The sequence below is a fragment of the Corvus moneduloides genome, chromosome 13 (genome assembly GCF_009650955.1).
Source record: "Corvus moneduloides isolate bCorMon1 chromosome 13, bCorMon1.pri, whole genome shotgun sequence".
NCBI classification, from domain to species: domain Eukaryota; kingdom Metazoa; phylum Chordata; class Aves; order Passeriformes; family Corvidae; genus Corvus; species Corvus moneduloides.
Genome location: NC_045488.1, coordinates 6,631,723 through 6,775,901, shown reverse-complemented (window position 1 = coordinate 6,775,901; position 144,179 = coordinate 6,631,723). Strand labels below are relative to the sequence as shown.

The window sequence follows — 144,179 nt, the reverse complement described above, 5'->3', positions numbered from 1 at the left end:
ACACTAACCCACTCCCTGCTTCAATGCCGCTGCCACAGCTCACTCTGCAGAAACTGTACAAGATTTTAGGTGTCCAGGAGGAGAGAAATCCTTTCAGCAATGAGGTTTTTGCCCGTGGAAATGGGTGGGTGCCGGGCACCCCACACCCACTGCCGGGGGGAAAGGGAGTGAGCAGCAAGAAAAGTTCCTTGCACGCTTCTCATTTTCCAGCTCTATTTTCGGCTGCTACAAGCTGGAGTGCCGCAGGAAAAAAAAAAATAAGCCTCATTAAAACTCAAGCAATGAGATTCTTCTGATTTTCTTAGCAGTTTGATGACAGTTTCTAGCTGCTGAAGTTTCAATATTGCAGAGCAATAAAAAGGATATTTTGAGGGTGGGGGAAGCAGTCAACAGCTTGAAGAGCTTTTTCCTCCAGTCCTGCACAGATAAAACATTTGTAACTTTCCACACACAGGAACCAAACAGATTTCAATTACTGAAAACATTGGCTTTGAAATCAATGAAACCAAACCAGGAGGCAGACTGTCCTAGGGATGAGGGGGTTTCTCTACTCTTAGCAGGGGTTTGGAACCAACCTGAATCCAATCATGACATCTCCAGGACTTCTTGAAGTCTTGGGCAAGGTCCTTCATGTCAGTGTGCCACACTGCTGCTTGTAGCACAGGGACAGTGACTACTCTGCACCTGCCCTCTACAGTGGGACCTCAGTGTCACACACACACCCCCTCCATAAGACAGTCAATCCTCCCTTAGTTACACGCTGATAAATAAGCAAACCTCTTTTTTTTTTCCCTCTGACTTGCTTTGTGCAGAAAAGTTCTGGGATGAAAATACGCATTTTCACAAGAAGAGGTGATCAAATACCTCTAAGATGTTTAACCTTGGAAGATGAAAGAGTTCCCTAGCTGTTGTCACCTTCCCTAAGTCGTTATCAGAGCAATTATATGTGATTTAGTAGTTTGCTCTGTTGCAACACAATTTTCTATATTGTCTGAAATGATAAATGGAACTGCAGACTTGGCCCCTGTATGACTTCTTTGAATCTGCTGCATGGAACAGGTGAGAAATATTGCAGCAGGGTAAAAAAAGGTGCAGGATGATACATGGGAATGAGCTGATTCCTCCAGGTTTCTCTACATGTCCTTAGCAGTCAGGAAATTATCAAGAGGGCAAGAAGTTATCCACAGGTGAAACAGGAAAGCTGTCTCTGCCACTGTTGAACAGATAGGATCAGGGTGCTGCTTGGGCACAGCATTTCTCCTTATCTGCCCTGTATTTCTGAGGCAGTTTCAGGGATTTGTTTGTTTTTCCAGTCCTTAGCAGTTTGGAAATTAAAAATAACTCCCAAGTTCTGTTTGTTCCTTTAAAGTCCTCAGGACACCACTAAGAGCTTTGCCCCTCAGCCAAAAGGGCTCAAAACATAATTTTCTTTTCTACTTTTTTTAATGACATGACATTCTTTATGTATCATAACTCCAGGAGCTGGATCCCACTACAAATTTCAATGCTCAGGATAAAACTGTTGTGGATTTCCAGTTCTGGTAACCTCAACCAAAGAGAAATCCCTCACTGAATGACCTGGAGACACCCAGCAATGCAGAGCAGACAGGGTTTGGTTTTGGAAATAACAAGGAGACACTTGGCAGGAAAGAACAGCCACCTTGATATTTACAGCTTCAAATTTCCTTCCTTTCAAACACAGACCTCATGCATCCCACTGCAGGTTTCCCATACTAGTAACACTCCTACAGATTTTGGATTACTGCTGCAAAACAGTCTCACCACCACAGGAATGACTCTACAGTATTTTGAGGTCCTTTACATCCATGCAGAGAATCTGCTACATTTAGACAATGACATTTTGTCCCTGCATGACTACACAAGAGTGGGGATACAGAAGCCAGGGACTGCAGGGAATTGCCCTGTTCACTGATGCAGTACAGAGCCAGCTTATAACTCGTATGTGAAAAGTCCCTGTTCAGTTCCTGGGGAGAACAACAGCAAGAGGATATGGGGTTCAACACACCCCCCAGGAAAGCCAAAGCATACTGCAGTTTGCTTTGGAGTGCTGGAGGCAAATTGAAGAAATGAAAGACAGTAATAAGGGCTCCCACTGAAATGAATGGCAAAGCTCCTGGTGACATAAGGGATGCTCGACTGAAAAAAAAAAACAAAACAACCTAAACCTTGCTCTTTTTGTTTTCTCCTTTCTATACAATTCCAAAATAGCCCTAGGAAGTAGAAGAAACACGACTCAAAGACAGACTTTTCCTCTTAAGGCCCAACTTCCTTCCTTGAACAGTTTGGAGAAATTTCAGCTACACGTCTCCCTGAGCAAGGGCTTTATTTGAAGCTCTCCTATTGTTAGGAAAACCCCGCCAAAAAGCCTGTGGCCTCTACAGCAGACATCCTGAGTCAGGCAGGTCAGGCACAGAGTTCAGGAGCTTGTTCTTTTGGATTGCTATTTTATCCAAGAAAGCAGGATGTGAGATTTACTCTGTCCTTTTTCTCTCAAGCAAGACACTCTGCAAGATGATATTCTGAGAGAGGCAGTAAGTTTAGATGCAAAAACCCAGCAGAGGCAGTGTCTTCTGGCACAACCTGTGTCATTTGGGCTGCCAGACAGGGCAGCCTGAGCCTTGCTGAGTGAGGCTGCCCAGCAGCAGGCACAGCCAGGCTCCACCTGAAATGAGAGAGGGCAGGAACACCACAGTGCAGACATCCCCAGCTGGGGGTGAGCATCCTCCAGGGGTGTTTGAACAGCTTCAGACAGATCCACTGAATGAAAAAAACAAAAGCAGGATTTTGAAAGAGAATTTGGGATTTCAAGGTTGAACAAGTTCAAGAGCTTCTAAGAGACCTGGTTAGGGGTGAGGACTTTTTTGGTGGGAAGGCTTAAGCCATTTCTGAATTATTACTAAAATATCTTCCATTTTTGCACTGGAAACCTAGATTTAAGTGATGTAGAAACGTTGGAAGCCCTTGAACAGTGTCTTGGAGCTCAGATGAAGACAAGAATAGCATTTCAGCAGGCATGCAGGGTTTTAGAGATTACAGGGGTTTCCCATTCCTCTTCCAGACAACTCATTCTTTTCTGTATTTATTACTTCTGGTGTCAATTCATTCTCCTAGTCAGGCCAGAAGGCACATCACAGGGGAGCTGGAGCTGCTCTGAAGGAGCAGCAGCTGGAAACCATGGACTGATTCATCTCTGCACAGGGAATCCCCAGCATTTACATCTCTGAGACTAAGCAAATGTTAATTTCCACAGGCAGGTTAAATTCCCCATAAGTTAAAAAGACAAGTAATATACTGTCTCAAGGGCTCTAATTCACCTGGAAGTGTGAGACCAAGCAGAATTACACCAGTCAAACACAAAGTGCTGTTTCCATTTTCGCCCAGCAGCTCTGGTCCTTTTCTCATTTTATCTCTGTTCTCCTGGGCTTCACAACTCTACCACAGCTCCACAACCCCACTAAAAGGCAACATTTTATCCTTTAAAGAGTAAAATCCAGTTGGCAGAATCCAGTATTCATAGGAATAGCAAAATTAAAGTCAGATGACCAAAACTTCCTGAAAATGTACAAAAATCAAGAAAACTTCATGTTTTTCAAGTCATAGCTTACTCCAGCTTGCTAGGTTATGTCCCCCTCTACTCGAGATCATAGGCAAGCATAAGGATTCTGTAAACAAAATATCACACTGTTCAAGCTAAAAATGCTATTCCCAGCCAACAATGGTCATTACAAGCTCTGAGAAAAGCTGGATCATCATAAAATGTGCCCAAAGGATGCAATAACAGGCTTAGCAAAGGACACCAGAGAGAACCTTAAGTCTTAACTTTCCTGAAGTTGAGAAATCCCTAGGAGAATCTGCAGTGATGCTATTATCCAAAACAATCCCAAATCACTTGCCTAATGCTGGTAATTACTGTTCCTTTTGATTTATAAGGTATCTCACAGGCTGTGACAGGTCAAGGTCACTTTGGAGTGATAACATGCTTCTAATTGCAGCAGTTTGTCACTTGAGGAGGAGCAGAGGTTAGCTCAGGATAGCAAAACATCACCAAATTCTGGTGTTTGTGCCTCTTGAAGGTGCCATCTGTCTGTCAGCAGAGCTGTGTGTAGCCACTGCTCTTCCCCTGCAGGCATCCCTTTCTACCAGCATCGAGGTGTGGGCATTTGACAGATGCCCACAGGTCCCCCTGCTGCTGTGCAGCTCCTGGGATGCTCCAGGGACACCTGCACGGGGTGTGACTTTGATGGGAACAGACATTGTACAGTGCTAAACCTCCAGAGGCCACCTCTGCCACTCTCACTTTTCTTTAACATAACATCCTCTGCCTCTTTTTGTGTCCCTTGGCACAAAGCGAGTTGGAAATTAAGAGTCAGATGCAGTTCTGTACCAGATGCCTTTCCTTCACATCCCAGACTGGATACCTGTTTAAGATAACAACTTAGGAAGGGTCTTCAGCCCTTTTTCCTACCGCCCTGGGGAGTTTGGATGCTGTGAACAATCAGTTAACAGACAGATTAAAGGAATAAAAACCTTTAAGACCAGAGCTGCAATCAGCTGAAATTAATTTTTAGCATCAAGGGTATAGCTTACTGTGAAATATGGACATAACACAGCAATGCATCTCTCAGTCCTTCCCTAGACCTGTATCAGGAGAAGAGCATTCCTTCTTCCTCAAAACTGGGGCTTTTGGCTTTGCTCCCTGCAGTAGATCCCTTCTCCTTGCTGTGGACCTGAAGTGTAGAGCCAGAACATCTCAGGGGCTCCAAGAACAACTCCAGAGGGTTAAAAAAGCTTTAGTACAAAGATAAGTCATCATAATATTGCTGAGGTACTGAACAAGCAAACAGCGGGATTTTTCCTTTTCACATCACTTTTCTAATGCCTTTTTTTTTCCCCCTTCCTAGAAACACATTGCAAAAGAGAACAAACATACCATTCTCACAGCTGAGGTGCCAGTCCTCAGCTCTGTTATTTAGAACTAATTTTGTTTCATTTACATAAAATTTTACGAAAGGTAGTTGGAGCTTTGGACAAATTGGAAAAAAAGCATTTATTTTCCTGTTTACAGCAATTTCTTTTCCAAACACTCACCTGTGTTTTTCAGTTGTACTGGTGCCACGCTGAAGAAACATGAACATTGATTGCAAAGAAGAATTATCTGAGCTTTCCACAGCAAGGCATATCTAATGCTGAGTGTAGGATTTGTATCTATACAACAGCTCACTTAGACCATATCTCCTTGTAATGCGGTACAGAGGGCTCAAAAACTTCCTTCTGGGTGGGTAGAGAAACTGAGTCATGTAACATAATTGCTATTTGACTCTGTATGCAGCAAGGCATTTAATGAGATGCTTAAGCTATTCTGTTTCATAAAGCATTTAAGATGTCCTGTATGGGATAAGCCATCAAATTGTCAGCTGAAGAATGTATTTTCCAAAGCACTGAGCACTTGGGAAGCTCCAATTGAAGTCAAGTGTGGCCTTTAAGATAAATGTCATCTTTTTATTTCCAGCCTTGTATTTCCACTGTAGTGAAGTGAATAAGTGAAGGCATGCTAAGCCTGGCAGGGTGTACCCAAAGTTTGAGGGCAGGGAAGAACACCACCAAGAGAGTCTCAAATGAAGGTGTAGAAAGTCTGCTATCCACATAAGCACAAAGGGCTTTTTCTGATCTGAACAGTGACGTGAACCGAGAATCGTAGAATATCCTGAGTTGGAAGAGACCCACAAGGATCAAAGTACAACTCCTGCCCCTGCACAGGACAGCCTCAAAACAGGAAAGAAAAAATGAAAAGCAAAACTCCTTTTTACCAGGCTTTAAACCTGGAAAGTTCACTCCAGCTTTTCCTTATCCTGTCAAGGCTAGCAGAGTCTAATTCGGAAGTTACATCTTTCAGCAATCTCGTATTTCCTTAATAAGCACCACAGGGTGATGGACCTGTATAGAGTAATAATATTTTCTCTGAGGTGGTAACTCCACAGCTGAGCACAGCCTATATATCCTCTTCAAAATGTCAGGTGGGTAAAATACCCCCAAATTATATTTGTCACTACCAAACAAGACAGTGTTTGCACACTTGGGAATAAAGTGAAGGCAATTAACTTTTCATACACTTGGAAAGATGTTCCACTGCCACCTGATTACTTTATCATCATTATTTTTAGCGGTAGAATTATGTAAATAGCAATATAGAGAGCCCAGAGGATTCTGAAGATGCAGTTTAATGACTTGTAATTGTTTAATTGGACTGTAAACTGGCCTCTGTGGGGAGTTGAGCACAGGTACACGTATTCACATCCCCACCAAAATTTGCTAATTGCCATCTTTTGTGCAAGCAACAGCTTCTAAGTTCTCCCAGCAGCTCAGCACTGCTGAGGATTGAGCCTGCGTGAAGTTTAGCCAAAGAATGGATTGCAGAGCCTGTAGCTTCAGATGGGATGTGCAGGAATTCACTGGTACAGAATCCAACCACAGCCTGCATGCTGTGAGCAGAGGGCAGCATGTGAGGGGAAAAGGCTGTTATTAGTGAGAAAGGAAGAGGTTTAGCTCAATTATGTCTCAAACTCCATTGTATAGAAACATCATACAGTTATTTAAATAAGGAGGAGCATGCTTAATCCAGTTTCTGGGATATGTACCCAGTACTTTGGAGATGTGCTGTGACAAATCCAATTCCAAACAGAACTGGAGAGGTATTTCCTAGATGCTGGCCAAGAGCCCCCTAAAAGAGAAATCTTTAGCTTCACCACAGAAGCAGCAAGGATCTCAAACCACAATCTCAAACAGGGGCAGGGTTTGCCTCTGAGCTCAGGCAAGTCCAGAGGCAGCACTGAGCTTGCCTCCAAACACAGGAAGACAGCCCAAACCATCTTTTCTGCCCTCCCAGAAAGGAGGAATGGGGCAAGGAATAGGGCAGCAGATGTCCAGAGAAAAAGAGGCAGAGAACCTGAGATTATTCCTGCAGCAAGACTAACTGGCTTGACAAATGAAACATAATGGAAAGTGCCAACTCTGCTCCACTCTCTGTCCACCTCTCCCCTGCTCATTTCATTTGCCCTTCTCCCTCTCAACAAAATAAAATGAAATGCATATTTTACTGTAAGCTTCTTTACAGTGAAGGCTGCAAGAGGCTTGTGGACTTCCCTAGGGGGAATGAGCTAACCAGTGATTGCTTCATCCTTTAATTCCAAAGGCCAGAGACTTGCATTTTCAGTTTCCCTTTATCCAGGGCTTCTTATTATGTTTAGATTGCTCCTCCACACCCTTTACTGAGTGACAAGCATGTGCTGGAAGGTGACAGACAGACACCACATCTGTGGCCAGTGGCAGAATGAAACATCTCAAAACCTGCTTTGCAAACAGAAAGATATCGATGAGTTTCTGGTTTGTCTGATAAGGTTTGTGTTTTTTGAGCCATACAGCTGGGCATCTCACTGTCAAATGTGATTAAAAATATCACTCAAAAGCACCAAGAAGTCAGGTGGGGAGTTATCAACATCCTGTAACCAGTTTTTATTAAACAGAAAACAGAGCTGATAGTTACATTGCTGATGGTGATGCCATGATGATTTTTTGCCTTTTCTTTTATACCCGTTATACCTTTTTACAACTTCTGTATTCTTAGTGCTTTTTGCCTCCATTCTTGGACTTGTTTGTCAAACAGAGATTAAACATTTTAGAAGCTTCCTAGCTAGGGATCAGTGTGCCCCAGATCCCAAGGTCCTCTCCAGAACACGTTCTGTAAACCAAGATAGAACCATCCAGGGGAAGGTTCCTTGGGGATGGGGGCTCACTCAAGCCTCTCATTGGGGAATTTTTGATAGATCTGCTAATTAGTAACACCTATAATGTTATACCAGATCTTTTGTGGGATAGGCATTACAGTGGGCATTGAGGTGCATTCAACCTGGACATGGTGCACCTAAGGATCCTTAAAATAAATACCAAGGTAAAATCCCCTTTTCCCTTCTATCCGTGTTTGACTCTTGATTTTAAGACCAGGAAAAGGCATTTGTGATCTTCCTGGGACTTTATGGACCACCCCCCCCCCCCCACTTCCATCACCTGGTTAGATAGGACAGGGCAAAGGAATTATGTCATAGGGATATAGGATTTTGATCCTTGCATATCTGCTTCTCCAGAGAATTTTCCTTTTCAAACTACCCATCTTTGCAAAGTATACATTAGCTCCTGGTGCAGCCTGACTGAGGCACTTCAGAGCCTCACAACAGGAGGCTGCAGAATCCCTTCCCAGCAGGGACCAGCTTCCTTCCTTTCTGTAGGAAGCAGCATCACAATTTTAATAAAAGGAAACCAACCATAACTTAATACCATTCAGTGTCCCTTTTCCTTAAATCCATTATTGGCCAGGCAGGCCAAGCCTGAGGATAGTGTGGCTCCAAGACAATCAAGAAGTTTCCCTCTGAAAATTCCTGCGACAGACTTCTGGCTCTGAGCTGAAGTGTTGACAGAAGACCATTGCCCACTGCAATGCCATAGGATGTCACACATAGAAGCCATCACCTTCCTCTCTCAGTTCTGATTGGCAACACCTCCTCTTAGCAGGTGGGTTAGTTATCAGTTAACCTCTAGTGAGAGACTGGTCTTTTTTCCTCCCTTTAATATATCAGAGACCTCCATAATTTATTTCATTCAAGAGTAATAGTCTCAGGAGTATTTTGAAGGGGGAAAAACAGAGTATTAGAAACTCTTGACTGTCAGACAATACTGTGCTGAGATGCAAGTTCTGAGATAGAAGCACTTGAGAACCAGCATTGGAGACAGTGTTAATTTAAAAGGACACTGTAGTCCAATCCTGCACAACAATTATGGACTACATATAAATGTATGTACATTTATATATATACACACACAATGAAAGTGTAATTTTACAAGGGTTATTGTATTTCTCTGTTGACTTGAGTCAAGCCGAGGTCAGCATCATGTGCTGTCTCCAGAAGCTCACAGGCATGGCATAAGTATGCAGAGGGGAGTTCTTATTGAATGTTCTTTCCATAATTAATTCTCAAAAAAATTTTTGTTGCCTGATAATCATGCAATTATTTGTAAAACAAAAAAGGAAGCTACAATCAAATTATATTTCCATGAATTGAAGATGCAATGTATCTATTAGTTTATGTTTAAACAATAATTGAATATGTAAAGAACTAATCATTGTGATACTGAAAACATCTGCAGCCCAAAAACTGAAATCTTTTGTTTGTGTACAGAGAAACTTGGACTTCCCCTATATGTGGGAAGTGTTTTTTAAATTCCTTTTGGTTCCCCCTTTAAACATGTTGTAATTATAAACATATTGGCTTGCTGTGAGTTTTAAGGAAATAACAATTTAGCAAAGTCCAGAAGATTTTGCTTCAAATTTTCAGGCCTTTAAATATTTCAGTCAGAATATTGGAAAGCCCATGAAAGCCCTGAGCTTTTTTCAGCCTTCACTAACACACTCCAGCCTGACACTCAGTGTAACCGAAGAGACAAGGGCAAAGGAAGGACACCATCCAGTAAATATGTAGAAATGTGTTCTGCCTTCCAGCTCTGCTCTCTCCCATGGCTCTGGACCTGTTAGACACAGCTGAAGAGCCAAACTTAGCTGGAGCCCACCTGGCTCAGCCTGGATTAATGCCACAATCAAGCCAGGAACATTTCCCCTCCAGATTCCTTTCAAGACAGTGAAAACATTGTGCAAACGAAGAGACCAGAAGTGAAGCTGTTTGGTGGCCAAGCTAACTCCATTTGCTTTCAGCTCTCAATTACGAGCAGCCCATCCAAGAGCCAAGTAGCAGGAAAAACAAAAGCAGCCAGCCAAACCCTGCCACCAGTTTTCAGAGTATAAATCCTGAACGAGTCAACAGATTTATACCAGTATAGTCCCTTTGTGAATGATCAAAATAGGAATAAAAGGCTGAAATCTTCCATCCATTTCATCACTAAATCAGAAACAACTTGGGTGCTCATCACAATGATGCTCCATATTAACACAGCAGAGGATCTGCTCCACTTTGTGTCCCAAGCTCTGTGACACCCCCAAAGTCCCCACCAGCTGAGCCTGCCAGGATCACTGGCAAGACTCACAGAGAAACCATTTAAATGAAATTATTCTGGTCTCACTAAGTGAAGGAGGAGGAAATGGACAGACTGTGCAGCCATACCCTGCCTCACCTGTGCAAGCCTTTGAGTTTTAGCACCATTTCCTGATTTGTTATTGAGCTCCTGACCCAGCAGAAGCTGCACTAGAGCAGGAAAGCACTGCCCTAAGAGCATTAGCATTAAGTACTACAGGCACTACAATCACCCAGATCCTCACTCATCAGCAATGGAGTGTAACTGCGAATTCCTCAAGGTTTTGTGGCTGCACATGTGCTCTGATTTCTTATACCAGGCCAGCACAGCTGCATTTCAGAGAGCAATAAGCAGAGAAGTAATGAGGGTTATTCCATTTTTCCATCTCAGATCAAACCTTTGATCATTCTAGCTTAGGACAAAACTGGCTCACTGATGCAGACTCTCGATATTTTTGGTCAAACACCCATGATGCACCATCTTGCAGTGTTTACACAGAAGCAGGCCTGCATGGCAAGGCAGTTCCCTGAAGCATAAGATCTGATTAACCTCGTTAGCATGCCTTGCAGAGCTGCAAATGTTGTTAGACATCATGAAGTTATCCAGCCCTATTTAAAACCCAACTGGAGTATTTGGCCTGCTGACCTCCCCCAGCAACAAATTCCACAAGTAAAATTAAGCACAGCTTTCACAGCCCAGAGTGGCTCAGTCCCTGATGCCAGCCAGGAGCATCTCTTTGAGCTTCACCTGTGGGAGCACAGGGTTTCTCCTGCCACTTTACCTTTCCCCACTGAGTCCCCAAACAGTCTCCATTTCAGTCCTTAAAAGCTAAGTCAGTCCAGACTGTCATTAAAGTTATTAAAGACAATAGGCAGCACCATTACAATGATCACAAACTGCACATTCTTGGAAGGTAAACACAGAAGAATTAAAAGCATTATTCTCTGAACCCTCTCTCAAGGGTTATCCAGCATTACTGGGGCTGATGTAAAAGACTTCGTCTGCACTGACATCCAAGGAAATACAAGTAAGACCAGGCACCCTGGTAATGTGAGCAGTCACATGTGTGTTGACTTAACTGGTATATAATAATGAATTCACTACTGACAAACTTCAGCTCTGCTCTAGGTGGAGACCCAAGCAGGTGCTTCACAAGGCAGAACAGTAGACTTCACCTGAGAGCTGGAGAGTTTCTAACCTAAAGAACAATCCTAGAAGTCATAGGAAGTTCACAGCTGGGCTTGATCTTAAGGTTCTTTTCCAACTTAAATTATTGCATACAAACAGTGATAGAGGACTGCAAGCACTAAAAACACTCACAGCTGGACACTTCCACATAACTAGGAGCCAGTCACTCCCCAGCTCACTGATTTTCACTCCACAACTTCCCCACCGATTTGCCCTGGATTCAGAGCTGCCTGTTGCTTTCCCTGGCTCACAGCAACAATAAGCATTCAAAGCCCCTCTGCTGGAGGAACACACAGTGTCAATTACAGCAACATCATCCTTCTTAATCAAGGTTAATTTCAGTGGGTAATATTTTTCTCTGTTGGAATATTGTCAGGTGTTTTTAGATCTCCAATTTTATATAAATTTAGCCTCTGAATTCTCAAGGAGAGAGTTGCTAAGGTAACCAGAGCCAGCCATATTGCTGTATGTTCTCCCCATGGAGCTTCATTAGGGCCAATCAGTCATTTCCAGGGTAATAGAATATGTTGCTTTCAGAGATAAGGATACAGCTTTTTATAGTGACAGAGTATTTTTATTAAGTATGTTAACCCCTTGCCCTCTTAAGAATCAGGCACTGGCCCTTTCCTCAGAACTGTAATACCCAAGAAATGAGATTCAGGCAGACTAATTGCTGACAGTGGAGCACCTACGGCCAGATCAGAGGAAGTCAGCACGCCTGGAGTATGTTGCCTTGTGATAAGGAAGCCAGGGGTGGTTGGGGATTGTTTTCTGCTGGCAGGGAGCCAGATCAGCTTTATATCCCAGTAGCCAGGCACAAAGCCTGCTTCTGAAATAGATCTGACCTGCATGAACTTGGGGGTTTGGTATATATATTTCTTGTTCCAGTCTAGACATACGGACTACCTGCTATGTTTGGTTTCTCATGTGGGCATCCTCATCTTTCACATCTAAGAGCTACTTTACACCTGTTCACAAAATTTATTAGCAGCTACTTTGGAAGACTTCTTAGAAAAAACCACTGGTATCAGATCAATTCCTAGAGATGAGACTTAGATCTACTTTCCCCAGAACCTAGAAACATCCCAAACTTCAGCTAGCTGAAAGCAGCACAGCCAAGGTCTGCACATTCTTTAGTCAAAAAGACTGTCTGTTGTTCTAATTGTCCCTGCACCACTCATTAACTATTAAGACCAACTTCAGAACACACATTCTCATTTCATATGCATGCTAGCTTCCAAAATTCATTTTCTCCCAACTTTCCAGTCAGTACTAAGGAAACACCACTGTACCAAACAGCTGATGTTTGTGTGAGTCACACTTGCTGATCCATCTCCTCAGTCTGTACCTCCAGCATGGAGCTGCTCTAAGGCTATTTCTTCAACTCTAAGTACCAACACATTAATCCATGTGCCTCTTGCTCAGGAATAGTATCAAGAACACCTGAGCTGGACATGTCTTGACCTCACTTTGACAGAAAAATTTTGAAAAAAATAGTACTAAGAAAGAGAACACATTTGTTCCTGAAGTGGTGAAAAAACCCCCAACTTACTAGCAGCTTTGTGCATCTCAGTGTTCATCCAGTAGGACTCCTCCAGAGTCCTGCCTGCAGACCAAAAGCTGCAGTCATAAGACACCAGAAACCCAAAGGAAAAATCTTCCCCTCCTTCCTCCTCCATTAATCTCTCTGGAGGTTCCTCCTGGTGCAGAAAGATACAGTTACACCTCATCACTCCTGCTCTCCTGAACATCACGTCCGTATTATTGAATAATGGATATAACACTGCAGTCAGGGAGGACAGCACCTGTCAGCTGATACCATGTTTATTGTTTTCTTTTGAAAGAGGCCATTATTGTAGTCCTGTAGCAGGTTCATTCACAGACAAAGAGAAGCTTTACTTAAAAGAGGCAGGATCTTTTGTGCTGGAGAAGTAGAGACAGCTGGGCACTGGCATATTTTTGTCATCTCATGATTTTTTCCTTGCTGTTATATATTCACTAATAGGATAGGAAAAGTAATTATGTGGAATTTGAATAAAATTAATGAGATAATAGCAATACTTTTTAAAAGATTCCTGAAAAAAACCCCAGCTTTTGCAGCACAGAGGTATTTAATAATCATTTGAGTAAAAACTCAGCTTGTATCAACTGTGAATTCATGTTGGGACAAGCACATGGAAACAAATGAAATTCAGAGCAATCACCACACTTACATCTGGTTTGAATGTTTCTTTGAAATAGAAGGGTAGGGCATGAACACACATTTGAATACAAGAACAGCAGCAGTGATGGATGACACCCAGACAAAGAAGCAAAATGGGCAAGGTGTTTTATTTTGATAATGCTTTCCTTTTCTTTTGTTCTTCCTTATGACATTGTCTCACTTTCCTCCTAAAAATGGAACCTGCCCCTGTAACAGAGGCTACAAAGAGCCTACAATAGTGAACCTAAAGCATCATTCCAAGGGTCTTAGCAGTCCATTTACCTGTACATAGTTGTCCCTGCAATGGAGGACAGGAGTGGTGTGTCCGTTTGCAAGAGAGGGATCAGCTCCTCACCCCTCCTCTGACTTCCCTTGAGGTCAGTCCTGCAGCCTGCATGGGGTGGGCAGTAAGGAGGGTGAAGATGAGCACCTTTCCCATGGCTTCTGCATCCCAGCACAAGGTGGGAGACAGGGCTGGCAAGATGTGGATGCAAGTTCAGTACCATCCCACCCCTCTTTCAGTTTTCCAGAGGCAAAACCCACCAGCAAAGAAAAGCTGAGGCATCTTCCTCATCAGCATTACCCGTACTAATGAGAGTGTTTAGCTTGCAAAGCTTGGCTGCAGCTGATGTAACACAGAGCTCGACTCAAACAAAAAACCCAGCAAGCTGCAGGGAAGGTGCTCCCAGCCCAGGCTCCAAGGGAATACCTCTCCATTAGTAATCATTTAGCACTGAAGGGGGAAATTAGAGAAAGAACTCACCCTGCTTTAGTCATCGATGCTCAGCTCCCTGATACAATAGCTACCCAGGTTCTCTTTAGCTTCTTTTCATCAGTATTCCACTGATCTCCAGACAGGCATGGAAATCCCAGGCAGGCTGCAGCTGCTTGTGGGGAGCAGTTTTGTGAAGTCTCCACTCCCTAGGACTGTCCCCTTCAATAGCAGGTGATGGCTTTTCTGCTTTGCAAACCAAAACACCTTTCTAGCAAAGGAAAAAATAAAGCAATAAGAAGGTAAATTAACCCCCTGCAGGAAAAATCTGTGTTCCTGGGCCTGAACATCTGCCTTTTAAATGCTCTGTGAAGCAGCCAAGTACTATTATGAGCATAATCAGCCTCAGAAGCTTTGTAGGGTGAAGCTGCTTGACTTGAACTTGAATCCTCCCATGAAGCCCTCAAAACTCACATTTGAACCTGTTACTGTCTCTTCACATCTTCCTTCCCAACCACCAGCACTTCCCATTTATCTTTTACCAAGGGCTCAGTTCAGTGCCCACCTAACCCCATTTTCCCCCCAGGACTGTTGCCTCCCACCTGAGGCACTCTTAGACATCCCACACCACACCTTGGCTGCCTGTTGTAACCCCTTTGAAGCAAGGATTCCAGGCCCCTAAAGCTCCCTTCCCTGCAAAGCCACCTCCCCTCCAGGCTGCCTGCAGACTTTCCCATCAGCTATAATATCTGTTCATCATAAGAAAGGAACCCAGCATAAATATAAGCTAAAAAGTAGCACTTCAATACAAAATGCAGCACCTCCTACCCCTCATTTCTCCTCAACCAATCCATCACAAAAACCCTTGGGACAATAGGATGTTCTTTGCAGCTTGATGCTGTGGATCAGGTAGCAAAGCTCACTGTAATGATGTGATTGACGCCAGTTATCTTGGAGAGAATACCCATTAAAAGGGTTTTTTTCAGCCCTGGCACAAAAACAAGTCATCTCTAATTGCAGTTATGCCTTACCAGCTGGGAGAAGTGTACAAAATCTCACTGCTTTACCATGTGAAGATGATTTATCTCATGAGGCCTGAAAAGTAAGGTGACAAAGATAATAGCCAAATGCAAGCAGAGGAGAAGACAGAAGTGTTTTGAAGAAGTTTAATTCATTGGAGACAAAGAAGAGAAAGTAAACTACTCTGTTATGCTTCCTCTTTTCCAGACGTGGAAGTAAAAAACCATCCCACTTTCTGGAGCTCTGCATATCACAAATGCAGCTGCTTAGGCACTGTTACTCAGCTAGCAGTTAAGAACAACTCAACAACTGTTTAGGATTTTGAACATCCTTCAGTCCTGCTGGAGTTAACATCATGCTGATAAGCACCAAGAAAGTTTGAAGGTTTATTCAAAACTTGCCCAAGTAAATTATCTAAAACTCCTTTGATCTGCAAGCCACAGCAGGAAAATCATAGCGAAATCAGTTTTTCTTATATTCCAGCATTTGTGCTTCTGGCTGGAATTAGAAAAATGCGTATCAGCAGAGCCTCCTCTAACCTCGAAATATGATACCTGTCAGAATAAGTGCCACCTTAGGCCACCCTCTTGTGGCCAGGCATAATTTTGCAGCAACCTTGTCCTGCTTTTCCCTCTCCGTCACTCTAATGGCTCCCACTCCTCCAGCAAGGGGAGTTACTGAACTCATGCTTTGGGTTCCTTCATGGATCCCACCCCGCTGCAAAATGAGGCTCCCGAGGAGATGCATCAATTCCAGCAAGGGATTGTATATTAATAATGCCCGTGCTTGGGACATCAGATTCCCTGGGGGAAGGTGAGTGGTAAATGCTGGGAGCAAGGGGAATCTGTGCTTCCCTCCAAGCACATCACTGCACCCTGAGCCAAGCCTCACCACACCGCCCCTGCCAGCTCCAGAGAAGCCAAGCTGCTCCTGCCTTGGCTGGTGCTTGTGAGCAACCTGCTCCAGGTCAGGATATTCCATGACTGCCAGCACACATTCCACCCTGCAGCAGGGCATTAGGCTGTGTGAGGCAGATCTGCTCCTCTAAAGGCTCTTCAGTATTGCAGGATGTGCAGCCCCTGAGTCAGAGTCAGTTCAGTGAGCTGATCTGACAGGAGGAGGAAGAAAAAAATGAAAGTTGTCATCCAGGAGATCAGTTTCTTGATCTAATTTGCCCTGAGTGGATGAAAGAGAAGCAGTGGGAGGGTGATGCTGAGAGCAGGTAGGAAAAGGTGGTGGCTGCACTTTTCTGTAGCAGGGTCCTGGTTAGAGGCAGCATCAATTCACATGCTAAACCTCTGCCAATGTGTGTTTTCATGTCTGGATAGCACAACCAATGCATACCCACACATCATAAATATGTGCCTTTAGCCAAAGCAAATTAGAATTTAGGATAAACAGCCCTTATTTTTATTTAAATCTGTTTATGTACTTTTGTAGAGCAATACCAACACTTCAATCCTCTGCACAAGATACTTATTAATAGCAACAAAACCAAGTAAGCAAGGCAGGAGAAAAAAAAAACAGGGTGTTTTATTGCATCTAATCCTCCTTTTGCATCATTCATATTTATACAGGCCAGAGACTGATTTTCTTGGTCTGCCAAGCATGGCTGATAGATACACTGCAAACACAGAACAGACCCTTGCTCACAGCCAGGTTTTTCTGTGTCTCACTAGAGTGCTTTTGTTTTATCTCTCTCCACACCTTTGCAGCAAGACAAAAGATTATAGCTCAGATGGGTGGGCAATTGTTAAAGGAAGGAGAACAAAATAAGCAGTCAGGCCAATCTGAGAAAAAGATGTAGGCAGAGCTAAGGCATAGAGACATCTATGTTGGATTTAGGCACTAAGGACCAGGTAAAGCATTTAGGCACTAGCAGCCACTGGAATAGGGAATTAATGCCCAACTCCCTTTGAAAAATATTAAGCCTTTCCCAAAATAAAGGGGTAGAGAAAGGAAAAACTTTGTGATGATGATAAAAAGGTGATGTTGCATGACTCAAGACAGCTTTTTGCTCCCTAGTACTCTTTGCACCTAAGGGGACATCTGGACCAGGTCCCTGCAAGTAGCCAGAGCTCCATAAATGCCACTCCAGTCAGAAATGGTACCTCAGTGCAGTGGTGCATGCAACTGGGACCTTCTCGAGTCCATCCGGCAGCAAGGTCTGAACTTGTATCTAAATTCATGTTGCCTTTTTCTTGGTTTGCAGTTACTCACCCAGCTGAGATGCTCTCCAAGAAAGCCTTAAAATAACGTTTTATTTTCCCCCAGAAGCAGTAATTCTACCTTCTTTTCACCTTTTACTGCGTATCCTTATGTGCTCAAGGCACACACAGTTTTTAAATACTGAGTCTTTAGGAATCTGAGCAGCAAAAAGCAAAATCCTCTTCAGAGATGCGTAACTCAAGATGGTCTCAGTCTGATTTTGCTCTGTGTTTGATTTAAGCCCCTCCCCAGACAACACAAAGTGAGCTGCCTGGTGCTGCAGAGATGCATAAGTCTGTTTGTACAGGACTTGGGCAATTGCTCAGATAAAATCTTTGTCAATACTCTCTGTTGTCACAGCCACCTTGCATGCAGAAATAAGTCCTCTCTCACTGGCCCACCTTTCCCTTTGCTATTATACCTGCTGTAAGGATAGAGCACCACATGCTTTAAAAGAGTCTACTGCAACAAACTTACACTCCCAAAACCTAAATTCTCTGAGAGAGGGAGAGAAAAAAGCTAAGCAAAAAAAATCTGATGCTTTACACCTCCTCAGTGCCCTCTCAAGAGCCCCTGACGCCAGTGGAAATTGCACACGTGGAGCAGAAACCTTGGCTCTCATGTCAGGAGGCCAACCACACCAAGTGATAACTCTGAGGGCAGCGTGTCCTCAGAGGAACAGATCCAGGATTTTCCTGGTCCAGGGGCAGCAGGGCCATTGTAGAGCAGGCTAACAGGATGCTCTGCAGAACAGAAGTAAACCTGTGTTACACCATTCTTCCTCTAGACTTCATTACTCAGGATGGAACATGGGGTCACTTTTCCTGATGTGAAACACAGCCAATTCTGTTGGCACTGTTAGTGTCAACTCCACATGTAGGGCAAGCAAGCACAGGATCTGCTCTCTGCTCTGTCAGGATCACCTCTTTAAGGGCTGAAGACTCAGTCTTCAGGAGCAAGCAGATCTCCCTGGGAATAATAGGAAGGAACCACCTAGTAGAGAAGTTGTTCAGGCCTAGATTTAACATAGAAATATATTCCCTATCTCCTCCACCTCAAGTGCCCAGAAAGCAGACACCATATCCATTACCAACCAGCCCCAGGAAGATCCTGCCTTCCTGTCTCTGTCCTCAGGGAAGAGGAAATAGATACTCAAGAGCTATAGCATAAAAATAACTTGGGCAAAGGTCTCTGCTTTTCCCTCAAATTAGGTACTTCCCATTACACTCATTTATCCCTTTTGCCAAGTCTCACATTCTCATTTTTCTTAATTATTCCTGACAAGTCAAAAGAGCTATGAGGGCTTCCATAAAGAAATCTAAAAGAACTTTCTCATACTGAAGAAAACAGGTTAAGTTCAGCAGGCCTGCAGGCTTTGCTGCTAGGAAGGCAGGGAGGGGATGGAGGAATTCCTGCATTGCCTTGTAGCACCAGGCACACACTGTGAACATGAGACCTGATCCCAGTTCTTTAGAGCATTATGACATGTGGGGAGATAGTAAAAACAAGGCCCTGGCACCAGGTCATGGCTCACTCCTACTCACAAGAAGGACAAGAAGGTAGTGACAGTCAAACTGGCTTCACCAAACATCTGCCCTGATAGCATGACAGCCCAGAGTGGCACAGAAATCCCAATCCCTGGCTCTCCAGTCTAAAAATATCCATTCTCTGGAGCTACTTTGGTCTAATTTGCCAGGGGCAAACTGCACCCAGCAGCATTGGGGCAGGGGGGGACTGAGCACATCACTCTCTCTGTCCTGAGCTTGTTAACACAGGCAGGCAGCACACACAAATCAATAGGCAGTGTCTGAAGTTTCACAGCAGGTCATCATTTGATCTGGTAATACATCTTCTATGGTTTATTACTGGGGACAACAGAAGTAGAGGGAAAACACAGTTTTCATCCCAGCCATGACCAAGGGATTACAGGGAAAGAATGTCCAGAGTGAGGGACTGAGTTATTTCATTAGGGCACACATTAAACACTGATTTTGTTCTCTGCAGGAGGGATGCTGTCCAATGAAAATGTCAAATCACAGCAATATGAGTTCAAGAAATAAAGTAACCTGGAAATAGGGAAAAGGATCCTAAACCAGGACTGTTAAAACACTTTGGAACTGTTACCAAAGAGTACCAATCCATGTCCCTCTTTCCTGCCCCTTTTGAGCTGTGGGGAGAAGTAGTAAGCTGTCCAACCCTCTAACTTTGCAGCTTCAGTGGAAAGCAAGGGTTGTTAGCCACCTCATTTTCCATGCTGTTGCTGCAGCCCCTGTACTTGCATTAAATTGGAGCCACAGCTGGGCAGTCTTTTCCCCCTTTGCTACCCCAGAGGGTTTCAGTTCAAGGTTGAAGTCACCCACGTGTCACCCTCCCTCACAGCAGCAGCCTACCTGGCAGAGTGTGCCCAGCCCCTAGAGCAGCCCAGGGCTGAGCACAGGATTCTAACCCCACTGAAGCCTTTAGCATCATGAGGTTCTCACTGCTGTTGCAGTTGAGGGCTGATAGGAGTCAGATACAATTTCCACATCAGCACACTGACCAAAAGCCCCTTGCTACTCAGTTCAGCCCCTGTTAATACTCTTCCTACAGACTCTCACTCAGGAGCACACACAAATCCCAGGGAGGCAAGGCCCTCCAGCAGCAGCAGTGCTCACATAACAGCACATAAATGCTCAGCTGCATGGTGACTGCTGCTGTTCCCAAATTAACCCAGCATGGGCATTACCCTGAGCTGAGAATAATCCTTCATTTACTCTTTTAGCCTTCCCTCAGTGCAGAGGAAGGTACAGAGCCAGATAGGGAACAGGTAGTTCCCCCCTCGATACCAAGAGGAAGAAAAAGCACCAAGAAAGCACCACTTTTTTGGAAAAGCTTCCCAAACTAAACAGGAGCTACTCACCAAAGGTATAATACAGCAGTCCTCTGCTCTCCCTAGCACCCTCCCGTCTACTGATGCTCCAGAGATCACAGCTCTTAAGTGGTTACAGGTTCTTTTAAAAGCACTGTGGTATGAGCCGGTTTCCTCCCTCCTTAATTGAAGAAAGCTGGGGCAGCACCTGAGACGAGTCTGTAGCTGCTTCACAGAGCAGATAGCATCACTGGTCCTAACAAAGCCAATCAGGAGTGTGAGTTTTCCAGAGGGGTTGTGGGTGATATCCCTGAGAATGGCAGAGACAAGAAGTTATTTTCTTTTATACAATTGCCCACCCCCACCATTGAATTTTTAGATATGATTTTTTTTGTTGTTGTTTTTTAAATACAAAATGCTTTATGATCAGTGAGCTGGAGATAAAGAGTTGAAATCTCTGTTTGTCCAATACCTGTCCAGAGAACATGGAAATCCCAGACATGTTGCTGACACAGCAAATCACATGGACCCATTAAAGTGCACAAGCTAGATCTTAAAGGTTTTGGGAGATCATGGCAGAGGAGAAATTTTGACCCAGTGACACCTGAATCAAATGATTTCAATGTTTTGTCTTACACTTCTCTTAGAAATTGCCACAGCAAATAAAAATATTATAAAGAAATTATCTTCCTGAAGTGTTTGCTCTGAGTTTAATGGAACTGCTCTCATTTGGAAGGTTTCCTGGCTATAAAAATGTTTGCTAAGTCCTAACTCATGGTCTATGGCTATTGCAAGCTGCTCACTGTCAGAAAAACATCTCTCCCATTAGTGAATAACCCAGAACCCTCACTGAATCAGTTTTCATCTCCTCGTGTGGATGCAGTGAGAGTTGTTGGGAACTGGCACCACACATATGAGAACACAGATGTCCCAATATTCCTCCCAACAGGTGCGGAGACATTTCACAGACTGATGAAGACCTAGACGTTGTAACAGTATGAAATTAATGAAATATTTTTATTAACTAGGGTAGAGGCTTTCACTCAAAGGAATTCTGAAATGCCACACCCAGCTTGTATGCTAGGGATAGTGTGAGGAAACACAAATTTTTACAAGTTTTATTGTCTCTGGAAAAGGGTTTGTTGTACAAATCTGTGTGTGTGCATAAAGGTCTATTCCTTATTTAGTTCTTTAGGCTGCTTTTAGCGGGAGACACTTTACAACCTTGTAATATTGTGACCAGACAGCTGGGCAAATACCTTACCTTGGGAAAACCCCAGCTGGCATTTCCTGCCTCCTCGCTGCCAATAAGCAGGAAGTTTTCCCAGGCTGGTTCTCCATCTCCAAAGCTGCCTCCAGCCTTGCACTGCTCACACAGAGCTGTAGAGGAGCTGCAGACCCATGTGCACTAGGGGGTTAACCAGAAGCCCGGCTGTAAAAGCAATTCCAGCCCTAACTAATCCCATCCACTGAGCTGTGAGTCTGTTCCCAAGCTTTCCCAGCACAGCTCATTGCTGGATGTGCCTTTATGTTATAGCAGAGCGCTTCATCTTTTGGCTGAATTTTTGTAGGGCTGTTGAATATAGTGATGTTTCAAGCTGCTCTGTCCAGATAAAGGACTGGGGCTGGACTTCTTGAAAATGAAGGATTTGTGTCCCCAGTCAGAGTGGTTTTCCTTCTGGCATGTGCTCGAATTGCCTGTAACCTGTGAGAGCAAAAAAAGTTTCCAGAATAGGATGCCCTAGATTTTATCATCACAGCTTGATCTATGCAGTGGCCTTTCTGCTGCTGACATCAACATAGTCTCAGATATTTAGGGATGGTCCTTTCTCTTCCAGGTTCACTCCCCTGGGACTTCTCTGGCTCACTGTTGTCTTGGAATCTCCCTGACTCCTGTGCCTTCTGGACATCTCCTCTGTTTGTCACGCATGGGAGCTGCCTCAGGGTAGATGTCCTCTGGCCACCTTGTACTGGTGCAACTGGAATAACCGTGCTGAGGATGCTGATGGTCAGACTCTGATCTGTAACTGGGAAATACTGAGGGACCCAGGAAAGTGCTGTGAGAGGGGAACAGGCTGGTGACTCTTTCGCACCCAGTTGATCTGGATGCTGAGGACCTAGATTGGCTCAGAAAGCTCCCAAAACACTTTTTCCACCTTCTTATTCCCATACCCCTGATTGCATCTTAGTCATGGCTGAAAATGCTGCCTTCCTTTCTTCCCCAAATATTCCATTAACTTTAACAAGACATGGATTGCACTTAATTGTTTATCTGAAGCTGTAAACTGTTTAAATGATTCATCCATTAATATTCAAGGTGGGTGCTGCTTTCACACGTTGCACTGTGCAGAAAAACAAGAGATGCACGTGTTATTTTAATGAACCAATAATTACTGCTCATAAAATGTTATGAAAGTAGGGCACACCACTATTTATTAGATAGTTATTTTAGGTTGTTTTGCTTGATTTGGTGACAAACACTTGATTTTATCTGTGAGAGGAAGGTGCTTCTCCCCAGCCCATTGTGAGTTTGTTTCTGGTACCCTACACAGAGAGCGATGCACTGTAGCATCGTTAGGAGAGGCAGGATGCCAGCCCAAAGTACTGATATGCAGATCAGCATTTTGCCAACCCAGCCTGCAAATAACTTTGTCCAGACCCAGTAGTTTCTGAAAAATAAAAAAGGGAAAACCAACCCTGATTGCTTTCTCAGGCACAGTGCACGGCAGCTGGACAGAAACTGTCTCTCTTGGCAGAGCATCGTTTCAGCTCCACTCACCCTTTCCTGTGCTCACTCCACACACTTGCAATGGGACCCCTCTGTGTCCTGAACAAGAATCAATTCATCATGTGAAATAGGAAGGCATGAAGCCCACTCCCAGGAGTAATTGCTGGGAACATGGGGATTGAATGACTAAAGCCCCATTTAAGTGACAGGAATTCTGCCTTTCATTTCAGTGTGGCCAGGATTTACTTGCAAGAAAAGAAGGGAAAGTTCCTAAGATTTCATTCAATTTGGATAAGTACCAGCAGTTTGTTTGGTTATCCCAGAGCCTTTTATCTGCAGTAAATACAAAAAGAAAAGGCCTTTGAGAAGACAGATGGAGAGGGTGTTAAATAAGTTGTTACCCTTTCCTTGTTCCGAGTGCAAGCAGACAGTTTTCATGGATAGAGGCTCTAAAAGGCTGCCTACATGTGATCAAGAAGTAAATTGTGTTTAAGACTTTAATGATGGAAATTTAACTTGCTGCTTCTGGCTTACCCTGGCCAAGCCAGCGGATCGATGCACGAGGGTCATGCATTATTTCAGCTGAAGTGCTGTTGACAAATGATGATGAGTTTGCAGAAAATTGTTCAAGAGACATTAAGCAGCTACACATAAGGAGTGTTTTTTCTTTATAAGAACTTGCCAAAATGTGATTCTGAGAAGCATGTGCTTCAGTGAAACTTTGTCTCCTGACTTCTCACCTCCAAAAGTCTCCAGTTTTTGCCCAGAACAGAACTCTTGTGATACAAACAGTAGTCTGTTTCAGTGTAATTCTTCCCTGCTCTGGTGCCAGAGAGGTTTGGTAACAGCCAGGAGACTGAATCAATATTTGCAACAATTACAAAGGAACTTTACCTTCAGGCTTTCTGAGTTCAGCTGGCTTTTAAATTTGTCAGAAATAATTCTCCACCATCCCCTTGCAGGTTTTAGCAGTAGACCTGAACATAACAGTCATGTGGAATAGGCAGGTGGTCCAAGCCCAGCTACCTGTGCAAAGGTGACTCTGGGTTTGCATGATGCCACTTTGAAAAAGAAGTACAGGACTTGTGAGAACCTGAAACGCATCTACGTAATATCACTTCAGTCAGGTGCTCTGAGCGATGAATATTTTCGTGCAGCTAATTTATTCTCCTTAAAAAATGTCCTATGGGAAAAAATATCATATGGTTGATTGTTCATGAACATTTAAAGAGTTTCCTATCTGGCAATTCTTTCTCCTCCTGACAGAATATCAATCCAGCCACTCTGTCAGCTCCCGTGCTTTAGTTTAGTTACTACCACAGTTACTGCTACAGCAGTAAAATTTATTGATCAGACATTCTTTCTTTACAAGGTAGAAATGGAGGGCTGTGACTGCTCATTCCCTCACAGCATGCAGTAATTCTCTTTGAAGGTGAAGAGCTTTGAATGTTTATGGAGCTGCAGACTGTGTTTTCCAAACTGGATGCTAGGAATGACAACCAAAAAAAGATTAATTGAGCAAGCAGGAAAGGAAAAAAAAATAGTGTTGGGGTCTCACTAACCACTGTTCAGATATTGTCTGCTCCTGACTAGTGTAGAACTGGCAGTGAGCTCCATGGGATTCTCCCTTTCCCTCCCTGCTTTAGCTGACTCTATCCCTGCTGCACAAGCCCTGTGAGGTGGCTGGAAAAACCCATTTGTGTGAAGTAACACAGCTGCAGAGTGGAGCCATTGGGGTGAAGGCCTGTTCTGCTCCCAAGGCCAGGGGGCTGCTTTGCATCCTGACCCTCAGCACCACCACCATCCCCAGCTCTGCTGCCGTGCTCCTGCTGCCGGCACGGAGAGCGGGAGGGAGCGAGGGGCACTGCTGGCGTTTGGCAGCTGTTGTCTCATTAGTTCTCCATTAACTATCAGGAACAACATGTGACGCATTCCTCTACCCCTCTGGCTGTCAAAGGTATTAAAATGCCCAGTGCCATCTGACTGGGAATGCAAAAGGCAGTGGTGGAAAGACAGGACACATTAAGCAACTCAGAAACCGAGGGGCCAGCTGGTATCTTAAGAGGGTGTCATTTGTAAGGCACAAATGGGTCTAAGTGAGCACAAGGGAGGCTCTGACCCTGAGCACTGAAGCACGTACTTCTCTTTAAGCAGTTAGTAATTCCACTAAATTCATTGGCAACAATATTTTTGACCAACTCTTTTCTGTGTCTAATGTTCCCTAGATAAAAAATAGAAGTGATAATATCATCTTGCCAGTTGTTGAGGCTTACAGGCTAAATATGTGCAGAGTGCTTTGAGATAGGAACCTAGGAAACAGGCCCAAAGGGGACTCCAAGGGTACCAAATCTCTTAGGCACATCCACCACTTAATATCTTTGATAAATTTAGCAAGCTCCATCCTGAAACCTGTTAAATTTCTCATCCAAAGTATTTTGGCTAGCAAACTATTCACAAATGTTACCTTTCTGAGGATTAGAAGCAGGGCTGTTAGTGTGGGCAAATGATGAAAAGAGAAGAAAATGCATTTAGGAAAAGATTATCAGCTGCATTATGAGCCAAAAAGAACAAGTGTGCTCTGAACAGTCCATTTGCTTCCTGCCTGCTCTGGGCATTGTTTCCCTGTCCTCTTCCATGGTTTATGTCACTGTTCTCCCTCCAGCCGTTACTGCTCCATTACTCCTTTCTGTTGTCTGCAGACACTGCTCCCTCCCCACCTTCTTCCTACCGATTTTTGGATCCTCTCCTCCTCCACCACCTGATTTTGACTATCAGAAATCCAGTACCCCCTTATAATCCAGGAACATGGGCTTTTACCCTTTTGCACAGAGCTCCTGGAACCCTGTCAGCATTCAGCCACACCCCCAGGCTGGGGTCAGGAAAGCCTCTGGCTGCAGAGAAGACCCTCTGCATTCCAGGAGATAGCATTTCTTCCATTCATGCTGACTGATGGAATGATCTGTATGGGGGAAATGGAGAGCCCAGTGGAGGAGTGTGGGAAGAGTGGCTGTACCAGCACCCCCAGGCTGTCAAAAACCATCAGGATGATGGTGACTGAGCCAGTGTTGGGAACCACGAAAGCAGGAAGGAGCCAAACATGCAGCAGTAGAATATTATTTTTCTTCTCTTTTCAGTAATTATTTCCTAGGATGAGAATTTGCTTGTGCTCAACATTTTAAAATTGAGGCCATTCTCTGTGCAGCGGTCACAAACTGCCCAACATTCACATCTGACAGTGGGGACAGGACCTGGTTTTGGATATCATCCATCAATGACAGATCCACACCACCGTGTGATGGAGGGCAAGGCAGGGAGGAAGGAGGGGGGGAATGGGAGGTGCAGAGGGCTGGTAAACAGCACACAGAAATCTCATTTTCAGTTGCCAGCTCAAAAACAACCCCAGCTTGCTGTGGCCCAAAGCCATTTCCTGTTGAGTGTAATGACTTTAGTACTTGCTCTGCACTTATTAGACAGGCAACCAAGAGAAAACAACAGCAAAAAGCTGTCTTTGAAAATGAAGCAGGCATTGCTAACAGCTGCTATGCATCTTAGTCTCCATTTCCCCCTGGAAACAGATCCAGCAATTAGCAGGACACCCGCATCTTTCATGGAAATTAAAAAAAAAAGTTAAATAAACTCCAAACCTGCTTCTGTCTCTCTGTGAACATCAACAGAGGGAATGAAGGGACCCTTCAAGCCTATGTAGTCCAGCCCCTCTGCAGTGAGCAGGGACATTTTCAACTTGATCAAGTTGCTCAGAGCCCCATCCAACCTTGCCTTGAATGTCCCCAGGGATGGGGCACTGGGCAGCTCATGCCAGCGTTTCACTACCCTCACTGAAAAAAACTTCTTCCTTGCATTTAATCTAAATTGACCCCTTCTCAGTGTAAAACCATTTCCCCTTGTCCTCTCACAACAGGTTCTGTTAGAAGCTTTTTCCCATAAATACAGGTTTGTGCCCAGATTCTGAGTTCACAACAAACCCACTGGCACCCCAAAGAGACAATTTGCTCCTTGGCAAAAACACCATGACCACCCTGGTGTGGAGCCCTCCCGCAGCAGCAGGAGCCGCCCTGTGGCAGCTGAAGCAGCTGAATTCTCCTGCAGTCGGGAGAATTGCAGTCCCACAGCTGTCTCCTTCCTGCGTGGGGTTGGATCAGGACAGTGAAGCAAAATACCCTTAATCCCGACCTGGCAGTGTTTGAGGGAGGCACTGTGTGTCTGTGCAGTTTTGCACACAACACCTTTACTTTTTCTCCACCTGATGAGCTCCAAACTGGCAGCCAAGAGTGACGGTGGATTCTTTCTCATCAAACAGCTGTGCTGGCAGTGCTGATGAATGTTTCAGGATAACTAACATCCTCCTCATCTCGGATTCCTCTGCACCTCTTAGCCTGTTCATGTGGAAATGGCTTAGCCCTGGATTTAAGCAGCACTTCTTCTGCAGACTCACTTTCCCCGGTATTTGTCCATGTTATGGCATGTATCCATGTGAAAGAAAAAGTATGTTGAGGGTAATGGAGCAGAAGGACAGAGGGTCATCATTATTTTTTTAAGCTGCTTCGAGGATTCCAAAGAAACTACTTCCAACTGACAATTGTGTAGGCATTTTGTTGTGGCTGCCCTGTGGGAGGAAGTTTGGCTCCACGACACCTTCCCCTCACTCAGATTGCTTTCGCCTGAATTTTAATGATCCAAAAGACCCTTCAAACTTGAGAAAGATAAAATCAACAAAATGTTTAATGTGGAGAGATGGCACAGGATGACCCTGAGTGCTGCTCTTTGTGGATGAAAATTGCCTCATTTAAAGTTTTTCAGTTTGTGGACCTCCCCCAGCAATAAATTTGGTTTCCTGTCTTTTGCATTCACTTTAAATTTCAGGAGAAATTGGCTCCCACAATCAGGGCAGGGAGATGGATCTGGACTGATTTTTTCCACAGACACTTCACAATCACCAAAGAGAGGTGTAGCTGTAGATCTTTTTCCAGCAGCACAGATCAGCTTCTCCATGAAGAGGAGAGCTGTCATGATGAATACTGAAGCTTTCATCATTACCAAAACATCCACAATAGTCCTTAATTCCTTCCTAGCTGAAGAGGTGGTGTGTAAAGGACTGGAGCTCTTCAAGTGATGAAATGATATTTTGTCCCCACCAGAAAGCAGCTGATAATGAAATAGAAAAGCACAGACCACAACATGCTGAACATCTGCATTTGGATTTTATTTCTCCATCCCTTTAGAATCCTGTTTCAGTGTTGTCCAAAGGGAGATAAAAAATTATGCCTTCTTTTATTATGTCTGTGAGTTTTTGGCAGTGAGGAGAGCCTGTATCTTGCAAACTGATGTTCTCTCTGATGTGAGGAGTTTGGCTGCTTTGGGCTCTTGTAACTGCATTTGCTTTTGCCCCAGAAGTGGCAAGAGCAAGGGAAAAGGACTCATCTTTCTGTTTCAGGTGATTGGGAGCTAATCAAACAGGCTGGGACCCTGCCCAGAGCTTTTCATGGGGACCCTGCCCACCCAGGGCTTGGTGCTCTCCTGTTCAGTCAGTGGGATGATCTCTACCACGATTCCAAACCACTTGAAATAACCTGTCTGGATCCCTTACGACAGAAGTCTCCCATATTTTTATACATTGAAATACCATAGAATAGTATTGCAAAACCTGCATCCTGAGCGATAATGATGGAAATAGAGACTTTTCTTCACTGCCAGGATGAAACTCACTGACTCTTATGATATGTCCTGTTTTTCTCAGGACTGAATCTCCTGCAGATGCATGATTAGACAGAAATCTCAGCTACAGAATTCCAGAGAAAAGCTTGAATTCAATGCTACAGTTTAGGAAGCAGAAGGTGCACTAAAAAAAAGTTAAAATATCACACTTCCTTGGAATCTGACTCATGCGTTAGGGATGGTAGATTCTGGAAATGGTTAATTAGTAAAAACACTTGGGATATTTTCAGCTAGAAAATCTTCTGTGCCAGGATCACAAAGGGCTAGGGTTTAATCTAATACACAGCAGCAGTGGGAATCATGCTCCCTGCTGTATTTCAATATCCAGTGAGCCATTGCTTGGGTGTGTTTGGATACCTCCATAGCCTTGCACCTATGAAGCACAAGGTGATTTACTTGCCTCTAAACTTGATTAATCAGTACCTGTGGAAGGCACAATGGATTTCAATACATTTTGTTGATATATTAAGTGTCTTTTTTTGTTTTTTACTTATTTTTGAGCAAGTGAGTACCCTCAATACTCACTGCTATTGCATTTGGTTAACTGTGGTTCCTGCCTATAGAGAAATCACACAAGTGCTGAGCACTGGACCATTGGTTCTTGGGTGTCCTGCACCAGAATGTCCCTCCTCACCAAAGGGTTGTCCAGCTGTTGTTGAGAGTGGTAGTTAAAGATCAAAAGAGATTCACTAAATCTTATTTCTGTTTTCTCAGAAGAAGTTCTGTGTGAATAATCAAAAATCTGCAAATGCAAGAGACTCATATAAGAGGCTGAGTGACTCCCAAAGCTTTGGATCAATTAAAAAAGTAACCAAACCCGTAAAGAATGGGTAAAATAATTCTACTCTTTTCTATATAATATCGGTTTAAAAGCTAACTGGAGCAATTGAAATAGGAAACAAAATCTTTGACAGTTCATTCCAGAGTTACCCTTATGAAACATGAATCCTGTCATTTATTTGCCTTGTCCTTGATAAATACACACAAAAGAAGGGAAGATTTTACAGCAGAAAATATCAATAATGTCTTAAGGGAGTCAGGCAAAATGGGTTTGTCTATTTACAAATCAATACATAAAACCCTCCATGAAGCTGGTACTTATTAGACTTTGATGCCTGAGCATTACTGAGGGTGTCAAGGGTTGTTCTCTCTGCTGTGTAATGGCACAGAGAGGCAAAGCTGCCCTGCTGTGCTGGATTTCTGGTTTCCCACGTGTGTCCTTGTGCCAGCACAAGCCAAGAGGCCCCATGGGGTCATGGGCTATGGAGGTGTGCTGAGCACTGCTCCTGATGGGAATCCCACAGGGATATTCTTTGTCTACCCTCCCTGCCCCTCCATGCTGCCCTGGTCATTGCACTCAGAAGTGAAACAGAAGAGCTCCAGCCCTCCTGACATCAGCATTTCCTGGAATATCAGCAGGATTTTGTAGAATGCTGTTTTCTCCTCTGCTGTATTCCCTAGGGCCTGGAAATAAGTGGGAAAGGCTATGCAGGCTCAACTGGGACAAGTGAGGTGGGTCAAGACATTTACATGAAAACACAGGGAAGATATTAGCTGTAAACTCTGCTTCCACTTCCCTCAGCAAAGGCCAAGATCTGTCCCTGGAAAAGGGGTGCTTTTATATCCATGCATGACTTTAACTGGGAAAAGATGCCCAGAAAGCCCAAGGGCATCCCTCCTGCACTTACCAGTACTTGGAAATGTTTCCCAGAAAAGGAGTGAGTGAAGATGCAGAGGGAGAGATGATGCCTTCCATTAATCAATGGATCAGAGCAGTTGTGGAGCAGCAGAGGAACAGCAAAAGACAGGCAGCCCTTGTGCAGGGCTGAGACAGCAATGGCAAACCACATATACACAGTCACTAAACACAGCCAAGACCCCCAGCATCAATCTAAATGCTACAGTTACGAAAATATTGCCCTTAGCAATTTGAAAACGTCACTTGCAGGATGTACAATTAACCCTAAGAAATCAGCCAGAGAAAAACTGATTGGGTAGAAAGTCCATAAAATGGGGGTCAACACCTTTTCTGTTTTCTCCATCAGGATTTAAAAAGACATAAAATCAGGAATATAGAGGCCAGCAGCAAGAAATAAGACTTTTTTTTTTTTCCAGCCAGCAGTAAACAACACACATCTTTCAGAAAATGAGACATGTCCCAAGGAATTTTAAATGGATCATTGCCTTTTATGAAACATTAGATGTGTCTGGAAGTTAACACTGAAAATTAGAATGCAGAGAATAGACAGACCACAGAAAAACATCATTAAGTGCAACGTATTGACTTTCCTTTCACAGTGGGGATAAGAGCATTATTGTTTAGGTAAGTGAATGGGAATTCAAATGGGAGACCAAAGCTACCTAGTTTTGGTTTGGTTTTTTTTATTTTACAAGATAAAATTTGCTGCAATGTCCTGTATTACTGTATTATGCATTAGTGCCTGGAGGAAAGTTTCTCTCTAAACAAATAGATGAAAATATTTTGAGAGAGATCACAAAGAAGCTTAGAGCAATGAGAAAAAACCAAATAGGCAGTGTAAGCATGATTAATTTGTTTCTGCCCGCTCCTCCATTCAGAGAGGGATGAGCTGGGGAAAACATGGTTTATTTGCAAAAGAAACAGATTTCTATCATGAAGAGAATGGGGGAAAAACTGCTTTGAATTCTTTTTGTTGTCTTTTGTGCAACAAATTCTCTGACACAAAGATGTAAAACTTAAATCTCCCGCATGCTGGAATGCTCTCACACTGCTATTTCCAGCAGTGGGCTGTGCTCAGATGTCTTTGTTCTCCATATCTCTCTTCCCATCTTTGTGGCCTCTTTATTTATGGTCTTCTACCTATTAGTTAACAAATTCCTGCGCTACATGAATGGGAAAGACTGGATCTCTGGTAAAGGACTTCTACGAGCAGAGGTAGTGCTGGTGGCTAGTTCTACAAGGTGCTTCCAAAGCAATTTACGCCACAGCAGGAGCAGCCTCAGGTTAACATCCTTCTTTTGAGTCTCAGATATTGCTGTGCAAGGTGCCCAGGTTAGGAAGATGAGGTTGGAAGGTGAAGGCTGTCTTGACTCTGCCCTGCTGGCACAGCTGAGAGGGCGGTGGGTGGTGGTGAGAGGTCAGGGATTGACTGCAGTGGTACAATTCCTCAGCCTGGTTTTGCTGCTGAACTGGAGGTGTAAGAACCATGCCCTGAATGCAGGAGCAGGATCTCAGTGGTTTCAGGTGACCTACTTTCCATCCACCCCTGTTCTCATGAAGAAGAAGCTGTGGTGTCTGACTTGGACACACTTTGTGTGCAGTCTGGCTGTTGAAGGAGTTTACCTGAATCCGACCCTCAGTTTTGCTGTGCTGCTGTTCCTGGGTGAGCAGTGGAGATGCTGCTGCTCCTTCTGCTGCCCAATGGGGCCATGGGCTTCCAGGACAGCAGCAGCCCCATCTCCCTGTTCCTCAGGAGGGACCTGACCTCAGTGTCATTTTGGTCTCTTTTAGAGCTTTGTAACTCTTTTTTGTCCCTGAGAATAAGTCCTGATTGTGTTGATGGTAAGTCCAGCAAGGGCAGCTCCTAGATGAATGGGAAAACATGTAAACACCAAAGATTTGAAGACAGTAAGATTTTTCTCAAGGTTTGTGTGCTTTTATGAAGTGCTGAACACTAGTAAAATTTTTATTTTAAACTGTATTTAACCTGTATAGGGTGAGACAAAAAGAGGTTGAATGCACCAACCACAGGACTCTAGGTTATGGCATTTTTGTTCTTCAAATCCCAATGTAACCAGCTCTAAAGAAAACAGAAACACTGAAAACAGTTTTCTGGGGACAAAGTGCATTGCTTATTGCTCGGCTGTGGTTTAGGAGTTTGCTCCCTTTTCCTTCCCCCATTCATTGCTAAGTTATGTCTTCCCTCCTGGTAATTCACAATAAACACCTCAGGGATGGAGGGAATGATTGAAAAAACAGGAAAACATTTGAAAGCCTTGACTCACTGCCAGCAAACCACCTTCCACTGCAGTTAAATATCTGTTTGCATTTGAATATTTGATGGAATCTGCTTGAACTCAAATGAAACTATTGCTGGGAGAGAAATAATGCTACGGCAATCTATAGTAATGATCTGAAGTGGTGCCATTTGCAGCAATGGCCCTGCTATGGCTGCTGCATTGTAAATGAGACCACAGAAGCACACAGAGCCCATTAATGACAGGGAAAAGCCTGCAGGGAGCTGGGCACCCGCAGCTCCAGGAGGCCCTCAGCTCCCATCCTCTGTGCCAGCTGTGGAAATTTCCAGTCAGCCCCTGACATGCAGGTTTTGCCAGCCCCTCATGCCTCCCAGCTGAGGAGACCCTGAGAGCCTCCCTAACCCATTCCAGTGTGCAAAGACTGGGATTACTGAAAGCCTGGTCCTTCTGCAAGGGGCACACTGAGGAAGAAGTGGAAAGGCAGGATTTCCTCCCTCCTCTGATGGCTTCTGAAATGAGTTTGCCTGCAAACCACAAATCCCTTTGCTACTGAACAGTTTCACTCTCCCATACTGCGATGGTTTTCCCTCCCGCTTTTCTCATACAGCTACCACAGCCAAGGATGGATCAGTTATAGACTCCCTCGCAAAACATAAAACCCCAAACAAAATGAAAAATTCACTTGACTTAGTTGAAGATTCTAAGATTAAACCTGGAGCTAAAGCCAAACCAGAAGTCATCTCTGAACTCTGCAATGGCTGAAGATGTGCATCATTCACTTCTAAGCTGGGTGAGATGCTACAGAGGTCACTGAACCAGGGGAAAGCACAATTACCCAAAGGAGAAGGGTAATCACATCTTTCGAGCAGCTGGCTTCACACCAAGGGAAAAAGAGATGTTAGGCTGTCACCACTTCCTGCAGCACTGCTGAAGGGGTATTGGCAGGGAGAAGAAAGCAGGCCTTGCCTCACAAGCTCACCTTGATCTCCTGAGTAATTGCCTTTCCATGAAGTGTCACTTCCTGCTGGCTCACAGGTGCTCCCATCTGTGTTTGCTGCCTGAGCACTCGATACCACCTCAGAGGGGGTGGTTGTGGAGGTCCTTTCATTGAGCTGTTGCCAGGCTGAATGCAAAAATTCTCATTTTTCCCGTCTTTTCTCCCTGCCTCCATTCCATGCATGGCACCACCAGTTAAATAGCTGGGAAGAAAGGGGGCTCTTCCCGTTTGGTTTTTTTATTGGCACTGCAGATGGATGTGGGGAGTTTTCCACTCCAGCTTTCCCTGGATGCAGGAGAGGATTTAACCAGCACAGTGACTGCCCAAAGGGAGATGATCTTACCTCACATGGCAAAGAGCTGGTACTGTACCTGGAGAGAGAGTTCATGAATAGGTTACTTACAGATCTGCTCCTTGACAGGCTTCCCTGTGTCTTCTTCTGAATTATCAGGCTCTGCCCCTCACCTGGCGGGGGATCTGAGATGAGACAGGTCCTGGTCTAAGCTGATCTGGCTATTTGGGCACTGGTTTCCGACAGCTGAGGCCTGCCATCAGAACCAAAGAATGATATTTCTTTCAGCAGTGACCATTTAAACCCAAATTATTTATGCAGGGAATTTATAAATTTAAAGAAGAAATTGTTAGTGGATCAGATTCTGAGAAATAGCATTTACTCATGACTTGCAATACTGATCTCATCCTTGTGCTGGCGTGTAGGGTGTTTATTCAAGCTTGGCCCTTGAAAAGGGTCACCAAGCCCCTGTCCCAGGGTATTTCTGTTTGCTTTCAATTGCAAATGAACATTGTATAAGGACTTAATCTCTAGTTTGCCTTGTAGAAATTGATTTATCACTTAATAACACCCTTGCTGTGATGGGGCGAGAGCAGGCAGAGCCTGAGCAATAGCTCTATTGTGCTGTCAGTATAAATTAGGGCTAAAGATGGGGTTTTTTTAACCACAAGCTTTGGGGTTTCTGTGTTTTTTTACAAGTGCAATTTTCAGCTGACAAAAGGCTTCTTGCACAACAGATTCTTTCCTGTTTAGGGTTTCATCCCACACAGTTTTCACAGCCTTGCTGCCCTCTGAATCTCCTGCAGGCAACAGCATGCAGAGGAGAGGGGATCAAACTACAGGAAAGGCAGAGCCTGCTTTCTGCGCTGGAAATTGCAGTGTACAGCTATTGATGACAATTATAGGGAAAAGGCTCATTGATTTACACTCAACTTTCTGAAAAATTGAGGTTTCAATAGAACTAGGGAAAGGAAAAAGTAATTAACTAAGACATCTGTTCTACTTTATCTATTTTTAGAGAGGGTAGAGCTGGCTTCAGGTGTCTGAGAGTCAAGTTAAGCTCCAAGACAGAGTTAAGTCTGAAGAAGGAGCTTTACTTCTAAAGTATAGACTGGATTATTTTTACTAGGATCTCACCCCAGGCTGAGTAGCTGAAATCTGGAATGAGAGTGCATCAGCTCTGTAGAGATGGCCTTGTCCTTAAACAGAGGTTCAGATGGAGCCAGGAGTAAGAGCAGGGTGCAGGGACCATGTCTGGGTTTCATCATTTGGGAATAGCCTGAATGTGCTGTCGATCTCCTCCTCTGTAAGGAGACTAAAAAGATGATACGGTGAGTAATGCTCAGTCAGTAATATTGAAATTCCAGATGCAGATAGATGGAGTGGTAGCAGCTCTATCTGGAGCTGAGAGTTCTTATCTCCTGCCTGACTGCAGATGGAAGGATCCTGCTGTAGCTGTTGGTACAAGCTGGACATCCAAGGGAACAGGGAGTGTCACTGTTTTCATGCAGAGGAGCAGAATTAGTACAAGTGGTGGCTATGAATCAGGGAGGCCAGGTCTAGCTCAGGGGTTTTCCATGTCTGAAGACTCCTGCCTCTTTTTAATTCTGCATCTTGTCAACATCAGTTTTGTCTTTTGCATTCAGCTTCTGAGAAGCTCCCATGAATTGTAGATTCCATAATCCCTGATTTCACCCAGTCCAGGATTTGAGCATGGCATCAACCAGCTTGTAATTTCTTTTGGCATAAAGAGAAACTCTATAAAATTATATTAACCAGGGCTTATGGGGTTAACTTACTATGGCATAAAGACTCATAGAGGAGAGGAAGATTTATTTATAAGTTAACATTTTTATATATACACATGCATATATATATATATTCATTAACTTGCTAGAATGTATATTGGGAGCATTTAATACATTCTTCAACAGCTGAGAAATTTCTGTTCAGCTCACGAATTCATCACCACAGTGAGTGATAATGAGCCTCTTGCTGTAGGATGCAAATCCTACAGCATCCCTGTACCCCTGGTGAAGGAGGGACTAGGAAACCAGGCTTTTCCTGATGTTAAGGTTAGACAGAGAATGGAAAAAATAAATTAACCCTTGTCATTTTTGCTGTGTCTATAATGAACCATATTAAATTTGAAAGGTAGAAGTATTTTTAAGAGAAACTTAATTACTATTAATCACAGATATAATTGCATATTTATTTGCCATTATTTCGCAGTACTTTTGGGATATCTTATTTCACTACTTAGTTAATTCATTTGTAGTAACATCTCTTCTTTATTCTTGTAATGATTCATGTCACAGTGATCTTGGAAATATTTTTCAAAATCACTTTGGTTGTCTCAGTCATGACTTGCCAAAACTTTTGCACTCAGTGCATATTCTAATCTACAAATTAACATTTAACAAGCTTTCAAGGTCTTTTGTACAAATAACAAATAAAATGGGAGAGTGGAAGTTTGTGTGTCAAAGTAACTTGCTTTGTATGGTGGAAAGAAGAGGGCAGAGAGAGCTGCCCAGAAAAGCAGCCCCTCAGCAGCATCATTTCTTGCTGTTTTGACCACTAGTGACCAAGATCCTCCAAAATCACACCTTTCTTCCTGTCTTATTTTTCAAACAAAATGCAAACCTATTTTTTAAAGAGAGATTTACTGATCTTTATGATCTTCCCCTTCTTTTCCATTTATTTTGAAAGGAAAACATTATTTCTTAATAATAATTTAAAAATTAGTTATGTTGGAGAGATACAGATCAGTGTCTCAATGAACAGTGTGGTATTCTGAGCAAGGAAACACTGACCACATGCAATTTTTTTTATCCTGTAGGTGAAAGAGATATTTTCTTTTTTGAAGTTCCCCGTTGCCTTAAGAACACTTAAGAGAATATTTCCCTCCTTGCACTGATAGGACAGACATTCCAAATCTATCAAGCTGAAGGGGAAGCTTCAATCTTTCATTAGCTGCTGAAGAATGCACCACACCATCTAACTTCAAACATTCTGTCAAAAATACAATTAAGCCATCTTCTAAGTAGAAGTAATGATGTCTTGTATTTTCCCAGATGCTTTAATCCCCGCAAAGAATGTATTTCAGAATTCACAGACCTCCTCCTGTCTCCCTTTATTAAAATAAAGTTTAAAAAAATGGCATGGCTGCTTTGATGAGATTTATTTATTTATTTATTTCTGTATCTTAGTGTTTATCAATGAGATCATCATAGTATAGAATACATGGCTGGGTCATGTGCATGTATATTCATGAACATGAGTCGAGGCTGGAATTTCTTTCTCGAATCCTTGAAGTGCACCAGTCTCTTAATGCCACCCTGCAGCTTTGCAGAACAATTTTAGCCCAGGAACTAGGGTCTCCTTTGTTCAGCTGAAATTCAAAATGTGCTTCAAACCCTCCAGGTACTGCAAAAGTATCAAAAACCCCTCCAAACCGGCAACAATCTTTTTTTTTCCTTCTTTAAATACGGGAGGCCTCCTGTTTTTTAAATTAACACTTTAGGGACAGGGCTGTGAGTGCTCAGTGGAGAGACCTGAGGGGACAGGAGTTGGCAGCAGGAGCCCTGCAAGGCGTGGGCAGCACTGGGAGTGTCACTGCAGCCGTGCTGGGTGTTGGTGCCCAGCCCACACGCCCGTGGCATCTGTTCATCTCTTCATTTCAGCTCCTCTATCCCTGCAGCCCCTGGGAGAATGAAGCCTTCATGCAGGCAGTGCTGGAAAATCAATATAAAGTATTCCCCCTTCTATTTTATTTATTTATTTGCTTTTATCTTTTTTAAGGGAAGTTAAAAAAACCCGTCTCTTGCTTGTTTGTCCCTTATGAGGGATTTTAAGGTAATCTTTCATCAGCTTTCCTTACCACCACAGGAAAAAGCCTCCCTCTCTTGCATTCTTACTTCAGGCAACTGAAGCATGAAATGGGAAATCTCGTCTGCAGTGGAGAGCAAATGTATAACCTTATTTATTAATTTCATGATCAGCTGAAGACTTTGATTTATTGGACAAGACCAGCCAGAGTGTTTTTGAATAAAAGCAAGAATAAAGACTACCCCTGGAGAAGGTTGCTGAATATCTTCTTATGATTATTTACACAGAGATGCAATGAGAAATGTAGTTTAAAATCAAAACTAAAAACACAACAAAACACTACAAACCCAGAATCCCTTGTGTCTTTTTCCCTTCTGTGGGAAGTTTGAAGGGCTCTTCCTTTTTATTTGCCAAGTCTCTCATCATGGCCTTGGTCACATCACATTCCAGCCCACGTCTTGACCTGCAGATTGTGGAGTTCTGTACCTTGGATCTGTTTGATTTAGCTAAACTTGGCTGCCAGCATGATGGGTTGAGACTCTGGAGTCCCAGCTTCAAGGTGCCTTTGGCAAAATGAGCAGAATTTAAAATATTTGCAAAGTGCTCTCATAATGCTGTGAGCTCTTGGGCACTGTGGAAGTGTCTGGTATTTTCTTTGCAAATGGAATTTGCATGTATCTGAACATTTAAAATCTTGCAAGAAAAGGTGAAGTCACCACAGCCAGGCAGGAGACAGACTAAGAACCTCACATTTATTTCACTGCATTTGGGAAACAGAGCACATAAGCACTATCTTTCAAAAATCTACATTTTCCTCTGTTCTAGAGCAAACATACGCTGAACCAGTTTCATATAAATTACTTTAAACTTGAAAAAACAATAATATATCCAGGAGAATGGTGAAGGAGTTCGCTATTGCAATGCTGGAGCCTGAAGTCTCAGGTATAAAATCAGGAGAATAGTAAATGTAGAGAGATGGGGCAGGCATAGACATTGGCTTGGGTGGGTGCATGTCCCAGAATGATGTTCCTGCTCTGTTTCCTTGGGGCTTTTAGTGGATTATCTACTGATGGATATGTTTTCATTAAGAGTGGACATGTTTTCCAACATCTGATCTTCATCCAGATGTTAATTCAGAGAAATATTCTGGTCTGATTTATGCAGGGGAGTTGGTTAAGATCACTTTGACAGTCCCTTGTGGCACTATAATCAATAAGCCTTGCCAATAAATCACACCACTGCTCCAGTCTTCTCCATGGAACCACACACGCAAAGGACATGATGAAGAGGATCAAATCTAGCCCTGATCTTTGTTCAAAGCTCCCTTTTTGAGAGGACATGCATGTAATGAGGGATTCACCCACCCCACTTGACCCACCATTTAATCAATTACTGGGGAAATACAGACTGTCCTTACGGATGTGCACATATGCAGATCTCCTGTTTTATGCCTGTAAGGCAATTAAGCTCAGAGGTATAAACCAATTATGCTTTAAAGTTTCCTTTTTCCTTAAGGGGAAGCCTGTGGCATTTAAAGATGCACATTTAGAATCTTAAAGCCTTTGTTTTTGGTGATGTTTAAGGGATGTGGGGCCAGAGGGTTAACTGAGTTAGATGGCTTTTCAGTCGGCATCAAAAAGAGCAGGAATGAGTCCCCGTTTGACAGCTTGGAGATAAACTGTAAATGTGAGACATAATTTATATGTATTTTAAAAATTCAACAACAACAGCAAATAATTCAAGGGACTGTAGCCAGCTGGTCTTCCTTCTAAAACTGGATGCGGCAAGCGGGGAGTCTTTGCACAGCGATGATGACATGCAGAAGCCTTCTATATAAATTTACACATTTATCAAGCCTTTGTGGAATAATAAGCTACAATCTAGCCAGCCTGGGGCAGTCTGCTGTAATTGTTATGATTTGTTTTCCAGATACAGTACAAATTCCTTGGTAATCTTTCCTGAATTTTAATAAGGGGAAGGGAAGACTTAATTAAAGAATCCTTTGTGCACTTCTGTGGCGACTGCCATCTGCGAGTGCTTCATTCTGGGTCTTATCTCCATCGTACAGCCCCCAGCTCTGCCTTTGTGCAGGGTGCTGCTAACTTAGACTCAAGGGGTGAAATACCCACGCTGAGAGGGTTTTGGGAAGCATGAACCACTTTGGCATCTTTAGTGGAGAGGCAAAGACCCTTTGATCAGCCCTCCCGCATTAGAAGGTGCTTAACGGCATTTATTTCAAGACAAATTAGGGAATACCCAGTTTACATATGAAAGAATCAAAAAACTTTTTTTTTTTTTTAAGGGGTATGTATAACGTAATTGACTTGTACCAAGAGTAGTCTCTGGTGTCAATAAGGCCTTTTGTATCTTGACATAAATGGGCTTTTATTTTTATAGTGAAATAGGGAAATGTATCTACCCAGAGATGCTTAAGGCATATCCCAGAAGCTGTCAGTAAAGAGGTGAGCTTCTCAGATGCAGATCTGTACAGACAAAATTGATAATTTATTTGGAAATAAATCCTCCCCACCCACAGTTTTGGGAATAAGCATCTTTTATAATAGGAATTTTTAATTAAGGCTGGCTGCTTCAGCTTACAAGATCCTGAAAATCCAAATAATATGATGGATTTCTTCACAAGTATGACCCAGAAACTGGCTGGATTTCAGAGCAGGATGTGTCTGACCACAGGCAAAGAGAATTCTAGAAGCTAACTCTCCTTGACTTGATGCAGCAAGGGCAAACTCCAGAGGCATTTTATGGAGCCCTTTCTCCCTCCTTGCTAGTATATATATTCTTATGTACCTTTTGCTGTAAGAAATTAAATGTTTGGCCAACATGTCATCCTTTCTGTTCTGTTAAATCACACCTGATGTAGTCGTGAAAGCTTTACTAATTTCCTCTCTTTGTAACGTTCCTACTCCCTTCTTTCCTATCCATCTACCCTACATGCCTGTGGGCTGAGAAGCTGCTTCGATATGGGAATCCTCAGCACTTCAATTGCAATTGCACTGTGAGTTCTTTCCTTCCATCCCTTCCTTAATCCCCCTTAGGAGCAGCCAGGATGTAATTATTAATCAGTCACTGGAGAGTCAGGAATGTAATCTCTAGATAACATCCATCCTACTTAAGCCTGCCCTTAACATGAGTGTTGGAGAAATGTCTTGGGACTTTGTGTCTTCTGTTACACCTTGATATGATCACACAGGATTCCTCATGGGAGTGGAGAAAAACACTGGCAGACCTGATAGCCAGGGTTTAATTTCTTCCTGTCTGTCTGCACACATGGTGTGATGCCATTGCTTTAGCTGATGGGTGTGTAAAAGCCTGAACTGTGGACGGAGGGGTTAATTTGTTAAAAAAAAAATTAATGCCCTAATGTCTTTTTCCTCTTCTCCTTTTATCCATTTACATCAAAACGCTATCAAGAAAACTACTCTCCTCTACATCTGGAAAAATTCAGTTTGTATTTTATTTCTATTGCACTTTTGTGTCCTTTCAGCTCTGTTAGCATAGATCAAAACAATCTAGGAGCATATGTTCCTATCAGATTTAATGTGTAGACTTTCTTAAATCTCTCAAAAGACCTTTCAGATCTAAACCTACATTTAAGTAAGCAATTAATTGTTACATAGCTCTTCCAATGAAAGCACAACTTGTTTTCAATTTAAACTGCAATTCTGGCTCTTTTGAAGTTTCTTGCCTATTTATTCCAAGCTAGGGATTGTGCAAATTTGATCTCAGGCAGTACCTGTCAAATCATCAAAAGGCATTGGGGAGCCTCCACGTGTCAGGAAGCATCTCCAGTTCTTCACTCACCCCTGTGGAGTTCAGAGACCAGCAAATTCAGTCACACACATCAGTGTGTGCAAACCACTGAACTAAAACCTCTCTCTAAAACACTTAAAACACAGTATCTTGCCTAAAAGGACACAGCCTTCCTATAAAAACAGGGGAAGAACATTTAATTAATCCTATGACACTATGAAATGTCAGGCAAGAGGGTGTCCTTGGGGAGGGAGAGGATTTGGGAGTGAAGTGTTTCTTGTCCTGGTTCATGAGTCAGGGACAAAAGTCAGGAGTGATTTTCTGAAGAGAGGAGGCATCTGTGATTCAGCTGTCACATTGTCAACTGCTCCTGGAGACCCAGTGCCCTGACAGGGCAGGGAAACACTTCCCACCAGAGCTGGGGGTGAAATATGTCTTTCTACTGGAAAACTCCAGGTGGTACCACAGCTTGTCACGCAGTAAATCGAGTTCACTGTGCAGAGCATCACCTGCTGCCAGCCCAACAGAAGGCACTAGAGCCAAGCACAGAAAGCCCCATAAATGCACAGAAAGAGCAGAGGATTAACGCAGGGTTTGTTGTGTTGGTTTTGAAGGACGGTGTACAATTCATCACTTGCGGGCAATCACGAGAGAGATGTTTAAATTCCTCAGAGAGCACAGAGCTTATAAATAATAATGAACAGAATAAAATGCAAATGGCCTGGAAGGAATCAATAGTCATGAATGAAATCAGCCCTCAGATCCTAATTGAAATGAAAATGAGATGCATATTCAATATGTGCTTAATAGAATATACATAATATGAGCATCCTGAGCTAATGAACAAGATCTTTCCATCATGCAGATACACACAGGCAGGCCCCCCTCCTAGGAAGAGAATGCCTATAGATGCACCCAGCCTCACCATACCTCCATGAACTGCTACGTATATATACATATAGATTGAGGATAATGGAAACAATGAACTTTTAACCTCTGTTAGGTCTCAACCACAAACAGCCACAAAAAGAGCTGCTGTTGTTTCTGAATATCCATGAAACTGTGATAGGTATTTTGCATATTGCTCCACTATTAATTGAAGCTTTTGTTTGTGTTGGAAATAGCGTGTGCAGAGGCTTTATTCTCCTTTGTATTTCAGGCCATTTTGCAGTAGCTGGTTAGGTGCCCACATGCTAATTGCTCTGGTTCCTTGGTAGCCCTTCCTAGGCCCTCTCTGACCCACACTGAAGAGTGGGAGCTGCTGCCCTTTGAATCTAATTACAAACAATTGAATTATTTCCTGCACAAGGCTGAGCTGGGGATCTCGTGTTATCTCAAGAGAAAGCAGATGTGCAGTTCTGTGGGGATGACTCGCCCCGATATGCTAAACGCTGGCACACTCCCTTGCAGTTAGAAAAGAGCTCCCTGTTTAAAACCAGATTTCTGGTGTTTGTGACTTGGAAGAACGAGCAGCAGAGACAGGAACATCAGTGTCATGTGCAGAGGGTCTTGGCTAGAGCTGCAAACATCGGCTGTCATGAGCAAAGCACAGCAGAGACAGGAACATCAGTGTCATGTGCAGAGGGTCTTGGCTAGAGCTGCAAACATCGGCTGTCATGAGCACAGCACAGCAGAGACAGGAGCAGGAGATGGTCCATAGCCCTGGGACCCAAGGAATCCTGACAGCTGGGTAGGCGTCAGCCACCATGGCTCATGTAGGATCACCCTGACCTCCCACTCCTCTTGTGCTGGAGAACACAAGTTAAAAGATGCCCAGCTCACTGCTGAAATGCTGATTACCCTTTGCTAATGCTGGGTGCTTCACCCAGCAAAACCAAATTAGACAATCTGCTCCTGGGATAAAACCCCAAAAGCCAAGAGACCTAATTGGAATTCTGCCACAGTTCCACTTCCCTGCCTCCAATTCCTCATCTCCACCCCACATCTGTCCTGAGGGTTGAGTGTTTGACATTGCAATGTTTTGAAAATGTTCTAAATGTTCTGTGCTAAATCCTATCTGAAAGTACCTAACTGTTAAACAGATGGAGCTTATTTTATTGCTTTGCAAAGCAAATGTCATCTGTATTGAATTTCTTGCCTTGTCTGCTAACAGAATTCTTCTCTCTGATTTTATTTTTCCATTCCTGTAGAGACAGGGTTGTTGGGGAGGGAGCCGAACACAATAATTTAAGGGCTAAAAATCTCTTTCTTGCTTTAGTATCCAGCATTAATGTTACTGCCTCATCACTACTGAGCCAGAATCCCAACTGGATATCAGACTGATGAGGTCTTTATCCCAGACCCATTACTGCATGGAAACACATTCCTCTGAATCTGCACTTCATGACTGGATGGGGGCACTCACTGACAGGGAAAAAAGTTTGTTCTAGGCGTAGCAGAAAGCTGAAGTAAAATCATCCCTCCCTTAACACAGCACAACAGCTCTTCTGCCACAGTGAAGGCTTTGCTAAGGGCCACTCAGCTAAGCTAAGGGCCATTAAGTTGCCATACACATCTCAGTGGGTTTTCCTCATGGGAAAAAATGGCTGAAAACTATTACTGGTGTAAACCATAAGGCTGCAGCTTGTGCTCCTGCCCCTTGCTGACAGCTTAGCACAGGAAAATGCCTGCGGGGAGCAGTGTGGTGCTCCTGGCTGGGCTGCTGGGGGGTTTGCTCTTGCCCATCATGCTCTGTCCCTCTGCCCTGTCTCAGCAACTCCATCCTCAGACATGAGCACAGCAGTTTGGGGGGACCTCTGAACAAAAGCTATTCTCGCAGCCAGCTGAGTAACTCTTCCTGTTGTATTCCTTTCTCTTCCAGCAGATGGTTGTCTGTAGCTGTTGCTTTGTAATTTTTCTCCTTATTTACTGGCTCCAGGCAGTGGAAAGCCAAGAAAAGGGAGAACATTGAGATCACGGACCTGTCTTCATCACCTGGCCAGCACCCTGCTTCCCAGAAATGGTGCACTGGGTTCCAATCCGTCCTCCCTGGGACTCTACAGCCTCTGCACCTTCAGGAGTGTGGCTTTGGGTCATAAGCAATAAGCCTGGAAAGACTTGAATCTATTATAGGCTGCTGCTGCCAGGTACAGCAGATGCTATCTGTTAGATTTTACTTTCCCAGAAGTTCTTCTGATACATAAAACATTCACAAAACATTGTGGACCCTTATTTTGTCAACTCTTCTTTCCTGCTGTGTAGCTTTTGGCAGTGGAAATGTATATGAATGACTACAGAACTGGTCTTCTTTATTAATACCTTGGTTGGCCAGAACATTTTCGGATAACCCACAGATAGTCCTGGGGAGACTTCAAGGCATCAGGAAGTGATTTTCCACAGGAGAAGTAGAAAGAATTAAGCAAAAAGCTGTTCTGAGCTATGCACAGAAATTCCCATGGATGCAAACAAACAAAATGGAGAAGAATGAATTCAATTAAAGAGCATTCAAGCATAAGCCTTGTTTTAGGATTTTTTAAGTGATAACTCATGCAAGCTACACTGCATTGGAATTTCCTTGGATTCTTTTTCTTCGTATTTCTTTTTCCCAAGTAAGACAATCCCTCAGTTAAAAGGATCAGAACACTCTGAAATAATTGTCGAGAAGTAATTCCTCTTGCTGTTCTCCCTGGGGAGCAGCACTCCAGGGCGGATGCTGGTCCCAAAGCAGCTGGAGACATTTCAGCTCTCAGGATGTGGCTCTCAGCACATCTCTTAGTGCTGGGATGAAGGAGAGGAGAACTACGTGGATGGTCTGGAGCACATGTTGGTGCTGACCCTGGCAGGGGCAAATGTGAGCCCAGGCTGAGTGCTGGCAGCTGGGAGTGTCACAGCTTGCAAGGAAGCCACATTCCTGACATCCCTGTCTGGAGGGGACACATGGCCGTGCAGCTGAGCTCAGGCCTGACAACCTGACCCCGCACCTCCCCTACCAAAGGGCCACTGCTGCCATTGCTGGAGGGTACCAAGAGCAAACTGAGGGATGTGAGAATGGCTTTGCATGAAATACATTGAATAATCAGCTGAAGTTTCCCTCCTTTTGGCATATCAAATGTTCACATGTGATATACACTAAAAAGATACATTTATTTCTAAATCCACCTCATGCTATTTAGAATAGGGGCAGGAGTCATTCATGTTATACACAGGTCGATGGAAGGAGGATTCTGAGAGTTTCAGGGAAAATTCTTAAGATAAAACCTGATCTAGAGTCAGTAAAACATTCATCATTGTCACCCCTTTCCCACCAAGTGGCCCTCATCTTCTATTTCTAGACTTTGTGTGAGGATTATCAACTTTTCACTGCACCAACGTCACCCTCATCTTTTGGAAGACTTTTGTTGCAGTGACAGTACCAAGATCAGTTTAGGACTTGTCATGCTGGTTTCAGGTTTTTTATAAGCACAAAAAAAAATTATTTTAAACAGTAAAATTACAGATAGGAAGCTAATTTAATAAGTTGATAATATCTTTTCATTTTAATTAGAAGACTGCACATAGAGCCGTCTTGAAATACAACCTGACGCAACTGCAATATTCCTAAGCTGCCAGATCTGATTTTGTTTTCCAAGTAGGAAGTTAAGAGTACATTAATTTCTTTAAAAGTACATTGGAGAGGATAACATTTCATTTACAAGGTCATTCTTTGAGGATGACTGATTCAGGCACTCCAAGACATGGAAAATGAAAAAGTTAAAACCAGCTGAATTGAAAAACACTTATGACCATCAAATGAAATAAGCAAATAAAAGCTGCAAAGGAACAGCCCAGTTTTGCCACCTAAACCTTTGTTATTTTTCTAGAAGCCATGGGTAGAATGCTACTGCAATTCACAATACAGAGCTTATTTTAATATTCTGCTCTGTCTACACATATTCCACGGTTGGGAGAACTGAGCTTTATCTCAATATCGTCAGGGTCTTTCCATCTTAAAAACAGTGTACAGAAACCAGACTGACTGGAACTGAATGAAGAATTCACGGAGAGAACAAATACCCACAAAATTTTACCAATGTCTGATGAAAATCAAGATATACTCTCTAGAAAGAAGATTATGTAGACCACCCCCCCAATCATAAATCAATGTTCTATTTTTACTTATACCTGCTTCCTAACTCTGTTTCCAGTGAAGGAAATAATAAATGATTTTTTAAATTCCATTTTTGTCCATGAGGCAATCTCAGAAACTTATTAGTGGACAGGAAATGTTGGCCGATAGTAATATGGTTAAGAAGCACATTACTTTGCAATCATTTTACCTGGGTTCAGACTCAGATTTTTAAGCCACCAAAGAAATTATTTCTCACTCTTTACTTGCCAGAGATTGAGTATCTAGAACAATTCAGAGGGGAGATAATATTTGCTGTGTTTTACCTGGGAGAAAGGTTGTGGTAGAACATTTCACAGGGAAGTTTTGGGTAAAGTTGCATCTATTTTTTTGTGTGGTGAGTAGTAAGAAAATTCTCCACCTCCAGATGTATTTGAGCTACAGGGACAACAGTGATTTTATCAAGAGGAAATGGGAGCAAGGGAAAAATTCCTTGTTTCTAAAGAAAAACATCCATTTTTCCCCTCACCTCCTAATGCATGGGATGTAGTCAATATGAAATATTGTTCTTCAGCTGCCTCAGCATGCATGTCTGCTACAACAACACTTTCCTGGCTTGATTTCATTTCAAAGCCCATGCAGACTCTATTCTCCCTCTGCTATAGTTCTGTAACTGATTTCAGGTTTCAAGTAATATTTTGCTGTTTTCCCTCAAGAGTAAAAATCAGAGCTGGCTCCTGTGGGCAGTAGCTGATTTTCACATGAGCTAGAGGCAAACCTTAGGGTTCATTCCACACACACGTTCTTTTGTAAGTGTGTCTAGCTTGATTGAAACATGCAAAAAAGCATCACCTACACCTGTCATCAGCACAGCACTTATCTAGGAAAAAAGGCTTGCAGATGAAAATGATCCTGGGAATAATTGCAAATCCAACTTGAAAAAAAATCAAGTGACCTCCTTTTAAATACCACAGAAATATATCGGCAAACCTTTACCATTAGGCTGGAAAATAAATATCCATCCACTCATGGTCAAATTTCAAATGAACATGATCTAACTAATCAATTTTTGTTTATTTAGCATGCTCTAACTACTCGAGTAAATCTAAATTAATGGCATGAGTAATTGGATTCATTGAAGACCTTGCATTTCCTTTCCTTGTGCTCTGCTGCTTGCTGCTGCTTAAATGGGAGAAGCCAAACCATTTTCTTCTGTGGGCCACACAGACAATACACTGATCACCAGAATTTGGGTCCCAGGTGCCCTTTTCAGAATTACCCTCTCACATGTGGCATAGCCAATGATTAAACCTGCCAGATATTCGGAAGTTCCAGAACAATTTAAACCTGAGGTTTCTAGCAAAGAAAAGATCATGTGTACAGAAGAGAAACTACCCAGTGTTATTCCCACCAGTGGGAGAGGGAAGAGGTTGGTTTGAGGTTAACAACAAGACTTCGGAGGCCTTGGCATGTGGTATAAATGTCTTCTGGCACACAGCTGAGCCTCCGGGCTGTACCTCAGCCAAAGTGGGATGTGATGTGTCCTCCTGCCTCTGCTGTGATTCATGGAGTGAGACATTGCTTACTGGGGATTGCACTGGAGCCCTGGTATGCATAGGGTTGATTTTATAGAGGTTGAAATTGATAGTGGTTTGCACCTCAGGGCTTGTGATCTCTTCTTTAATAATCAAGTCTGCTCTCCTGCAGGCCTCCTTCCGTCTCCGAACAGATAAAACTCCTCATGTCTGTCCTGTCCCAGGAATCCACTAGCAGTGACGGTTCTACACATGGACAGTTCTTACCTACTCCACTCTTTTCGGGGAATATGGTTCTGCAAAGCTGTTGGCAACACAGGGTGACTACAGCAGCTTTGTTTTCTGTAGAGCAGGTAATTGGTGTCAGCCTTTGTCTTAGGGGCCTGGAGCTTCACATGCTCAAAGCAGGTTTGCTTGGCAGGAATTTAAAACATTTTTTTATGTCTTGGAGGAGTTTTTCCACTTACAGTTTACTAAAGTAGGGTCGAAGGAAAGAATCACTCCATTTTGACTACTCCTGTTTACACTGAATTGGCCTTATAAGTCAGCCAATTCCTGTCTATCCTTTTCTGCCACACTCATGGATGAGATCCTAAAACCCACCTTCCACCAATGGCCTCCTCTCTTCACATGCCCTGCAGCCCTTGACACTCCTCTCATCCAGCAGCTTCTTCAAACAGCAACAGGGAGCCCTCCACACTCTGCTTTCTACAGCTGCTCTGTCCCCTTTCTAAGCCAAAAGCACACAGACTCCAGGCACTCAGCTTTACTCCAGAAACACAGAACATATCCTCCTGCCTTTTTCTGCTGCTACTCTAACCAACCTGTTGTAATGCAGTTCTGTGCCTGCTCTTCCCCCTGCTCCTGTCTCCTTCAAGCTCTCCAGCTGGTTTCAGTCATCCTCATTGCCATCCCTAGGAAAATTCCTTGGTGCACTGACAGGAGTTCATGACCAGGCCAATATGGTTTGCAAACTGCATCCAGCCTCTGCTGCAGGAGGGAAAATGTCTGCCCAGAGAAGCTGACTCTAAATACACAGTGGCATCACTTCCAGAGCCTTGACTGCAAAAATTAACTTCTTTCTCCCTTGAGTTCTCACTGCCAATGCTCATGCACAGAACTGCTGAAAACTGGGGTGCTTTCTTTTCTGGAGGTGAGGAGGGAGAGGAGGAGAGCTCCTCTGGAGCACCTGGGCATCATTTAACCCAGCCCTGGGGATTCTGGTGCCCCTCTAAATCAGTTATTCAATTAGTAACCAAGAACAACTGCATTCATCTTTCATCCCATGGTAAAGAAGGCTGGTGCTGCCTGTTGCAGGTCTATTTATAGCTTCCCTACACCCCTGCTCTCTCTCACAGGCAAACCGAGGAACAAGCTGGAGGCTGCTGCCTGGAGAAAGGGCTGGGATGTGGGGTTTTGATAACACAGTGTCACTACCCAGAGAATATCTCTTAGATTCTGTCTTTTCTCTCTCAAGATGCTTTTTTGATAGACTAGGCCTTTTTATGGAAACAGAACACTTTTCACCTAAAATGTTGAGGGTTTTGCAAGGCAAATTTGGATCCAAAAGGGAAAGAAAAAGAATGTTACTTCTACCAGAGTATTTCTGGGAGAGAATAATCATCTTCTGGGCCTTCTCAGCAGTTCTGTCCTCTCTATGTTTTGGTTAAAATTGCTCAGCAGTGATGCAAATTCCTGGAGCCTGGACCCCTTAGCCCAGATGAAAATGGTGAGAAGTGTGTGAGGGTGGACAGGCAGGAGAGCAGGACAAGGCAAGGGGGTTTTGGACCAGGAGCAAACTGGGCTGTTAAAATGGCATCTTTTCTAACTAGCAGCAGAACTGCTGACTCTGGTTTAGGTTATTGTTCCTTGCCTTCCATGGGCACTAATAGGCTATAAATAAACCCACAAAACCTTACTGCCAGGGAAAGCTAATTCCTGTTGCATTTACTGATGTTTAGGGCATTCTTTTCACAGCAGATGAAATCACTGGAGTGTTTGCTGTGATTTGGTGTATAACAGCTTAAATCAGAGCTTTGCTTGGACCAGCTCCCAGCATTCCCTTTGTTGTTGGATCGGCGATCCAAGCGTGAATTTGCAAGGGGCCAAAGGAAGTAAGTGCCCACACTGACTTATTTTGGTCCTCAGGATGCCCACATTTGCCTTACAAATGCAAACTTTGAAAAAGTACACCCTGTTTTCAACAAGAAACCTACTGAACAGACTTCTAAACCAGGGAGATTTTTTTCCTTGGGCCCTTACTTGAAATCTTCCTTTGGCTTTTGCTCCGTGCAGCAGGGGAGAGGTGCCAGTGTGGAGAGCACCTGAAAAGCAATTAAGGGCAGCAGCTGCTGAGGGACTGCTTCTTTATGCCCTCCACTGAAAAGGTTCATGGAAAACTATTTGTTTTCCCATAGCTGCTGAAGAAAATGTTAGACAAGTTGTAGCTCTGTGCAGAGGTCTGTGCCTGCTCTAACCTCACACATCCATTTGATATCTGCAAATCCATTGACAAATTATTTCCTATCTGCTTTTCACACTTGCTAGATTCCTGGGATGAGAGAGTCTTTATTTCTTCGCAGGGCTGAACTATAGTCAACTAGATGAGAAAATGTTACTTCCTGATAGATTTTTTTTTTCCCCTTTTAGCTGCCTACAGAATGCTATACCAAGGTGCAATGAAAAAAAATAAATTCCACACCAGAGATATGATTTTTCTATTAACCTTCTCACCCCAAACTTCTTCAGAGATGCTCATTTTTTTCCCCCTGGATTTCTATATACTTTTTCCATAAGAGCTGAAGAAGTTTGCAGAAATCAGTCATTCTTAAGAGAATTTCTTCATGCTCATATATTTGTACATTGCATTTAAAATCAGAATCCTTGTAAATATACAATTGTATTACAGATGAGGCCTTGTGAGGCTCAATGGATACGTTACAGAGCCCTTCATTAGCAGGCTTTGGTGAAACACAGCTCTGTTGTGTTACTGGTACGAGCTGCAGGAAGAGGCATCCAGGGGCGTGGTATCACACATGGTTCTCTACAGAAATCTGGCGTTTGACAAGAACTGGAATGGTAAAAGAAATGGTACTTTGGGGACTGGGGATTCACCCAGGATTCAGCCCATGTGGGGTGAGTCTGCAGCACTTCTTGGCCAAGTTCACCAGCAAACAAGTCCACCTATAAATCACTGTCACTGGTACGAGCAGGGATGTGAAGGCAGGCACAATTAATTAATTTTTGAAATATGGAAAAAATCCATTTCATATGCAGCTGAAGACAGCCCTAGAGGAGTTCATCCCCGTTCCAAAAGGGAGATCCCACATTTTGGTTGCATGAGTACTTGAAGAACAATATGCAGAGCGCTGCCATCAGAGAGGTATTCGCAATCAAACACAGCCTAATGCAACCCTGACTCTTGGGGTTTTTGTTGGGTTTTTTCCTTCCCTGGTATTTTCTCTTTCTGTCACTCTTTCTTTGTGGTTTATTGTGTCCTTTCAAGCATTAATTTCACCACTGATAAGTAAAATTTCCTACTGACTGGGGTGCAACAGCAGTCAGGCCAGGATTTATACTTCCAGTTTAATAAAACCAGTGAGAATGATTTGTTAAATCAACGCAAGAAAAATGCAGGAGAAGAATTTCAAGGATCTCTGAGTTCATGGGCATGATTGCATAAGATGGAAGTAATAGCTTTGATTTCTTCTGATATGAGCAGTGTTCTCATGACCCTCACACAGTAACAGTGGTCCTACTTTCCTTCTTTATAATGGATTGATGTTTATTGCCTAGGATTTGGGATTTTTATCCTGAAATCTGGAGAACTATTAATTTCAAGATGACTTATGGCTACACATAAGTCAAATGATTCAAGACAGCTTTCTGTCAAGGGCCAATGTGGTAATGGCTGCCTTGAATTTTGGCTATGAATGTGAGCAGGTTGACTTATTTCTCTTCTGCAGACACCCAACAAATTTATTAATCTTACTGCAACAGCGAGGTATCAATGCTTTGAGTTGTTTACTATTATATTAGAAAATTGGGGATTCAGAAATCTCTCTAATTGTTAGTGGTTGCTGTGAACAATGGACTAGACCATGATTTTTACCGAGATGTAAAAATGTAGATGTGTTTGACTTCACACTGCTTTCCTTCTCCCTGGTGTGTTATTGATGGTGCTCTGTTGCACTCATTCTTCAGAGAAAAAAGGATTCACCAAATAAAACGGTTTTCACCCGTCCACATTTCATTGCGTTGTAATGCTGTTATTTCCCCCCTAAATTTGATTCATCCATTGTCTAGTACTTGTGGGACTTTGAGGATAAGCACAACAATAAAAAAAGGATACTCTGGAGACTCTTCAGTCTTTCATAGTTATAGCAAAGAGCAGAACTGCACGGAGGAGCTGTAAGGAGACGTGTAAAAGGGACCATGATTTGGCAGACAGATGTTTTGATAGGTTTTCTTATTCCTGTGCTTTTTAAAAACTTATTCCCTTTAAATATATCCCACACCCCATCCCATGGCAGCTCAGGATACACGGGCAGACATACACAGATGCTGTTACCAAGGCAGCAGCAGTACACAGACATCCTGCTGCTGCCATGACAGAAAATGTTATATAGTTTTTATATACATATTTGTGCACACATCTGTCCTGGCTTTAGCCTAAATCCCACAAGTAAATGCCAGAAGCTGTGCAGTAATTTAAGACCACGGAGTTAGGCTGAATGTGGTGAAAGTTAAGCACGTGCTTAAACTTTCTTCTTGATGGGAACTTTCTTATCCAAGTAAAACTGGGGGAAAAGGACAGTCAGAAAGCCAGGAGCAGTCAGATCAACCAGGGAAAATGAGTGCAAGGTGTCACCCTCTGTCACAGCTTCCCAGGCCAACAGGGCCAAATCCTTGGAGCTGCTGTGTTCTCCAAGGAGTCTCCCAAGTCAGGGTGTTCCTTGGCCATCTCCAAGTAATACCCAATGGACAGTGTAAATACTTTTAAATTTTGCCCACAATCCAGAAGGTTTGTTGCATTATGTTTTTGTCCAAATAGATACAAATATTACCCCTCATTATCCACAACCCCTGAAGTTTTGTGGGTTTTGATTTTTTTTTCTTCAAATAATTAAGCCTGTTTTCTGTTGGCAGCCATCACATTTGCCTACACGAGGCCAAGTCTTTCCAAGTTTATTAGATTTATTATTTCCAAGAAATAGCTTTCATAACCAGAGGTGCCCATTAGTTCTCCAGCTATTTCCTGTCTTATCCCCAGGTTGTTGCCCATGCCAGATTCCCATGCAAGGGTGGTCTCATTTTACAGAAAGAGCCTCCTTCTCTGTGGAGGACACCAACTTCTCTGACCCCACACAGATCTAATGATGACTTTAAATCACAGAGTGCAGCAATTACCCATGCATGCGTCACAAACCAGGTCCAGAGAATAATTTACTCTCTCTCTGCTTTTAATTTTGTCCTCGTTCCGCATCCTATAAAGGTCCCTGTTATGCTGCCAGCATTCTGGTGCCTGTTACTTACTTTATTTACTGTTGAGAAATGAAAATATGTGTAAATCTATAAATAGCTAATACAAGAAATATTACTTCTGTGACATAAATCTGAGTCTTTCATGGCTCTTGCATCAAATGAATGGTCCAATGGGTCAGGTGGCTTCAGCCAATCTCCAAGCACCTCATGACATTTAAATATAATTTAGCTTTCAGGGTTACGGGGGAAGAGGGGAAGAGAAACTGAATGAGTTATGAAAATACAAATTAAACTACACTACCATTTCTTTACAACAGCCTGTGCCATATTAAACAGCTGATGTGTCTGTTCGGAGACATTGTCATGTTACTTTTACATTTATGTAAACTTACTTCAGTTAATAAGAGAGCAGGAAAAGAAAAAATCAATTGAAACAGAAGACAGATTTAATTTAGCTGGGGGGAAATCAGATCAAGGAAGGCAAAAGATGAAGATAAAAGTAACCCCTGTCCAAATGTAGAGAGAGAGAGTGGCTGTGTGATGTTCATTAGAATTAATTAACAGCATTCTGCTCCTCTGGGACCCAGGGGGCTGAGGAGGGTGGGATTTGCTGCTGCTCCAAGAATGAATTAGAAACACAGACCAAAGGAAAAGGGAGCCAGGGGTTCTCACTCTTTAAGACTACAGCGGGTTGGTAGATCTAAGTGTGGATGGACAGAAGTGAGGTGGTTTAAGCAAAGCCCTTCCTCATCACAGCTCTGGTGGAAAAAGGCAATGACTGATGGATTATTGCGTTGATAGTGTACCTGAGAAAATGAGGTTTATGTGATCCACACTGTGTATGCAACCGTCTATCTCTGCCTCTGTAAAAACCATAATGTCCACTGGCTGATTTGAATGAGATACCTGAATACTCTGAAAGACATAAGGTTCCCAGAAGGAAATAGGCCACCAGATAGAAAAGTGTCTGTATCTAGGTTCTGAACTCAAATTCCTTGTGAGAACTTAGAGAATCAGCATTAGACAGAGGTATCGTTAACATCCCAGCACTGCCAAGCCCACCACTAACCCATGTCCTCAAGTGCCACATCTACACATCTTCTCAATACCTGCAGGGCTAGTGACTTCACCACTTCCCTGGGCAGCCTGTTCCAGTGCTTAACAACCTTCAGCGAAGACATTTTTTCCCCATATTCAATCTAAACTTCCCCTGGCACAACATGAAGCTATTTCTTCTTGTGCTGTCCCTTGTTACTTGGGAGGAGAGCCTGGCCCCCACCTGGCTACACCCTCCATTCAGGGAGTTCCAGAGAGCAATCAGGTCACTCCAGAGACTCCTTTTCTTCAGGCTGAATCCCCCCCACAGCTCCCTCAGCTGCTCTTCATCAGACACATGCTCCAGTTCCTTCACCAGCTCCATTTCTCTGGAGACACTCCAGGCCCTCAATGTCCTTGTTGTAATGAGGGGCCCAGAACCAACCCCAGGATTTGACGTGCAGCCTCACCAGTACCAAGTATAGAGGACAATCACTACTCTTGTCGTGCTGGCCACACTGTGGCCGACACAAGCCAGGATGCTGTCAGCCCTTTTGGCCACCTGGACACACTGCCAGCTCACATTCAGCTGCAATCCAGACGATTAAACCCGGGATAATCCAAATACCAGACACAAAATGGCAGGAAGGAGGTTCCATAAATCCACGTGGGTTTTTTTCCCCTCATCTCTCACCAAGAAGTTCTGCCAGGAAGCCTGTTCATGCCAGCCCTGAAGATCCTGTGCCTGCACTTGGCGTGTGCTAGAGAAAGAGAGGCAGCCAGTCCGGGAGCGTGAGCAAACCAACAGACCTGCTTCCAAGAACACGGGAGGCAGCTGAGTGTGGAAGGACACAAACTTTGTTTGTTTTGGATTGAAAAGGAAGGCTCATTTTAAGCTTCATAGCATTTTCTGAGGGATGGAAGAAATCAGCCTTTACCAAATGCAGGGAAAAACTGACTTTTCAAAACCTGGAGGGGATCAGGGCTTAAACAAACAGAGTCGCTGAAATTAAACCATGCAAATGTACTTGACAGATTCCCTGCTCAGAAAATGGTGCCCAAGAACAAATAGTTCTTTGGCTGTTGAAATGTTACAGGATATTGGCAGCCTAAAGAAATGAAAATAACTCCATGAATAAAGACATTCTGCATCCCGTGAGCTGCTCTGCTCCTGCCCTGTGGTCAGGGGGTGTGAGCACTTTCAAGATGGTGATGACTGAATGATATATGAAGTCCCTTTTTCAAAGGATGCCTTGATGTACCTACATCTGTATAGCTGATCCCAGCCAGCCATGGCATCAGTCTCTGAAGACTGTTCCACATGATGTCTGTTCATTACATAACAGCAGAGTGTGGGCCACTACAATCTTCATTTACTGCCTCTCTCAGCAGTTTAGACAGGGGACAAATGTGAACAAGGTACATGGACTGCTCAATTCAGCATTAAAGAGCAAAGCAAAAACCAAGGGTATGGGGACAAACCAGAAGATCATGCTGATGCCCTGCTTAGATCTATCCCTCCAAAGAGCTGATCTTTCCAGGTGAGCAAGCTGATTCCATCAGATTGGGAAAATATGATGTTGTTGGGAAAAAAGACCTCTTCATTAGGATCATTTGACCATGGAACAACATGTATAAGAAATTCCTTAGCTGGACACTGACTTGAAAAGCAGGAAACTGAGGGGAAGGAGCAAGAATTCTTGGACTGCACTCTGACAATCTGAAAATTGACCAGGCATTTCAACTATCAAACTACCCCAAAACATATGAGCAGTATGAAGCATGAAAGTAAAGGAAGATCTGAATTTGATGGGTCAATCTCTTCAGTGATTTGATTGCACTAAATTCAATCTTCAGTTCAGAGAGGTGACACAGAGCTGAAAATTGAAGCTCAGCTACAGAAATTGAGTCTCAGGAAAGCAAGAAATCAGCAAAGCATAAAGGGAAAAGAAAATAATTTCTTAAATAACTTCCTTTTTGATTCCTCTAGCTAAAGCCAGTGTTTGCCAAGAGATAATCTATAGCTTTGCCTCCAGTGCTTTGGAAACGGAGTAACTGGAGGCCACACTTGGAAACCCCAGCATCCAGCAGCCAAGTATGAACTCTATTGCTGAGGAATTTCTTTCATGACTAATCCTGCTGGCTGTTCTAGTAGGAGGGGGAGCCCTTTCCTCCTTGGGGGAAAGGAAACTCAGTCTGTGCCATGATTTGCACACATCAGAGATCCCGAGGGCAATGGTCAGTGCATGGCAGTTTGATGCCATGGATTCGTTCACTTACCAGGAGCAGGTGCTCACTTATCACTGAGGCTGAAGAGGGAATGGGTAGAAGATAAACAGCTCTCAATGTGTTAGCAGAGACCCCAGCCAAAGTGGAGATCTCTACAGGCTGCTTTAATTCCCAGGGCCGCCACCTGTCTTGGAACAGTTGTGGCTCTCCCGGAGCAAAGACTGTGGCTCTGCATGGTCCTTGGAGCCAGTTCATGTCTCAGTATGAGGAGTTCTGTTCTGTCCTATGAAGATACAAAAGTTTTGTCTTTTCTACACTGAAAAATATTCAAACAAGAGAAAGTCTGAACTCACCCTTCTGCAGGAGATTTGGGATTTCCTCCCTTCCCAGCCTGGGAAAGCTCTTGCAGGCATGGTAGAGATTATCAGTAGTAGTTACAACAGTATTTATGCATTGTATTTTAAAACATTTTGCTTGAAGCGGTCTGCAAAGAACCAATATTACAATATTAAGCAACAATTTAAAAATGATCATCAAAGTGGAAAACCAAGATAGATATAACATAAAGAGCCAAAGGGCATCATTAGAAGGAGGGGGAGGATTCCGTTTGGAATGCAGCCATGATGCAGAAAATGCCTATTGAGAGCTAACTTTCACCTGATCCTTCTTCCCGTCGAGAAAAATGTGCATTAGAATTTAATGTTGCGATTTCTATGTTAGAATTCAAAAAGCAAACACAGCTCTGAGCTTCTGCGTGTTTTGAGATCTCGTGCACCCTACTTCTCTCCTCTTACGTCTTATACATCTTTAACAGCTTGTAAAGGAGAACACAGCTCTCTTCACTGCACCAGGGGTCAAAAATGTTTTCTACTCTTGCTTAAGTGAAAGACCAGGATTTTCATGGACTTGGGCCACAGATCTACTGTGTATGGCCACATGGTCCAATAGCAGTGACACAAGCAGAGAAGAGGAATAGCTTTAAACTATTATAGACACAATTCACCACGCTTCTTATGTTACCGTGACTGTACAGATTCTTACATCAATCAAGGTTTTTCATTAAAGCCCATTTTTAAGAGAACATTCATTTTCACTGGAGGGAAATATGTTAAAGACATATCTGTTTTCCTTAAAATCTGGGCAAATTGTAAAAAAAATTGGAGTCCTAAAGGAAAATATTTTAATTTTCAGCTGGAAAATACTGGCCAAACTGCCAAAATCTCAGCTTCATACAGAATACGAAAAAGAAATCAAAATGTTTGGTGAAGTCTTTTCCTCTTCATCTGGGTCATCTTTACCAGGTCCCTGCTACAAACTACATTCCTTTTCTTCTCTTCCTTGACTGCTCCAGGACAACCTTTCCTAATTCTGCTCTTTCCCTGGAATTTCTCACCTCTGCAACTTTAACTCCTCAGTCCCTTGATGCAGCAGGAGCCTGGGAAAGTCCCAGAGGCTGCTGATTTGGGGCAGCAACTCTGTCGTGCTGCCAGCTGAGAATCCTCCCACCAGTGCTGAACTCTTTCTAAAGCAGCTTTTACATCAGTTTGTAGGTGAAGGTGTCCTTCACTCTGCTATTTACAGAGTTCAAGGATAAAAGATTTCATAGTCTCATCAAACTTTTCATTTCAGACTTCTCTAAGCTTCATCTGGTTAAGCTGAACTGGGTGTGCAAACTGTTCAGCTTATGTGAGACTTCTGATAGAGCATCCAGTTCTGTTCTAAAGAACATGGAAGATGGGACAACCATGACACTAAATTATTTTGCTGCTTAAGCATTTTTCCTGTTTAAATGTTTATGTCTTCTGTTCAGATTGAATTTTTTTAGTATTTTGACATTTATTTTTAAAGCATTTTCTCCAGAACCACACAAATCTAGTGGTTGTCTTTATTGTAAATCTTCCTTTGGGTCCTAGTATATTTTAAAATGTCTGAATTCTGCCAGCTGTGGCTTTTTTCCTTTGGGCTTTTCATTCTGACAGAAGTTTTTCATAGTTCTTGATGAGATGGTTGATCACAACTCTTATTTTCCACATGTAACACTGTGTGTGTATATATAGCATGCATATATATATTCTGTATGTTTATTTTATGGCAGCTGGCTGCCACTAAGATGCCCTTAGCTGAGGCTGTTGGGTGGTGGCTCTGGCCTCATCTGAGACAGCAGGAGCTCCTCAATTTTAGGACCATATTTACCTCTACTGAACTGTGTCTGGTACTTCTGGGGATTGTGCTGGTCATTGAGTAAAATCTGTAGATAATTTCAAAGTCATTGGCAAAATATCTTCTGGACATACCAGGACTGATCCTTTGTGAGGCAGCAAAGGCGCCTCTGAGTGCATTAAGGACTGTCTTTCCTCCTCATCCAAGCAGCTGAGCACATTTCTGCCTTGAAGAGCTCAGTGTTGGAGGCAGCTGGGCTGGCAGGCAGAGCCAGCCCTGTCATGGGGTGCTGGAGAAGGCTGACCAACAAGCCACAGGTTCCCCAGTGCCACATTGTCAAAAGCAATGATCCCATTTAGTCACTCGCAGTCACTGTCTTTCAAGCCTCATTGAACTCCAACAGGGGTAAAAAAGTCTCTGCAACAAACGTGATCTTCACCTGCAGGACAGAGACATTTAGAGGATGTCACTGCCATCACTCTGGCTTGGGGTAAGGCTGGAATAACTCCTGTCAACCCCAGGATGAAAACAGGATGGAGGAGCACTGCTAACAACAGGCAGCCGTCAGCACTTCCAGAACTCTCCTCTGAAATAAGGCCACTGGGCTGTCTCTAAATCTTGCTGTGGATGTGCGTGGTGCTGTGAGCTGCAGGTCTCTGGGTATTAGGGGCTGTCTGGAGCAGTGAGGGGCCCTGCAGCTGCCAGACCCTAGCCAAGGGTGACAGCTGTAGAGGCATCATTACTGCCCTGCTCCCACCGCTCCTGCTCCCAGCTACAGCCGCCTTCTTGGTTCAGTTTAGTCTATGTGTGACATAATTTCCCCATAAAGGAGGGCTGATTGTAAATCCAGATGGAAGTGGATTTGCATGAAATGCACTTTAATTAATTAGCTAAATGTTTGCAAAGTGCTTTGAAGACGTAAAACTCCATACAAGTGTTCAATGGTTCTAATAATAAAATAACAATAATTAATTTCCCCAGGAAGGCGTGTGTACAGCATGTGCTCAGAATATTCCTATCCAAGAACATTAAAAAAAATAACTCCGCTTTACCTCTGACATTTTATTGAGGACTGAGTACTGCAATAAAATAAATTAATTCATTTATTCATCCATGGAGATTCCAGTTTGGCTCTAGTTTAGAAAAGAAAATAGCAGCCATAGTGCCCATTAGTCAGTGTGACAGAACAGAAGTATAATTTAGAGCAGTTAAGCAAGACAGGGCTGTTAAACAACAAGGCATTTGATAAGGGGACCCAGTAGCTCTGCTTTCAGCTTTCCCATAAAAGCAGTATAGCCCTGCAATAAGGTGGCCTGCAGTGACTCAAAATCTGGATGTTATTTTGAGTACATTAGCTATGGAGGAAGCAGGCAGAAACCTGGGCTGTTATAGATGCTTATACACATTGCTCCTGAATCAGAAACTCTGCTCTCTTCCCTTAGAAGAAGTGTTCATTTCGGTGCTTGCATTCCCTTGGATTGGATTTCTGCAAACACTTGGTCAGATTTCTGCATGCAAGAAGTTAGTGAGAAAAAAAGGCCATTGCAAAAGCTCATGCAAATATGCATTTGCCAGAGGATTTGCTCCTCCAGCAAGTGCTTCCAGCATTTCAAGGTTGCCTTGAAGGCTCTGTGGTTTACAGCAAACCTTCAGCTCAAGAGTCAACCTTCCCTGTGCTGCACCACCAGGATTGTGTTCTCTAAGGGAAACTGGGCTAGATTGTCCTCACTCTGAAGGAAGGAGTTGACAGTGCAGTGCTTCTCCTTCAGCCTCCTGACGGGTTTACACTTGAATTTGCTCGGACTTGTTAATTTACCCATGACGTCCCACCAAACGCATCTGCTGGAGCAGGTCACTGCAGAGACTCAAGGGCAGGGCAGAGAAGATCTGTGGATGGGCTGATTTCTCCCTGCATTTTTCATGTTTTGTACAAGTGCAGAGATGAGTGGTGAAAGTTTGTGTCATTAATCAATAGCTTATACCCAGAGCATTAGGGATTTTAAAGCTGAAGAGATAATGTGACAAATGAAAAAAATGATGTGAATTAGCGGAAAAGTGACTTTTCCCCTCGATACTAATTCATTTCTATGGAAAGGGTGCACTTTCAGAGCACAATCAAATTCATTAAGAGGTTTTGATGGATATGGAGAGACAGGAAAACACCATTTATCACTCAGAAAAGCTTCACAAAGCACAAGAAGGGCCCCTTTATGGAGTCATAACTGCAGGAGATGTCATCTGTCAGGGAGCCTGCATGATGGCTCTCCCTCCCCAAGTGGGGATGTGTAGATTGCGAGTGAGGCTTTAAACTTCTCTCCAGAGCCTGAGTTCAGGAATTTGTTTTTAGTGTATTTTAGAAATAAAATCAGAGAAGAAAAGAAGGACAGTTGGGCTGCTTTCTGCAGAGGGACTCTGCCACCCAGTTCAGCAAGGAACTGCGTGAGATTTACCTGACTCATCTGTCTCAGAGCAGAATTTTATGACAAAAACCATCTGTTTTGTTCCCAGTAGTTATGTAGAGTATTATGTAACAAAAAGCACTAAAATGAGACACTCAAACGAAAACAAATCTGTACTTTATCTCCATGCCTATAAGCAAATTGAGTGAGAGCAAATGATTTTAGATGTATCTCTACCTCCTTACCGAAGCAGAGGAGATATTCATGCTCCACCACAAGCATTCAAAAGAATAGCTGAGGCCAGCCATTTTCCCTAAATTAAATACTTGGATGTTTGCTAAGAACTGTAAGAATATCTGACAGTCATCAGCATGAATTTTCTTGAAGAGGATGCCTGGAGTAAGTAGAAAGACCTGAAGGTTTTGAGCATGCAAAAATAATATAACTTTACCCTGACTCCGAATTCATCCTGCTTCTAGAGAGAAGCAATAGGGAATTTGAAATCTCCATACAACCTCAACTCCCTGACTGAATAAAAAGAACCCCACAGACCTGCTGAATTTGACCATTATGTTATTGAAAAATTCCCACCTATGGACTAAGGGATTTAGCCCTTGAAAATCCAACTTGTATTTGCAGAGCTGTTTCCTGACCTTTTCTGTAAGCCAACATAGTCACGAGCAGTAAGAGCAAAGGCCTGATGAATGTCTGATGTGAAAAGAAACGGCTTCAGGCTCTTTCCCTTAGAGACTGATGAACACTCATTTCCGGTTAATTTAATAGGATATATGCTGAAAAAGGGACTCCTGTATACAGTACATTGAACACAATCTCTTATATTTTCTCTGCTTAAGTGGATGGTCTGTTCTAGTGAGCCTGTGTCTCAGCAGACACTAAACATTGTGTTTGTCAGACGAATGTACCTCTTCAGGAGCGCCGAGTGCACTTCAGATGGCAGATGTCGATTCGGGATGGATACAGAAACCCAGAAACCCGCCTGTTTGGGACAAATGGAAGAGGTGACCCAAGCCTCCAGTGAGGTAAACCAGCCAAATTTAATTGATTTTGGTGTAGCAGCAGCAACTGTGGTCCCTGATGATCCAAGTTGGATGCTCCAGACCAGTTGACTGTGGAACAATTAAAGCAAAGGGATGAAGAAGGAATGTGTTTTAAGGCAGCAACACCAGCATCAGGCTTAAAGCTGACAAGTGAAATTTAATAATGCATTTCATGACATGTGAGCATTTTATTCCTGAGCCATCACTGAGGACTGTGTTTTGGCAAAGTAACTGAGCCATGTGCCTCGAAGGAACAGGAACAATCCCAAGGGGAACAGCTCAGTGAGACCAGCTCTCTCTGTCAGCCCTTCAGCACCGATGCCTGCACATTTCACAGGAGAGAGGAACACACAAATATGTGTCCTCACTGGTAGTTCCTAGCCCAAACCTCTCTATACAAAAGCAAAACTCAGCTAAATTTGACAAAGACGTTTCCAAAATGCTTTTTGGCTGGTTCCTACCTGTGAAGTAATAATCTGTCTCTATAGAGAATGACTTTGGGAGGGACATAATGAAAGGGAGGAGGGAAAGAGTTGACATTCTTTAAGGAAATCCATTTAGTGAAGCTAAGCAGGTCATCTAGATCTTCATTTTGTGTGTGTCAAGTATGTATAAGAAGATTGTATTTGCAGTAGGCAAGAGCCCATGCTCAAGGTATCTACATTAATGTGACCAACTGCTTTAGGGTTTTCTTCACTGGGACATTAGTATGATCCAGCCCTTTCAGCTGCTAATTTCCTGTGCTTTGCAGGATGGTGAGCAAGGTACAGGGAAGGGAGGAAGTTCTTAGAGGGGAATGGGGCATTTTACTGCATTTTACTGCAGTAAGTGGTTACAAATTTAATTATTTCATATACTCTCTGCCTTTGATGGTTATCATCAGCATACAAATACTCTGCAAAAGCATAATTTCTCAGGCAGCAGCAAATAAAGAGTCAAATGGTGATTGGAGCCATCAACTTCGTCATCTGTGTCCCTGCTTCTTTTGTCAAATTCCTTTGTGGAGCTCAAGTTTGTGTGGATCTCTTCCCTAAATCCACTGAGCAGAGTCAGGGCCACAAAGCAGACTGTTCTCTGCTCTTTTAGGAGCTAAATGAAGGCTGGAAGAATAATAGAATCATAGAATGTCCTGGGTTGGAAGGGATCCACAAGGAGCATTGCTAATCTATTTCATTGTGGCTGGGGTGGTTGGGGCCGTAAAATGGTTCAGTGCTTAACTGCGCTTTTATAACCCTCTACAGGAGACAGAGTGATGCCAGAAAACCTCTGCATTTACCACTGCAGAGGAAGTGGAAGGAGACATGCTCCTAAAAGTGCAGTTTACCAGGGGAAGCTGCAGCAGCTGTGTCTGTGCTAGCAAAGAGCTCTTCCCTCAACTTCAACCTAGGATTCACCTTCTCTTTTTCCTGGAACTCAGACAGTTCCATGTTGGATCAAACTCATGTGAGATGCTACCAGGCTGGTCTCTGACAGCTGGAACAGCTCCAAAGATACTACAGACTGCTCCTGTTGTAGCAGATTTGAATTGCATGAGGAGGAACTGAGAGTTTGCCATGATTACCCTCTGCAGATCAGGACTGAGAAGTTGCTCTGCAGATGTCCCTGCCTGTCCTGTTCACTGCTATGACTTCATTGTTTTCTTATCCTCCATTCTGTTTTCTCTTGACTTAGTCTTCAGCCATGAGCACTTTCAGGCCACCTTTCTTGTCCTAGGATGGTGGTAGAATGTGGCCCTCAGTTTTAAATAGCCACCCTACCCCACAGGATACCTGCTGTGCCTCACAGACACTGTCCCCGTTAACTAGCTGGGATAAAACTTTGGCTCCAACCTGAGAAATAGAGGTGGCAGCAAAATGAGGAGCTGCAGTTCTTCTTCTCTCTAAATCCTATTGTTGGTCTCAGTGGTAATAAATCAGTGTTTAAAACACTGTAGCTTTTCATCATCCATTAGACTAAACATCCTCTACTTATCTGTTTTCCTTCTGCAGTATCATTGTCTTCACGAGTCAGAATTAATTGATTTCTTTGTATTGGGTTGGGTTTCATAAGAAGACTAAATATTCCCAAGAGATGAAAACATGAACTGAGTGGTGTGTATGTGCAAAATAGATTTCCATCTAGATAAGGGAGAAGTCAGAATTCAATACAGAGCTGCTGTTATAATCCTGGAGACACAGGAAAACCACAAAATTGCCGTATATGCAACATAGGAACAGGTTGCTCAGAGAAGCTGTGGCTGCCTTATCATTGGAATTGTTAAAAGTCAGGCTGGATGTCCCTGCCCATGGCAGAGGGTTTAGACTAGATGATCTTTGAATGTCTTCTTCAACCCAAACCAGCCTGTGATTATATGGGGCCTCTTATGTAGGTACAGAAGTCTCTATTTTATAAATAAAGTGGAAATCCATGACAGAAGTTAAATTGTTTGAGAGAGATCAAACAACAGACAAACTACATAATGTTTAGTAAAATTGAGGAATTCTGGATGTCATTCTTATGGTCTCCCTTTTGAACCATGTTATCATGTGGATGTGTAAGAAAACAAAATCAACGATAAAATAAGCTTCAATCATAAGTCAGTGAAGCTGAGGGGGCAGCAGGTCTCTGTTTTTCCTCTCAAAATCAAAACCCAAAAAGACAAGGAAAGTTCAATTTCTGTCCAGTAAAAAGCCATTATTGTGTCTGACAATGACAGGTTTTGCATGCACAGACACACAATGTGCATGCACAGGCATACAAAATTGTTCCATAATAACAAGTTTCCTGGCTCAGTCTCAAAGCTGATGTAAATGAGAAGACTGGGAGCTTCTCTTCTGCTATTTGATGGACTATGAATAAGATTGCACTTGTCCTGATGATCCTTCCATTTGGCCATCATTCATAACCATCAGACAGACTGCCCCTCACAAAGAACGGACACATCTATACCCAGGAGTCCGTCAGACAGAGTCAATGTGTCACTCTAAACATATGCACAGTGACCCAACACGTGTTTTTCTCCCCTCTTTCTTTAATTTAAAATAGTTTTTCCTCTTTCCATTCCTTTTCACCTAGTCCCTGAATGGAAATTGTACTGCTGGGAAGGCAGGGACACCAGCTGCTCTGTAACTCTCTCCCATTTATCCCTCTTAGATCCTGAATCAGTCAGGTGCTTTTGTGTATGCTGAACAATAAGCACCTGCTTGAATCCATCCTTATTCAATGAAATATTCAAAACTCATTGTAAGCTCACTTAACTCAAGCAGAGTTAAACACAGTTAATGCCATGCTTAAAATTCAGCCCAGTTGTGCAGTGCTTTGCCAAATCATTATTCAGCACTGGATAGCAATGCAGGCCTAAGTGACCTCCAAAAAGCTGCTCATTACAGTTGTTCATAGCAGTTAGGGGCAAATACCTTAAGGTACACTTAAGGAAATGTACCCACCTTCAGATCTTTGCCACTCACAAGCAAAAGCTCAAGGAAGATGAGAGGAGAAGATTCAATTTGGTCTCCAAATTTCAGATAGGCTCTGAGGAATAAATGCACAAAAAAGCTGCTTTAAGTTTTGAGGTCAGCAATCATTCCCAGCTGCCACAAAAGCCAGACAACTTCCATATATTTCATTTTAGCTGCCTAAAAACTAAACTTACATGTTACAAAATCTGAAGGTAACTTAGGGATATTTGCTTGTAGCTGCCTACTTACAATTTCCAACACTTGAAAATTCATCATCTAATAAAATGATTTGAGTGGAAACCATTCAGCATCTCAGTTATGCTCCTGACTTGTCATGACCAACTGTGATAACTCATCAGTAACACAAATAGTCCATGTGCACGTCAACAGCAGCAGAAACAGCCCCTGGAGGATGGTCAGTGGGCTGGTTTTGGGAAGGTCTGTGCCAGAGTACAGGGAGTGAGGAGTCCAAAGCTGTACCTACACCATCCACATCGTCAAGAACATAAAGGCATTAAACCGCCTGATTCTGGTCTACAGAAAATCTGTCTGAGCCATCTGTTCTCCAAGAGTTTGTTGACCAGTGCACAACTGGAGTGGCAATGCCTAATGGGAGGTGTCTAATGGGCAGATGAAGAGAGCAAGCTGAACAGCTCAGCCTCTGACTATTAAAAACTGGTTTTGGTTGGGCTGCCTGACTGAACTGCCAATGGTTCAGCTATTAGGGAGCTGAAGATGCTTATCTATAAATAGGTTTAGGGCTTTTTGTCAAATTTCAACACTACGGTTCTTTCTAACCCTCTATAAAATCTGCCTGATCTTTGGATCTGCTTGGAGCTCTGTGAAGATCAAACGAAGACAACGAGAACCACAAAAACCCAATAGATTTGGTAATGGGAAGTATTTAAGCCTATCTTTTATTTTCTCTTAGATGCAGCCCTTAGTACTGATATCACTGGAAACATCTGCAAGTTCTTTCAAAGTGCAAGGAATCTCTCAGGTCAGATATTAAATGGAAGAAGCAAGACCTCAGCACCAGCCATGCTGTCTGCAGGCAGCATCCCTCAGTGTCCCACTTCTGCCTGCTCTTGAGGAAGCCTTATGCTTTGAAAGAACTCCAATGGAGCACAGTTCCTCTGCCTCGCAGTACACTCACCGTAAGCTCACCAGAGGTGACTCTTCACCATTTCCCCTGTTCAAAATATCTGCTGAGATGGTTGTGTTTGTCTCTGCCTGTGCATGAAGCTTCTCCTCAGCCAGGACCCTGTAAAAAGCTTTGCTGCAAGGCATCGGTGAAGCCCCAAACTGGTGAGACAGGAGGCACAACCTCCACAGGAGGGGAATCACGACAACACAGCTTGCAAAGAGTAGCAGACACCACCATGCCCACCCAGAGCTTGCCAAAGAGCTTGTTTGTTAGTTCCCTCCATTGCCTTTTTCCATGCACATGATTGCTCACGCTCACAAAGCCAATGAGCGACTGCACAGGGATAAACACACACATGCTCAAACCCAACCACACTGTGCTCCTTCTGCCAGCTGGAAAAGGAGGGCGGGAGTGCTTCTTGTTTTCTCTGTTTCTTACCCTCACAGAAAAGTCTGGGATACCAAACAATAACCTGTATAGAGAAGATAGAGCAGTTTAAAATGGACAAAAATACCTGGAACAATCTCATCTGCTTTGCCCAGGAGCTGCTATTTCACTTCAAAGCCTGCTGAAGCTGTGGATGTCTCCCTTAGTCTCAGCAGTGATTTTCGTTCCTTAATTAATCAATTACACATGTAACCGTGGTCCATTAGCAAGGCAGATGACTGTCTTCAGACACTGATTACTGGTTTTGGAAGAGCCCAAAAATATTTCAATAGGATGAATAAATTTCCTCTGTGAGGCTTCAATGAGACCATTTAGCTTTTTTTCTTTTTTTTAAAAAACAAGAACTGAAATGGGCATCATAAACCAACTCCACCTACATGATGCACAGGGGAAAAACAACAGGCCCCAGTTTCAGACCCTGTCTGCACTTAATTGTACTTGGAAGAGTATATAATGGAGGACTAATGGTACCTATGTGTTTAGCTCACTTAGCAGTGCAGAGGGGATGATTTCCTATACACAGTATAGCACTTTGGTTGGCTGTTTTATAAGACAATGATCAGGATACATACATTAGTAATAGACTGCCATGATTAGTATGTCCTGAGTTATAAACTCCAGCTGGTCATGACCGTAATTATTAATAATAGCAGTAATCTGCATTTCTAAATCACAACCCCAAGAGCTACCAGAGTCTGTTTATATAATATACACATTGCAGTAAGTCTAATTTCATCTGTGTATAAATATAGGGGCATCTTTTCAGTGTGGGGGCACATTTTCAAAGAAGCAAAAATTCAGTTCTTAGAGCACCTCAGTCTGCTGTGCTGCACACAAAAATACAGCTAGGGTCTCAGCCCTTAATTCTCTGACATCTTCCCATAGTATGCACATTGTGTCTGTTCATTTCATTAATCCATTATTGACAAGAAGATCTCAGGACTTTGATTTTAAATCTCACCTGGGAGTCTGAAAACCTCTCCTCTCCAGCAACTTCTTGCCCCTGGGTCACTGCTACTATTATATGCTCATTTACATTTACATATTCTGCTTGGAGGTTGCATTGTATTTGCTTTCTCCGTTTTTCTTCCTGACACTGAAGATAAAAACAGCAATCAACAGGGGACATCAGCAAGGGCTCACAGCTGGCCCCATCCCCATTACCTTCAGCCTTTCTCAATGTTTCACTGATTATTTTCCAAACCGAGAGGCTTAAGCTGTGGAATTCCTGAAAAATTAGTTCTGAGCTCAAGTGCTAAAAATATACATTTCATGTAATGCTGGAAAGAAGACACGGTGATCCCCGCTCTACGTTTGCCAAAACATCTCTGAAATCCAAATAAATTAAACTTCTTATTCAATCAGTGTTGCCAAGTGGATGGGTACAAGCAGCTCCAGCAACGAGTAAGTAAATTGGCCATATTCTGGGATTTATTCTGGTAGGGTTTTTGCTAATGAAGGAGGCATCAGAATCTTTTATTTGTGCTGGACCAATGTCCTACATCCCCCCTGGACACATCTCCAGAACTCCTGGTGCTGCCCCAAGCTACGGAGTCAACTGGGCTTTCACTCTCTTTTCCTTTAAGGATATTTAGATACTACTCAGGAGTCAGAAGTCAGGAATACAGGGATAAAACATCTACAAGGCTGGGATGAAGGCAGTAAGAAGCAATTTGCATTGTAAAGAAGTTTTATAAGTATGCAGCCTATTAATAACTGCCTCCACTTGTGACAAATGTCACTGGGCTGACTTGAGCTGCTTTGGGGGCGGAACAGATACAATTATCTATCACCCCGGAAGATAGTCTCAACAAATTATTCACATCTGAAAGGGGTTGAGATGGTGTTTTCTTTTGTTTTGTTTTCCTGATGAGCAATTTCAACCCAAGAGTCCTTTTTTTTTAAAGGCTTCAGACTCAGGGTCACTTCTGCAGGGCATTTGCATCTCCCCAACCCATCAGGCCTGTTGCACTTTGTGTTGCACAAACTTGAAAGCAAAACATGAAAAGAATTAGAAAACAATGGAGAAGGCTTGGGTATTTACGTTGCTTCAGAGCTGTGATGGCCAAGGAAAAGCTTGCTGAGGCACCTGGAAAGACAGGAGTGTGTGAGCCTTCTTCAGAAAAAGGTTTTGCCATTGCCTGGGCCTCATCATAGCTCGACACTTCTGGGCAATCTTCTGTAGAAGAAGTGCTCTTACTAAACCCAAGGCATTTGGAGGAGAAAACAAACTCCCACACAGGCAGAAAAATTGCTGTAATTCACTTGGTGAATTGCTCTGAACAAAAAGCCCATGAAACAGATCCCACTACCCTGTCCTTGAGCTGGGAACAAGGAGAACAGAATTGGTCACTTCTCTGGATGTGACTGTACTTGGGAACTGTCAGTCCTCGAGACAGCATCAATCATAAAAGACAGACAGCAAAGTCAACAGTGAACATTCCTGTTCTCTCCATCAGTCCCTGCAGATGCACTGGAGAGCCCCATCTCCTGCCACCTCCCAGGGCCTGACTCTCCACATCCCCAGGCATGTCCTGCAGCAAGCTGAGATCTTGCTAAAATCAATGGACTTGGTTCTTTGCAGGACTTGGCTTCCAGCAGAAATGACCACACAAGGTGACAAGCCAGCATCAGACCTCACACCTCTCCCAGTCCAAGCAGGCACTGACCACAGGCTTAGGCCACGTGAATGGTTTTGTGCCCAGTTACAAAGGCACCAGATCCTCACTGCCACCCAGTCCTCCCCACCTCTCAGGCATTTTAAGAGACAGTAACAGCACAGTTACCAACACCTTCACATTTTCTGTTTTGTTACCTCCAGTACAAATATCAATTACGCAGTCTGACAAGGAGAAAAGGAAATTGCAAAGTGTTAGGCTGCAGGTATTTAGTTCAATGATTGGGGCTGTCTTTAAAACACTGTAATGACACCATCCTGGATGGATAACAGAGAGATGGGGTGTTGTGTGCATTCCTACACTTTAAATTAAAATTTGCTGTGATTTAAGATGTTATCTCCTTTGAAGGTCTATACTTTCCTTGGAGAAAATAATTATTCTCAGCTAATAATGTGGGTTGCTAGGCTAGTGATTAGTATATTTGCAACAGGGCAAATTTTCTTCCTATTGACAAAGACTCAGGCGTATTATTTACGGCTTGATAATTTCAATCTGGAATTAATCTTTGACTTGAAAGGACACTTGCTCTTTAAAGCTCGTCATCCCCTTGCCCTGCTTTTGCTTATGCCTTCAGTTTCAAAGGTACATTTTTCTTCATGATTTGCAGAAGTCATTACCAAATGCTTGGAAGTCCATCAGCCAGGTTACCTTGATAATTTCTTTTATGAATAGTAATAACAACGATGTCAATAAATAAAGCTAAATCATGCCCAGAGGAAAACAAAGTAGTCACTTGTGAGTTGTGCTTGAAAAGATTGGTAGTAAGAAGGTAGCAAGGACATAAAATAAGTAGGCAGCATTATCCCCCATGTCTCATTTTGAAATAAAATTAATCAGGCCACCACCCAAGGACTTTATTCATAAATGTAATGCCAAGCAACAGGTTCTCTTACAGAGTGAAAGGGGAAGACAAGAACTAATAGCAGGGCTATGACCACTGAGCAGCTCAGGACAGAAAATTTTAGTGTTTTATCCCTCAATCAGCTCAAGGGCAGACATCAGAATAGACCAGGATCCCTATGTGGCAAACAGAAGGATCTAGATTGTTCTCCACATTAGCTTTAATGCTTTGTGCAGTTATTCAAGAGGCCTATTGAGAGTAGGGTCATTGCACTGGAAATCTCTGTGGCACGAACATTTCACCTTGAGCTCATTTCTTGTCATGTAGGAGGAAGCCCTGGCTGAGTTATGCCTGGTGATTAGCTCAGCCCTCACTCCTTCCCTGCCATTATCTCACAGACTGGGGGAATTCATTCTCAATGATTATGTTGCTGATAAGGGAATTCCCAGGACTACAGTGACTGAACATATTTGATTTACATAATCTTGCTTAAAAATCAGCATTTCATTTGCATCGTGTCACCAGATTCCAACTGCATCAAGCAGGGGAGGATACTTGGGGAAGTCACACCTGAAGATGAAGAGAAAAAAAAAAAAACCAGAGAGAAAAGGAGACAGAAGGTGATTTTCCCAGATTTTGCTGTGCCATGAGACTCCTCAGAGATCTAGTTCAGAAAGTCTCCTTCTGAAGTGAGAAGAAACTGTCAGCTTTCCAGTGAGCCACACCACCACTCTAATTTTCATTCAGAGAACCTGCCTCCCACACCTCCACAAGCCTGGGGCTTGCACACACAGCAGAGATCCAGGCTGAGCCTCTACCTTTGCACCATGACCAGTGTGGTAGAGGGAGAGGGCTGGATGGGGCTCTGAGCAACCTGCTCTAGTGGGAGGCACCTCTGTTTAAGATGAGATAATGGTCAGAAAAGGGTTTGGGAGTTTTGGTTGGTTGGTTTTAAACATTTCCTTGCTTAATTTTCCCATCTGGATTCCCTCTTCTTCATGAAATCCTGTCTCTAAAGCCTATCAAGGCAGTTTTCATCCCCAGTGGGCATGGGAAGGTTGCAATAATCCTGTTCATGATTTAGGGTTACATTCCAGCCTTGAACTCTTCTGTGGTTGATGTGGCATTCACCTCTTTTTTTTCCCTTTAACCAGTATTTCTTCCCACAAATTTTATACTGAATCTTGACCTGAGGAGGCAAGGAAACTGTTATTTGGAGTTAAATGTGTAACATTTAAAAGGAAAAGCTGCTTTAACTGACCTGGAGGAAAGGCAATTCTGCAATACCGGAGATAAATGTCAGCAAAGCAGCAGAGCTTCAGGACATCGAATCATAACTGGCACCCCAAACCGTAAAACCTCAGAAAATCTGCCAGAAAACCTCTCTTGAGCCCCTAATGTACAGGTGACCCCACACAGAGCAAGAGATCTGCCCCAGAGACCAACACAAAGGTGACACTGTTGCTGTCCTCTTCCAGGTGGGATGCAAAAGGGGACAAAGTAACTATGCAGGGTCCCACAGCTGTGCCGAGCCAGGGCTGCTCAGAACTCTTTATGGTCTCTTTGGACAGGGTCAAAAGAGGGTTGTAAATAGTTGTTCTGAAATATTTATAGGCCTAAGGGCTCAGTAAGAGGCTGGTTTCTGCAGAGCAGTTTGTTGTTCAGGGGTCTAAAGGGAGGAACAGGATTGCTGGGAAGATTTCAAAACTCTTATCCTTACCCTAAAAAAGAAAGGATAGAAGAGCTGTGTTTATCTTTCAAAGATGTATTTTGAAGGGCTGAGTACAATATTCTTTTCCCACTCTGAAGCAGAAGACTTCAAGGCTAAGAAAGGGCTCCCTCTGGAGAAATCTTACTGACCTCTTCTGAAACCCAGGACTGGAGTGGATCCTGCTCCTGTCCTGCCCATGGCACTCCACTGCTGGACGGGTGGAAGCCCTGGGAAGTTCTGTCCTCCCTGCAGTGTGTCTTTACTTTGCCAGGGTAAAAAAAGTGAGGAATGAACCACTTGAGGCCTGGGCTTGGTCTCCTCACAATTAGCTCTGTTTGTATTTACTGAATAGCTCTTCTCTTTATTGTGCGTAGTGAAGAAAAAGCTTTCCAGGGAATTCTAAACTCGTGGTTCTCAGAGAGAAACCATCAACACAAAATCCATGGTGGACCTCAGCTCTATCCAGCCGTGGTGGGAACGAGCTCCTTAGGCTGGGGTAAAGCCCTATTTAAGAGGATCACTAGCCTCAGGCTGGGCTCTGTGGGTTCTGGGCAGGACAGCTGCAATGTTGGTTTATGTTGGTTAATTCCCAGCAGGATGAGGATTCTGGTCTGAATCACCCATACAGGGAAAGCATTGAGGGTTTGTGGCCTCAGGTTGTTTTGAGGTGATAAGCAAAGCACTTAGAAATACCTGTGTTGTCCCCCGACTTGCATTCCTCATACAGAGGTGTGGGAGGGGTTCACCAAACCACTCTGTGGTGAGACTTCTCCTTTTAATGGCCCAGATTTTAACTGCAGAAGGTTCTGCCTGCTGGAGAAGGAGGAACTCATGAGACAATGTTGGCAACATTTTGCCATGGTTAGCTGGGCTGGGCACCTTGCCTACAAAGCCCGTTCCCTACAGCATCTCCTCGGGCTGCCCCAGGAGGCACCGCTTGTGCAGCCCTGCTCAGAGCCCTGCGGGTGAGGCATTGCCCAGTCCACAGCTTTTCTCCTCTAACTGCAGTCTCATCATATTATTACAAGGAATCTACATCTCCCCTGGAAAACACTCAGGATCTGCGGGCTGAGAAAGCTTGAAAACCATTGCACTAGCCTACTGAAGCAGAAATCCTTATTTTCTCCCCCATAATTACATTTGCTTTGCTTCAGGTTTGCACAACTCACATTCCAAAAGCTTTGGCATTAGTCAGGGCTGTGTGTTCCCTAAACTTCCTAATCATTGCTTTTTTTTTTTACCCCCTTTTCCCTGACTTCGCCTGTGAGCTGTGTCTGATGGCACTGCTGCAGCACCTGGTCTCTGCCTGATGGGGGTCCAGCATTTACAGGCGAGCAGGGACCAGTCAATGTTGTGGGCAACTGCTGCCATCTCCTGGTCTTTCAATCCCCAAAAAAGCTGGGGCAGCATCAGTAAGGTCAAGTGCAGTCACGTAGTTTTACACATAAATGCATACATAAACATATATTTTTATAGATGAAAAAAGAAGTCCTGAACGATAAATTTAAATCTGACTTTCAGTGTTTGCAAATAGTACTTTATGGGTCAGTGCAGTAATAACTCTGAGCACTTAAAATGTTAAAAATTATATATAATCCCAACTATTTGCTTTATCATGGGCCAAGGTAGCTGAAAGTTCTTCAGCTAATTCTCCTTGCTCACTGAGAACGGTAAGGAAAATCTTCTGATAGTTTTTTCTGATTTATAATCATCTGCTTACAAAAAACTTGTCTGAAAAGGACAAACACATTTAATATCAGCCCCATAATCATACCAGTGTTTGTGCATTGGCAGGGTGCTCAGTCTCCAGCAATTTCTGCCCCAAGCTGGAATAACAGGGCTCCATTTCCAATCCACAAGGGCCTGGCCAAGTTGTTACTCTTCCCTTGTCTTTCCAACAAATGTGAACTTGAATTGCCAAGTTTGGTCTCTACTTTAAAAGTCCCCAAACAAGGATGTGAGACACAGGAGCACTGGCAAAAGGATTTTCTGTTTTACCATAATCTGACTGAAATCATATTCCTTATATGGAGTCACCTATTCAGAATTCAGAAGCATCGCTCAGACCTATTGCTGGATTTTGTGGCTGCTAGGTATGCCATCATCTCCAGGCTTCTTCCTCCACCAGGTAACCTTCTGTGACAGCTTGGATGAACCTGCACATCCAGGGAATCTGGGTCATTTATTAGTAGCTACGAGAAGCCATGCCAGAAAATCCACATAGCGAAAATGAGATGGTCATGGCAGAAACATCAATATGGAAAAGCAGGAACACAGATTTTCAAAGGTTTTCTTACCAATCAGTCCATCCTATGTGATCTCAGGCAGCCGTGTCACATAATCCTGTTTTTAAATTCCCTGCGCCCTACTTTAAAATTAGTCAGGGGTTTTTATGCACTGTTTTTATCAGCAACCCTGTTTGAACATTCAAATATGGGATTTTTCTGCTTACTGAGACTTCAGCCTTATGCAGAATGTCAACTAGCCTGGAGTGAGGACAACTCAAAAGCACCTCCAAGGCTTTCAGTGCAAATCTCTGACCTTTATCTAAAAACTCACTTTGTAGAAAATGCTTTCTGATGGTGTTTGCTGATGCACGTTTTCCTACAGGCAGAACTCACAGAAGGGTGGCTCCATAGCTCTGCTCTCTGCAGCTGGACATGAGCACTGCAAAATTCCCAGCTGGCAGCTTCCACCTGAGACCAATCCTTACCAGCTCCCATCTGAGACCAGTCCTTACTGATTCACACCTGAGACCAGTCCTTACCAATCCCAAACTGCTGCTGCCTCTGGTTCACCCAGGGGGACCCCAGCTCAGACAGCTCCTATGGGACTCAGCTGAACCTGAGCTGAGGGAAAATGCTGATTTAGTCCCCTGATGATGGAAGTACCTTTATGGTTTCTTTACTACATTTCCAATCTCTCTGGCTCTTTATCTCTCACTTTAATACTACCTTTAGCATGTTGCAGTGGATGTGGTGAGAAGGCTAATCACTTACTTACCCAACAGCTTTTCAGCACTTAAATTTCTTAACAAGCCAGAGTTGACTCAAATCTAAACCCTTCAGTGGGTCTAGGACAAGTGGGATCACTGCATTTTATGTTATACATAAAGAAATTCATGCTTAAACCCCACAGTCTGGCAGCCAGCCTCCACTGCTTGTGCCATGAGCTCTTCTCCCATGCAGTTGCTGCTGTCAGTTTCATTGCTCTGAAAGCATGGCCTGGACAGTTAGATACATACAGAGAGCTGCAAATAAAAAAGAAAGAGCTCACATCCTTAGAAATATATCCAAGAAGGGACTATGCTGTGGTCAAATGGTGTGCCAAGCCTCAAAATCAGTGCTTTTTTGGGGACGTATTCTTGTCACAAAGCAGAGTTTAGCTTTTTGGTCTTGCACAGCATTTAAAGATTTTTTCATGCTTCCTACGACCAGAAAATTTTTAAGGGTAAAGATTTTCTCATGTCCTGTGTTTGGAAGTCCACGGTGTGAAAGGATTGTGATAGAAGGGAGACTTAATTGAGTTGGGATTTTTTGAGAGAGGAAGGATGAACAAGTAGCAAATATCAGAGAAAGCCCCCACAGTGTCAGGGTACAAAGTTACCCAGTACAGCCCTTGTAAAAAGGCTCAAAATGTACATTAAACACAAACACTACAAGAGCCATTCTTTTTCTTCCTGCCTTTTAATGTAACAGAGAGAACAAAGTCCATTGGAACAGCTGCAATTTCCAGTCACGACCAGACACAGATCAAATAATAAAAAAAAAGAAGGTTTTAAATGAAGAAAAGGAACCAAGGGACTGGAATTGGCTATTTCACACACAGAGTCGACAGAACATCTAAATGAAACTTTCCATTAAAGCACGACACCAGGTGTTATTTACAGTGGGACTTGCAGGGTGTGTACATTTATACAGCACTAGCATCACATACAGCAAAGAAATTTATTTCATTTTGTTTCCTTCACAGTTCCCAGGCTTGATTCTTCCTAAAAGCAGCATTTGCTAATATAATGGTGAGAAACTGAGGGAGAAACTTAATGCAAAATAAAATGCATAGGGTTCAAATCTACATAAACCTAAAAATTCTCTCTCAGGTTTTGTGTGTCCTTTGGAAAGTCAAAGGACGAAAGCAGGGAGTATAAATGGACCTAGGGCCTCCCTAAGAGCATCAGCGTGTACTCTGCTGTTGGAGGTCTCAAAGCAGGACCTGGAAGGGACCTGGACATCTGCAGAAAGCTCAGCTCCATGCAGTCCTGCTCTATGCCCATGTGTGGACCCAGCCTTGGGGCTGGAGCATTCCCAGGCTCAGGGAACATCCCTCAGTGCCTCTCCAGTATCACTGAAGGACATCAGGATGCCTGAGCACTGCCCAGTGTCCAGAACCTCTGACACTGGATGTGGGTTTTCCAAGACTGACCCTGTTCATAGTCCAAAAGATCCATATCCCACCATTTGTAAGTCCCATAGCATTTCAAGGAATTTCAAAGAGTGATGTTCCTATGGGCGAGGAGGGGATTACCCCACGCAGCACAAGCTGCAGCCACCACCACTAAGACATAGCAGAGCCAAAGGCAGTAACAGGAGCTGTCCTGCACAACTGGAGTAAATAAATCACTTTACAACAACCTGTTGATTTAACAGGGAATATAAGGAGGCAGAACTCTTACTGTAATACCACTGGTCTTTAATAATTGTATCAACAGCGCTTGGTGTTCCTATAAATGTCTGTGTCTGCATGCTCAGAAATTCAGCGGTGGACTCCCCCCATTACAGTGCTGTAGAGCCAAAGACACAAAGTCACAGCAGGCCAGTTTGGGTTCCCTAGCCCCACCTTTCCCATGCCACAATGTCTCTGGCTAAGCGGCTGCACTGGTGTGCCACACATGCGTGAGGGGATCCAGCTGTCCTCTAGAAGAGATCTTTGGGATTTAAGGCAAGTCCCCTGTCTTGTCTGTGTCCCTGTTGCAGTGAAGTTCATGAATCCGTGGAAATAGTGCTGTGCAGAGATCATCAGGGGACCTATGGTCAGCAATTTTCTCCATGGATGGTCCAGTGTATCCAAGACAGAGACAGTTCACTGTGGCAGATGTGGGCAGGGGAAGTGAGGGAGGAGAAATGCTGGGCCTTGCACAGCGGGGGCAATGCTGCTTTTACAGCAGAAATTAAGCTGAGCTATCAGAGAAATCTTCCCCTGATTGAGGCTCAAGGATCTGTGGCTGAGGCTCAGCCTAACAGGTGGCCAAGGCTTGAAGCTGAGCCCAAATCAAGCCACAGCCAATGCAGAGGGGTCTGCACCCAGCAGCTGTTTTGCTCTGGAGAGCAGCGGTGTGACACCTACGCTGATTTACACCATGGCAAGGACAACAAACAAACACATTGGGAATATTGACTAAGCCTGTCCCCACTGAACCGGGTGGGAAACATCAGCCCAGGTGTCACAAAGGCAGTGCCTGAGCTGGAGCTGTTGCCCTGGATCTCTCTGTCCCTGAAGAAGCAGGGCTATCCAGGGCAAGTCATCTTCAGCTCAGCACAGGTCCTATGCATTGCCTCTACCTTTCAGCTGAGAATAATGGGAATCCATTCAATCCAGTCCTAGGCATCTCGGCTAGGTGATGTGAGCTCTCCATAACTTTTCCTTTCTTCCTTCTCTGCTCATTGCTGCCCTTTATCTCAGGCTCTCATATGCCAGCTGTGATATGTTTGCTCTCTCCTGTTAGGTCACAAACTCTCTGGTCAAGCCAGGGGAAGGATCCTTGTCCCAAAATGTGCAATATCCCTTAGCTCTCAAGTGACTGACCCATGGATTTAGGGGTGAAAAGAATTTCCAGGTGACATTGATAATGAGATCCTATTGCTCTTTACCTTGTCCCAGCTATTCTGTGAGGTGAGGTTTAGCAGCCTGTGAACGAGCTGTTCTGTAAGGAAGAAAGGTTTCTAAGATTGGATAATACTTCCTAATATTACATTGCCATTTCTATCTCCTCGAGAGTTCAGTTTCTTCCTTCTCTGAAAATTAACAGGGAAGTTTTGCAAAATAAATGTCATTAATGTCATTGCAAAATGTCAATGGAGAGCACAAATAGCCAGGTTTGCTGTGAGCACTGGGTGATATGTAAATAAGAATGCTATGCAAAATAAATATTCAAACAAATAGGTTCTGGCTCCTCAGAGCAGCACAAGTGAATAGTCCAGAAAATGAAACAAAATTTCGCCTCCCTGCCCAGTGGCAATGTGGTAATTGGCAAACAGCCCAACAGAATGAATGAAACCTAAAGGTCATGGTGATCTTTTGTGCTAAAATACATATTTAAACTGCTCCTCATCATGCAAAAGGACCAGATATTCTTAGAGAAAAAAAAAACACATTCTGGGCTGTGATTCTGAACGGAAGCTGTGAACTGCTGCCAAAGGACATAATTACATTCACCCCTACCTTCGAGAAGGAACCTTGCTGTTTTGAAGACAAATAAATCAAATTAATAATAGAAAAAAAGCCCTAAGATACCCATAAAATGAAGAAATGAGATATAATAAGCTCGATTATTACAGCAGCTTGTGACTTTATCAATTTCATAAACCTCAGAATAAAGGTCAAAAATCCCAAAGAGTCCGTTGTAGCCTAGCTGATCCATGAGTGTTTATCCCTGATTGACACAATGATAAAAGTGATGCTCATTAGAGGCTTTTGCCTCACTGGCAAGGATTTGCTGCTTGTGATCTAACCCTGCTGTGTGTCCTTCAGCTGCCCCTGCAGCAGCACCACGCTGACTCCCACAGCTGCAGCCTGGGCTGGCCCTGGGGCCAGCCAGCCTGAGCACAAGGGACTGTCCCTGTGCAGCCAAGGCAGAGGTGTGAGACATCAGTCCTGCAGGATTTCAGCCTAGCCTTATTTGGTTTTCTTAAAAAAACAAACAAAAAACCAAAAAAAACACCAAAAAAGCAAAAATCAAAGCCAAGAAAGAAGATACAACAAAAGGTAAATGAGAAGATCGTCAGCAAAAATACAAAATAACCTTTTATGTCACAAAATATCCTGTTTTGACAAATTCCCTGTACTGTGTGATGGTTTCAGATCAATTCTGGTCTATTGCTGAGCTTGTTGAAAGGATATAATTAGTGTTATCACATCCATTGTGAGCACTGGTGTGTTATTGAACAGGTTGCTTTTCATTCTGGTTTCCCAAGAAAACACACCCCAAAATACACAACTCACTTTGCCTCTAGGTGCAACAGGACTTAACTCGTATGATAAAAAGAGCACACGAATTTCAGAAATATTCTCCACAGGATATCAAACTAAACTGTGCCACTTAATGGGGAATTTAATGTTCTGTACAGTGAAAGCTTGCTGTGTGCATTCCCTGTGTAACAAGTTAAATGGCTTTAAGTAACTGTGCTTACAGTGTTTCAATGAGACCCAAGTATATTAGAAAATCAAGCATCATATTCTTCAAATAATATGGCTAAAATGCTGGTAAATTCACAGCTACCATACTCTAGGTATTAGGAAAAATCCCCTATTTACACTGGATAGTATGTACACATTTGGTTTGTGGAATGCTCCAATATCATATCAATTTCTCATCTGTGAAAGTTGTAGGAAAAAATCCCTCTTAATCATTATAGAAATATATATTCCCAGCCACTAACACATTTAAATATTTGGTATCTTGATGTAAAGTGTCACTAAGTTGGTCATTACTCCTGATAATCTTGAACTAGTGGGATTTGTTTTAAGTGTCACTCTTAAAATCCTCTTAAGGGTGCAGTAATTAAAAATCCTAAATTTTAATAGCTGATCACTTCAATGGGTTTATGTACGTTTGCAAGTAGGAGTAAATACATATACATATATATATAATTATTTAGATATTTCTCTTCCACAGCAAGAAGGTGCCTAGTGATTCCCTGTGCCCAAATGAAGACAGTAAAGGGTTTGAAGCTCTGAGTCTTCTCAGAGAGCTGAGCACCCACCCTCAAATCCTCGAGAAATCAGGACTCTCACTCTTCCAGGAGGTTGGAGCGGTAATCCAAAAAAGACAGCTGAGGCCGCTGGCCACATCTGCAACTCTCACCCCTATTGCTGGAGCTCACTTACAGCTGGTTTGTTACCTGCCTCCCCCTGGGTGCTCTGCGTGTCTGAGCACAGCTGATGAGGATGGCCAAGGAGTGCTGGGCAGGAAGGGCAGGGTCTCCCAGCTGGGCAAAGGCAGGACGGCTCAGGGTCTGTCCCCCCGTGTCACAGCCACGTGGGCACACACGTGCACAGAGCCACTGCCTGCATCTGGTGTCCTTGCAGTGGGATGGACAGGGATGGGGGCTCCCAGCGTAGGCAGAGTGGAACCCAAGCTCTGCAAGAGGTGTGTGGGGGCTGCATGCACCAGTCGTGGTTGTAAAAGGGTCAGACACGGTGGTTTTGTTTATATCCCTGCGAGTTCTTCTTTTCCTCTGCCGTCTCTCTTTGAGGTGTCGACAGAACAGTATAGAATGAACATTTGGGTGTTTCAGACATGGCTCTTTTTTGTTCTTCTTCTACATCTGCCCCCCACCCCAAGCCCCCTGGCCTGTGTTGCTCACATCAGGACTTGTTCTCGAGTCTCTGGCAGGCGCAAAGCGAGCAGGCCACCTCCAACCAGAGCGGAGGAGGCCAGAAGGATGGGAACCACCTTGGTTATCCCTACAAAGGAGGAAAAGATGGAGTTCCCCAGAATGGCACCAAACTTGCAAAGCCCATTGAGGATGCCAAAGGCTGTTGCCCTGTGGAGAGGAAAGCAGAAAGCAGTTGTTAGGAGGGAGGTTCTGGAACAACTACAGAAGGTTTGGATGGGTAATTTTGTGAATGCTCTTATGTCACCCAGGCTATGCTTCTAGCAAGTAAAACTGGGCAGAATAAATACATAGATAAATAGATGCAACTGTTTTGCGTGTCTGTGTGAATGAGGAGAATGTCTGTGAGTACTCCTTTCTCCTTTTCATCTCACCTTCTCCCTAGCCCTAGAATGGCCCACTCTGTCTGCCTTTGCCCTCCCCAAAGACAGCAGGACAAAATCTCCTCAAAGCCCTTCCAAGGGCTGCCTCGAGTGGGTTGTCACCAGAGACACAACCACAGCTCTCCTCTAAATCATGTTTCACCCAGAAGCTAAAAGCACACTGCTTTCAATGCACAGTCCCTCTCCTTCCTTTCTGGCTTCCCACAACAGTCTGAAAAAGGCAAAAAGGGGCTTAAAATGATGTTGTAAGGAAAGGTTTAATCTTCAGGACATTGTCCCAAAGTCTCCTGTGCTTCCCTATGTCCCAAATCACTCAGTTCACATGGTTGTCTCCAGGTTTTGGAGGGGAAGGCTGTCCCAGTGATGAGCCATGATGAGAGGCTGGGGGATTCAGTGTGAAAGGCCTGACTTCCATGCACATCCATGGAAATGAGAGAGTACATTCTCATTTGATGTCCCTGCAAATGACATGAGGTTTAGAACTAGCTGATCCTTAATGTCCTTTCCAACCCAAACCGTTCTGTGAGATCACAATTCAATGATTCTTTGATTTATCAGCCCATAATTTCCATATGTCCATGTGATCCATGTGTTCAATCTGCCATGCATGCAGAATTACGCTTGCAAATGTCTGTGCTGATCCAGGATTACACAGCCCTGAAGGACTGGTGAAAATAAAATAAATAAAAATATATAGCTCCCCCACCTACACGTCTCTAGGGCAGCTTTTTCCATCGGGAGCTAAGAAGACAAAGTCAGAGGGTGAGACTGAGAAGAGAAATATTCTGAGCACCTTTTGTCTGTGGGGTAGAGCTCCACGGTGATGACATCCAGGGCGTTCCAGGCGGCGATGCTGGCCCCGCAGAAGAGGCACTGCCAGCCGATCATCGCCGACTCGCTGTTCCCGAAGAACAGGAAGAAGCAGCACACGGCGGAGATCAGCATCGAGCCGCCTGTGGGCAGAAACCAACAGAAACCCTGGCATCAGCTTCCCCTGTCCACAGCTGAGCAAACACATTTGTTGTTAAAATGGCTTTCAAGTGATGGCATTTCATCCCAATAAGAATTAAATCTGCGAGAATCCGAAAACACCTTGATGTTGACTATCTGTCATTCTCTGATGCTGGAAACCAGCCTGAAAATGTTCTCAACCACCTGATCTTGCTGATAGTCCTGCTCTACAAAGACTGTGAAGACAGGCTTTTCCAGGCAAATTTCCAGCATCTCAGACTTCCAGATGGACCCAAGAAGAGAAGAGGCAAGTAAACATGAAAGTCAATGAGGAGGAAGCATCATTGTGAAGGTTTTTCAACTTGAGTGTCAAGTCATAAGCTTGTGCATTTCATATCTTATTGAAGTCACTTGACACATTTCTAGTCCCAATTAGGATAATTTACAGTCACTTGTATGAAGCACTTGAGGTCTCTTTTAATTATAAGAACATCATTAGATTTCATGGCACATTTGCACAGGAGCCATTATTTTATGAACATCACCGAGGGAGAAAGTGAGAGCATTCATGCTCAGTTAGGCACAGTTCAGATTCAGAAATATTAATAGCTACATCACTGCTTTCTGCCCCATTGGGAGTTTTCATCTGAAAGCTGAAATTTGTGAAAAATCAAACTATTTTTCACCAGAATGTTCTGTTATCACTGAAATACCTCCATTTATTGCCAGAAAAGCAAACTCTGGTGGTTTTGGAGTCAATTTGGTACCATCCAAAATAATTTGGATGCTGAAGTGGAACTAAAATGCTTTACTTTGGACATGATGTTGCATCTTGCCACTGCAGTGGCCTGAGTATAAGAAGCTGCTGTGCAGGACTCCGTGTCCACTTCTCCTCCATGGTACAAGGCCAAACTACATCCCCACAGTGTAGTCTGGATGATATTCTCCCTGCTGCAAAAGCACAGCCCAGCTTTGGTCACAGTGAGGGCACCAAGAGATCTGCTGTTTTGTACAAGAGAAGGTTTGGCAGGATGTGATAAAAATGAACTGAAGCCCCAGCGAGGCACATAACACAAAAGAGAAATTCAGTGCTCCTGTTAAGCTGACCAGAAATAATATGTTCAACAGAGTGATACAGGTGGGACGCCAGAAGGCTCTTTCAATTGGAAATTCCATAGTGAAACATTTCAGCATGTCGTTAGTAATTTTTGTCCTATACTCTTCATTTTGCAGGAGAAATAAGCATTCAGGGCTCCAGCTGTCATCTCAATTCCAGATGAAAATGCTGAAATGCTGACATGTTTGCAGGATGGACAATCTGATTCTCATTCATCTTCCCCTAATTTATTTCCCACAGACCCTCTGGTTTGTTTGAGTCTTTTCCAAATTCACCACCTGAATGCTCATTTTCCCTCAGTTTACATTCCTGACACATCAGTGGGGTCATCTTGCTCTACTTTATCCAGTCTGAAGGTGAGGCTGAGCTAAACCTTCCTTCTATTCTCAGAAGAGAGAGAGGTGAGCTCAAGAGAGTGATTCATCGATCCTGATTTTATCAACTTCCTTTGACTGTCCCTCAGGGCATGATTCCCATAGTACCTGGAGAGCAAGGTCTGAACGCTGGAGGCACCAACACCAGAAATTCCCGAAGTATTCATAAAGCTGATAAGGTGATAACTCATTCTCATGGTGCTAAAGGGTGGCACTTTCCTTGGCTGTGATGTGGTCAGTTAACTTACCATATGGTCTCTGAAGCTGTTTGTGCAATCATTTGAAAATCAGATAAAAAACCAAAAGAGGGAACTCCTGTGCTGTCAAGCTGCCACATCAAATAACCTCTGTGAATATTCATTGCTACAAGCAAAATGTTCATTTATTTATACAGAGGCCTTGGACTTCAGCAGCAACAGTACCAAGAGGTCGTTTTTTAGCTCTGACCCTGATGTGTTGAACACTGGAAAAACATGCAGGATTTGACACAAAAGGCAGAATAATAAAAAAAAAGGATGTTACAGACACACGGAAAAGCTGCGTGAGGAGGCAGGGAGTAGGTCACTCGCCCACGACATGGAGTAGATCACCTGCCTCACCCTCTAGTCTTTATCCTTCTGCTCCTTTTGTTAGGGGGATGACTCATTCCCACCAGAGCCATGCCAGTGTGCAGGCACAGTGAGCCCTTCACACCAACCAGGGCTCTTTGCAGGGCTGTACTCCCACCACGTCCTGCCCCATCACCTGGTGGCCCCACTCACCGATCATCTTTATCCTCCCGATTTTGTCCATGAGCAATGCAGAGATGATGTTGCCTGGCAGCACGGACAGGCTGCCCAGGAAGCTGACCAGGTAGATGAGAAAATCATTGTCCTCCTCAAAGTCAATGTGGCAGCCTTCCTTCTCCTTCATGAATGTGCTGTTGATGAGCCTGCAGTTGATGAATTTGTGTTCGTAGAGATCTGTGAGGGAAAGAGGCAAAGGTTTACCCTGCTTGGCTGAATGCCCCTCATACAGCAGCAACAGCAGCCAGGATCTAACCAAACCAAAGGCCCAAGAGGAGTTTCTCATCCAATGGAAATGGCCAGGGAGTATTTATTTCAGTGGAAATTTATTAGAGTGGCCAACTCTAGCTGAGTCCGTGGCTCCTGGTGGGTGCAATCTCATACACTTCTTTTATTTGTGGAGCCACCTGGACTGGTATCATCCCCATGCCACAAGGACAGGGCAATGCAGGCTTTGATTTTCGTAGCATTATACTTTGTTCTTTATTAGAGTAGAAATTAAAAGCTTTTTCGGCATAAATTAGTGACTATTTTACTGCTTATGATCTTCAACCACCAGTGGCTTGAAATTATATTTTACGCCAATTTTACTTGGTAGAGCTGTAAAGTGCTGAGAATTTTGCCATTACTTTAACCTGTCAGGGCCTGAGCACAGAATTTTGCATTTCCCACACATTTCCCACATTTCCCACCCAGAGACATCAGAAGCCATGGGGTTAAAACCACTGATGGAGCAACCTGAGGTCTCCTTCCAAATGCATCACCCTCTTTTTCTCCAGCAACACTTTCATTACCCAGCACGTGCTCAAACACACAGATCCCTACCATCCTTTCTCCCAGAAAGTAGATAAAATAGTTCTAACAGAACAGTTTTCTGATAAAATAGTTCCTAGTTACGGAGATGAAACCATAGCAGGAATCCCATTACCAGTGTTATAAAAGACAGTAGAGATGACGGTGCAGTTTTCAAAGAAGGTCTCACTGGATCTCACATCTTCAAAGTAGCAATCCTCAAATAATGAATCCTCAAATCTCACTTCCTTGAATTTCATGCCAATAAATCTGTGGGGCAGGAAAGAGAACTTCACTGTGCTTTAAGATATTTTCTACACTGTGTAGGGCGCAGTGGCTGTTTCAAGACACAGAGTACTAATGGCAATTTCTAGGGTCATTTACAGAAAAGGTGTTGTTCGAATGGGTAGCTTCTCCTCCAACTCCTTCTGTGTTTTAGTAGAGAAAAGGGTTTGAAAAGGTTTGGGTTTTTTTAAGAGACATAGATATTTTAGGATTTTGGCAGTTTTTCTATTCCTTAAAATAATCATATCTAAGAAAATGAGCTTCTAAAGCTGAGGCAACACAAATCCTCTCATGTTCAGTCTAGTCTGTCTGAAGAAGACAGAATTTCACTCAATGCAGGGCATTTCCTTCGTGAGCTGACCTTGCTGCCTTCCTTATTCTCCCCCCTCCTCCATCATAAATAAAACCAGACATTATCAGGAGCCTATTGAGCCATTTGGTGAAAGGTTTCTGACAGTTGTTTAAACTCAAAGTGATTTTTTAAGTGAAAACGCAGTGGGGTTTCTGGAGAGAGTGGGGAGATTATCTGAGTTCTGCTTGTAACCATCTCTGTTCGAGGTTTATTGCTTATCATGTAATGAAAACAGATTTCACTAAAAATAATAAACTGTGTCAGGTGATTGATTTCTCCTCTGATGAGAAGCGTGACATGTGTGACCTGGCTGCCTGAAGGATGACACAATATTGATTTACCTGTGAGATTTTGCAGGGACACGGAGAAGATGTATTAGGTAATGCACAGGCATGTTTAGAAGATGTAAGGAGCTGTTAAGAACAAGCATTATTGCTCTAGTTAAAGAGACCATGACTGTCACCAGATAAAAAAAACCTTCTAACATATACTCTGCAGCTTAATTGACTTGAGCCCTTTTAACACAGTGTGACATGATGGTTGTTTACACCTTTAAATGAGCACTGCAGGGCTTCTTGACTGAGCCTACTAACAGAAATTATTAATGCACAAAATACCACAAGAAGACTATTCCAGTGTCTTGCTCCATGTAGAGGGTCTCACAGGTTACAGCAAAACTTAAGCTGTTCTGCATTTGCTCCGTGATGTATTTGCCTGTGATGTATTTAGTCCCAAAGGCTGTTGAAAGCCTTTTTTCCCTCTGCAGGTTGCTTTCTTAACACCCAAATTTAAAAGAGTTAGATAGCAATGGCCTGGTGATCCATGGAGTTGTAGCTCACAGCCAAGGGCTGGAAAGAAAACACAGCTGTAAACCATACTGAGATAAGGTCTGGGCATTACTGGAGTTTAGCTTGATCAGGTTTTGGGTATTTGAAATGGAGAGGGCCAAGTCAGGAGAATAGTGATTTACATCAGTTTTATGTCTTAAGGTGCTGAGGATCCTTAATTCTCAATGAAATTAGTGAAAATTCAGCACCTCCTCTAGGCATGAGAAAAATGTCCCCAATCCCTAAATTTGACCAACACCCACTTCTCACCACTTTCTTTTGGGGAACAGGAACTGTGGGGCTAGGTTTGCATCATCAAGCACAGCTCCTTGCTGCAGGGAAGGTCTATGGAAGGACATGAGGACACACGTTGGGGTCTCCCACCAAAGTCTATCAAATATATAAAAAGGAAATGGAGACAAATAGTTTCTGAGGGGACTGGAACAACCTGGCTGGGCAATGAGATGTGGTTTCAGCTGTGAAGAGTAAAACTGTGAGTGTTTTGTGTAACACTGAATATCCACTGGGACCTCCCCACATGGTGCAAGGCAGCTGGAGCATCATCCTGTTAGGTCTACCTGGGGTGATGAGATCTCCACAGAAATTACATGGGGGTATTTTTCCTTTTTATTGGAATTTTGAAAAGTAGTAATGGAATGCTTAGGGTTTACATTGCTGTGGAACACAGAGTGATTGGGATCCAGGATGAATACAGAAGAAAAAACACCAAGTTCAGAACAAATAGGAGAAAGAAAGGAAGGAAAGCAATGATGTTCTGCTGGAGCAAATTCACTGAGTGAAATACTAAAAGAGAAAGTGACACACTCATCACTGGGGAGATAGTGACTGCAGTGGGAGAAGCACCTCAGTATGGCCATCATATGGCCTCTCAAGGCTTTAATGGCACAGCATGGGCTGCAGGATGGAGACTGGGGTAATTCATACTGAGGACTTCAAGAGAAAGAGCTTTTTATGTTGGAAATACAGCAGCAGAGCAATTTCATTACCAGTGGCTACCCAAGCCCAGTAGATGTCAGTGTGGGCAAAGGAAAAAGAAGACACTTCTGCATCCAGCACAGCCAGGTGATCCCAACACAGGGTTGCTGGAAGCAGGACTCCTCACAGGCACCCCTTGGGTTCTGAAGAAGTCAGTGACTGAGGCAGAGTATGTGGAAAAATGGGATTAAAATGATATTTTGTCTGTCAAAAACTGCCTTTGGGATTTGAGAAATTTAGATTGAGTGTCCAAAAGAACAACAGAGAGGTTCGAGTTGGTGGAAAATGGAAAAGAAAGAAAGGATTTCTAGAAATTTATTTCTGTTTGAATACATCAAAGCAAATTCTGTTCACTTACTTGTCGTTCCTGTATTCCCCATTTCTATGGATCTGGTTTTCCAGGGTGAAATTAAAGGTGAAATGGGACACTTCTTCCTCATCAAAGATCTTCACTCGTGATTCATATGCCTCGTCTTGGAGATACCGGATCATGTCAGGGAACCAGACAATAAGGCCATAGTAACTGGAGCAGGATTGGGAGACACATCAGGGATACAAGATTCTTCCCACGATCTGCTTCACAACTTGTAAACTTGTTAAACTCCAAATGTGAATGCATGTCTGACACAAATTCTTGCTCACTACTGACACAGGACTGAGCAAAATGTTTCTGCAGTCTAAGCACTCTGCTGATCTCAGAAGCATGTTGGTCCTTTCCCCTTCACTTGAAGCAGGACCACTCATTTCAGTTCCCCTTGGCTGGGGAATAAAGAAATGTGCTAACTTTGCTGCCCAAGAGATTAGCAGAACAGAAACAAATTTGGCTGATTTCTACAAGCGTGCTGTTCAGGTGAGAATTAGGCAAAATTTACCTGTAGTTTAGATTTAGGCTTGCCCAAGTGGTTTTGATTTAGACTAAGGAATAGCTGAGAATCTGGTGGGATTGTGTCTATTTTTGTGTGTGTGTGGACAAGTTCAAATGAAAGATCTAAAAGTGAGAGAGACAATACATTACTGTGCTACCGACAACTTTTCAAGTCCTGATTTGTTCAAAGCACCTTTTACCTCATATAAAGCAATCAGATTGATCAATATCTGTAGGAGAGCAAGGCTTAGTTCACAAAGACTCTTTAATATAAGACCAGGATTAATTTTGTAATAGTTTATTTACATGTGGAAATAACTATTCAGACTCTGAATACCCCTTTATTCTCCCAAAAAATATAAAGAAGTCCCTTCCTTACCTTAAGGCCATTGTAAACCAAACCACAGCCAGCATCAGTGTGTTCATCCTGTACTGGGCTGTTAAACAGTATAGCACATTGTCCCAGACCTACAAATCCACAAGAAGGAATTAGCTGCCAGAACACCCCAGCAGACACTCGACAGCTTAATTTCTGAGTGCATCATAAACATAATGTCAGAAAAATGGGTTCATTAGGGGAAGGTCAAATGTGTGGCTTATATTCAGTGTTTTTTAAAAATTGTATTTCTATAGTAAATGGCTTACAAAAAATCACTTATTCATCTCTGTGCCTAGGGTACTTGATCTGAGCCCTCTGTAATGAGCTGGAGTGCATGACTAGGGCTGGGTATCATGCAGTGTCTCTCCCAGGTTATATCAGTTCTCAGACCCTCTGACAACTTTATCTTTTCAAAATTATGTATGGTGCCAGGAGTGCTTTCAAACCGAGCTCCAAAGCTCTCTGAAGAGCAAAAGCCCAAACACAGCTGGCACTTTAGGAGGTATAAGATGAAATCAGGTAGGGATGAATCCAAGCAGGAGGCAGACCAAGATCTGCTGTTGACTCAAGCTATTAATTGCCACTTAAGTATAGTAATAGTATAGCACCTGCATTGCTATTAGTTAAGAAGAACTTTCCTTAACTTTCAGCTCATCCTTCAAGACTAGAAGTTCTAGCAAGGTTTTCCACAGTCCTACATGGGCATTAGGTGAGCAGCACAGCAGGTGTGAAAGGTTAAATGAGCCTAGGAGACAGTATAACATTCTTAGAAACTCGGTCTCAGCAGGAACAAAGAACAAACCATTTCTGCCCCCACTACAGGTAGTAATTTCACTTAGGCTTGGGGAGAGAGAATCAGTATTTATCTGCTCAGGAGGAGAGCCAAGCGCTTGGGGCTGCGGCTGGTCCCAGAAGCTCTGCACTGCTGGGTGACAGTGATGCTCACAGGGGCATTTTGGGGCCTGGCTGGTAACGTGGCAGCTTGCAGGTGCACACATCTGCACAGAAAGTGCAGTCAGGTTACAGCCCTTTGCAAAAAGCAGCAGATTTTCTGAGGAGAGAATCAGGGTTTCAAGGTACAATGACCTGGAGCAATGAGGCACTGGAGCCCAAAGCCCAAAAACCCCTGTGTGAAGTTTTTTCTTCTCTTTACCTGTTTTAAAGTAGTCGTGATTCTGACCAGCCACCGCTGGTACCAGGTCCCTGTTGAGCTCTGGATTTCAATAAATTCATCTACTTGCTTTGGAGTTTTGATATAGGAAACCTGAAGGAAGGAAAAAAAGTAGAAAAAAAATTGGACTGAAATTTCCTGGATGGTTTTAAATTCCACTGTCTTCTGGGCAATGTTTCCACCTAATAACCCTTATTATTTTTTCCTTGATAGTTAGTATTAGCAATTAAGATAAGTGATTTAATTACAGCAAGAAGCTATTAACAGAAATAAGCCTTCCTTTCTTCTTTTCATCCATCCCTTCGTCTTCTCTCTCTCTCTCTCTTCTTCCATGAAATACTTTAAGTGCATCATGTCCACTTCATTTTCTCATTTATTGGCTAAGGGGCCTGTATACTACCTTTTTTCTCTATCTTTAGAATTTCACTACAAATTAGGACTAGGAAATTATAGTAAAAATTACCTCCAAGATCAGCCACTTGTACCCAAACTGTGTCCTCAGGATCTCTTTCTTCAAAGACCACTAGCAGGAATATTTCTCATTCCACATCTTTTAAATACCACTGACAGAACTTCAAATGTGTAGATGGGAATCTTTGCAGCTGAAAATGCATCCTGCCATCAAGTGAGCCCACACCATGCAATCAGTTTGCTTCACCAAAACAGTCTCAATTTTCAGTGCTGAATACCTGAACTGCACTGCTCAGGAAAACTTACAAAAGGGTCCCAGCAAATATTTGCTTAGTAACTTTAATTAAAGGACGTATTCAAGGAAAACAGAACTGTTTGTAAACACATGGAGGAGGCGAAAATTTGCTGAATAAATTTCTGAGTGTGAGCAAGCGCCTTGGCTCAGCTGTGCAGTCTCTGCTTTCCTCTTCCTGGCACCGATTAAATGTCAGATCTGGAAACTGTCCTGATACCAGCTGACTCACCACAAACTGACAACTTCTGGCCTATCAGAAAAACACAAAACCTGACAGTTTGTGCCACACCAGGAGCACTGATCACCCGCCTGTGCCAGCGGGTGTCAGTACATCTCGGCTCAGCCGGCGCGATGCACCTTGAGGTGCGATACCGAGCTCAGCTCCTCCACTGCAGTCATGACTCTATTGGATGGAGTAATGAGCACTAATGGAGGCTGTACAGCTGCTCCTTCATTCTCCTACTCAGACTCTCATAATGCCCTACTTTTTTGAGAGATATATATATATATATTTATATTTGAGCTTCATTTCCAGCTCAGCATTACAGCAAAGCCAGCGATGGATTTAAAGATAACATCTCTCTCACCTTTGCTGTCAGGGCTTGCATCACTCACATGGTTGGTAGCCTAAAAATAACGTGCTCATTAAGTACCTACATGAACACGCACACAATTGTCATGCTCAGATATGAAATTTTAATTTCCTTGAAGGATCACTCCCAAGGGGCACAGTTTCCTGACAGCCCTTCTGAACATGGAGCCTTGCTCTCCTTCTTGATTGCAAATACATGTTTCACACACAAATGTATCTCCTTTTTTTTTCATCCTTTAAAAGCATGTGTGCTCTCATCTTTAAAAGCATAAATCAAGAGTCCTTCCCTGGCTGGCTCACCAGGATTTTACAACTGAATTACAGTAATTTGCAGCTAACCCCAGCATAAACCTTTTCTCTGATTTTACTATTAACGACTCAGCTCTGTGTGACCTTTTTCACAACAAGCAGCAGATCAATGAGTAATAGCCACTCATCCCACTTTCCCTTGGAGAGATTAAAGACTGGGTATGAGGCAGGTGGAGTTTGGAAAGCTCATTAGAAAGTACGTGAAGTTTAATCAGACTTTGATTAGAAGGCAGAATGGAGAAAGGGGTGACTCAGGTGTCCCACATGGCCAATATCTCTCTTATTTTGTTTTAGTCTCTTAGAGCAAACCAATTAAGCATGTGTATAATTAAAATCACTGGTCTAAAGGACATAGAGTAACACCAGGAATGAAGAGTACTCACTGCAATTGACAGACTTGACTAATTCTTGAAAAAACAGACTGGCATCTTAAGTTTAAATGCACAAAATGTTTCTCACAGTCCTTTTTTTCTGATTACTGGCGGAGAGATTACATTGAAAGAGTCCCGAGGAGGAATAAAGTGCTGCTGTGCTGCACTAAGGAAGGTAAGTCCAGCTTTTCTTAACTGATGGCTTTGCTCAACTCACCGTAAAAACCCTCTCTGGCTCACCCTTGGCCCTCATGTTGGTGTCATGAACTTGCTTGAGGATCATCCAGGCTTCATCATGTTTACCAATCTGAAAACACCAAAGAAAAGGAAAGCAAGTGTTCAAGCTTCCAGCTCTGTAATTTATCAAAGCTCAGAGAAAAAGCAATTCTAGAGGTCCAGCATAGTGGAGAAGCACACAGACAACGTGGGCTGCATGAGACCTGAAGAGCTGAAAGCATGGTTGGTATTCACAGAGTGCAGCATCTCTGTGCTGGAGAAAGGAGTTGTCCTAAAACTGCCTGAGGCAGAAAAGGGGTCAGAGATAGCTATTTAAAAACAAATGAAAGAAGAGGAGATGGATGAGGAGAACTGGACTCTCATCCCAACTCTGCTAAAGACTTGCAGGCTTAACTTGAGCTAGGTATTGCTACGTTTCCCACCTGTGAAGTAGAAATACAGAATACTTGCTTAAGATTTCCAAGGTTTAAGTATTTTTCTCAGTAAAATGTACTTTGACCTTTGCTCTACCACCAGGATTTAGTAGTTCCATGCCCAAACTCTGGGACAAATTTTCGAAGTGTCTTTGTTGGACATATAAAATTCCCATCTCTCACTATCTTCCATCTGTACCCCATCTGGCAGTGACACACTAATCGTCAGTGACTGACCCCGTAGTCTGTAATCTTTGGGGTTTAAGCAGTCTGTGGAGCTGGTGTAGACATGTAGGAGTGGCTTTGCCTCTGAGCTTGTGCTCTGTGTGTTTGATGAGACAAAGAAAGACAGTGATACATTGAGGACCTGCCATCCTCTGCTGATATCAGACTGCAACCTTTGAGATGAATCATCTTACCTCCAGCAAAAACCGTGGGCTTTCAGGCATGAATTTCAGTGCCACCAGGGAGGCGATGCAGGGCAGAGCACACACGAGTACAAAGACTCTCCAGCTGTGGAAGTGGTACTTGGTTCCCATACTGAACCCCCAGCCTGGAAACAGCAAGAGCCAACAAGTGAAAATACTGACCAAGCATTTTGAATTTTCCTCTCTCATAAGGGCGGGTTGAAAGTTTGCTATTCTTAGTACTGATGGCTCGATAGCATGCTCAGTAGATAGCAGCGAGTTCATGATGTTCATTACAGAAATTGGAACATGCTCAGGTTCTGCCTTTTAAAAAACCTTCTTTTATCTTTGAGTTTAGAAATCACCCAGCGATAGGAACAGCTCTGTGCAGCTGTAGGCAAGTAAGGCTGGAAAATGGTACAGGAATAAGGGCCATAATTGATTGTTTCTCAGTGATGTTACCAAAAGTTTAGAAAGGTTAAATCTCTGATCTGAGACGAACATTAGGGAGGGCTTCTTTCCATCTCCTACATCACATATGTATTTCACGGAAGTGAGCAAGAAAAGCAAGTTTATTTTTTTTCCAGACCTACAAAACCTCAGTTGGGGTTCAAATTTAGAAATATCAAAATCCTAATGCTGCATTTGAGGTCCCCCCTCTCCTGCTGTTTTCCTGGTGTTTGACCAAGTCTGGTATTGCCCTGCTAAGAACTGGAAAGTACAACCTCATTCTCTTACATTGCTCCATTTACTCTCCCTAGGTTCAAATCTCATAATGACTGTTTAATTCATTTTTTTTCTTTATACATTTTTTATTCACATAATAAGGAAATCATTGAGAAATGGGTTTTGCAGAGGTCTCATCTGAGCCATTCATGGTGTTCTGATGATTTCACGAAGTTCCAAATTAGTAGGTGGAAATTTGGAAATCAAAAAAGAAGCTACAAAAATACATCATCAAAAAGTCATCTGAAAAATAATTATAATGTAAATATCTAAGGGCTTTTTAAAGCAAATGTTGTTGCAGATAATAGAATTATTTCTACCTGACACCCCTGCAGTAAGTTTGCCTTTTCCTTCCAACAATCTCTGTCATATCAATCAAAAGCATGACTATTTCTTCATAGTGAATGTGCTTTAAATGTGCTAAAAATGGATTGACAGGTTAATGTTAGTGGTTTTCTTCATGGGTTTTGTGGACTGTCCTACTTTCCTCAAACAGGATTTTGCAAACAGCTGCTGTCACTGCATACTGGGGGAGTTAATCTTTTCCAGTAGATATTTGCTTTTGGTGTTTTCCTAGGTTATATACATGAGTTACAAGGAACACGTGACATGCAGACTTCTGCTCCTCAGAGCAGAGTACATTTCAGTTTACAGCCATCTACGTTTTCATTCCCACTTCCAGCTGAGGGCAGGGAACCCATTCCACTCCTGCATCCATTTAGGTGAAGTCAGAAGGGACTTCATACCTTCCCATGCTGAGCAGATGTGTCACCAGGTACACAGCCCTGACAGTGTAGACACTTGGCTAAGGGAAAGTACATGTGCTGCCCTCACTGCTATCATTCACAGCATCCAGTAATTCCCTGATTAAAGTCGCTTGTTTTTGATAACTGGGTCAATTTTTGCAATATAATCTCAGTCCATTTTTCCTCAAACGAGCTGACATTTAGATTAAGAGCTCAGGCTCCAACAGTGTAATTCAAGGCATGTATTTGAGGCTTTGGATGGAAAGCAGCCCCATCCAGTCCTACCTGCAGCATCAGCCAGTCAATCATGCAGTCAGTTTGTGAGACCTGTGAGCACTTCAGGTATCTATTCTTTTCAGTGGTGTTTATGCTGGGCTGTGTAAGAAATGTCACTACCTGTGCAGGGGTTTGGGGCGGTATAGTGGTGCAGGAATGTGCTGGTGCAGAAAGTCAAAAGCACAAATTACCGTAATGTGGGATGATGCTCCAAGCCATTGCTGAAGCATAAATGCCGCCAATCATCCAGAACATGCAAAGCCAGCTCAGGTGTTCCCCCCTCTTCTCACGAGACAGAAATTCAGAGAAATAGGCAAACACGATGGGGAGCGTGCCTCCAATACTGAGGAGAAAAAACAGCACATAGGAAAAATGAGAGTCTTCTTCAATGTCTTTATGGTTAGGATTGCATTTTTAATGAGGGAAGGTCACACTCACAGATGGGCTGCTCAGAGGTGAGACTTAGAGGAAAAATGCAAATCTCTCTTTGGCTGGACTGGCCTTTGACATCAAAGATGAACAAGATCCTTCTCATGCTCTAAAAGCTGAATTTCCTGTACAGTTTGTACAAAGCCTGAGTAATACCCTGCTCTTCACTTAAACATCTTCTCTTGTTATTTCATGATCACTCATTTTAGGGAGGCAAAATACAGGCAGGCAATGGAAACTGTTGACAGTCTCACTGAAGGCCCTGGAGGTGGGCATTTTTCAGTCTCAGCCACATTTCTGCACAATTTGGGCAGTACCAGAAGAACATCAATGACCAAACTCTCCCACCACTACAGCTCTAAGGGTCAAGAGTGAGGTAACACAGCCACACGTCCTAAATGGCAATGCCATCCTGGCTGGGTACCAGGGATGCATCTCCTGAGCAGCCTTCCTTGTCCCACCCCACATGCCTAAACTGCCCAGCTGTGCTGGGGCTCCTCCAAGCCAGGGGGCAGATTCAGCAGGTACCCACCCGAGGCCTGAGATAAGGCGGCAGAAGAGGAAGAATCCGTATCCCTGGACGAAGGAGGAGAGGAACGCAAAGGCAGCATTGATTGCAAGTGATATGATGAGGCATTGCTTTCTTCCCAGTTTATCAGCAAGGCCGCCCAGCAAGACAGCCCCCACCATCATTCCTAAGTAGACTATCAAGCCTGGAAGTGAGAGAGACAGTCAGCTTGTTAACAAAGTGGAGATAGTGTGCACTGTAGGAGCAGATTTAAAGTGCTCATATGGCAGCTGATGTTGTCCTGGCATAGTGTGCAATAAAGTAGAGATACTCCTACCCACCCCAAATCTCAGACACCAGAAACTCTGTCCATTGGCAGGATAGTGATTTTCCCATCCTGTGCCTGAGAGCTTGCATCACTTCAGACAATATGGGCATACCCTCCTTTGACCAGCCACATCTTTCCTTCCCAACCTCGCTGCTCACATATCCCCTGCACGTAGGCAATGGCCAGGCATAAGCAGCTTAGGATGCACGTGTCCCAGCTGTGTGCCACCAACAATACAACAGAAGTCTGATGTCTTAACTCCTCTTACCCCCCTGAGTGCAGCAGGATGGAGGATGTGTAGGGAGAGGCTCTGTCAGGCTGCTGTTTATGCTCGGAAAACAGTGAGAGCAGAGAGACTGATGGAGCATAGCTAAAGCTCTTTGCAGTGTTTCATCTCTTTCACTCCCTGCTTTTCCTGGCCGTATCTGAAAGGATCAGTCTGTTACCCAGACTCACCTCGTGTAGCTCAGCTACTTCCTTCATTACTGAGCCAAGATCTGGCCTCTAACTAAAGGACAGCTCACTCAAGAGTGCAGTCTTGATCTGAAAATCTGAGAAGGGAGAATCTAAGGCTTGTCTGGACAGTTTGCTCTGTAGAGTTATCTCTCTGACATTCTTAAGAAAGAGGGATTCTTCTTTTTAACCTGACTTCACTAGATCTTCTACTATGGGATCCTCAAAAGACAGTCTCAGTGACTCATTTAGTGCCAGGCTGAATAGGCAACAATGGGTTTCCACTCCAGGAAGTCTCCCTGTACCCTGCTCAGTTTGCGCCTGCTACTCTCCTAGAGAACACACAGCTGTCCTTGGCTCTTCTAGGCCACTGCTGCAGAAGGACCACAGATTTTACTGCCTTTTCCTTTATGTAGGTAACAGTGTAAATAGCACTAGTTGATAATGCTCAAAGGTTCAGGAATATATTTTTTCGTTTATTTTATCTACTTTCCAGATGTAGTTCAGAAGAAATTGGTTGCAACCACAGTTTTTCCTAGGGAGCACAGAGGCACAAGAGGGCTGCTCCCAAGAACACCTCCTGCATCGTATCAAACCCCATTGACAGGATTATAGTCTGTGTCTATAGGCTGCACAGTCCTGCTGTGGAGATCCTGATGGGGCCTGACCACGGCTGGATGCAATCCAGATGAGCTGAGCTATTTCCAGATGGAGAACATCTGCTTGCTGGAAAGCAGAACTTGCAGTTCAGGGAGTTCTCGAAGGAAAAGAATGATGCTTGAGGATGTTTGGAGTCTGGGGACATGTCAGGTTCAAGACCCAGCTGAGCAGAGGTTGAAGGAAAGCAGCAGTGCTCCCTGCATCCCTGGCTCCGGGTGAAGGCATTGGATGCTGAGCAAGTAAATATACTCTCTTAATAGGAAACACTCGTATTCACTGGCTGAAGAAATACAGCTAAAAGAAACATTTTTCAGGCATGGTTGACTCTTTGGAGGTTCATTCCTCACCTTGAACCAAGCTTGTCTTCTCTTGAGAGCCAATGCCTTCCCCAGGATCTGTTCTGTCAAACACATCACTTGGAAAACAAGGTGGAGATGAATGTTTTTGTAATTCATTAATGTTTAAACAAAACAATCAGTCTGGTGGCTGAAGGCAGCTCTGTGCCATCCAGCAAAGCCAGCTAAGGGCTAATGCAGTTATCTGGCAGCTGATCCCGTCTTCCTTTTGATTACAAATGCCCGCACTTGATTTAAAATGCATTACTAAATTAAAAGCTATGCAGCAGAGATCCATTGCAGCATTTGAAGGACACCTGTCTCACATTGATCAGATGTGGAAAAGTTTGGATTTCTTAAGTCTCCCTATTCCACAGTAGGGTCACCTCTCTGTGAGTGATTCTTTTCTATCCACTGATGGGCAGGATTTTTGTGTCAAAGGTAAAAAATCTGTTCTTATCTATTAAAAGCCTTTGTACCAGAACTGTGGAGTAGGATTTTGCCAATTGTACCTCAACCATGAGCATGTGGCTCTGTGCAGCCTATCCTTTCACTCCCTGCCCTACCCTCCTGATCTGAGCTGTCCTGGTGAGGGGATCTGAAGGTGTGCAAAGGTTCCAGGTTCTGATCTGAAGAGAAGATACAAACACATCTCAGAGTCTGGGGTCTCTATTTCTATTAACTTTGACCTCCAGCTTGTTCACTGAAGTACAAATTACAAGGCTGAGCCAAAGCAAAAACAGTTTCAGTCCAAAACCTTTCTGAAGGAAGGACCTTAACGCAGTGCTGGATGGCTTAATGCTTTTCCCCTGGCTCCTGAGCCACATGTAGTGGAGCAAATCTGATGGCAGCCAGCGGAAGGAAGTGATGATGAGCCGTGCATCTACTCACTGGTGCATCACAGACACCCATCTGACAGCAAGCCCTGCCAGCATGCCAGACCCTGATGAGGAAGGAAAAATGATCTGCCAAACTTAATTTTTTTATCTTTTTTTTTTTTTTTTTTTTTTTTTTTTTTTCCCCCCAGAGAAAATCCCTGGATGGCAGATGTTCATCCAAATCCTCTTAGTAACACAAAACATCCCAGGTCAGGAGGAGGTGGAGGAGATTGTCACTGTCTTGTAGCTGGTATTTTAGTGCAGTGACTGATGAGGGGCAGCCTGTTCTCTGGCCAGGAGAGGAGTGGGCTCACCAGGGAATGTGTCAGTGCTTGAAACTCAACATCAAGAAGTGGAGCTGCTTTTGTAAGCAAACCCCTGCAGATTCTGACTAAGGAGCCCAAACTTGTGATGGAAGGGTATATTGTAGCTCTGCAACACAAGATCCATCAAACAGTGAGCAGCATAAATCACAGCAGAGCTGCTAATGTCACAAGCTCACCTAGAGGATGTTGCTTTAATCAGTTATTGTATATGATAAATACATTTTACAGATAAATCAATTGATGTGTGTTCCCCCAGAAATATAAAACAATAAAAATCTGTAGTAAAGAAAGTATCAGGGACAACCAGAGGCTGTTTACTTGGCCAGGTTCTGAGGGAAAGGATCCTGGTTATGAAAATATGTGCTTCAGGGTTGAAACAAAATCAACAGAACACTTCATTATCATGGAGAAGTCTTTTTTTGGTGAAGACTGCATGTTCTGGCCAATGTAATTAAAATTTTGGGGTAGCTGCTGTAGAACACTCTGTCAGCCGATGGATCTTGGGACCCAGGGTGCAGAACAACGTCTGTGTTGCAGATATTGCTGTGTCCTGGATTGACAACAAGGTGCCAGGGACCCAGAGAGGAGTGAAATAGTTACTCAAACAGCCTCTTTGCAGGGAGACCATCTTCCAGAGAACACAGTCATGGTGGCTACCTCTGAAAAAGATCCAGCTCATATCAAGGAAACTCAAATTTTAAGGAGAATTGGACCAAGAAAAGTGACCACAAAATGGTGTTTCTTTTGCTGGGTTAGTTCTGTCCATCAAATATTCTACAGTACAACATTACAATGGTCTGCACCAGAATCTTGACTTCTAAACTTGGCTTCAAACCACACAGACTTAGACTGTGCTAGGAGGGATCGGCTTCCCAATTGACACATAAGGTGCTCAGATGAAATGCTAAGGGCAACTCTGAATAAGCCATTATTTGCAGACTATTCCACAAGTCCTGGAGTATAATGAATGCCTGTGGGAAAGTCTGCAATAGCCTCCCATAAAAGTGGTGGAAAAACCAAAGAGCTGAAATTCTATGAATAAATTTTGGGTTATGAATCATCCATTGCTGAAGTTATAAGGAAAATATGTGACCACTGACTGGACTTATTCCCACTAGAAAAGAGGTAACATATTTAGCATTTTCACACTAAGAAATTTATTAGCCTTTACTGAAGTTGTGTGCTCTGTGTTAGACAGGAATTTGAAGTTAAAAGCTGAAGTTCTAGGAATAAGGGAAAGAATATACTGCAGATACAGCATATGGCTCTGTGTGTGCTAAACTGTATTTTTACTCCTTCAATATAGTTAAAAGTAGACTTCTAAGGGTTTCAGAAAAAAAAAAACCCAGAAAATTCAAGGTTTACCTAAATCTGAATCACAAGCATGAATTTTTCTCTTTGTTAGTTAATGGGATTAAAGGTCTTTATAAAGAGGCACATTTAAAAATAATCCCTTTAGAGACAGGACAAAGACTTGTGGAATAAATAGAAAATTTGAGCAGATAAAAACCAAACATCTCACTGAGAAGAATTAGTCTCAGAGTCCTTGGGGCTGTCAGGGAGGTGAGGAGGCTGCCTGGGTCCAGGGTTATCTATGGTTTGCATGGAGCCAGTAACCACAGGAATGGGAAACCACCTACCTGCCTTCAAATCCCAGGCCACTACCAGCACAGCCCTATGGTAAAAAGAGAGGCTCTTGAAAAGGGAAAGCATTTGGACAACAGAAAATTATTAGGACCTTATATATCTTGCATTCAAGCTGTAATAAAACCAAAACTCAAATACTATTACTGATGTAGGAACTGTTAGGGGTTCACCTTATGGACACAAACAAAATGTCGTGAGTCAGGTCTGGACAATTTGAGAGATGGATGGGGCAAGGCACAGGATCCAATTGTAAGTAATTGAAAGAGAGGAATAAAGTAGTGATAGTCCTGACTCTCTTGAGCCATAGTGATGTCCCAGAACAGGGGAGGGTCTTGACAGAGGATGAGTTGAGGGCCAGTGGCCATTTTTTCCTTTCTTCCTGAAATTTTCAATCTGCTCTTCCTTGTAGGCTTATCAGTGCTTTCCCCATGAATCAACTCGACCTTTTAAATGGAAGTCAAAGGAAAGGCTCGTCCTGTTGCACTCTCCTTGTTGATTAATACAAGCAGTGAGACTTCTCCAACAGCCAATGGCTCTGGCACTGAGAAGGGAATGTCTCAGGAAAGACAGCTTTCCATTTTGGGAGATCTGTGTGTGGATATTGGGCAAATCTGGCTGCAGGGATGGAGGGGGGTGTGCAGCTGGAGCTGGGGTGGGTGGGTGAGCCCATGGGGCTGTGGCACAGCACGGGTGAGGTGATGCACAGCCGGGCTCGGCGCTGCCAGCGGGGCGTGGGTGGTGTTTACGCTCAGCCAGCTTCACATCTCCCCATGGGACTTGTCCAGCACCACAATATTCGTGGGACCATCTGTTTCTCCCCACCCAACCCCTCTGCTAAAGCAAAGATTTCAACAGAGGGAGCCAAACAAATCCTTTGCTGTCCAACGAAAACCTCCTCGTGCTGGAACGCGCCAGATGAAATTCCCACGGTGTTTACCGATGGAGACACAGCCATTCATCCCCATATCAGACCTGCACAAAACGTGGGATGTTCTCAAATCACAAAAACACCTTTTTTTTTTCCCTACTGCTCGAGGTATTGATGTTCCTTGGGCTGCAACTTGGGCTGAGCATTTCTGCCCAAGAGCAAACTTGCAGCCAGGAATCCGTGCCTGACGTGGGTAGGTCTCATCAGCGTGTAGTGGCTGCTGTGTTGGGGGTCCATGGCTGTGGAGGAGTAAAAGAGGCAGCAAATACCCATGGCAGAGCAAGGGAGCCGTGGCTGGGCTTGTCCATGCTCAGGCAGAGAAAAAAAAAAGAAGTGGAGAAAAGCCATTGAGCTCTGCAGAGGGGATTAGGATTTACTGTCATATCAGGTGAATTCGGGTCAATGAGAAGCTGTGACCAGATTTTATCTCAGCTGATAATAAAATATCCTCTTCACACAACTAAAAGCAGGGATGTTACACATCCTATTTAACCTGTCTCAAACAGCCAAGCTTGAATTGCTACATAAAAGCGTAATTACTTACGGGATTTTTTTTTTTTTGTAGTTTTTTAATCCAACATTGTGAGGTTAAGAGTCTGTATTAAGATATTCTCCTTAAAAAAATTATTATTAAATCATAAAAAGGAAAAGGGAGCCTGAAAAAGCAATTTTATTCTCAGCCTTGGTGTAGCTGTTTTACAGTTACAGGCAAAGCTCTTAAAAATTTCCTAGTCTCAGTTTAGTGAACTGTGAAATGACAATAACACAGCTGCAGCTCTGGGATCTGGGAGGGCTGGTGCTTTAACCAGGCCTCGAGTTTTTTATATGCAGGATGTGAAGAAGTTTAAAACATTACTACGTCATTATCTTTTACACTTGTTGTGTACTTACTGCTCTGTGCTTGCAAACGTAATATTTAGTCCTCTAAGAAGTGATTTATAGCATGTAAAGGTATATATTTATAAGATATTTCTCCAAATAATGATACTGTGTGCCTTTCAGCAAATATAAAAATACAAATTTCATTACTCTTTTGATTATCCTTAGCAAATTAAAAAAAAAAAACGTTTCAAATAGGCTGTATCATACTGACAAGGAATATTCTGTTCCAGTAAATTTAAGAACTGAATTATTATTTTGACTACTGCCGATGAAAACTCAGCAGAGCAGATCTATCAAATGAATATGTAAAAATAATGTTGTTTCATGTTGCCAAACTTATTCTTAACAACTTGTATTATAAGTTGATTCAATCAAACTGCTAAAATATGTATACCGTTGTTTCTTTTTTTCGTTGGGTTTTATTTTTGTAATACCACTGAAATCATCTTTAAAATAGCATTTCTCATAACTGAAAAACTCCAAATACGCATTTTGTCCCACTCGGGATATTTAGGGCTAAAATAGCTGTTAATTTGTATCTGATGGTGAGATGTTTATTTTCAGAACGAAATGTAAACGTTTTCTAAGATGTGTCATATCCATTTCACACATTTCATGAAACACTGTGGGCATCTGTTTATTTGCAATTTTTGCATAATTTGGCCATGGTTTGCTTGATATTTTACCATGACTGCTTTCCAAGGGAGGAAAAATATGCAATATGCAGAGTGTTTAATGCAAAATGTCCTTTTAACAGAAGCTGAACTTCATTAAATTGGTCTTTAGGAGGCATTTGCTTTATCTCTCTTATTTGTCCCTTCCTACTTCTACTGGAGTTTGATTACTCACCTGACTTATTTCCCAGTCTTTCCCTCCTGGCCTCTCTTGTTATGGCTGAGACCTTGTGTGTTTAAATGTTAGCAGCTGCCTGGAAGTGACCTTAACTGCACCTGGGAAAACCTGGTTATGTTTCCTTAGCAAAAATGTGGGGAGATAATGGGTTCCTTGGGAATAAACACGAGCTTATCTGTAGATCTTTATTGGTACATGGGGATAAGGCAAGGGGCAGTAACTCGTGTGGACAATATCCCCACTTCCCTAAAACTTTGTGATAACTTGAGGGAAAGCTGTGCCTGCTCTAATCACCCCCCTGTTCATCCTGTGCAGACACACTTGTGCAAGACTGTCACTGCACAGTAGAAATTGAGGTGAAGGCTCTTTGATTGCCACCAAATCAACCCCTAAAAGCAACTGAACCCTGATCAATGTGCACTGCCATAGATCACTGAGGGAATGGATTCACAGGGGGACATGAGCTTGTCTTGGAGGCTCTGAGCTTTGTGGAAGATACCTTTCTTCCTAGTTGCAGGTGGATGGGAGCTGAAGCTATTCTAAGAGAGATTTTGATGATTATGTTCTTGTCTCCATCAGCAGCACTTCTTCAGCTTTCCTCTCGAGAAGCTGATATCTGCTGTCCTTATGCCACAGCTGCTCAGAAAAGAGGTGAAATCTTCTTGCTGTGCTGGAGGCAGGGCTGCACGCACACCTCATGTCCCTGCACTGCCTTGCTGCCTAGCAAACCTACAATACCCTCGTCCCTGCAGCTGCCACCCTTCATTTGGCAGAAAGGTCTCCTTCCCCTCTCCAGCCTCAGAGACTTCCACTGTTCCCTTCCTATGCCCTCCAGCAGTCCCCTACCCACCCCAGGCTCGTTACACTCTCTCTTCTTGATGCCTTGGGTACTCATTACCCACATCAGAGCACTGCTGTGCAATGTAAGGCTTTCCAAGACATGCTTCATTCATGTTCACAAAGAGTCATCTCACGAACCTCAGATCCAGCAGCAGAGAAATGCCCAGCAGACAAGAAAGGGTGTTTGACAAGTAAGACAGACTGAATCAGAGACCTGCCCCATGTACACTACCAGTCACTAACAACTGAATGCTACCATAAATACACATTCTCCTCCCTGCCCCAAACTAAGATGAACCAGCTTTTATTGTTTTTAGGAAAATTCTGTTCTTCCCCTCATAATGAAGTCATGAAATAGTGTGAATATAAGATTTGACAGCAGATCCCCCAAACAAACAAGCTAAGGACAGGAGAAATTGTTCTGCAAAGCCAGGTTCTCACAAGCTGTGTTTGAAAGTGGGCAGGAAAGGCAGCAAGAAGAGCTCTCTTCCCCTCATTAGCAGTCCCAGATTAGTTGTTAGTGCGCAGGAGGCTGGAGCTGGGATTGGATACGGACCCAAATGTCTCCTTGCTTATTCAGAGCTTATCAGAACACCCTGAACTTTCAGCCTTGCAAATACTGAGCTGGAAAAAGCAGAGCGAGCTCTCTGGGGAGAATTCATGTTCATTTTTACCTGTGGTTGGGTCAGAAATACTTCAAAGATAGATTTCCTTGTGACATTTGAAGTTTTCTCATTCAGGAGCCTGCCAGAGCTTGAGCTCTACAGAGGCAGATATTTATGGGGTCAGAGTTTCAGAAAATCTCAGCTTTCATAGAGTCACCAAAATAAATGACCTGCTTTTCAAAAAAGGTCTCATCACTGAAAAGACACCAAGCCTTGTGTCCCACAGGGAGCTGGTGAATTCCAAAGTCCCTTTGAAATCAAGATCTCATTGTGAGGGGTTTGCTTTTAGATATCTGACTGGAGATATTTCGAGCTAGAATTTTCAAGGGGTTTGTGAAGCAAAAATGTTACTAAACTCTTTAAGGCACAAAAGTAAGTACAAAGCTGGCTAACTGTAGAAAGAAACATCCCAATCCTCAAGTTCAAAGAAAAAAGGGAGAAACAGAAAAATGAATATGACCTTAGTACACCAAGAGTAGAGGTTTATATAGGGATAACTATCTTTTGTGTTTGCCACATGAAAATAATGGAAATAGAATGAAGTCAAGGGCTGGGGTTTAATCCCAAATCTGCACTTACATTGCATCAAGCAGGGCTTCTGGGCCAGCATAACTGGTATGACCTACAGCCCCTGATGACTCCCTGCAATCCCAGTACATGTCCATCAAGACACACGCTCTTCCTCCTCTAGCAGTTATTCCAAGAGCTGCTTTATTTCCCTTCCAGATGCTCTGTCCTATTGCATGGCTGGCTCTCACTGTGGGCCATGCTGGATCCTGTCCTGATTCTTGGAGATCTGGGAGGCTTTGCTGTCTTTGGCTGATGGAATTTGGCTTGCCTATTGTTCAAGGGAAAAAATTGTTCATCCAAACCTTTCTTCCCAGTCTCACTCCCAATAACTAAGCCTTGTATTTTGACCTCAGGGACATATAGATAGTGATGCAAAAGGGATGTTGCCCAGTAGCCTCAGCTTAAATCTGCATGCTGCACTTTAATTGCATTCCACAGACCTTGAAAGAAAACCTCCATTGACTCCATCTGATCCAGGACATATGAGCAAACTGAGAAGTTAGCAGGCAGAAGGAACTGACTGCACAGCTGATTTGTCGGTTGGGACTTTGGGCTGAAGAAAAGGGAGTTTCTAACAGCTTTGAAACCTGGAGTTTCTAACAGCTTTGAATTTTGAGTCACTAGATCCACCTTTAAATTTTCACTTATTTATCCTTGAACACCCCTTTGATTTTTGCCCTGTGGACCTGAAGATTGTGAGCTGCCTTGCCCAGATCCAGCCCACAGTGACCAGCACTGGGGCCACAGCACATTCTGGTAAAATTCTGCTGCTTTTGGGGAGCTGCCTCTCATCAGCATGCGAACACCTCCTGAGTCAGAGCCACCCAGGCATGACTATACATGACATACAACACAAGAAGAAAGTCATCAGAAGATCCTGATATCAGCTGGTCACTAGAAAAAGGTGTCCCAGCTGCTGCTCACTGCATTAGAAGAGCTGTTTGCCAGCGGCACTTACCCAACATCCCTTTGTTGGAACTGGACAAGCACATATCCTTCTCAGCACTGGGAAGAACAAATCCAACCACAAACACCTCCACCCCATCTGCCATCAGTGCCAACCCTAAAACAAAGAAGAGAGTCCACTGGAAGCGTCCGTGGCCACACTCCTCAATGATGTTCTCGTACTGGTGGGCGAGTTGCTCCTCGTCCTCCATCCTCTCGGCCATAAGGTCGGCACGGTCTCTGTACTCATCATCCACAGCAGGGGCTCGCTTCTTCTGCTTTTCTTTAATGTCATCTGGGTGTGGGATCCCTTGGTACTCCCCCTCATAGACCTCATCATCCTCATCGTGGCCTTCTGTAACATCACTCTGGGCATCCTCTTCCTGCACGGGCTCATCCCTGCCCCGGTAGTAGCCGTCATTGTGTGCATCATAGTTGCCATCCTGGTACCTGTAGTCATCTGAGACCTGGTTTGTGTTTCTATATCCATCATCCATTCTGAATGGAGAATTCTAAATGCTGTAGGTCACTGTGTAGATATGCTAAAACGTGTATGGATTTGCACAATTTCTGGTGTTGGTTACTTGAACATATCTTCTCTCCGTTCTCTGGAACTGATGGGATGCAAAGCTTCCCAGGCTCAGAAGGAAAATTATATATAAAGGTTCTCTTTGACAGAGTCTCATGCAGCTTTTGCTAATGCTTCACTTTTCAGCTGTCATTTGTGACTTGCTGGCTTCTGTGCTTTGGGTGAGAAAAGCTGCTGTCTGGGGAACGGCGAGGGAACAGCAAATTGCACAGCCGGGGAGCTAGGACGATTTGACAGGTTTTTCCTGATTCATTGTGGTGCTGAAGGTCATGTCCTGAGAAGGAGGAAACAAGAGCAATGAAACAGCAGTAAGCTTGCAAGTACACATGCGCTGAGTTTAATGCCCAGCATTTTGAATACATGCTTTTCCTCTGAAAAAATATGGCAACGGAGGAATGTTTTTGCATCATCAAAACCCAAAGCCTCAGAAAAAACCAGAGCATTAAAATGTACCAAGTTCAGTGGGAACCCAAAGTAGAATGTAAAGTACCATGTGGTCCTAATTTCTGTCATTCCTGGAAGTCCTGCCTCCCATATGTGGTCCTGCTTTCCACAGAGAGCAGAACAGCACTGGGCTGCGTTGATCCAACAGAGCTCTCAGGTTGCTAAATATGTTTCCATCCATCTCCACAGAGCACACTCCTCCCTGGTCCCTACAACTGGCTAACATCATAATGAGACAAAATATGACCTTGGTTTTCTTTTTCATCCAAATCCCAAAATTAATTTCATTTATTGGCTTCTTTTTTTCCCTAGTGTCTCTCCATCTGTATGCCAGATGTACAACTGGCACACAGCGTCTGCCAAGATAAAGTCACCAAAAGTCACACCAAGCTCTGTTCTCCCCATATCTAAACATCAAAAGGGGATAATTTTTACAGAGAGCAAAAAACAAAGCTAATACAGAATCACTGCTGTCTGTAGGGAAAACCAAGGAAAGTCAAGACACATTTAAACATATACTCCTTCTGGACACCTGATTTCCATTATTTTCCAGGCAGTTTCCAGCCAGCTGGCTCTCCAGCATTCCCCTGCCTCACACAGCTGCAGACACAGAGTTTGGAAGGAGAAGCACATGGGAAAGGGAGTGGAGTCACGCCAGAGCAGCCAGCACAGCGTAGGCATGCACAGAACGTGGATTTTGCTTTAAGCTTTGAGCTACTTGCCTAAATAAAGTGTAAATGAGCTATGGATTGACATGGGCAGGCACAAGCCTGTGGCTACGTGGGCGTTGTTACCTACACAGTCAGTTGACCTATAGAAGCACACGCAAAAGCACACACTGTAAATAACAGTGCTATATGCAGCTAAAATGACTTCAGAGAAGACATTCAGTAGCACTCTGTAATAAAATGCTCAGAAGGGCTTCACTCCTGCTGCAAACACTGTGATTTTTCTGGCAGCCCAAGTGCTCAGGGTAAGGAAGGAGTAGAGGCTTTGACTTCTCTGCACAGATTATTGGCCATGCCTTGCCTGTTCTGTTCATGGAGCTGCTCCAAGGAACTTTATACAAGCTTCCTCTGCATTTCTGCTTATCTACCTGTATATTTGTGGCCCACAATTACAACACAGCCTCTGCAGAGCCTGCCAGAACTTCTTCCTTTTCTCTGCCCCTCTGCTATTTGTCACTACATTCAACGTGTTTTCCTCTTCCCTTTCTTCATGCTGAATCACACCATACATTTTGCATCAAGTGAAAAAGGAAACAGGGCATTGTTCCAGGGCTCAAAAAAGAGTGATCGATAAAGTAATAGCAAAAAAAATTCAAAAAATCCCAAAGGCATTCTGATCAGGTTATAATGATCAGGAGTCTACAGTGCAGGGAGCAGTAAAGAGAAGTATTTGCATTGGCACCAGAGCTGATAATGTGCAGGGGAGTTAATACCTCTGACAGCCATCAGAAGCACTTAAGTGAGTTCTACAGCTCTTGCTTCAATGCTGGAATGATACCTTTAATGGTTAAAAAAAGTCCAAAAGTACTTTAGAGTCTCAGAACCTCCCAGTCCTGAAGCAACTTTCTTGATTACACAAAGATTTGTGTCATGACTGAACGTCATGTTCTCCAAGGCAGTAAAATGTAGTTCCACAGAGACATATTTTCTTTTGAAAAGTAGGGGAAAGAGCCTTTTCTTTAAAGAGAAAAAACAAAAGAACAATATGTGCAAAAGAACATTAGGCTTTGCTTTGGAAGTCTTTAAGAATCATCTGCTGGCAGGTCATGCTTCAAAGCAACCTCAAATGTTGGAGCAGGAAGAGCAGTGACCTCACTGTGTTTGTCCCTTTCGGGTTGCTACAGAACTGGATTGAAAACTCATTTTAGGAAACGAAGTAACAATAACACTAATGATCAATAGCAGAAGTGATCAGACTCTGAGTATCCACAGACCCTATCTCTCTTTTCAAAAGGTAAAAGTATGTTCTTGAAGACCAAGTGCTGGAAATCTTTTTGTTCTCTATTTGAAAGCTGCTGAGGCTTAAAGCTGGGCTCTTTGCCTCCCAAAACAACAGGATCAAAGATCACAAACTTCGAAAAGACCTATTGAAGCATCCGTGCTCTTTCACTGACACACAAAGATTGGCATTTACAAGATGGAATCACATCTTGGGCAGCCTAAGAAATAATGACATGAGCTGATGAGTCTCACAGACCGGTGACCATCACCTGCGTGGGGAAGAACACGTAATTCAGAGAAAAGGTCATGGCAAAAAACAGTGACTGGGTTCCCATTCAGTTTGTAGGATGGATGTTTTCTGGGATCACCCTAGGAGAAGGGGCAGTGCAGAGAGGCAGACTATATATTCAGAATGCTACACTTTTCATATTTCACACCACTTGTTTTCTTTCGTTGCCACATATGCACAGGCTGATTCACTCCAGACCTGATTCTTTAACACCCTTTCACTCAAGCTGAGCTGCACTCACTCATTAACAGCCCCATTTAGCATTTAGATGCGAAATCATGATGTGTCATAAAGACGGCAGGCTTGGATTGCTATAATTACCCTTTACAGTGATGCATGAGAGCTTGAGACAAATATACACATCACACCAAGCCTATTGTAGCAGGGTGGGTGTCAGTCTCTTCTCCCAGATAACAAGCAACAGCACAGCAGGAAACGGCCTCAAGTTGTGCCAGGGAAGTTTCAGACAGGATATTAGGAAAATTGCATCATCAAAAGTGTTGTCAAGCATTGGAACAGGCTTCCCAGGGCAGTGGTGGAGTCACCATCCCTGGAGGTATTTAGAAGACATCTAGATGTGACACTTGGGGACATGGTTTAGCGGTGGGCTTGGCACTGCTGCATCAGTGGTTGGACTTAATGATCTTAGAGTCCTTTTCCAATCTAAATTATTCCAATTGCAACCCTCGACCCTTTTAAACTGCCAGTTCCCTTTCTGAGACAAACAAGCGAGGTTTAAACCCACAACAAACGTCAGGTTCCATAAGGCAGAGTCTGCAGGGGCAGGAAGGCGAAGCAGGAAATCCTCATTCTGAGTCTCCCCAAAACTCCCCAGCCCAATAAACTGAGTGTTGGACACAGAAACTGGGAATATGTTGGAATTCAGTTCCTTTCCTCCTTTATTTAAAATACACCTTGCTATTCTCTTGTACTCTTTAGCTCTTTAGTTAGAGATTGCATACTTAGCAGGAATTCAGTCATTTGAGCTCTGCAATTTAAAATAGTAACTTAAAATCTTACATATCCTCATAATAGAAACAGTATCTTCTCTAGGAAATGGGATGTTTAAAAAAAGCAGATTAACAGCTGCATTTGCATCTATGAGAGGGTGTATAGGTAAGTCTGGCATGCTGAGGTCATAAACTGGGGGCTGGAGGGTAGCAGAGCTTGGAGGGGGTACAGAGAAGGGTGAGTTTCTTGTGCCTGGTACTAAATGAAGAGAAGCCAGGGCTTGTCAGAGAGCTGAGTTCTAGCAGAGAACAGAAATCATGTGGAATTAGTGAGCAGGGCAGCTATGAGAAGGGTTTTCTTGTGAAATATTGCACCTGGGGGCATGATGGAGTTTCTGGAAGAGCAAAGAGAGCGAGGTTGTTGCTTCGTGGGAACACGAGCCGTGGGTGCACACACGTAAATGGATAATGCACATCCGTGATGTGGATCCAGCAGGGACAGAGCCAAGGCTGGGAGCTGCTGCCCAGGGCCTTTCTCTCTGCATGCTCAGGAAGGGACAACACTCAAAATCAACAGCAGGAAGGAGAGGTTATTTGAACACTAAGGAGAAGGAGAAGGACGGGACACCATAGAAATGCTTTCAAGGGATCTTTAGCATTCACCAGCATAATCCCTGTAAAACAGATGGCACAGCAGTTTAATATTCTGCCTGAAGGACGACTCCTCCTGCAAAACATCCTCACCCCCAGAGCTGCTTTCTGCTGACAGCAATGGGAAGGTGCCCAGATCCCACAGTGACCATAAGGACATTGTGCACTCACAAAGCTGATGGTAAAAAAATTCCTGAGAATAAATTTTCCTCACTGACAGGAGAAAGATGATTATGTAGATAGGGTTCTGTGAAGTTCCAATCTCAGATTCCTAATGAGGTTGCAAGTAATTGATCTGTTTGTACACACGAAAGGACCGATTTTTGAGGTGCCTAACAAATCACGGCTCCCAGGGGAGCAGCATCCCAGATTTCAGGCAGCCAGCAATGACCCCAGCGTTATCAGACAGGCTGAGCACTGTGGCAAGGAGTGATTACTGTGCTGCTAGAGGGAAGTGCTGCAGGCTGAGCATCCTGGGCTCTGTCCCTTGGCCTCTTGGCTTCTCTGTGTCCCTCCAGGCTCCACATTAGGACAGCACAGCTTTCCTCTGGTGGGAATTGCAGACCCCTTGAAGCTGTGGTTATATGAATATATGAATGGATGGCAACTTGTGTCCCCAAAAGCTTAAACCTTAAATAAACCAGAATTTGGGGAAAAAAGGTCTCTGTGCTCCCAGCTTCACAGCTGAGGACCAGGAAAAGTGCTCCTGGGTCTTTTCAGGTTTTCAACAAAGACTTGAAGTCTAGCTTTTTTTTTTTTTAACTAAGAAAAATGCTATTTTACCTCAGGAGAACTTCGAAAATTTCCCTCTTTCCAACTAGTATAAATAATAATAACATTTATTTTTAAATCTAAAAAATTAGACTGCAATCCCATATTTCACAAAAAAAAATGCTTTCAGATCAGGTCCATTATAAATTCTTCATCTTATACTGTACAAAGTTGCCCTTTTCATTGGCATCTAAAGAAAAAAAAATAAAAGGAGGTGCATGGAGATTTGTTTCAAACTGAAACAAAATATTTCATTTAAGAAACTCCATCCTGTCAGCTGCTTGATCCATTTTTTATTAGAAATATTCATTGAAACTGATTTTTTTCCCCCTAAATAACTCAGGTTTGGAAAAATGGCATGTTTTTACCAACAAAAATTTTAACAGGAATTCTGATTATGCTCTCATGAATGTAAAATTGTCTCAGGTGCACCTTTAATAAGATAATATAGAGAAATACAATATAGGAAAAGAAATCCTGCTATTTATATGCACATGACTAAAAGTATCTGACCTCTGAGCGGTAGAAAAGGGTTTTTCTTCCACAGGATTCTGATTATTGTTGGGGGGTCTTTTGGGGTTTTTTGGTAACATTGAAATTGCTTCTGCAGCCACACAATTCAACATCCAGAAGAGAGCGGAGCAATATCATCATTCTCCTGGACAGATGGCGAGGCTGGGCTCTTGGCAAGGATCCTGCACAGGGAAAAGCAGCAGGATCTGAAGAGAATCTATATGTGAGGGAAGGTAGAAAAAGGAAATGAGGGGGCTTCAAATGCAAAAAGGTAGAAACCAAGTGAAATCATAAGTCAGGGAGTAAGAACAGGCATTAATGGTTCAAACTATGCTCAGAATAAAGGGGGAATGGCCAGGGAAAGATGGAAGTCCTGACATATTATTGATCCACAAACTGTGGAAAAAAAATGCTTTGTAGTAACAGTTGCTCCTGCCTTCATATCCAAGGATTATAAACGCATCTGGGGCCATCTCTGTTAGAGCTCAGCCCTAAGCCTTATTAATTCTTGCTTGACTTTTTGCTTCTCTCTTTCACTGCCAAAATAACAGCAGAAAAGTCTCAGAGCATAGGACTCTGAAACACTTTCAGAGTAATTTGGCTGTGGAGGACATCACTCAGTCAAAAAAAACCCAAACCAAACCAATGATTGACCATTATTTTAGGGGGATGATTGTATCAAAATAGACTGCATCTCTTGCAGGTCTTCAGCAGCCCCTTTCCTTACAGTGCCTTTCCATCAAATATCCTAGTCAATGGTGGTGAAGAGCAGTGAGTCCCTGGGGAGTTTCCAGGAGGATGTTCTCAGATCTGGCAGAGAATCAGTGAGATTTAATCAGCTGAAGACCTGGTCTCTTTTCTTTGAAATACAGATCAGCCCTCAGGATGTAATTTTTTACAGGATTTTAGACAGGTAAAGGAACACTATATATATCATTAGGAAAAAAATTTCCATCTGATTCCTCTCAGTGTCACAGGACTAGATGCAAAATTTGTCCTTGCAATTAATGTCCAAAAGAAACCATGGTCATCAAGCAATCTTGAAGGAGGACTATATCACAGTCCCAGGCTGAAAACCCATTGCAACTGGAGCAGTATTAGATCCAGTATAATTTCTGAGGTCTCTTTTCTTCTCTTGTTCAGAAAAATCAAGGAGGGTATAGGAGTTTTCTGGTTCTCTTACTCAGTGACATGGTAGCTGGAAGCAAAAAGGAGCTACTCTGCCATCAAAGACAACAAGATTACATGGAAGGGCATGCCAATATATGTTTCTCAGGTGTAAAATTATGTGTTAATGGCTACAACAATCAACTGTGGCTGCAAACACAGGAGGCTAACTGGGTCTAGGCAACAACAGATTTAAAAATCAAAGTCTGTAGCAGAGCCTACCTTTAAAAAGAATTTCCTCTGAACCGTGGAAAAAGAGGTGTCTTTTGTTGTAGCTTCAGAGGAGAGCACTGTATTAAGTGAAAACTAAGAAAAAAGTTCTCCTGAAACCTTTTTTATTATTAAGAAATTATTTGATAGATATGTAACACAGGTTCAAAAACTCTCCACGGAGCTTGTTAAGCAAGCTATGTGTGCCACAGATTCTGGGAAGAAGAGAAAGCTATTTGAAAGTCATTGACTTGAAATCATCTGGTTCAAAGAACTGAATTTCAGCAGTACAGATGGCACCTACTGATTGCTCCCCCACAGCACAGGTAGGACATATAGGGTAAAAGTCCTCTGTGCAGTGTGAAAAACATTGATTTGCTCAGAGATGCTGCCGGGGTCTCTGGGACAGGACCCATTTATTCACTGTTCCCACACTGTAGGTTGGAAAAGATATTGCTGATGCAGTCCTGATATATCAAGAAATGCAGGGAAACCAGGGCTGGAGTAATTTAGTGTGTTACCAGCAGACCTGATTAATTATTTAGAGAAAGCATTTTAGTTCAAAATTCTCTGCTACAAAGTCAATTGAACTGAAGTCCTCCCACCGTTTCTGGATAATCTCTATTGATCTGTGGTGGGTTTTACACATTTCTGGGCAGGTGCACATGGTGTATGTTTGTTCCACTGGGAGAAAATACTTACTGCATTATTTGATCCCACAGTCCTGTGTTACACAACGTTCTGTGAGGAGAAACTATTGTGCTTGAAGCTGAAGCATTTACAGCAGCCCTTGGATTTGGAAGCAGAGATGGACAGGGTATGAACACAAATAGTCCAGTTGTTTGATTGAACTGTCCTGATTTATGCTGAGTAAGAATCTGGTGCACTGCTCCAATGCCTTTACATTTTTTCATTCTCACCCATCCCACTGGCGGAGATTTCATGTTTCCAGCACATTGTACACTCCAATGCCATTGCCTTGTGTGGTGGTGGTGGTGACCCTCACAGCAAAGTGGCTGTGGGCTGAATTCACCTTGTAATCCACTATGTTATGTTATGAACTGAGGGACAGAAAGTCTCCCAGATTGTTAGAGAGAGATTATATCTTAAAGTCTGATACTCTGTTGGTGCAGATGCTTTAAAGGTCATATCTAAGACAGTAAGTGCTAAAGCAAGCTGGCACAGCAAACATGCAGCAGATGAAACAGGGAACAAGCATCAGCCAAGCCGAATAAACAGCTTTTCTGAAGTTAGGGGCACAGACTAGCAAGTTGGGTGTTCATGAGATAGATACAGAGAGGAATGCTTAACTGTAGGAGTTGGAAAGCAACAGCTTAGCAACACGTATCTATGTAAGGAGGGACAGACTACACATTCGGATTCCAGAGAAAGGCCATAAAAGGTCAATTTGACAAGCTGAATATGGATAATGAATTGAGACAGATGGTGTAAGAGTATGGTAGCTAATAAATAATGAACAGACTTGCTTCAAGGAGCAAACGCGGGGAGAAGTTGCAGCCGCGAGCTTAGTCAGAAGGGAGGTGGTGAAGGGGAAAAGAACAAAACCATGGAGGATGGAGGAGAATCACAGCAGGAGGGCTGGTGGGAGAGGAGTGTCTGCTCTTATGTGCCAGAGTTTTGTGGAAATGATAATTCACCCAAAGAAAACTTAGAAATGCATATGCTTGAACTGGAATTTGGCCATCTTACTGAGATTAACAATTTTCTAGCTGAGAAATCACTCATGGTCTCTAAACATCTTCTAGATATCTGTTTCCTCTGCTCCTCCTCTCCCATTACCACAGTACCTAAGCAGCATACAGTGATCACAAGTCCCATCAAAGGCTGGGAAAGGTTCTCAGGTTTGTTTTGCACATCAAGGCTTGAGGCAGAGAGGGGCTAGAAATGTATCTGAGCACTGAAATGGAAATGCTGTGTGCTGTCCCCCACATTCCAGGGGCCCTTGTGGACCAGCAAGGTAAGGATTTATTCCCATCTTCAAACCCAGCTATCCTCCACATGATGACCAAGATAAAGGTGAGCTTTGCTGCCCCACAAACATTTTCCTTAATGTGGAGCTGAGGCACAAACCCCGGCCTGGACATCAAGTAATACTTAGAGGTGTCCCAGTGCAGATGGAAATAAAGGAGTTTTCCCAAAATCACCTGGGGGAGCCATATCAGAGCCAAACAACCAGCACATGTTTTTGCTATTTGTTTGTCTTTTTAAATATCATAACGAGCTAGAATCTTTGAGGCTTTACTGCTTATTAATAAGCCAGTCTCACTATCAGCATTGCACCTGGCAGCATAAACCAGTAGGAAATTGGATGTTTATTCAGAAACAACAGTGCCCTGGTGCCCTTTCATGAATTTGAGCCTTTCTACGTGTGTTTGCCCTTGGACAGCTTATTAGGTTTAACCTTACCTGAGGCCCTGACAAGCTCCCAGAGAGGAGTGTAAGGAATAACCTTGGAAATAAACTGCTTGCAATTCAGCAGATTCTGCCTGTGTCAGACAGCAAACATCCCTGATTAACTATAAACTGCTTAGCTTATTGGCAAAGACGTGCCTCTGGCTACAAAGGGGATTTTTATTTCATCACACTTGCAACCTGAGTTATTAAATAATGAGCTGCTTAATTAACTAATTCGTTAATACATGGCTGTGATGAATAGATTTGCTCCAGTGACAGAGTCATGAAAGCAGAAAAACCCCCTGATTTCTAAGTACTGCTTTCTTTCAGGAGGGATTTTATTTGAGCAAGTATCCTTATTAATTACTTCTTTCCTTCTTTTTCCTGCCTCTACCTAACAGAGCAGCCTCAAGGTCTGCTCTGTTTTACCCCAGCTCTCCCTGCTCTTGTCCTTTCCTCTTTTTTGCCTTGCTCCCTCTGGATCCGTGCAGCCAGTGTCTTCAGAGTGTTGTGCCACAGAATGACCCCTTGCCCAGTGCTCCCACACTGCTGTGGCCAGAAGTCTCATAATCCCCAATCTCAGATGGAAGGTGGCTGTGGTACTGATAAAAGCCCATCCATTATTGCCCATGATCACCTTCCCATCACTGGGGGACCAACCAGCCTCCCCACTAATGGAGACAAAACAATTTACCACACCTCACAGCAGCCTTTGCAGGATTGTTATCTCCCGTTTTCCATGGTATTGGAGTGTGTTGAGAAAGAACTCTAGTAGAGACATTTCCACAGGCTGGAAACCACTCCTGCCATCAGGAACAGCTCTTTCCCAGCCCAGGATGCTCAGGCATCAGTCTCTTGAGACAGCTGCTCGCCAGCTCCAGGGAAGTGTACAAATGCACTGGCCATGCCAGAATTCTCGCTCGTTCCCAGAAATCCCCTACAGCCTGTCACAGACACAGCCAACCTTATGCTTCCATCATGCCCTTTAATAAGATTGATCCCTGTGCTTCCCTTCGGGGCTGCCCAATGATCAAGCCTAAAGGGGCACAGTTATTATGAGATCAGATAAAAGGGGTGGTTCTCAAACCAAATCCAGCCTCTTTCCTTTCTGCATAAGACCTCCAATACAATTGTATTGTGGACTCAAGGGCTTTCAAAATTGCAAATGCACTGTTCATTATCACCTTGCCTGTGGAGAAATACAAGTGCAAGCAGAAGCAGATTTAAAGAGACTCCTTTCAAGGTTAAGTGGCAGGGAAAATACTGGAGCAATTGCTTTTGCTCCATTCATGTTCACAGCATTTTGATTAGTTTAACCTTTTTTTTTAGTATGAAATTCTACTGAGGAGACCTGAACCTTGTAAGCAACCATGATCATTCAACAGATTCCATTGTCCAGCTATCAAATTCACTATGTGCCCCACATATATCACAAAACCTACCCATAAAGTGATGACTTCTTCTGTAAGGAGGCAATTTGCAAAGCCTGTCTTAGCTGTACCTTAAATATCCCAGATTCTCAGATCTTTGAACAACCTACTTTTGAAACCAGCATCTTGAGGAAAGTCATAAAAAATTGCCATAGGGCCTGGAATATGTTGGTGTTGACTTAACAGCAACCTTACAGACAACAACTCTACATTTACACTTTTGTTTTATACTCATGAAGGATTTAGACTCAGAAGAGCACCCAGCAGTATTTTTGCACCTGCAGCAGAGAGGAATGGATAATTTGAGCACATGTAATCAGCCCCTTAACATTATGGAAAGTTGGGTTGCCTGGCAGTGGTTTTCCTAAGCCTCCCTCATTCCTTTTGTGTCCCTGCAGGAGACTTTAGGATAGGTCTCTGCAAGAGCAGCTCATTTACACAGAGCCTTAAGTTGGCCAGTATCCTGACAACCCAAAGTCATGTGGCTTTCAGCTGTGCCATGGGGCATTTGCTGTCTCACAGTCTTCTGAAATGATGTTTGTGCCTCTGTGGAATAGAGAAGGAAAGGAGGAAAAGACTGAAACAAAGAGAAGATGCTGTAGGAGCCAAAGAATGAAAGAAAGCAACAGCAGAGCTTGAGATACAGGAAAGGAGGCAGGACAAGGCAGGGGATGGTGAAGGTCAGAAAGGTAGGGGGAGAAAAAGGCATAACAGTACTGGTCTCAGAAAGTTGAGAAATGTTGCCTTGAGCCAGTAAAAAGAAGAAAAACAAACAAACAAAAAAACCCCAATTAGACTCAGCACTTCATAGCAGTGAGAAGGTTCTGCATTTCCTTCCCAAACACACTAATAAATTCCTGCATTCCGGTTGGACATTAATGATGAAAAAGCTTCATCTCCCCAAATTAATAGCCACAATACATCATCAGGCTGTAGCACTATACCCCATGTGTACGCAGAGAGAAAATCCTCAGCATCACCTGTCGAGGCAGAAGAAGGATTTAGCTGTTATTTATTGCTCAGTGTGACTCATGCCTGTGGGTAGGGGCGCGACAGTACAGATGGGAGTTAAAATCAGACTGCCATCGGGGGAATTTATGCCAGGAGAGTTGAATTCAGGCAACTTCTGCTTATGTTTTACCTGGAATTTCTCTATAAATTTGAACAGAGTAAAAAAACATTTTGAAAAATACGTGCCTGTGCAGACATTTGTCAGGACTCAGGCAAGTTTGATTAGAGGAAAGAAGGTTTAGTGACTTGGGCAACATCAAGAACTCTGTACATTTTCTCTAATTCCACAGATGGCTCGGTTAACCTAAGGCAAGACATTTAGTTACTCTTAGGTTTGGTTCTTTGTCTGCAAAATAGCTGTAATAACTTGTTTTCTCTACCTGTCAGAGATTGTGTAGGGAAAACACAGGCATAACTGAAAAGAGAATCTTGTAACCACTGATGGAGAGCTCCAAAGTTCACCTTTCTGGACTTCAGATTGTCCTTGCCAAGACCACTGTGATGTCGAAATTATGCTTGCAAGGACAGAGTCTACTGTGAATAACTTCCAATGTGCTGTTTCTGATCAGAATCAAGAATATTTCCAGCATGTTTCATAGCTCTCCTTCTGTTCCTCTCATTTCAGCCCTTGCCAAGGAAGACATGTAAGGACACAGACTCCCTGAAAATGAGAAGGCAGGTGAGAGAGATCTTGAAACTCAAGCATTCCCATGCAAAGGAGATGCTCTGACTTTCAGAGGGGGAGGGCAGGTATCTTTTGACGATCCCCATTGTCCCTGGTCCAAGTGTTCTCCTTTCTGCAGATACTGAAGTAAGAGGAATCCCTCTACCTGCTCCCAAAGCCCAGCCCCTTTGACCCAGCTCAAGGAGTTTTACAGCAGAAATGCCAGCTCCCTGGCAGTGAGTTTAGTGGAGGAATATGGCTCTCAGTAAAATTTAAGCAGCAAGGAACTTCATCATCTTCCTTCCTGCTAGGAGTCTGGGACTTGCCTCATGTACATATTGGCTGGTCTCCACTTGCCCTGAGCTTGTTTGCAAAATCATGTTTGGTATCCAGGCACCCTTTGCCTCAGCCCTCTCCACACCTCAGCTGGAACCCAGCTCTTTGTGTCAGCAGGCAAATTGAGGGACTGAGGTGGACAGCTGCACGTGGCCCCTTCTGAGGGTTTCATCTGTCAGTGTGTTATTACCCAGTTCCAGTCCTCACCCCGACACGCTGAGATCAAACCTCGCCAGGCTCCTCGGGGACATTTTGGCTGCCGGTCCTTTTGACTGTCATTCTGATAGTCCAGAGCTCCAGCAGAGCTGGCCATGCTCTGTGTGCTGCACAGCCAGGCACAACGGGCCCCAAAGTGCTGCTCTTGAAAAGCATGTCAGGGACTGGCTGCCAGGATTTGGGTTTCAAGTGCCCCCCTTTGCCAACCCTCCCCACAGCAGTGTTCCTCCAGGTGGCCTCCGATGACCAGATGCATGGGATCAGGGAGCATGGGCTTTCCTCTAGCTCCTGCTTTCCCAGGACTCACAGGGGAGCCCCTGAATTTGGCAGCATCTGCAGGTGGTGCAGCCTGAAATGTGTTGTCACACTTACTCCTACTGCTGATGCTGTTCCTCCCCACTGAGCTGCAGAGGTTGTGTCCTGCGCCCCGGCACAGAGCTCTGTTTTCTCTCCTCCCTTCAGCCCCAAGTCAGCTGGCAATGCTGTCAGGACTGAGTGGAGTCACCCACTGGCAGACGGCTCTGGTGGCCAAGTGGCTGCCAGATTAGCACACACCAAAGACCTGTGTTGGGAGGAAGGGAAGGCATGACAAGATAGCAGCTTCTAAAAGGTCTCCATGCAGTATCTGCCTTCCTCACCCCCAATGTAGGCTCTGTTTTCAAGCATATGTTGGGACATGGGAAATATCTCTTGCAATGGGGGGGAAAAAAAAAAACAAAACAGTCTCTTTGTCCTCAAAATGTAAATGAGATGGACTTGCAGTCTCATAATAGGGAACAAAGGGATATTTAAGAAATTTGAAAGGCAAGAGATTAAAATCTTGCACAAGGAAATTCCTGTTTACACACTAACCTGTGGGGGTCCTGGGAATAAAAGGCAACGTCTTGGCAGCATTAAAAAGAAGGGATTGGATGTATTTGAGGAAAAAAAGTCAGTTTCATTTGAGTTTCTTTTTCTACAACATGTTTTTTCTACTGGGAGAAATAAGTTCTTCAAGACATGAGGCAAATATCAAGAGAACTCTCTGGTGTGGGCTGATCTGTAACTGTCCACCAAGAAGTTTTCTTGGACATATTTTGCTGGTGCCAACTGTCAGAGAGGGGATCCCAAGCTAGATGTTTCCCTGGGCTGTCAATCCTGGGTAGCAGTAATAGGAAGGCTGTGGAATGTCTTTCCCTTCACCTGCTGCACTGGGACTTTTGACACAGAAATGACACCAGAAGATAAAGTGATATCTCAGCAAGTGGCTTCTGCTCCCCACGGGGAAGAGAGAATTACAGTCTATCACACCTGGAGTAAAGCTAAAACAAGATAAATTCAAGACTTTTGCTAGAAGCAGGAATCTTGGATGATGTATGGGAGAAGGCAGGAAGAAGTGGAGTGTGAGAGCAGGTGTCCTCCAGATGACAAGCCTGGGGGGATTAGCTGGCAAATTTCAAGGGGATAACAAATCAAGGCAGATCACACTAATGCCTCTTCAGGGGAAAAAGGATAGAATATCCCAGGTGAAGAAAGTGGCAAGAGGGTGATGATCAGAAGTTATTTATCAAAGTGTAACCTCACACTCCCTTGTCAGGGAGCCAGGGAATAGCCCACAGACAGGGTGGATATCAAGCCTTTCAGCTAACACAGACTGAATAGGCAAAAAGCTGCTTTCTGATGGCACTTTAGTGATGAATGTAAAGTCTGGTGGCTGCAAAATCTTTCTGGTTGCCCAGGAATAAACAGCCAGAGCACAGAAACCCATAGTGCCAAACCTGCAGGAACAGATCCCGTCACTGCAAGCCAGGCAGGAGGGGAAAGAGGTGACCAGTTCCCCTCTTGCCTGTATGAGATCCCTGCAGGGAAGTGATGGTAGGAGACCATCATGGACCCGTGATTAACATCTCAATTTTGGACATTTTATATAGAAAGTTCTCTCTCTGAAACAGATATTTTATAGGGCTCTGTGTGACTGCCATCTCTGTCTCTATTTCCTGTTTTGGGGATGGGATTGAGTGCTTTCTACCTTCCGAATATGCTGCGAGATACTTGGGAACAGAGGTAGGCAATGTTGCATCTCTGCTGGATAAGGGCATCCAAACTGCTGTTGCTTGGTAAAACTGGTGTGTTTGTGCTGTAGAGGAGGTTGGTTTTCAGGCCTGTGGAGTTGGTGCTTTGCCTGAGCACTGAATTCCCTCATCAGCTTTTCCAGCGAGGTGCAGATATGAGGAATCCAGGTAATGAATATGGAATGAGGACACTGCCGAGTCTCTACAGCCCCTGCACACATGGAAACCTCAAACAGATCTAGAGATGGGCACAGAGCTGACAGCTGAAGGCATTGACGTGCCTGCTGTGTTTTAAGCTCAGTGCTGGAAGAGGGCCAAGCACCGCCTGCCTCTTTTCCACATTAAATGGGTTTACTGCTGGGATTGGGACGAGATGTGTTCTAAAACTGGTCTGTGGAAGGGTCTGTTATTTCCAAATAAAACAAGTTTCTCAATTCCCTGTAGGGAAGCTGGGGATTGGACACGGTGGCAGCTTCCATAGTTACCAATAACCCATGACTGGGGCTGGGTCCTGGCCAGACCCCCATGCTTTGAGGTGCTGGTGCCCAGAGATTGCTCCAGGACTGGCCTATGGCCTTTAGTGGAGGCAGTCATGGGCCACATCACACAGCTGCCTGGACATGACACAAGGATATTCCCTGCTCACTGCTTCCCATGGCCACGCGCTGCTGTGCAGGGCTGCTCACACCTGTAGGATCCAGGTAAAGCCTTTTTTCCACACAATTAGAGACCAAGAAAAAGCCACACTATACCTCTGAACTAATCTGAGCCAGGCTCCACAACAACCTCCAGGTGAGGCGTTTGGTCCTTCATGGTTTTTTTAATTTTTAGTAAGACCTTATCTCATAAAATTTGGTGTCTAAAAGGTGTGTCCGTCCTCTACAGAGTGTAGGGAACAGCTTTACCTGCTTCCTAAGTGCCCCCTGCCCAGCTGTCCTCATCTAGACTCTCCTTCCAAGGTTCTGCAGGAGGTCTCTGTTCAACACCAGCTGCATGGTGCCTGAATTTGAGGTAGCAGAGTTTGATGCAGAGTTGAGAAGATTGCAGAGGTTTCCTGTCTGCAAGCAATGTACCTCGGAATTTCACTGTGAGATGAGCAGGATTTTCTCTGGGAAATAACTCTCCCTAATCATTTAGAAATTACTCTCCTCATTTGTTGAAAACAAGGAAAATCACTCTCCCTGAGGGTTCCCAATCTGTTGCTGTCTTTGACTGTTGCAAATTCTGGGGGAACTCCCCTGTGGTCAGAGCTGAGTGACCAGCACAGTTGTGCCACTCACTACAGTGGATTGCAAGCATAGCAAGGCTTTGTGAACCCAAATTCATCCCTGATATTTGCCTGTATAACCCCAGGGCTGCCTCAGTGCTGTTCCTACAAACAACAGCCACTTCTGCCCTTCTCACTCAGAGCACCCACCTCTCCCAGCCAGACTAAAAGCCAGTCTGAGCTCACAGAGCCCCTGGTACAGGCAGGGAAGTTTTGCCTGACTTTTCTGTCTACTTCTCCCATTTCCAGCACTTTGCAGGAGGGAAGCACCTGCAGCAAGGGGTTCCCCTGCAGCATGACATCATGCAGAGAGCTCCCTTGGCTCATGGACAGGGCTGATTTCTTCTGGTAGAGTAACCCTGGCTGCCAAGCGAAGGCAAAGCTGCTGATCCTTCGGCACAGCACCCTCAGCACCTGCCCCCAGCCACAGACCAGCTCCTTCTCAGACTCTTTTCCACCCTAACCTGACAAATCGCCCGCTGTGCTGCCACAGATGGCTGAGGCACTGCTGACTTTCTCTGCTCAAAAGTGGCCAAGTTTTCCAGCTTTCCTGCCCTCCCTGGCTCCTTTCTAGCTCAGTCGTTCTGTGTGATTTCTTTTTTTTAACATATTTGACATACTTTTTAGGAACTTACCAGCGACATTGGCTCATGCTGCTGGTCTATTCACCCCTGAGCTCTGGGATGCTGAGGAGCAGTGTCTGTACTTCAAAGGGTGCTAGAAATCACCATGCTTTACTTGCTGTAGGAGACTGTGTGAAGAAAGAGTTGGAAAATCTGAATCAGCCTCCTGAGCTGATCGACTCTGAGAAGGGTAAGATCAGAGAATATTTAATTAGGTTCCTAATTACAGCAGGTATTAACTGTCATAAAATCACCTGTGTTTGGATCCCAGAGCAATGTGAGCTGGAGATTTCAGAGATATGCATTGCATAGATACACACAATTATTCCTTTGGCTTGATCCCAGCTGCAAGAAAAGCAAGGTGCACTATCAGTGACTGAAGATTTAACTCTAATGTGTCATTTATTCTTTCCACGATAAAAACACTATGAAGAAATCACACATGGGCAAAGATGGGTTCAAATACCATCAAGACCCACAGTATTTCAATCCTAAAGTAAAATCAAAATAATAAAAAAATGGGATTACTATTGGAAAGCTCATATGTTATGTGGAGAAAAAACACCTTACGTCTCCTTTCTGCATCCCTTCTAAAAATACAGTCCTGCTGAGAGGAACAGACATTGTTTCTTCCACATGATTCTGACTGAGAGCCCAGAAAATGGGGAATCTACTAGAAATCAGGGGAATAACTCTGAAGGTTAAAAAAATCAATCTGAAGTGTTTTCTACTCCTTGCTTGTCTGTCTCATCAGGCTGATAAAGCAAGAAAAAGCATCCAAAAATAGACAGGTTTTCTATGAAAAAAAAGAGGTGCTAAAAATGTTTTTTCCTCACATAAGTAATATTTTTCTTGAAAATTTGGCTGGTTTTCCCTGAGGATTCAAAGTTCTGCAGCAGGTTTAGTAATTTTCAGTGTAAATGGACAAAAGGAAACATTTGCTTCTCAAACATTTCTAATTTGTCCAGAACAGATGCCTTTTCTTTTGAGAATAAAATTTTTGGATGAACATTCTTTGACCAGAGGGAATGAACATGTTCTTCAAAGATAGATGGGGAGTTTCTCTTTTCCATGAACCCATTGGCTTCATTGGATGTTGTAAAGGGACTGTCCAGCTCCAGTAGAGCTGTCCAGGGGTGTTGGGACATTTGCAGCAGATGTAAAAGCCTGAAATTCAAACTGATGCTGAAATTTAGACAAAGCTTCCTGACAACAGCATTTCTGGGGCTGAAGGACAGGATCTCGAGGGGATAGACAGAAACCTCATCCGTGGGGTTGCTGAAAATCAAAGACAAACTGCTGTCAGTAACTTGTGTTAGCCTGCGCTGACTGTACCGCCGAGCCAGAAGTTTTTGGAGACCTTGCTTTAACCCTTCTATGAGTTAAAGATGGAAAAGACACCACCGCATGGCAGGAGGGGGTCAGTGCTGCTGTTGGTTTCCAACTTGCACAGGGTGTGAGGAGCAGCTTGTTCTCTACATCAGCCCAGTGGCAGGTAGATTAAACATCAGCTGGTGTCTGGCTGCTGAAAAGAGCATCCAAATGCCACCCAGAATTAAGGGGATAAGGCCAAGGCTGCCAGGAGATGTTAAATCCAGAGAACTTCATCTGTCTGTGCGTTTCTCTTGAGTCGTTGCTTTTGCAGTGGAGGAGCCCTTCACTGCAGGCAGAGCAAAGTGCTGCAAGCCTCGGGGAGCACTGGGCTGATGAAATATAGATGGGAGCCAGGCAGGCTCCTCGGGCTGGGTAAATACATGCACTGTAATTGACTCCATCTTCAAGCAAGAAATGCTCTGCATAAGGATGCAGAACAGGCTTGTTTGGTAAAGTGTGATATGCACAATTGACTCAGCAACAAAAAGAAAGAAAACCCCTCCTGTGTGATGAGTAACTGAGTAGTAGCTAACAGGTAACTCCATTTTCAACCTTTCACCCTTTTTACTCCACCTATTTTCCATCACTCACTCAGATGCTATCTCTGATGTCCTATGGAAGGAGCGTCTGATGAAAGCAGATGCAGCACGGGCATAGTATCCCAATCCAAAGCACTTGCAGTCTCCACAACACTCCCAAAGAAAACATCTGCCTACCTGGATCTGGCAGGAAATGGAGTTGCTGATGCACAGATCATGCCATGGCGACAAGCCAATGGCAAAGCGGTTACTATCATAATGAACATTTGGTAACAGCTCTTTTCCAGCTGCAAGGACAGGAATTCTCACTGGGGTGCTCCAAGTTCATGCAAACCTGAACAGTTGCTCCCTGTGAAATTGCTGAAGGCTTTGAGGGTCCTGCCTGTCCTTTCTATACGAGCTGGATCCTGGGAGAGCTCTGTCTTTATGTGCTTTAACCACACACGACTGGTCAGAACAAGCCTCTGCTTCTGCAACCACAGTAAATTAATTATTTCTAGGCACTTCTCAGGAGCCTCCCATGCTTAACTGGATCTCCCTCACTTGGAGCAAGCAAGATTCCCCTTCCTGGTGAGAAGACGAAACCTGAATGACCACACCTGTCAAGGGCAAGGCACAAGTCCAGACATGGGCAAACAGGGCCAGATGGATGTGAAATGAAGCCATGTAGATTCTGAATTGAACTGAAATCCCATGCAGATTGAACCTCATGATGGAATCTCACAGTGGAAACAGCAGAAGCATCTCCTGCTCAAATAGGAATTTGAAACATTTTGAAACAGAAATTGAAAATTATTTTTGCTAACAGCAGGGATGAATTTCACCCCAAACCCACTCAGCTCCAAGCTGCATTTGTGGACAAATTAGTAATGCCTGGTATCCTATATCTGCCCACTAATTAACTCAGCAGCCACTGCCAGAGTTAATCAGGGAAGCAGCCTCATTATCCCCAGCATCCCCACAGGGCAGGGATCCACCAGCTGCCACCTCCCACGTGCTGCAAAGGCAGGGCAAGGAGCTGCTGGTTTTGTTGCTGTTGAAAGGCCACTGAAGCCCCTACCAGCTCCCCATGGGAAAGTGGGTGTCTGTGGGTGCCTGTGGGTGTCTGTGGGTGTCTATGATTGCCTGTGGGTGGATGGCCCCAAGCCCTGCACCACCACTCCTGCAGCCAAACAGCTTTTCCCATCCAGGGGAGATCCCTCCACAGAGAGTTCCTCCCAGACACTTTGCACTGATGGAAAGTAGGGATTAAAGGAAGAAGCTGAACAAGAGCTACACTTATTAATTGGGAAAAGACAAAGGCTGTCTCCTACAATTCAGGTGCCACAGACTCTAATGGGGCCCTGAGCCTCCATCCCACAGCCCTCGGGCTGCTGCGTTTCCAAAGCATTGAAAGGGGAAAATCCTCTCATTCAGGAAGATGTGCAGGAGATCAAGACCCCTGGGGAGGGTCTGTTCCAAGCTGACCTATTTGATTGGGGGATTTAATTCCAACCTGTGGGGTTGGCAGGCTGGGCATTCCTTCCCATTTGAGGGAAAACCTGTGCAGCACATATGTGAAGCATTCATTTGCTTCCTTCCTTGCCGTGCATTTCTGCTGAGCCACACAGGCTCAGATGCTGGAAGCCTGCCAAAATCACAGCATTATTTCATAGCACATATGAGGGAAAAAAATCCTCAACAATAATTAATTTAATAATTATAATGAGGTCCTGCATTTTTCAGTACACTGCTGGGAGATGGAAACTCTGGATTGTTTTTTAATCAAATGGCTTATCTAAGTCTAGTAGGAATTAAAAACCGTTTCAGAATTTGATTTTTAAATGTCAAAAGAAATATTTTCTTTTGGAAATCTTCCAGATGGAATATTTCCCAGTGTAAAAACTTGTTTTATAATTATGAAAAAATAATTGAAATTGAAGAGCTACACTAGATGCTCTGAAAGAATGAAAAAGATGCCAAAATGATAGCAAATGACTTTCACCATGAACACACATCCCATTTTAATAGCAGTCTTGATTTTTAATTTGATTTCAAATATGTTATGGATCACAACCTTAGGGCTATAGATTAATCCAGATTTGCTCAGATGAGAATCCATCCATCCGCCCTGCTGTGACTATGTTCTTCTAATCAAATGCAATTAACAATTGTCATGAAACACTAAAAAAACCATTTACAAACCGCTTATTGACTCCCATAAACTGAACTGATTCATGTCATTTTTGAAATCGAGTTTCAATTAGGTCCAAAGAATAATGAAAACACAAATTCTGCTGCAGACATATCACCTTAGCCTGAGCAAGGAAGATAAATCTGATCCCTTTTTTCCTTACCATTGGGAAAAAATGCCTTGTTTTGTTTAGCAAATGTTGGCCAGTTCACTCAGGCTGTGAGTAAGCAAAGCTTTGCTTGCATGTTCAGTCACAGGCATTTCTACTGACTTCTCTCTCATAGGATGCTACTATCAAATTCTAAAAATATTTCATAAAATTATGGCAAAATTGGACCTAATTTATAGATAAAACAACCAGAAACCAATTCTCAGTGATGATTAAAATAAATGCAGTCCAATGCAAGGACTAAATTCCCCTTGCAGGAAGGATGGAAATCCTGTCTCTCCTTCCTCTGTCTGAACCTCCGTGTGACCCAGAGAGACCAGCACCACTTTACCCAGCCTGTCCTGTTCATCCAGGCTGGATGGCCTCCCTGCCTGCTACGTGGCCTGGTGCTTTCAGGACAGATTATCCAGCATCTCTGCAGATTACAGCAGCATTTTAATCAAGTTGATATCTTTTCTCTGTTTATACTTACACTAATGAGTTGAGAGACATTTTTCCAAAGTTTTGCTTTGATCACAGGACAGATTTGCATGTCTGTTTTGGACACTCAGACAATGAAGGGAACTTCCTTCTCCTGCTCAAACATGTCTTTTCTGACAGCAAAAAGTGACTAAATGTCTCAGGCCAAGCTGTGATGCTGTGACACTCCCTACAGTCACAGCCCACAGATCAACCCTCTCAATCTCTCACGCTTTTGGCCCCTGCCTCTAACCCCAACTCTCCTCCTGCCTCTGCCTTTATCCTATAACTCATCACAAATCCCTTTCCCCTCTCTTCTCTCTGCCTGCACCTCCATCCATCACTGTCTCTCCCAGGGTTTTGGGGGTGTGTAGGAGGTGAGCCTGGAGCTGTTCTGTGAACACACAGACCTCAGGTGTTGGCTCTCCTCACAACCAGCCTTTGAACACCTGCAACAGCCTCTGAATGCCACAGGGTCTCTGACAACTCATCCTGACCCCCATTTGCAAACCCCACCCCCCTGAGCACTCCCACACCTTGGCTCCGAAACTGAGGAACCCAAACCCACGTCCTGATGGTGCCTTTTTGTTAAAACCCACAAAGCTATTTTGGGTCTGTTTGTATGGTATGGCCAGATGTATTCAGAGACTAATTTCACCAGCACAAACTTGTCCTCACATAACTTCATTTTCATCCAGACAGAAGCTTTTCAAGCAACAGCAATGAAACCCTTTCAATATTTAATCAGCTGCGTGGCCTGGAACTGCAGGGACCAGCAGCAGCTGCCTGGCACAGAGCGGGTGAGGGGGGATGGGGGCTCTCATCCTCACCAAGCCTCTCTCCATCCTGAGAACTTGCCTCCTCTCCGGATTTGCTGTGGAGAAAGCCAAATGGGAGCCCTGTTTCAGCCTTCTGCTTGAGCTGTGACAGCTTTCAAACATCATGGCTTTGAAGCAACTTATTTTTCATTCCTCCCTTCCAAATTCCCTGATGCTTTCCAGGTGTAAATCTTACTTCCTTTCCTACTGATGGCTGGGAAATTGTTGTGCTCAGTGCCCTGTAATTGTGAGTCAGCAGGACTTGAGCTCCCTCCCATTTCTTTCTGGTTTTAAAGCAGGCAGGGTGTAAGCTTTGGCTACAGACAAGGCTTTGCAGAACTTGCAGGGTGTGTGTTGGGGCAAAATTAGGCTTTTCCTAATCTTTCCTCATTCCCTTAGTGCCTGTTCCGTGTGTGTCAGAGGGACTGCAGGAGTTTAAAGGACATCATCTGGTGGCTCTGCAGCATTCAGCACAGACTGTTGGTAGCCAGCACACTTAAGGAGGGTTGCTTGGAAATAGAGCCTTAAGGAGAGACCCCAAAGTGACCCGCTTTAGTCATGCTTGACTTTCTAAAATCATGTCAAAGCACCAAATGCTTTCTGGTCAAAAATGGTCTATGAATGTTTCCTACCAGAGCCCCCGAGCCCTGCAACCTGACAGTTTTGCAGTGTCTGAGCTCCTAAGAACAAAGGATCCTCCCCTGCTAGAATTTTAAATGGATACTAATAACCAACCCTAAACACCCTTATCTAAAAGAAGGGGGAAAAAAGCACCAAAAGCATATCCAATTAGTGATAAATAATAAGTACAAGATTAATTAAAATTACTCTGTTCCTAATTCCCATCCTCTGGCTCTGAGAATGCAAAAGGCATTCCCCATCTTCCCAAGGGTGTCCCACCACAGTGCCCAGAGGGCCAGTGACTGGCAGTGGTGGCAGCAGGATTTGTCATGCATGTGCTGGCCCCACTGGAGATGGGCTCCCTGCTCCTTTCATGCTGGTCACAGCCTGCCTGGGCTCACCAGGGAGGCTCAGCCTGCACCAAGCCCAGCAATCTCGGGTCTGAATTGCAAGTGAAAAGACTCCTCATCTCCTCCTTAGTGCCAGGAAGTCTGACTTTTTCAACAGCAGCTACATATCAGGAGAAGAAACCACTGGGATTTCTCGATCTGGGTCTGCCTATAAATCATTTAACACCTCATTTACGCGTGCTTATAATTAACGCACACTAGATTGCTGCAATGAAACAGTCCTGACAAAACATCTGAAATGCACTGGGCTGCAAGTGCACTGGTTTAGGGGTGTAGAAGGACAAATGAACCCCCCCAAGAAATGGCTGATCCCACCAGTACTCTCACTTTCAGTGGAAGCAGATGAGAGGAATTTGGGTCAGGTTTCCTCCTTTGAAGTGGGCTGAAAGCATTTGAGAATCCGTTGCCATTTTGTAAAAAGCCCACACTTCTTGTGGCCCCAAGCAGCATGAGCCCAAATAATCTCCTCTTCTCCTACTTCCCATCTATCAGGGCAGAGAGAGCCCAGGACTTTGTGTACAGAGCAGAATTATCACTTTTTGCATTTATTACATTATGAGGTACCATATCTCTCATAACAGCCCATCCATCACTTATTCTGGTATAAGTCCAGAGAAATTTTACTTATTTTACTGGATTTACAGCCCTGAGAATAACATCAGGATCCACCCACCCAGGACAGTTTGTAAATCTAAAAGAACTTTTATCCATCAGTAGCAGTGTCCAGTGCAACACAGCCTCTGTGCCAAGTACAGCTGGAGAAGAATTTTGCATACTACCATTCTTGTCCCCCAAACCCTCCGTCATCCTCAGGGAGGCATCCAATTTAATCTGCCTCTAACCTGATACCCTAGATGTGCTCCTCTCCCAGGGACTGTGACTCACAGGAGCTGCAGAACAAGGTGTAACTGGACTTGATGGAGGGCCATCACTACTTGTAGGACTGCAACATAAATGAGGTTCCTCAAAGAGGTCACCACCACCTCCTCCATGGCAGTCTCCTCCGAATATCAAGGCAGAGGGGGGCACCAGGAGAGTCCTGCGTGCCTGAGAAGGGCTTGGATATAACTTCAGGAGGCCAGGAAACTGTAAGATGCAATAACTACAGCAGTTAATCTGCAGCAGCCTGACCATCTGCCACAAAGGGCAAGAAAAATGTCCCCTGGAGGAGGCAGGTTTTTCCCTGATGCCTAGAGGGATATGGTGGGAGCAATCCCTGAGACACCACTTGTGTCCTGACAGAGGACCTGTCTTCAGTTTACCACTGCAGTACCTCAAGAGTAGGAGGGGTGTGGAGCATGTCATGTGCAGGAGCAGATTGTCACCCATAGCACTTTCCCCACGGTCAAAAGGGATCTATTCAGCCTCTCGCATTTTACAGAGCACCCCGCAGGGATTATCTCCAGGCCAGGACTGGGAAAGCCTCCACACTGCAGTGGTGCTCAGAGGACACCACACTTCTTACTCCCAGCCTGGGAGGGTGGGAGGCCAAGGAGGCAGCTGCTGTGCTGGCAGCACGGTGGGAACACGGGCTTGAACAAATCCATCCATCACCCAGTGGGGAGCTGCTGAATTCCAGCTCTCTGCAAACTCATCTTCCACAAGAGCTGCTGTGAAGCAGAGAGAAACACCAAGTTTGACTGGAAACACTGAATCTGTGAGAACTGAGCCCTCACAGTCCTGCAGCATCTCCTGGAGGAGCCTGCCCAGCACCAGGCTTGACACAGTCCTCATGCCAAGAGGCGTCTTGGAGCTGTACCTGGCTTCTCTTGGTCAGTTCTGATGTTGCCTGGGTCTTGGATTTGAAAAGATAAGTCAGCAGCCCTACTGACTATCTCCTCCACATCAAAACTTGGCAAGTCTCTACCACATCCCTCTCTATCTGTAGCCATATCTCCAGGTTTGACATTAAGGTGAGCAGAAAACACCTCTGAAAACCTGCAGCCCCTCCAACTTTAATGAGGGAGATTAGAATACTTAAAGTACTCTCACATTTCAACCACCTCTGAGTAAGAGAAGCTGTAATTTCTTCTGCCACCCTGGCATTAGGGCAGCTGAGAACATGCCCAGGAGAGCTTAGATATTGGAGACTCTCTGACATCTGTTTGTAAAGATTCCCTGGGGTGGTACTAGAAAAAGAGAAGAATTGTCCTCAAAGTGGCCTGAGCTACCCAGCTCCCTTGCCCTGACTTAAATCTCATTCATAAGAGGTTCTCCCCTCAGTTTTAACCCAGCTCCTCTTTTGATCCAACAAAGCCAAGGGAATCTGCCAGGCCACATCACTTCCTTCTCCCCCCAACACCAGTGAGTTTCCTCTGCTGTAACCGTGATCACCAAGTCGTGACTGCACGGGAAGAACAAACAGGCTGAGCAGATGGGGTGTGCGGGAGGAAACCCTCATTTAAAACGCAAATAGCTGGTGGTAATTTAGCAGATGTGGTAAGAAAAATCTGGAGAGACAAGCGTGAGGTGACAGGATTCCAATTTCAATCAAATAATGTGGAAGTCTCCCTGGCAAGGAAAGGTTTCATCTTCTATCTTCTTGATTACCTTGTCTTGAAGAGATGATTGATGCGAAGTGCCTTCACAGGAATGATCTGGACTATTCTTCATTCAAGATCCCATATGACTCCCTGCCCTCACCAAATGGATTTTGTTTTCACAAGGGAAATCCATCCTTTATAACCCAAATATCCATAAGAAAAGACTAAAATTCAATTAAAGTAATAACATTCATTAATTCTCTAGCACATTCAATTCTGTTTCTATTCAGAAACAAAGAGTTTAGGATTGGTCTTTCAATTCCCCATTATCAAATCAGGGTGGCTCAGGAAATTTGGGACATTATGAACATCTCTACATCCAGCATATTGTAATATTCATTTGGCCCTAGAATTTCATCTTGGCAGAAGCACCAAAGTTATCACAGATGGGTATGAGATTTTTCTCTTTATAAATATTACAGAGCCATTAATTAAACAGGGGAAATTAACTGCCTGTCTCAGCACTGCAGAGGGACAGGAAAGCACAGTCACCACTGGCCAGCATCTCAGACCGAATGTGGGAGAAGTGCACACATCAAACTGACAGCAGAGATACTCTGGCATCAACATTACTGCAGGTTTTAGGAGATAATTCAACAAGAAAAATAATTTATAGACATTTCTGGTGCTCAGAAGCAATATTCCAGGAAATGTGGAATGAAGGATTTTCAACCTTTTGAAACAAACCATGGTGTTTTGGTTAAAGGATGCAAAAGCTGTCCTCTCTAAGATGATTTCCTCATATTATCAACCCCCCAAAGACAACAAATTGGGCAGTTCCTGCACTTGCACTCTCTCCTTCTTGCCCAGTGCTGGGATTAAGCCACGCAAAGCCCCTTCCAGTTCCCCATGTTCTCTTCACCCCCTCTTTACCGCACAGATTTGGTACAAAAGATTGTCCCCCTGAAACGCATTTGAAACAAAACTCCAAGTCAAAACCTGCTGCTGAAGAGAGGAGGATCTTTTTCTTTAGAATTTAGTATAGCTGGTGCTTCTAGGTTTCTCTAGAATAATCACAAACCCCAAAGTGCCCTACTCTCATTGTTACCGTATCTAACATCAAAGAGTAGGAAATGTGTGAGTTTTTAGCAAGTGGAGGTTTCTACATGAATACATCATGAGAGGAATATTTTTATAAACAAGTCATCTCTGAAATGTTCTCCAGAGCTAGTTTTAATTCTGCTTGTCATAAATAAATCTAGGAAAAAGAATTGGTTTGGTATCCCCAAACCAAATTCTGCACCAGTTTTTAGGTGAAACTCAGGTCTGTCAAGAAGGCCATATCTTTGAACCTGTTAGAAAAATTGCCAGAGCTTCATCACTACATTTCTCCTTTGTTTTTTCTGTTATGTACAGACCTTTACAGATTCAACACAGCCAGATTGCAAAGGCTGCTCTTAGGTTTATTATTCCCTGATCCTCTTTAAACAAGGGCCCTAAATTCACCTCTGGTATAAGAGCTCTGCTGTCACTCAGCTAAGATGCAGGACACCTATTTTGAGAATCCTGTGAGACACTGACTTGCAAACCTCTCATTTGGAGTAATCCAATGTCCAGGACACCAGACAGCTCATGGTCCTAATAGTGTCCTGTGACACCCTCTTCCCTCCAAACATCTTTATCTGCACCTCTCTCTATATCAGCCACTGGCAGAACTGAGGGGACTGGTTTCAGTGAAAAATGCAGTTAGACTTCAGGACGGAGATAGTTTATCAGTTAGGAAAGCTGAGAGGCTTTATGCATCAACTTAGGGGCAGGAATTTATGAATTACTTCCCACAACTCCTGCAGTAACAAGCACAGGGCAGAAAAAGCAGCATTCAGGTAGGAGCTCACATAGGACATGGAAAACATCAGACCAAGCTGGAAAACACAAAGGAAAAAAAGATGCAGGGTGGGCAATGGATCTGCCTGTGAGTGAGAGCTGGTCCGACTGCCCAGGCACACACATTGATCTGCTTGATTCCCAGCCTCTCACATAACAGTAATTAAATTGCTTTGATAAGCACTGATCCCTGGAAAAGCTTCAGTACAAACCAAATTAGCTTCACTGGGTTTTTTTTCTGTCTCTTTTTCAGCTCCCTCCTTTTGCTTTTCTACCCCGTTAAGCCCTATTACTTTTGTATCTGGACTGATTGCCCAGAAAGGGACCAAAGAGAAAAGCATCATTGCTTACCAGAACTAGGAAATATCTCATCACAGCCATTCACCAGCCATTTTCCCCCTTTTTCTAGCCCGTGGAGCTGCTCCTGAAAGGCTTGCCCCTTTCTGCTAGGATGTCACAAGCCGGAGATTAGAAGTAAATGCTCTGCAAGCCAAGCCGATCATCCCACTGCGACCACATCCAGGTACTGAAGCACGAGCTATGGAAAAGTCCATCAGCCAGCAGAAAACACCATCGCATGCACACACCCCCCAGCCACGGAGCAATGGGAGTGGAGGGAGGCTGGAGGCAGGAAGGAGAGCAGATGGGAGGGGGGTGGCTTGGGGAAACCAGGCAGCGGGCGATGCTAACATGACAGATGTGTTGACTTTAAGTTAAACAGGAAATTGAGGATGTTCGACGCAGGGAGGAAAGACATTAGCTCACATTAAAGGCAAAGACTTTCCCTGGTCTTTTCCTTCTTTGCTTTCCCTCTTCCACCCAGGCTTTCTCCAGTGATTTCTAGCTCTGCCTTCACAGGCAGAAACAAGCCAGGGTTGATACTGACTCTGCTTGTGTGCCTGGGCAAGGCAGGAGCTGCAGGGCCAGCCACAGATTTCCCCATCCTAGCAGTGAGTTGGGAGACTGTTCTTTTATTCCCTCTTCAACTCAGACTCCCCTGACATTATTTAAACAGCATCCTCTAGATGATGTGAGTAAAAGAAGGAGTGCTGAACAGTAGAACAAGGCTTTCAATTTGTCCCAGTTCTGGGCAGGGGAAAGCACAGCAGGGTCGAATCCTGATTTAGGTTATGTGGGATAAGCAGCAGAGAATGGTATAAATTGATTTAAATGCAGGGAAAATAAAGTGCCTTGGTGCACTCAACTTTCCCACGAATAAACCTGGTTTTTCCACAGTCCAGATAAGGGTGGCCAAGATGACTCTGGGGGATAAGAGCTGTACTGTGAGGGTCCACAGGTTCGGGGGGACGTAACTCCAGGGCAAGGTGGCTAGATGTCTAGGCAGCATTAAAATGTGAAGAAAATTGGGGAAATCAAAGCCCTGCACTGATTTCTTAGTTACAGCCTTGAAAACCGAGTGAAGGCAAACCATACTAGCTTAGAGATAGACCCCAGGTTCTAGAGATTAGGGGAGGAAGAGAGTGGCCCCACCACAAACCCATGGAGAGAAAATCAGCTGGGACACAGGGACTCTGCTTCTGTTTCACAAACTGGTCCTCCCTGCTGGCTTTTTCCGCTGCCTTTGGCAAAAGGAGGAAAAGCCCCCTGGTCATCCTTGCGGAGCTGGATGTCAGTCACAGCCCAGCGGGCACAGTTGAGCCTTTCTCATTCATCTCCCCACCAAAGCTTTGTCCCAAGACCCACACGTAGAGGTGACAAGAATGTCTCTTCTGTGGCATGTACAGGCTCCCAAGGTGAGATTAGTGACAGGACTCCTTTTGTTTCTAGCAGCTGTGCATTAGATAAAGAGCATAAATCTGCTATGGGCATTTGCTCCATAACGGAGTGAAATATTCAGGTTTTGGTGCAATCTAGCCTGCCTCCCTGCTTGCATCCCATCCTTCTCCACCCCCTCACTGTCCCTGAGCTGTGCTGTTGGCCTCCCTTCAACATTTGAATGGAATATTGACAGTGATCCATTCGCACTCCAAATAGATGAACCTGACTCGCATCCCCAAAATCGCATTTGCAGAGCCAGCCCAAGCAGGTGGGTTTGGAGCATCTCCTTGCATGTATCAGCTGCAGTTCCTAAAGCATCTCTTTTTCTGGTTAGAGAAGCAGCTTGGAAAAGTCTAGCAAGGATATTACACTTTGGAAAACTGCTGCCTTGGGTCTCTTGTCCCTCCTCCTACCTGCTGCCATGCTCCTCATTTCTGCAATTATTTATAAAGCTCCATGTTCTTTCCTAATTGGGATGTTCCCTTTCGCCTTGCACGTCACTCGTGTGTCACTCTGCGTCTGGGCCCCTGGTGACCTCTTGGAGCGCTTGGCAAGGCTGGCAGCAGCCAAATGAGTCATCAGCAACCTGCTGGCACCTCCCTTCCTCCAGCCATTTCCCCCCTGACTCCCACCAAGCCTGGCTGCAGCCAGGGAGGCCTGGGGGAGTTTAAAGCTGTCTAATCCCCTGGATAATTCATGAAAAGAGGATTACCTATTCTGTGCAGAGCCCTTAACCTAAATATAGACCAGCCTTCCCCTTGTATTGCAGCTCCTGTGGCACAGAGGCGTTTTCCTGGCACTGCTTCCCCATCCCATCTTAGGGGTTAACTCCACTCTTGCTCAAGTCTGGGACAACCTGGTTCTAACCCATGGAGCTACAGTGCAATAAAACCAGGGTTTGTAAAGCAGAGGTGAGACTGTATTCTGTGAACACCAGCAGCAGAATGCAGACTCATCCCCAGAAGCACATTTCCTCCCTAATAGATGGCAAACTCCTTTGTGGGGGGTGTCAGGGAATATACTTTCTTACTGTATGTTTGGAAACCAGTGTCATGGTGCCATCAGAGCCTGACAGCAACACATCAGGAGGGCAGAGGGAAGTGCAAAACTTGGATAATCCCATGGGAGTTACAGCAGCCTGCCCCAAGACCTGTCTCTGCTGTCCACCCTGGGCCCTGGGTCACTAGGAGCTGGGTTATCCCTGCTGCCAGAGGGTACAGCCAGAGAGATGGTGAAAAGGGAATAGCTAACTAATAATAGTTAATGTTACCTTTTCTGCTTGCACTCAGAGATGGATGGATAAAGTGGGGAGCTGCAGGAGGGATTCCTGATGGATTCAGCAGCTTTCTGGGAGACCATGACAAACCTCACCTCTCTCCTCATTTTCTCTCTCCTCATTTTCCTGAGCCTCTCTCCTCACCCTCCTCTTGGTTTCCTTCTCTCCTCTTCCCCAGATGGTGAAATGAGGTCTGACACAGCCACCACAGGCTCCCCTTTCCTACAGCGCCTTTTTTTTTTGGCAGTTAAAGTCCTTATGGGACTTTAGTCACCGTAACATTAAAGCATTCATTAGCACAGGAGTAATTCCATAATCTCTTCAGAAGAGAACAATTTCAGAGGTTCAGCTCATGATCTGGAAAATCAATTTTCTGGCTTGACGATGCAGGGAGAGGATTTTCAAGGCTGGCTTTGGCTTCCCCATCAGGACTGTTATCAACCCTGGGACCTGGTGGCCAGGAAGAGGCCACCCACAACAGCTCTGGGGGGACAAGGCAGGACCTTGGGAGCTCCCATTTGGCTCAGGCAAGAAAGTGAGCTGTGGCAGTTGCAGGATGAGCCTCAAAACCAGACCTGTCTCACCAGGTTTTGCCCAACAGTGTGCTGAACAGGCGGGACAGCATCACCATGGACCACGGGGAATTTTCCTGCCTTTTTCATCTCTCATACTTCATTTCACCAAGGCAGTGCTCCCAGCTCAGAGGTTATGGTGAGCATGAAGGGATGCATCTTAAGCATCCTGCCTTTTCCCTGCAGGTACAGGCTAAACTAAACTCTTGCACCCCCTGTACCAAGCACCAGCCCATGTGCTCTTCCTCTCCTCATGGAATTTTTCACACTTTGTGCTGTCAGAAGCTGGGGCCCTCGCCCTGCCTACAGGCACATGGCCAGATTGGCAGAAATCATGTGCAGGTGCAAGGCTGACTTTTGGGAAGCACCCAGCTCTGTGCTTCCAGGTTGGGGGCTGCCTCAGAACCTGAGTGGGCTTCCACCTCCAGCTCAGCTCCTTCAACCAGAAGTTGTCAGGTACCAGAGACTTTCACATAAAGATGTTCCAGAACATAAATAGGTACAAAAAGCTGCTTCATGGGACAGAATTTGGCAAGCTGAAGTGGAAGGCTGTCTCCTGTCAGCTGCTTTCTGGTTCTGGCTTTGATGCTCCCAAAGGGTTCCCCAGCACCCACATTACGCAACTACAAAATTGTGTTAGGAAAACCTAAGGTGTCCTTGCAGATCTGATCTCCAGCTGAGTTCATCTAACAGTGGAGGACATGCCTTTCACAGCCGGACTATGAGGAGGAGAAGCATCAGGAGCTAAGTGGGACCTCTTGGAACTCTTGAGACCCATGGCCCCTGTGGTAGCTTTCTTTCAGTGAAGGGAGATGTTCTCCTCCTCTTTCTGCTGGAGGGTGGAAGAGGGCTTTTCTATTGGGAAGAAGAACCAGAAGAAGCCATGGATGCTGGCTCTGCTCCCACTCCTTCCTCCAGGTTGTCCTGCAGGAGTCTGACCACGGACATCCCACTGCATGAAGTGTTAGGGCCCCGTGTTATTTAGGGCAGAAGCACTGAAGGGTATTCCCAAAAGAGCAGCAGACATTGGGCTCAGTGCCTGGGATTATCAGTGGGCACTGTTGTATGTTCAATATCTGGCTAAGTAAACCAGAGAATTAAGCCTTTTCCTCTCCCTTCCCCCAGGTGATAGCACCAGGGACACAGAGGAGACATGAAACAGCAATTTTCATGACATTTCAGACACATAACTTCCTCCCATCCTACCAGAAATTTCTACTCTCATGGCAGTAGTTCCCCGTAAGCTCTAGTGTGTGCTTACAAGTGTCCGACCTAAACAGTCAGGGATCCCCCTCGGCACACTTGGAGCCCTGCATGCTTCTCCCCTGCACATTATCACCATCAGGCTGTTACTCTTTTCCTTTTTTTCTAGAGACGAGGTCATCCCTAACAAGTAATATCCTTGCAGAGCCACTTTTTACCCATTATTTTTAATGGGATCTTGGTGTCACGGATCATAATGCTGCAGTTTGACACATGTAATAAAATTTTCCCTTGAACAACACTTGTCCTCTAAAAGAAAAATAGTCCCTGCAGCGATGTGTGCCTGGCTGTGCTACAGGATGTGCTGTGGGCATGCACACACGCACGGGAACCTGTCACCACAGCACCTGCACCCGCCACGGCCGCTGCTCAGAGAGCCAGATCTGCCAGCTCCGCCAGCTCCCACATCACTGCTTTCCTCTGTGGCTTCGTTTAACCCTACCTAAGAGAGGAGACTAACTGCAGCTTTATCTTTAGGTGCAGTTAAGCTCCCGTGGAGAGGATGGGGAAGGCAGGACGATGGCCGTGGGTGCTGGCTGTGCAGGACAGATCGGGGCGGTGCGCACAGGCACCGGCACACCCACACACAGCCCTGGGGTGCCACCACCCCCGCAGTCCCACACAGCTCCATGCGGACACAACAGCCCCTGCCCCCTAAGCGAGCACCTTCTCCTTCTCCCTGCCGGTCCACCGCGGACGGAACACCCACCAGGAGCACTCTGCTCCAAATTGCTCCAGCCCAAGTTAAAACTCTACAGCGCAGCATCTCCCGGGCTCGCAGCAGGGAGCGAAGGCAGCATAACGGGGCTGGTTTAAATTATTCACAACTGCCCTGACCCCTCCAGCCTCATGACACCGACCCCGTCCCTACAGTTCCCACCGATCCATCCCAACTCTGCACCCTCGAGCATCTTCTTTTTCAGCGGCATCTTTTGCTTTAGTTTCTTTTCCCTCCCCGGCACGGAGCCCCCCGGGCTGCCAGCTGTCCCCCCCGTTCCGTGGAGCAGAGGGAGCCTGGCTCTTACCTTGTGCAGCCCGCGGCGCGGGCGGTGCGGCGGCCGGGGCGGTGCGGCGCAGCGCGGCTCTGCGCTCGCATCTCCTCTAGCACTGATGCAGTCCTGCCAGGCGCCGCATGCCAATGATGCAGCCCCGGGGATCCCAGCCCAGGAACCCCAGCGCTGGGAGGGAGCCCAGAGTGTCCTACCTGCTTCCCTGCCGCCCCCAGCCCGGCTGCGGAGCCAGAGGGGAGGGAGCGTGCGGAGGCAGCCGAGGAGCAGGGGAGAGAGCGGGAAGCTGCACAGTAGGCAGGGGGAGAGAGGCAATGCTTGTGTAATTTCATCACGGTAATAAAATCCAACCCAGAGTCTAAGTGTTGCAGCTCTCTAGAAGAGTTCTTCATTACATGGGGGCTTTTTTTTTTTTTTTTTTTTTTGTAATTGCTGACATACAGGAATGTTTCTAGCTGGAAGCAGAGGGGAATCCCACCATGACTGGGCATCCTTCATCTCTCCACCTCATATGTTAGACCACTGCTACATTTGAGACCCCTCTCCCCGGGATGGCTAGGGAAGGGGCATGTTTCAGACATAATCCTGGGAAAAGCCTGTTCTGTTTAAAAATCCCTTGTGTTTATAATTTGCGAGTTCATTGCCAGAAGAGTAGCAGGAAATATCCTACTGTCCATGCAATTTGGTGCTGGAAAGAGACCATGCAGACACAGCAGCATGGAACATAGCCTGCCCTGGAAATCCATCCCCATCATTCTGTGTTATTAAAAGAGATAAGCAGTAACATGAGGAGGTGTCTTGCTGAGGAACAGAGCGTGCAGCTCCTAGGAAAGCCTTCCCAGTGCACATGGGGGGCATGTCCACACCCGGCAACATACCTCCATGCAGAGGTGCCCAGATTAGTCCAGATAAGAGAGCAATATTTTCACTGACAGATTTTCATTGCTGCTTCTGCTAACCTAAAACTGAAGGGTAGCATGGATCCACAGGCTTCCCAGAAATGAAACAGGGGCAGATTTACAGGGCAGTGTGAATTCCTTGTACTTGAGCAAAGAAGTGGAAGTGAAAACCTGGCCACCCACCCTTTCTCTGTCAGCAGGTGACATCTGGAAAGCCACTTTCCCATCCTGTGCCTCAGTTTCCCCACGTGTAAGCCAGCACTGGCACTGCTGGCCCCTCCAGGCTGTATAAGCACTAGAGATGTCACTCTTTTGGCTGTTTCCAGGGTTCCTCCAGACACATACTCTGCCTTTCTTCCCTGTCCTGTATGTTACTGCTCCCCCTCAGCTCACCTGATTTGAATCTCCAGCTCAGGTGTGCTTGTAACAATTGACAACATTCCAAATTGGGCCTGTAAATTCTCTGTTTATCCGATGGCTTGCCGATACAGTTCCTGTGACTGCACTGGTGGCATCACTGCCACACGGAAAACGCACTAGGTGATTAATTCAGATCTTTTTTTTTTTACACCCACTCATAAAAATTGGAACTCGAATCTGAGGTTCAGCTTTATTCTCCGTTGCACAGTACATTAGCTTAATTGCATTTTGTGTTTGGTACAGTGCACTGATCACTTTGATGTGGGAGCACTTCAGAAGTCAAATTATTACCAGAACTCCTGCACATTACAGGCCAAGTATCAAGGCCTTGGCAAAGCTAAAAAGAGCCAGTCTATCACCATGCCACTGAGCACTGCTTGTTTGCCTGGTGCTGCTCCTCTGAGTCCTCCAGCTCATTAATACTTCAAATTCCTCTAATCACAGGAGGTCTGTTTGCAGGTGTCACATCCATGTGTGGGTCATGCTCAGGAAGCACAGCACCCTTCATGCTGTGTTCTCCTGGAAAGGGCTTGGGACAATCCCAGCTCCACTCCAGCAGCTGTTGGAAGGGGGATGCTCTGCCTCATGTAGCCTTCCACTTACAGGTTGGATTGAAAGAGAGGAGAGACCTGGCAGGCTGGCACCCCAGAATCCCTGCTGGGCTTGTCTCCATTCCCAGAAAATTCCCTGCATCCACTTACTGTTTCCCATGCAGCAGAGATTGAGTTTGGGTAAGCTTGTATTAAACCTCACTGCAGAATGAACAGAGAGGGAGGCAATAAATCTGGGAGGTGTTCTTTGCCAGTGCATTGTGATTATCAGAGCTTCTAATTACCTCTGCACCCTACTGTGCTCTCCCTGTTAATCACTGCTGCCCGTATCCACGTACCTCAGCCAGACAGAGCCATTTTCCGTGGTGCCATATGGTGCCAGCGGGGAACCTCATGGGCTGCCTGAGATCCAAGGCAGCAGGACAGGGAGGCCTAACATCTTTCTGTTCAAAAGAGCACACTAATGAAATCTGCAACAATCCAACTGTCTCAGAGCTGCTAGGAGCAAATGGAAAACAAAGCAGAGCTGCAATGAATAAGTACCTGGCATGGAGATGGATAAAATTACATAAGCTTTTATATCCCAGGGAAATAGGAGACTCTGTAAAGGCTGATCATGAAGATGTACTTATCAACATGATTACACAGGCAAAGAGGGCTTGATCTAACCCCATAAGCTTGATCTAACCCTCTAAGCTCACTGAGCACAGTGGAAAGCTCACAGACCTACTGTGAAGCAGGGTGGTATGGGAGATCTGGCCAATCCATGTGAATGGAGCAGAGTCCCACCATCAAAATCAAGCCATTTTCCTCTTTTATCCCACCTCAGAGGTTTCTCTTTTGCTTCCTTGCATGAACCAGATGCCAGGGACCCTTGTACTGAGGCGCAGAGCTGGGCAGAGCAGGGTACCCTCCTTCAGCACTGCTCAGATGCTGTGGGGAAGGTGTACAAAGTCAAAATAAGAAGTCAAGTGGTGAAAGAGCAGCCTCTGGGATGGCTCACAGGCTTTGGAGTGAAAGGAAGGTAATTAGAGGGAAAGCACGGCTCTAAAAATACACAAACAATGCATATTTCATGGCTCTGCCAGAGCCGTGGCTTACATGCCCGGGCACTTGCTGTGAGAGGCACTCGGTACCACGGGGTGCTGAGCGAGCAGGGGATGCTCAGCTCAGGGCTTTTAAGGTGGTTTTCAGGGCCCCCCTCTGCACACAGACACTCACATACGTGTGGGGGTG

The 144,179-nt window shown here is 44.1% G+C and overlaps 1 protein-coding gene across 3 annotated transcripts; it reads right to left on the bottom strand.

The window, feature by feature from the left end:
- Positions 1 to 76,449: 76,449 nt before the first annotated feature.
- On the bottom strand, positions 76,450 to 141,370 carry SV2B (synaptic vesicle glycoprotein 2B). 3 transcript variants are annotated; one of them, XM_032122930.1, is made up of 13 exons: positions 141,092 to 141,370; positions 106,714 to 107,563; positions 96,416 to 96,596; positions 95,646 to 95,797; positions 93,719 to 93,852; positions 92,867 to 92,956; positions 90,654 to 90,764; positions 89,501 to 89,589; positions 88,615 to 88,779; positions 85,933 to 86,066; positions 84,981 to 85,181; positions 82,571 to 82,730; positions 76,450 to 81,544 (listed from the first exon to the last, which is right to left on the bottom strand). In XM_032122930.1, the coding sequence occupies exons 2-13, from the start codon at positions 107,195 to 107,197 to the stop codon at positions 81,361 to 81,363; spliced, it is 2,085 nt and encodes a 694-aa protein (XP_031978821.1). In that variant the 5' UTR covers positions 107,198 to 107,563; positions 141,092 to 141,370; the 3' UTR covers positions 76,450 to 81,360. The 3 variants fall into 3 exon arrangements, with proteins under 3 accessions (XP_031978821.1, XP_031978820.1, XP_031978822.1); XM_032122929.1 differs by lacking the exon at positions 141,092 to 141,370 and adding an exon at positions 135,528 to 135,794; XM_032122931.1 differs by lacking the exon at positions 141,092 to 141,370 and adding an exon at positions 124,259 to 124,374.
- Between the last annotated feature and the right edge of the window lie 2,809 nt (positions 141,371 to 144,179).

What these genes read in the sequence shown, in the direction of transcription:
- SV2B (XM_032122930.1), bottom strand. Translation starts at nt 107,197, where the DNA reads ATGGATGATGGATATAGAAACACAAACCAGGTCTCAGATGACTACAGG. An exon ending in GAGCATCATCCCACATTACG is followed by an intron (nt 93,853 to 95,645) that starts GTAATTTGTGCT and finishes TGCTGTTTCCAG; the next exon opens with GCTGGGGGTTCAGTATGGGA. An exon ending in CTCTACCCCACAGACAAAAG is followed by an intron (nt 81,545 to 82,570) that starts GTGCTCAGAATA and finishes TCCTCTCCACAG; the next exon opens with GGCAACAGCCTTTGGCATCC.